Raw genomic sequence first — 121896 nt, 5'->3', positions numbered from 1 at the left:
CTGGCCCGGCTGCCTGGGCAGCCGCACTCAGGCCAGGCTGGCAGCGCTGTGTGGGCACAGGTCCTGGCCCTGCCCCAGCCACCCTGCCCTGTGGGAAGCCCTTGGTGCTGGGGGGCAGGCAGCAGCTCTCCTCTTGCCCTCCCAGCCCCTCCCTGCTCCCTGGCAGCAGATCTCAGCCCCTATGGAACAAAGGCAAACCAGGCCCTTAGGACTCCCACTGCCCAGATTATGAGGTCACCATGGGGCATCTCTGTCTCCACGGTGTTGGTGCTCCCTGGCAGCCACTTGAGCTTCAGCTCCTCTCCGTGAGGCCTGCTCTGGTGTGCTGGGGGAATCTGCCCCTTGGTTGCTCTCAAGGTGCAATTCTCTGCCCAGGCAGCCAGCGAGGCGAGGATGGACGAGAACGGAGGATACCAAATGGCCTCCCTGAAGGAGTTACTGGTAGCGTGGCTGGGGCTCTGCCCAGGGGCCCAGCATCCCCCCCAGACAGGGCAAAACTCTCCCCCACAGCCCAGAGGCATTTCCCCAGGGGGCAGAGGCATGGGCAGGAGGAGATGCTTTGCCCTGCTCTGCTTCGGCCTCGCTGCTCAGAGCAAGGAGGGGATGGGAAGGAAAACCTCCTGCAAGCCAAAGCTCCTACAAACCTCTCTCCAGCTCCCTGGGAGGAGGCTGGAGTGAGGCTGGTGTTGGTCTCCTCTCCCCAGCAACTAGTGACAGGATGGGAGGGAATGGGCTTCAGTGGTGCCAGGGGAGGTGTAGATTGGGCACGAGGAAAACTTCTCTCCCGAGAGGTCAGGCACTGGAACAGGCTGCCCAGGGAGCTGGTGGAGTTGCCATCCCTGCAGCTGTTCAGGAAGCTGTAGATGGGGTGCTTCAGGACACAGTTTAGTGGGCCTGGCAGCTGGCTTCTGCTTGCACTCGGGAACCTTAAAGGGCTTTGGCAGCCTTCCTTCACTCCACGGGTTTGGGTTTTCCTGGAGGAGGGGGCATGCAGAAATGTGACCCTGGGGGACTTGTGTGGCCACAGGGGTGGAGGAGGTAAAGGACCTCTAGAGAGCTTTGCCCCTCTTCTCCTTGCTGAGCAGGAATACGACGAAGAGGCGGTGATTGACCAGGGCAAATGGAGCAGCACTGCCAGCTTCCACTCTGAGCATCAGTTGCAAAGTAAGGCTGCAGAGAGAGCCTGGCAGAGGAGCCAGCAGCCCAGTGCCTTCTCCCAAGGCACCAAGGTGGTGCTTCCTCCTGGGCAGGGCTGCTCTGGCTGAACAGTGGCACTGCCTCCCCCATCTCTGCAGCATCAAGAGCTCTGCAAGTGACTCTTCTCTTGCAGGCCACCGTGCCCGGGACGTGGGGAGGAGGCGGGTGATGAGAAGCCGATCCCCCAGCTGTGGCAGGCAGGGTGAGTGCCCCCAGGCTGTTCCCTGAGCTCCTTGGGCTGTGTGCACCTGGGGGCTTCTGCAAGCAGCTCCCTGTGCCTGGCTTGTGTGGCTTGCTGCCCTCCCGAGGGAAACGGCAGCGTTTAGCAAGGCCTCCCTTCGCCAGGCTTTGCTCAGGAGGGGCTGGCAAGGCAGTGCCATGCATCATGGACTGAGGCTCCTCTTCCTGGGAGGCATCCTGGCCTTAAAAATGGCCCTGTGGGGAAGGGAAGGGAAGGGAGGCTGCCCACCCTGAGTCAGAGGTGGAGCAGATGCTGCTCCTGCTCCATGGCTCTGTGCAAGCCTGGGCAGAGGAGGAGTCCAGGGGAGAGGAGCCAGCCCAGCATCTGTGGCTGAGCTGGTGCTGAGCTGGTGGTCCCTTGGCATGAGAGCAGGACAGAGCTGGTTCAGGCAGGCTGAGAGCACAGAGCTTTGTCTTCTGCCCCCAGCCAGCCCAGCCCAGCGGGTGCAGGCCATCCTTGGGAGCCAGGAGGACGAGCAGCATGCTCCCCACAAACTCTTCTGCCAGATGGCTGAGCTCTGCGTGGCAGAGGGTGAAGCTGCTGAGTGGAAGGATGCAGCAAGGTAAAGCCCTGCTGCTGGCAGCGGTGCCAGAGGAGCCCTGGGCCAGCAGCGCTCAGAGCTCTTCTTTCCTCCCTGAGGGAAGCAAAGCTCTCACAGCTGCTGCTGCTGCTGCTGCTGCTGCTGCTGCCAGGAGCCTTCTTCTCTTGCTACCCCACAGCTCTCTCCAAGGGCTGCCAAAGCTGGGGGCACTTTTCCCATCCCTGGGGCTGATCACATCCTGTGTCTGCAGGTGGTTCAAGTTTGAGGAGGACCTGGAAGATGGCAGTGAATGCTGGAGCAAGCCCTACGTGGCCACACTCTCCCTGCCCAGCCTCTTGGAGCTGAGGAGCTTGATCAGCAGTGGCACAGTGCTGCTGGACATCGGTGCCAACAGCATGGAAGAGATTGCAGGTAGCCTGCATTCTGTGTCCCTCTGGCAACAGCCCAACTCAGCTGCCTCTGGTGCCCTTCCCTCCCCAGTCAAACCCTGCCCCAATGGCAGGCTCCTACCCAGGAGTCCTGCTGTGGGTTTAAGCAGAGGCTGGGGGCCCAACCCTGGCACTGGGCTTTGCCTGCAGGGTGGGCTCCTCTTGGAAGCAATGTGTGGGGTTAGAGAAGCGACTGCAGAGCATTCTCCAGCCAAAGAGAAGCAGGAGGCAGGGCTTGGCAGGTCGCTCGTCGAAACAGGGCTGGGACTGGGGGTGTCTGCTCTGATGGCTTCTTTCCCTCTGCCCCCCCAGATGCCATCCTGCACCAGCAGGGACAGAGCTCAGGGCTTGATGAGCAGGCACGGGCGAGAGTGCGAGAAGTGCTTCTGCTGCAGCATCAGAGCAAGGAGAGGAAGAGCTTCCTGGCCAGGGCTGTGGCCCGAGGTGAGCTGTTCTCCAGGGCTCTGACAGCTGCTGAAGGCTTCTGCAGGGCTTGGGTCCCAGCAGGCTCACCCTGGCAGAGCCCTGGCAACCTGCCCACCTCTCCAAGTGCCTTTGTTCCCCTGCCAGTGTCAGCGCTCAGCCCTCAGCCTTCTGCAGACGCTGCTGTGGCTGAAGGAGAGAGGAAGCAGGAGAGCTCCACAATGGCTCTAGGCAAGGTGAGAGCCCTGCAGCTTTCTTCTGCCTTCAGGGCCAGATTGGCTCTGGCCAGGTGGCCCCAGGGAGGGCTGCAGAGCGTCGAGGGCTTTGCTCTCGGGGCAGCTGCCTGAGGATTGCTTCTTGTGCCCAGGAGGAGCTGCGCTTGCTGAAGAGGATTCCCAGCGGGGCCGAAGCCTGCAGCCTGCTCGTAGGGGAGCTGGGGGCCCTTCAGCAGCCCCTGCTGGCCTTTGTCCGCCTGGCCCAGGCTGTGCTGCTCCCGGGGCTGACCCAAGTGCCCATCCCAACCAGGTCTGAGTGAGAAGCACATAGCTTTGCTTTCCCGAGAGCCCCACGCCACGGCATCCAACTCCACGCACCAGTGGGGCTGCCAAGGGAACAAGCCCCCCCCTTCCCCCCCATCTCCTTGCCTTTGTGTCTCCCTTCCCTGCTGGAGCTTTGGTAGCCACCAGCCCATCTGAATGGCCCTTGGCCCAGACTGAGTGTGGGATCAATTCTGATGAATTTGGGAGACGCTGCCTGTGTGTCCCCGCTGGAGCCAGACTCTGGTCTGGCAGCTCCTGGGGCTTTCCTTGGGTGCTCTTTGAGCAAGGACACCTTCTCCTGCCTCATGTTGCTTTTCTTGCCCAGGTTCCTGTTTGTTTTGCTGGGGCCAGCAGGAAAAGCCCAGCAGTACCACGAGGTCGGCAGGGCCATGGCTACTCTGATGACTGATGAGGTACCAGCAGATAAGGGAGCTCTGGGTCACCTCTGGCTTTAGGCTAAAGGCCGTGGGGTGCCCCTGGGGATGGGGACCTCGTGCAGGAGACCATTGCACCTCCCAGAGTGGGCAGGTGTTTGCTGTGGGGGAATGCTGCCTGCCCCCAGCAGGAACGATGGGGAAGATTCTCCTGCATTTAGGCAGGAGCTGATTGCCCTGGAGAGGGCATCCAAGGCGGGCTGTCCTCTCAGCAGCTTGCCTCCTGCTGGCAGGTCTTCCAAGAAGTTGCCTATAAAGGCAGGAAGCCAGGGGACCTGCTGGCTGGCCTGGCAGAGTTCCTGGAGCAGGTGAAGGTCTTGCCAGCAGGCCAGTGGGATCCCTCCATCCGAATCAAGCCCCCGGAAAAGGTCCCTCCCCAGGTGGGTGCCGCAGGGCGGGAGGCGGGAGGGGCAGGGGCAGCACGGCAGCGCGGCTGGGGATGTGCTGAGGGGGCCAGGCTCTCCAGGTGCCCCTCTGCCAGTCCCAGAGCCAGAGCAGGAGGAACGGTGACAGGTGGGCATCTGTACCTTGCTCCCATTTCCCCAGGAGAAAAGGAAGGTGCCAGGAGCTGCGGGTGGCAGTGCTGCGCCGAGCGAGCCGGCGAGACACACTGGGCCGGAGCTGGAGTGGACAGGAAGGTGATCTGAGCTTCCCCTGGCTGGCCTTGGTTCTGCTGGCCTTGGAAACTGAGGCTGCAGCTGCCCTTCCGGCAGGGCTCTGGCCTTAGCTGCTTCAGGCAGGGGCTGCACAGCACCACCTCGGTGCCCTGGGCCCGGCAGGGGGAGAGGTGGGCGGCTGGGCTCAGGCGCAGCGGCATCGCCCCTGCTTTGCTGGATTTGGGGTGGGGGCAGAGGGGTAGAGACCCCCAGGGAGAGCACTGCTGCTGCTGAGGGGCAGAGGGGAGGGGCTCTGGGCCGAGGCCTGCTTGTGCTGCAGGAGCTCTCCTGCCTGCCTCCCTTTCTCCTGGGTATAAAGCAGGCTCCAGCAGACTTCTGCTTTGCAGCCCTGCAAGTCGCTCTGAGCTTGTGGCTGCCCTTGTGCAGCAGAGAGCTCCACAGCCCCTCCCGCAGCACACTCAGCCTCCCTTCTTGCCTCCAGGTTCTGCGGAGGTTTCATCCAGGACGTGAAGCGCAAAGTGCCCTGGTTCTGGAGCGACTTTCGGGACGCCTTCAGCCTGCAGTGCCTGGCGTCCGTCCTCTTCCTCTACTGCGCCGGCATGTCCCCTGTCATCACCTTCGGCGGCCTGCTGGGGGAGGCGACCGAGGGCTGCATGGTGAGCAGCTCTCTCTGCTGGCTGGCAGGGCAGAGGGAGGGCCCACCCTCGGGCACAAGTCCCTGCTGCGCTCACTTGGCTTTGCTGGGGGGTGTGGGCTTGCCCTGCATGATCTCCTTAGTGCCTGCTGCCTCTCTCCCCCGGGCAGAGTGCCATGGAGTCCCTGATGGGTGCCTGCCTGTGCGGCGTGGTCTATTGCCTCTTTGCTGGGCAGCCTCTCACCATCCTCGGCAGCACCGGACCCATCCTTGTCTTTGAGAAGATCATCTACCACTTCTGCAAGTAAGGCTGGCTGCCACAGCCAGGGGCTGGCAGAGGCTGCAGCAGGAGACAGGGAGGAGGAAAAGATGCTTGGGCCGTGCTGTTCCGGGTGGCACTTGTGAGGTCTCAGTTGTCTCCGGTGTCAGAGCTGTTGCAGGCTGCTGCTGCTTTACTAGGTGGTGGTGCAGGGGCTCTGGAGGGCGGAGACGGGGAGTCGTGGGGGTGGGTTGGCAGCAGGTGACTGGGCACAAACCCAGCCAGCGCTGGTGTTCGGGCATGAGAGTGAGGTGAGACCACAGCACCTCCCACAGCCGGCGCCTGACCTCCACTAGCCCCCAGGGCCTTAACCCAACTGCTGCTAAGTCCTTGGCCTCTCCTCGCGCGGGTCCAGAGCCCAGGCTGCAGCCCCGAGGCTGTCTGTGGCACTTGCTGGAGACTGCCTCCCCCCCGCCCCCAGCCTGGCCACGCTCCTAAACTGCTCTGAGGTTTGCCCAGGGCAGGCAGAGCTGGCAGCCCCTTGCTGGCCTCTCCCCCTTCCCACCTGGCTTTGGTTCCCCAGGGAGCAGGCGCTCTCCTACCTGTCCCTGCGGGCGTGCATCGGGCTCTGGACCACCTTCTTCTCCCTGGTGCTGGTGGTGACCGACGCCAGCTCCCTGGTGCGCTACATCACTCGCTTCACCGAGGAGACCTACGCCTCCCTCATCTGCCTCATCTTCATCTACGAGGCTCTGGAGAAGCTGAGTCAGCTGCGAGTCACCTACCCTGTGCACACGCCCGGCGCCCTCGCCAGCTACACCAACTCCAGGTGAGTGCTGCCCTGCTAAAGGCTGCTGCCTCTGGCCAGGAGCTCAGGGCTGCCTCTCCTTTGCCTTTTCCTTACCCCTCTCCTGGCTTCTCTCCTGCCAGCTGCGAGTGTGTGGCACCAGCCCAGCCCAGCCTCGAAACCCTGCGTTTCTGGGAGAGCAGCAAGCTCGACGTGCCTGGCATCGCCTGGCACAACCTCACCGTGACTGTGAGTGCCCCGAGCCACTGCTTCCTCGTGCCGCCGCCAGGGGGCATCCCCCCGGTGCACAAGGCAGAGCCCTTGCGCTGCGGAGGGGCTGCCAAGCGTGCTGCTGCCAGATCCTCCTCACCCCCTCCTTACCCAGCGTGTCCTGGCCACACCTTCACCGCCTATGTCCCGACTCTCTGTCTCTCCAGGAGTGCCGGCACTTGCGGGGAGAGTTCCGAGGCCCTGCCTGTGGGCCCCATGGCCCCTACGTGCCTAATGTCTTCTTCTGGTGCTGCATCCTCCTCTTCTCCACCTTTGCCCTGGCCAGCTTCCTGAAGAACCTGAGGAGCAGCCCTTTCTTCACCACCAAAGTAGCAACAGTCTCCACCCTCCTTTCCCCAAGCAGTCTCCACCACCACTTGGTCAAGCTGGGAAATGCCAAGCTGGAAGAGAAGCTCTGCACCGCCTCGGATTCCGCCCCCCCCCCCCCCCCCCCCCGCTGCCTTCTGTGGATGAAAACGGCTCACAGCCTTTCCCACCTGTCCTACCCCCTACCCCAGGGCCCCTTCTGTGTTCTCTGTCTTCCCTTTCGGGGAGGGGAAATTGGGTCTTCCACAGTTAGCTTTGGTTTACCCCCACCCCCCAACCCGTGCCTTGCCTGCTCGGGGGCAAAGTTGTTTCAAACGCAGAGCTGCCCTGGACAAAGCCCCAGCTGCTCCCCCTGAGGCAGGAAGGGAGCTGCAGAGCCTTATGCCATCGTGGCTGCAGTGGCAATAGATCTGCTAAAGGCTTGAATTCCAGCAGCCCTTGCCCACTTCGTTCAGCTCTTCCCATGCCTGGGCCCAGCTCTCACAGCCACAGCATGTCGGCAAGGGAGGAGGCTGCAGGCGCTGCGGGGGGATTTGCTGCCCCGGCCTTGGGGGTGTCGATGGCCCCAGCTTCTCCGTGCCCCGGTGTGGCCCCGCTGGCAGTGCCCCCCTCAGCTCTGTTCTTCTCCCCTAGGTGCGCTCCCTCATCAGTGACTTTGCTGTTTTCCTCACCCTGGTCACCATGGTGCTGACCGACTACCTGGTTGGGATCCCCTCGCCCAAGCTCCACGTGCCCAGTGAGATCAAGGTAATGAGGCTGCCTGGCTTGGAACTGGCTTCAGCCCTCGGGGCTGCCGCAAGGGAGGGGATGGCAGGGCAGGCTGGGGCTGGGCCTGCAGGACATGCTGCTGCTCTGCCCATCTCCTCCTGTGCCTCCAAGGCACGCTTTCTTTCTGGAAATGAGAAGGCAGCCCCAAAGCTGGGCACCTCCAGGAGAAGTAGCTGCAGGTGCCTGCAGAGAGGCCGCCGGCACTGCTGGAGCCCACCAGAGAGGGTGACCTGAAGCCAAGGCTGGGAGATGCTGTGCCTCAGGAGGGGAGAGGCAAAATGCAAGGCAGGGCAGTGTCTGGGCTGAGAGCTGCTGCTGAGGCCTGTGCTTTGCTGCAGCTGACCAGGGACGACCGCGGGTGGTTCATCAGCCCCCTAGGACCCAACCCCGTGTGGACAGTGTTCGCTGCGCTCATCCCAGCTCTGCTCTGCACCGTCCTGATCTTCATGGACCAGCACATCACGGTTGCTATCGTCAACAGGAAGGACCACAAGCTGAAGGTAAGAGGCTGCAAGAGATGAGCCCGTCCCGCCCCGCCCTGGGCTGCAGCCAGCATCGGGCTGGGTGGCAGGATGCTCTCCTGCAGCAGTGGTGCCCCAGGGAGCAAAGCCCAGGGCAGCTGAGACGAGCGCTCTGCTGCAGCAGCACATGGAGCTGGGTGCAGGAGGGAAGCGTGCTGTGCTTGTGAAGTGGTGGCGGCAGCCGCGGGAAGGAAGCCTTGTGCTGTGCTGCCAGGAGCGGCTCAAGCAGGGGCAGAGTCTGACTGCTGAGGCTGCCCTTGCTCTTGTGCCGTGGGCTGCTCTGCTCCTTCTTTTGCTGCCTTCCTTGCAGAAAGGATGTGGCTACCACCTGGACCTCTTTGTGGTGTCTGTGCTGCTGGGGGTGTGCTCCCTGATGGGCCTGCCCTGGTTTGTGGCTGCCACTGTGCTGTCCATCACCCACGTGAACAGCCTCAAGGTGGAGTCTGCCGGCTCAGCTCCAGGAGAGCAACCCAGGTTCCTGGGGGTGCGAGAGCAGAGAGTCACTGGCTTGATGGTCTTTGTGCTCATGGGCTGCTCTGTCTTCCTGACCTCGGTGTTAAAGGTGAGAGGGCAATGCCAAGCCCCGACCGGCACCGGCTTTGTGGCACTGACACACACACCTCCCAGCGCCTCTCCAGCCCCCGGGAGCTGTGGAGCGGAGGAGGAGGCGACCCCCGACCCTGGGGCTTGACCTGTGCCGGGAAGCAGCTTGGGCTTTGCTTTGCAGCCCTTCGGCCCCCACTGGGGTGCGCTGGAGGCGAGCGAGCGGCGCCCAGAGCTTTGGGTTCCAGCTGCCTTTCAGGGCCAGCCCTGCTGGGGGTTCAGGCGGCTGCGGGCAGTGCCCGCAGAGCAGGGTGCTGAGCCTGCCAGTGCCACGTCAGGCACAGACCGTTGCCTTCTCCTCCGCAGCTCATCCCCATGCCTGTGCTTTACGGCATCTTCCTCTACATGGGTGTGTCGTCGCTCCGAGGACTCCAGGTAGTGCCTCAGCGGCAGCCTGCAGCACGGCTGCTCCCTGCTGCCGCCTCTGCCCGGCAGCAAGGCCAACGCGGGGCCGCGGCAGAGGCTCTCTGCGAGCGCGCAGGGAAAGCCTTTGCTGTGAGGGAGAGGTGGGTGGGGGCCCAGGAGATCTCTGGGGCTGGGAGCAGCGGTTCCTCAGCGTGCTCGGGTCAGGGGCTAGGGCAGGGCAGGGTTTGCTCAGGTGGAAATGGGGGAACTCGGTGCCCAGGGAAGGCAGCTTCCACCGCTGCCGGCAGCGCTTGCAGGGGCATTCGGTGGGCCAGGAAAGGCAGAGAAGAGAGCCGCACGGAGGAAGGGCAGGTCGGTGGCAGCTCCCGTGGGCAAGCCGGCTGGTAGCTGGAGGGGAGGGAAAGTGGCTGCTGCTGCCCCCAGGAGGAGCGTCCAGAGCGGCTGCCAGGCCTTGTGCTTTCAAGCGGCATCCTGCAAAGAGCCTCCAGGTGTCAGCAGGGCCAGGAAGCTTCTGCGGTGCTAAGCTGGCAGCTCTTGGCCTGTGCCTTTGCAGTTCTTCAAGCGCTTGCTGCTGGTTCTGATGCCAAGCAAGCACCAGCCGGACTTCCTCTACCTGCGGCACGTCCCCCTGCGCAAGGTGCACCTCTTCACCTTCATCCAGGTCCTCTGCCTCACCCTGCTCTGCCTCATCAAGATGTCCCCTGCTGCCCTCATCTTCCCCCTGCTGGTAAGAGCTGCTGCTGCTCAGCAGGCCATGTCTGCAGCGAGGTGGAAGGCTCAGCTCTGGCCTCACCCTATCTCCCCTCCTGTCTGTGAAGGATTTGGCTCTGGTCTTGGTGCGGAAGGCGATGGACTTCTGGTTCTCCAAGCGGGAGCTCAGCCTGCTGGATGACCTTCTGCCGGAGAGGAGGAAGAAGGAGGAGAGTGCCAAGACTGAAGGCCAGCAAGAAGAGGTAAGGCCTGCTGGGTGCCCGGGGCTGGGCCTCTCCCTCAGGCTGGCAGGTTGCCTGTTCCTAGCACAGCTTCTCCTGACATGTTGGGAGACCATCAGAACTCCAAGGGAGCTGATCCTAAGGGCCTGGATCCCGCTTCAACCCCTTGAGTCAGCACTGAGCTTCCCCCTCGGGGAGCGTTCTCAGTCAGTCGTTTCTCATCAAGATGATGATTGTCCTTTTGCCAGGACAGTGCCTTTAACCCTCCCCAGGGGCTGGCAGCGAGCTCTGCACCCTGCTGCACTGCCAGCGGAAGCTGCCACGGCTCAGCAGCAGAGGGCAGCAGGCAGAGATGTTCCTGGCTCTTGAGTTTCTCTCTGCCCCGAGCCAAGGCAGCCAGCTTGATTTGTCCCCTTTCATGGCAGGAAACCACGGAAGCTGCTGGTCCCAATCCAGTTCAGCTGGAGCTGGGGAGCACAGGCGACTTGGATCCCCCCGAGCAAAGCAGGGAGAGGTAAAGCCCCAGCAAGGGCCAGGACCCCCAGCAAGATTAGCTGGGAGGTGTCTGCTGTGGTTTGCTCCACTTGCATCTTTGGGGTGGAGCATCCCACAGGAAGCAGCAGTCACAGTGGTGGCACAATCAAATGTGTGGGCAAGGCTGCAGGGGGGGATGGCAGGGCTCTGACCCTGACCAGAACTCATGCTGGACCCCAAAACTGGCATCATCAGGGACCTGAGAGTAGCTGCAGATCCTCCTTGTGAAAGAGGTGGAGCTGCAAGCAGGATCTGTGCCAGCTGTGGCTCAGGAGCCCAGTCCAGGGCTAAGCACCGAGAAGAGCCACTCCATGGAGCTGTTGCTCTGCAGCTCTCAGCCTTGCCCCTCACAACTCCTCCAGCCAAGCCTCCCATGCTTCTGCTGGGCTTTGATTCTCCAGGTCCCCTGTTCCTCTTGCCAAGGCTGCTAATGCCCTTGGTGACCTCAGTTCCCCTCCCCACGACTGCCATGGAAATCCTCTCTTGCAGGGCTGCTCCTGCTGTAATCCTTATCCAGGCTGAGAGGGTGGGAAGCACTGTGTAGAAGGCTGCCAGCACCACCAGCAGCAGCAGTCTGAGTTCTGGGGAGAAAGGAGCCGAGAACTGCTCAGGAGTGCCCGAAGCAGCTGGCAGACCCCATGCCCTTGAAGCAGAGGAGAACATCACAGGCTCCAGCCCTTCACACAGTGCTCCCTGCACCTTCCTCTGCTTCTGAACTCCAGTGTTTCAGACTCTCTTGTTATGAACTCTGTTGTTGTTGACTCTGTTGTTATAAACTTATAAACTATTGCTTATACACTTTCTTGTTTTAAACTTTGTTGTTAGGAACTCTACTGGTTCTAAACTCCATTGTTATAAGCTCTGGTGTTGGGAGCTCTGTTGCTTTAGACTCTGTTGCTTTAGACTCTGTTGTTAGACTCTGTTGTTGAGACAGAGATCAGGGACCATCAGGTTGAGTGCCTGTGGGTGAGAATTAGAGGGAAGACCGGCAGGGCAGACATCCTGGTTGGAGTCTGTTATAGACCACCCAACCAGGAGGAAGAAGTTGATGAAGCATTCTATAGGCAGCTAGAGGCTGTCTCAATCACCAGACCTTGTTCTCATGGGCGACTTCAACCTGCCTGACATCTGCTGGGATCTCAACACAGCAGAGAGAAGGCAGTCTGGGAGGTTCTGAGAGTGCATGGAGGACAGCTTCTCATCCCTGGTGCTGCAAGAGCCTAGCAGGGGCAAGGCTATGCTTGACCTCCTCTTCACCAACAGGGAAGGGCTGGTGGGGATGTGGTGGTTGGAGGGTGTTTGGGGTCCAGTGACCACGAGATAATTGAATTCTTGGGTTTTGGTCAAGCCAAGAGGGGCAGCAAGAAGACCTCCACTCTGGACTGCCGGAGGGCAGACTTCGGGTTACTGAAGGAACTAACTCAGAGGGTTCCTTGGGATAAAGCCCTTAAAAACAAAGGGGTCCAGGAGGGCTGGGCCTGCTTCAAGGAAGAATTGTTGAAGGCTCAGGGACAGGCTGTGCCAATGTGCCGGAAGATGAGCCGCCGGGGCAGCCGGCCAGCCTGGATGGGTAATGAACTCTTAATAGAGCTAAGGGAAGAAAAGAGGGTGTATCACCTTTGGAAGAGAGGGGAGGCAACCCATGGAATGTTTAAGGATGTTACTAAATCATGTAGGAAGAAAATTAGGGAGGCAAAAGCACATTTGGAGCTTAGCCTGGCCTCTGCTGTGAAGGACAACAAAAAGTCCTTCTATAAATACATTAATAGCAAGAGGAAGGGCAAGGACAACCTCCACTCCTTGGTTGACATGGAGGGGAACGTTGTAACAAAGGATGAGGAAAAGGCAGAGGTACTTAACACCTTCTTTGCCTCAATTTTTACTAGCAGGACAGAACATCTTCCAGACAGCTGGCCTGCAGAGCTGGCAGAAGGAGCCAGGGAGCAGCATAGTTCCCCCTGTGATCCAGGAGCAGGTAGTTTGAGCTCTCCTCAGCCGCTTGGATCCCCACAAGTCCATGGGACCGGATGAGATCCATCCTAGGGTGCTGAGAGAGCTGGCAGATGAGCTGGCCAAGCCACTCTCCATCATTTTCTAGCAGTCCTGGCTCACTGGGGAGGTCCCAGAGGACTGGAAGCTGGCCAGCGTGGTCCCCATCCACAAGAAGGGCCGGTTGGATGAGCCAGGGAATTCCAGGCCTGTCAGCCTGACCTCAGTGCCAGGGAAAATGATGGAGCAGTCATCCTGAGTGCAATCACACAGCACTTAGAGGATGGCCAAGGGATCAGGCCTAGCCAGAATGGATTTAGGAAGGGCAGGTCCTGCCTGACCAACCTGATCTCCTTCCATGCCCAGGGGACTGCCTGGTGGATGTGGGGCAGGCTGTGGGTGTAGTCTACCTGGACCTCAGCAAGGCCTTTGACACTGTACCCCACAGCAAGCTCCTGGCCAAGCTGTCAGCCCCTGGCTGGGACAGCAGCACTCTGAGCTGGGTTAGGAACTGGCTGGAGGCTGAGCCCAGAGAGTGGTGGTGAATGGTGCCACAGCCAGCTGGCAGCCAGGCACCAGTGGTGTGCCTCAGGGATCAGTGCTGGGCCCTGTGCTCTTTAACATCTTCATTGATGATCTGGATGAGGGCATTGAGTCTATCAGTAAATTTGCAGACAATACCAAGCTGGGGGCAGGAGTTGATCTGCTGGAGGGTAGAGAGGCTCTGCAGAGGGACCTTGCCAGGCTGCACAGATGGGCAGGGGCTAACAGGATGGCATTGAACAAGTCCAAGTGCCAGGGGCTGCACTTTGGCCACAGCAACCCCAGGCAGTGCTACAGGCTGGGGTCAGAGTGGCTGAGAGCAGCCAGGTAGAGAGGGACCTGGGGGTACTGGTCGATGGTAGGCTGAACATGAGCCTGCAGTGTGCCCAGGCAGCCAATGGCATCCTGGCCTGCATCAGGAAGAGTGTGGCCAGCAGGAGCAGGGAGGTCATTCTGCCTCTGTACACTGCACTGGTTAGGCTGCACCTCAAGTCCTGTGTCCAGTTCTGGGACACTCAGTTTAGGAAGGAGGTTGACTTGCTGGAACGAGTCCAGAGAAGGGCAACGAAGTTGGTGAGGGGTTTGGAGCACAGCCCTGTGAGGAGAGGCTGAGGGAGCTGGGGTTGCTCAGCCTGGAGAGGAGGAGACTCAGGGGTGACCTTATCACTCTCTACAACTACCTGAAGGGAGGCTGTAGACAGGCAGAGGTTGCTGTCTTCTCCCAGGCAGCCAGTACCAGAACAAGAGGACACAGGCTCAGGCTGTGCCAGGGAAGGTTCAGGTTGGATGTTAGGAAGAAGATCTACACAGAGAGAGTGATTGGCCATTGGGATGGGCTGCCTGGGGAGGTGGTGGAGTCGCCGTCATTGGAGGTGTTCAGGAGGAGACTTGATGGGGTGCTTGGTGCCATGGGTTAGTTGTTTAGGTGGTGTTGGATTGGTTGATGGGTTGGACACCATGATCTTGAAGGTCTCTTCCAACGTGGCTTGGTTTATTCTAAATAAAGGTTTATTCTAAATGTTCTATAATGTTACCATTCTGAAAATAATTGAAACAAAACTTGAATAACCCCACAATAATTTAAAGCAAGAGGTCTCCATTCCTTGCCAGGGGGAAGCACACAGGTGCCGACAGGATGGGATCCAAAGCAGGCAGAATTGGCTCAGAGGGAGTTGCAAGAGCAAAGGAAGCAGCAGAGAGCTCTCCTCCCCTCGCTGTCTGTCAGTCACAAAGGGCCTCTGCTCAGTGCCTCCCCTGGGCTCTTGGTGTGAAAGCAGCAGGAGGCTGGCCGAAGAGGGCAGACACTGAACACAGCCAGCCCCAGCTGCTGAACTGTTAGGACAGAGCAAAGGCTTCCCAGGCTGCTGCATATTAACTTCTCCACCCAGAGGAGGGAAGAACCTAATTGGAATGCAGCTGGGATGTGTGATGCAGGGGGTTCCATGGGAAGGGGGACAGGCAGGAGGCGTTCCAGGGAGACTGTAAGTCCTGAGTAGCTCTGCCAGGGGGGAAAGGGAGAGGGAAATGTGTGTCTGGGAATTGAGGATAAAAGGGAAGCTCTGCCTTCCAGCAATGGGAGAGACCCCACAGGGAAGTGTCCTGGGGACAGAACAGGAGCGGAGAATCCAGCACAGGTCCCACAGGAACACATCCAGACAGAGCTGCAAAGGCTCCAGAGCAGGAGACTCCACAACCTCTCTGGGCAGCCTGCTCCAGGCCTCTGGCAGCCTCCCAGGCAAGAAGTTCCTCCTCCCGCTGAGCTGCAACCTCCTGGGCTGCACTTTCCATCCCTTGCCAGGGCACAGTGAGCAGAGCCTGGCCCTGGCCCTTCCTTCCTGACCCCCAGCCCTCAGACAGTTACAGACATTTTTCCTCACACTTTGGATGCTCACCCTGGTGGGCTGGGGCTGTTGGTTCTATCTCTATGGATGCTGTGTCTCCTCATCAGCCTTGCAGGCCCAAGCAAGTCATCTGAGAACCCTCAGAAGGGAATTGCTCCTGGGCTTTGTAAGGGTATGGAATCACACAGCTCAAGGGCTGTGCATAGCCTTACAGAATCACAGAGCCCCAGAGACATCCAGGGAGGCAAAGCCCCTCAGGATCACCAACCCCAACCCCTGACCCTACCCTGCAAGGCTCACCCCTAACCCACAGCCCCAAGCACCACAGCCAAACCACTCTGAAACACCTCCAGGCCTGGGGACTCCACCACCTCCCTGGGCAGCCTCTGCCAAGCTCTGACCACTCCTGCTGGCAAAAGCCTTTGCCTGGTGTCCAGTCTGAGCCTGCCCTGCTGCAGCCTGAGGCCATTGCCTCTTGTTCATCCCCTGTGAGAGGAGAGCAGCAGCAACCTCTGCACAGCCTCCTCTCAGGGAGCTGCAGAGAGCAGGGAGCTCTGCCCTCAGCCTCCTCTCCTGCACACTAACCATCCCCAGCTCCTTCAGCCTCTCCTCATCAGATTTCTCCTGCAGCCCCTTCCCAGCTTCCTTGCCCTGCTCTGCCCTGGCTCCAGCACCTCCACCTCTCTCTTGTCTTGAGGAGCCCAACTCTCCACTTTCTTCTGGATGTTGAACTGCTGCAGCAGGTCCAGAGGAGGCCACAAAGATACCAGAGGGCTGCAGAACCTTCCCTATGGGGCAGGGCTGGGAGAGTTGGGGCTGTTCAGCCTGGAGAAGGCCCCAGCAAGACCTTAGAGCAGCCCTCCAGTGCCTGAAGGGGCTCCAGGAGAGCTGGGGAGGGACTCTGGACAAGGGCTGGGAGTGCGAGGCCCAGGGACAATGGCTTTGAGCTGGGAGAGCAGAGACTGAGAGTGGAGAGGAGGAAGAAATTGCTGAGAGTGAGGCTGGGGAGACTCTGGCCCAGGCTGCCCAGGGAGGCTGTGGCTGCCTCCTGCCTGGAGGGGTTGCAGGCCAGGACAGGGGGCAATGGCTTTGAGCTGAATGGTGCCACAGGTTCAGTGGGCACTGGAGAGACAGCAGCAGAATCAGTGGTGTTACAAATGACAAAGCCAATTACAATTTGGTTAAGATCCATTTGATTTTGAAAGGAGCAATTTAAGGCAGTAAGAGGCAAGCAAACAGCGCTGGGGGCATGTTGGTGGAGCACAGTAGTACCTGGTAGAGGGCATCAGACAGGAACTGGTTATTATGTAAGGGGAAATAATCACAGTCTAACAGAATCACCAAGGCTGGAAGAGACCTCAAAGATCATCAAGTCCAACCTCTCACCACAGACCTCATGACTAGACCATGGCACCAAGTGCCACATCCAATCCCCTCTTGAACACCTCCAGGGATGGGGACTCCACCACCTCCCTGGGCAGCACATCCCAATGGCTAACAACTCTCTCTGGGATGAACTTTCTCCTCACCTCCAGCCTGAACCTCCCCTGGCACAGCTTGAGACTGTGTCCCCTTGTTCTGGGGCTGGTTGCCTGGGAGAAGAGGCCAACCCCCTCCTGGCTACAACCTCCCTGCAGGGAGTTGGAGAGAGCAATGAGGTCACTCTTGAGCCTCCTCTTTTCCAGGCTAAACAACCCCAGCTCCCTCAGCCTCTCCTCACAGGGTTGTGCTCAAGGCCTCTCCCCAGCCTTGTTGCCCTTCTCTGGACACCTTCAAGTGTCTCAATGTCCTTCTTAAACTGAGGGGCCCAGGACTGGACACAGGACTCAACTGTGGCCAAAGCAGTGCTGAGCACAGGGCACAATGACCTCCCTGCTCCTGGCCACACTATTCCTGATGCAGGCCAGAATGCCATTGGCCCTCTTGGCCACCAGGGCACACTGCTGGCTCATGTTCAGGCAGCTGTCAATCAGCACCCCCAGGTCCCTCTCTGTTTGGGAGCTCTCCAGTCACTCCGACCCCAGCCTGTAGCCCTGCATGGGATTGCCGTAGCCAAAGTGCAGCCCGTGGCACTTGGACTTGTTCAATGCCATCCCATTGGACTCTGCCCATCTGTCCAGCCTGGCAAGGTCCCTCTGCAGAGCCCTTCTGTCCTCTAACTGACCAACATCTACTCCTAACTTGGTGTCATCTGCAAACTTGCTGATGACTGACTCAATGCCCTCATCCAGATCATCAATGAAGATGTTAAAGAGCACAGGGCCCAGCACTGATCCCTGGGGGATGCCACTGGTGCCTGGCTGCCAGCTGGCTGTGGCACCATTCACCACCACTCTCTGGGCTCAGCCTCCAGCCAGTTCCTAACCCAGCTCAGAGTGCTGCTGCCCAGGCCAGGGGCTGACAGCTTGGCCAGGAGTTTGCTGTGGGGGGTGGTGGCAAAGGCCTTGCTGCAGTCCAGGCAGACCACATCCACAGCCTGCCCCACAGCCCCCAGACAGTCACCTGATCATAGAAGGAGCTCAGGTTGGAGAGGCAGGACCTGCCCCTCCTAAATCCATGCTGGCTGGACCTGAGCCCTTGGCCATGCTTCAGGTGCAGTTATTGCCCCCAGGATAACCTGCTCCATCACTTTCCCTGGCACTGAGCTCAGGCTGGCTGGCCTGGAGTTCCCAGGTTCCTCCATCCGACCCTTCTTGTGGATGGGGACCACATTGGCCAGTTTCAGTCACCTGGGACCTCTCCAGTGAGCCAGGACTGGAGGAAAATGATGGAGAGCGGCTTGGCCAGAGAGAAACTCTAAAGCAAAAGTATGGAACTCAAAAGTGGGACAGGGAACCAGACACAGGAAATTGTGAGATAGGAGTAAAATGTTTTCTTTTACTAGATAAATGTTTCTTATTCTTTGCCTTTGCTCTCATTGTTTATATTTGGTTTGCTTTCTTATATTTCTGTGGAAGCCTGAAGAGTAGAGTGAAATATTAATGTCATTAGGGAAGCTAACAGCTAGTGTGGAAAATAGCCTGTGTAACAATAAGCTGCTGAAGGAGCTGCAAGGAGAGGAGTCGATTGTTGGCAAGCAATGTGGGAAGAGGAAGTGGGAGTAAGGCTTGCGAGAGTAGAGCTAAGGCAGCAGCGATCACATGCACGGAACCAGCCAGTGTGAGACGTGCTGTTGAGCCACCGAAGGATTGCATCACTAGAGCGACCTCCGGGATGCCTATTTTAGGAACTGATTTGCTTGGACACACCTCTTGGTATGAATATGTATCAGGAAGAGACTATTTAAAGAGGAACTAGCTGCTGCTTCGTGTGCGTGCTGGTGGAGCGCAGAGTGGAAACGCCTGCGGCGCTGTTTGCTCGCCTTTTGTTGCCTTCAGTTGCTCTTTTCAAAAGAAAATTGTTTTTAATCAAATTTTAATTCGCTTTGTCGTTAATAACAACTCGGATGGCGTTTGACAGGACTCCTCCGGTCTTTTGTGAACAGCAGCCTGTAGCGACGCAGCTCTTCCTTTATAGCCGCGCCGCGCAGGCTCCGCGGAGCACGGAGCCCTCCCAGGGCAGTAACCGCCGCCACGGGGCCGTGCCCTACCGGCCGGGGCCGTGCCCAGCACCGAGCAGGCTCCGCGGAGCACGGAGCCCTCCCAGGGCAGTAACCGCCGCCACGGGGCCGTGCCCTACCGGCCGGGGCCGTGCCCAGCACCGCGCAGGCTCCGCGGAGCACGGAGCCCTCCCAGGGCAGTAACCGCCGCCACGGGGCCGTGCCCTACCGGCCGGGGCCGTGCCCAGCACCGCGCAGGCTCCGCGGAGCTCGGAGCCCTCCCTGGCCGTGGCGCTGTTGCCTGCGGGGCCGCTCAGCCCAGCCCCGGCCGCCGCACACACGGAGCGGAGCAGCTGTCCCGGCCTGTTTTGGTTGGGCTTCAGTTAACGAGGCGGGAATTACAAAACTATCTTTATTTCCCCAACCCCCCACCCCAACATGATGTCCAGACTCGTGAGATTTTATTGACAGGTCCCACTGGGTCGCGAATGCTACCAGGAATTGGTACGATTCAAAGAATTCAGAAACTGGGAAAGGCTAAGCCACAAAATAGCTTCCCCCCACTCAGGAAACAGAGGCAAGTCAGGACCCGAGGCAAAGCCGATGAGAACGCCAGGCTGTACTCGGGAGGACCGAGCGGGCGTTGGCAGCCGGTGCCTAGGTCTCTCTTCGGCGGCAGGCTCCAGAGCTGCAGGTTTCTAATCCAAGGTGTGGCTAACGCGGCGCAGTTCCGAGGGAAAGGGAGCCGCCAGAATCAGCGAGTCCTTAGGCACAGCCGCCACGAGGCAGGACTCCTGCAGCAGCACTGCCTGAGCGCTGCAAGGGAAGCCGCACTGCCGGCCTGTGCCAGCCAGCAGCCGCAGGTTTGCGGCAGGCAGGGTCCCTGCAGCGGCAGGCAGGGAGCAGCCCCCCAGGGCAGGCAGGTCCGGGGAGCAGCCGGCTCCCAGCGCTGACCTCTCCGATTTCGCCGCGAATCCGACCTGAGCTGCAAAAGAGAGAGCCAAACCGAGAGGGCAGACTGCTTTCTGGTCACTCTGCTTAAGCTTTTCCTAGGCAATGTGTGCAGCGCCAATGGATCCTGGGCACAGCTCAGCTCAGCTCCGAATCCCAGCGAGGGCTTTCCCCCACTGGTGAGGAGCTCCAGCCCCCGGGGGCAGGAACGGAGCCTTCTGACCTGTCCCCCAGAGGGAGGGGAAGGCAGTTTAGCGCCTTTGTCTTCCCCGATCAAACCTCCGCTGATGGAGGTGGGGGAAGGGGGGGTTGGAGCCCCCCATAACGCCCCGAGCCCGCAGGCTCTCTCCTCACCTGCCCCGGGGCTCGGCCTGCCAGAGCCACCCCTTGGCGTGGCGCTGCGCGGCCGAGCTCGGCGCCAGGGCCGTGCCGGACGCAGGAGGCGGCACCGGCAGGGCACACGTGGGCAGCAGGGCAGAAGAGCAGCAGGGCAGACCGGGCTCTGCTCCCTTCCTGCAAGCCGCTCGGGTGTTGGCCTCCCCTCCTGTGTGAAGAGCTGAAGCAGTCTCCTCCCGGCCGACAGTCTCCCTGCCACGGGGGCAATGCTCAAGCTACACCTTGCAACCCCCCAGCCCATAGCCACCTGAGCTTTGGCCCTGCCTGGGGACAAGCCCATGGCAGGAGGGTTCGTGCACCCATCCCAGATGGGCACGGGGCGCTTTTGGCAGACACCAAAAGCCTGGAGCCAGGCTGAGCCCGCAGCAAGGTGGAGGGCTCTGCAAGGGGACCTTTTCTGCTGGCTTGTCCTGATGAACAGAAAATTCTCATTAACAGAATAACAGAGTTGATAAGAATTGTCTGCTTGTTAGCTGAGTACTGGAATGCAGGGAGGGGGAGAGGGGTTGGCAGACAGCCTTTGCATAGATAAGCAGTAACAGGATTTGTCAGTGATTCACTTCTGTTAGTCTGGGACAAGATGATCTTTTGTATAAGAGAAAGGACACCTGGATGCTCTGTATACTTCTGCTATTTTAGATAGACAAGCTTTGTATAGCTAGGAAGCACCTGGACTTTTCTGTGAAATATTAACATCCCTCTGTCATTACAGACAGATAACTTTCTGTATAAAAGTTTGCCCAAAACTCTCTGAAGGTACACAGGTCTTTTGAAATGATTCTGCCTGTGTCAGGCGCCAGAATAGAAGCATGATACAAGAAACTTACTGAGTCTCTTGTGTGTCTTTCTCTAAGTCATTCCTGCCAGGCTCCGCAGCCACCCGACTCAGTAAGCTGTGCCTGGGCTGAGCCCAAAGCCCAAGGACTTCCCCCAAAACCTGAAGAGAGCACAAGAACCATCTCTGCTTAACAGCTCCTTCCTGCAGAGCTGCAGGGAAATGGCAGGAGGAGAAGGAATCTTCCTGCTTTCCTGCCAGCTGCTGCCAGCGTGCCAGGGAAGAGACTTTGTGAGGACAGAGGTGAAGAAAAACACTTCCAGGGAAAAAGAAGGAAGAAGGAGGAAGAAAGGAGGCAGCAGCCCCAGGGCACAGTCTCCAGGCCTCCCCTGGCCTCTCCTGTCACTGCACAGCAGATTCAAAGGTGCAGTTCGAAGAGCTCCCTTACCCTCAGCTCACAGCCGGGGACAAGGGGAGGACAGTTCTGCATTCTGCAGCTTCCAGGGCGGTGGCAGAGCCAAAGCAAAGCCACAAGCAAGAAACATACAACCAAATGATGTAGATGTGGCCTTCAAGATCATCTAGATGCAAGCCCCTGCCATGGGCAGGGACCCCTCCCACCAGCCCAGGCTGCTGCAGGCCTCATCCAGCCTGGCCTGCAACCCCTCCAGGCAGGAGGCAGCCACAGCCTCCCTGGGCAGCCTGGGCCAGAGTCTCCCCAGCCTCACTCTCAACAATTTCTTCCTCCTCTCCACTCTCAATCTCTCCTCTCCCAGCTCAAAGCCATTGGCCCTGGGCCTGGCCCTCCCAGCCCTTGTCCAAAGTCCCTCCCCAGCTCTCCTGGAGCCCCTTCAGGCACTGGAGGGCTGCTCTAAGGTCTTGCTGGGGCCTTCTCCAGGCTGAACAGCCCCAACTCTCCCAGCCCTGCCCCATAGGGAAGGTTCTGCAGCCCTCTGGTATCTTTGTGGCCTCCTCTGGACCTGCTGCAGCAGTTCAACATCCAGAAGAAAGTGGAGAATGCATCAAAGGCAGCAGAGAACAATTTTGTGTTTGGAAGCAAGAGAAGGAGAGCAGGAATCAGAGAGTGCTCCGGGTGCCGCAGGGCTGGCAGCCCTTCTGCCACTGCTGCACCACAGCAGCACACACAGGGACACACTGAGGCTCAACACCAGCAGCCTCCCTCTGCCTGCAAAGTGCCCCTCCCTGTGCTGCTCTGGAGCTGCTCAGTGCCAGCAATGCAGCCAGGCTCACTGACAACATCCTCAGGGCTTTATTGGGAATGCTCCACATCACCACAAGCTGCTTCTGCCCACCTCTGTGCTGGCACATCCCACAGCCACATTGCCACTCCTCTCCTTCAAGGGCTTGGAGCCTGCCAGCTGCTTCCAATGTTCCTGAGCAGTTTTAGACTTCTATCCCCTCAGACCTCAGGCTGCTTTTGGTGGTGCTGCTGGCAGCATTCTACACAGTGCTTTCCACCCTCTCAGGCCAGATAGGAATTATAGCAGGAGCAGCCCTGCAAGAGTCCATCATGAGTTCTGGTCAGGGTCAGAGCCCTGCCATCCCCCCCTGCAGCCTTGCCCACACATTTGATTGTGCCACCACTGTGACTGCTGCTTCCTGTGGGATGCTCCACCCCAAAGATGCAAGTGGAGCAAACCACAGCAGACACCTCCCAGCTCCTCTTGCTGCCACCGCTCCCAGGCTTCCCCTGGGGAGGAGCAGCAGAGGTGGCACTTGAGGAGGGAGCAGCTGCTGCTGTGGCCACCAAAAGTGGGGCAGTGGCCAGCAGGGCTCACTTGCCTGACTGCCACTGATCACAGCCCCACTCTGCTCTCTCTAGGGAGCCACCCAGTTGGTTATGATCTGAGCTCTCCCCCACGATGTGGCAGCCTCTGCCCTCCTGGGTGCGCAGCCTCTGCCCTCCTGGGTGTGCAGCCTCAGCCAGGGAGCACACACACAGGCTCGGGGCTGCCCCTGGGCAGCAGGAGTGGGGCAGGAGATGTGGGGGGTCTGATGGTGAGGCTGGGTGGGTGCAGGGCAGCATCTTGGCACGCAGGCTGCAGGGCTGCCTGAGGCGTGGGAGGCTCTGTGTGTCCATGCAGAGCTCTGGGACTCCTTTGGCCTCTGTGTGTGCGTGAGGGGCAGGGGAGCTGTGCGTGGAGCACGCAGAGCTGTGTCTGTGCCTCTGTGTGGGGGAAGGATCTGTGTCATGGACTCAGAGGAGCGGGTGGGGTGCCAATAAACCTTTCAAATCAAGTCCAAGCATGGCCCAGCACTGCCCCATGTGCCTCAGCACCATCGCTGCTGTGTCATGGGCTGAGGCTTAAGCCTTGAGCAAAGGACAGAGAGGAGCTCCAGGAGGTGCAGAGGGGTCCAGGTGTGAACAGGATGTTTGTAACCTTTGGGTATTTCATTCCCATCACTCTGTTCTCTGCCTCTATTTCAGCTGGCAGCCAGCCCAGCTCTTGCCTCTTCCCTTCCCTCTCTTCTCCCTGGATGCAGGCAGCTTCCTTCTCTGCTGTGGGGGGAGGATGGTTCCAGGCTTGGCTGTGCCCTTCAGGGCCAGACCAGGCCTTAGCTGTGGCCTTCAGGGCCAGACAACATTTTCCCTGTGCAGTTTTGTGCCTGAAAATAGTGTGGCCAGCAGGAGCAGGGAAGTCCTTGTGCCCTGTGCTCAGCACTGCTGAGGCCACACCTGGAGTCCTGTGTCCAGCTCTGGGCTCCTCAGGTCAGGAAAGAGGTTGAGCTGCTGGAAGGTGTCCAGAGAAGGGCAAGAAAGCTGGGGAGGGGTCTGGGGCACAGCCCTGTGAGGAGAGGCTGAGGGAGCTGGGGTTGCTTAGCCTGGAGAAGAGGAGGCTCAGGGGAGGCCTTCTTGCTCTCTCCAACTCCCTGCAGGGAGGTTGTAGCCAGGAGGGGGTTGGGCTCTTCTCCCAGGCCCCCAGCACCAGAACAAGAGGACACAGTCTCAAGCTGTGCCAGGGGAGGTTCAGGCTGGATGTTAGGGAGAAATTCTTCCCAGCCAGAGAGATTGGCCCTGGGGATGTGCTGCCCAGGGGGGTGGTGGAGTCCCCATCCCTGGAGCTGTTCAAACAAGGCTTGGATGTGCCACTTGGAGCCACGGTTTAGTTGTCATGAGGTGCTGGGTGACAGCTTGGTCTTGATGCTCCTTGAGGTCTCTTCCAACCTTATTGATTCTATGCTTCTCCTCTGGGGGGAAGGATCAGAGCCCTGGGGCTTATGGCAAACCCCAGGTGGGGGCAGAGAAGGAGTCCTGGGCTTTGGGTCTGCTTTGGAGGCGTGGAGAAGCCTTTGGGCTTTCGAGTCTCCCCCAGTGGCCATTCAGCAGAAGAGCTTTAGCTGCCCCCCAGCACACTTCCCACTGGAACTGACAGAGTCAGACAAGCTGCGAGGAGCGAAGGCAACGTCCCAGAGAGATTTGCTTTCTTTAACCACTGTGAAAGGCATTTGAGAGCCTTTAGAGCCTGCCCCAGTGCCCATGGAGCCCAGACACCATGGCAGTGCCATCCTGCCCTGTCAGCTGCTGCCCCAGCACCAAGTGCTGCCTCACGTGGGGCTGGGTGCTGCCCCACAGCTGGGTGCTGCCCCACGGCTGGGTGCTGCCCCACAGCTGCGTGGTGCCCCATGGCACTGGGTGCTGCCCCACGGCTGGGTGCTGCCTCACAACTGGGTTCTGCCCCACGGCTGGGTGCTGCCCCATGGCACTGGGTTCTGCCCCACGGCTGGGTGCTGCCCCACAGCTGGGTGCTGCCCCATGGCTGGTTGCTGCCCCATGTGGGGCTGGGTGATGCCCTATGGGTGGGTGCTGCCTCACAACTGGGTGCTGCCCCACGGCTGGGTGCTGCCCCACAGCTGGGTGCTGCCCCATGGCTGGTTGCTGCCTCACAGCTGGGTGCTGCCCCACGGCTGGGTGCTGCCCCACAGCTGGGTGCTGCCCCATGGCTGGGTGCTGCCCCATGGCTGGGTGCTGCCTCACAGCTGGGTGCTGCCCTACGGCTGGGTGCTGCCTCACAGCTGGGTGCTGCCCCATGGCTGGGTGCTGCCCCATGGCACTGGGTGCTGCCCCATGGCACTGGGTGCTGCCCCTGTGACAGGGGAAAGAAGAAGGGTTGAGAGTTGTGGATTTGTGTGGCTCAGTTGGAGTTTTCCTGTAGGAAACGCTGCCTGTGCAGTCTCTGTGCCCTCAGTGTCTCCCTAGGGCACCAGGGGCAGCAGTGCCAGCCCAGCACATGCCCACACGGCCCCACAGGCTGTGCCAGGCTCTGCCCCTGGCCCGGCTGCCTGGGCAGCCGCACTCAGGCCAGGCTGGCAGCGCTGTGTGGGCACAGGTCCTTATCCTGCCCCAGCCACCCTGCCCTGTGGGAAGCCCTTGGTGCTGGGGGGCAGGCAGCAGCTCTCCTCTTGCCCTCCCAGCCCCTCCCTGCTCCCTGGCAGCAGATCTCAGCCCCTATGGAACAAAGGCAAACCAGGCCCTTAGGACTCCCACTGCCCAGATTATGAGGTCACCATGGGGCATCTCTGTCTCCACGGTGTTGGTGCTCCCTGGCAGCCACTTGAGCTTCAGCTCCTCTCCGTGAGGCCTGCTCTGGTGTGCTGGGGGAATCTGCCCCTTGGTTGCTCTCAAGGTGCAATTCTCTGCCAAGGCAGCCAGCGAGGCGAGGATGGACGAGAACGGAGGATACCAAATGGCCTCCCTGAAGGAGTTACTGGTAGCGTGGCTGGGGCTCTGCCCAGGGGCCCAGCATCCCCCCCAGACAGGGCAAAACTCTCCCCCACAGCCCAGAGGCATTTCCCCAGGGGGCAGAGGCATGGGCAGGAGGAGATGCTTTGCCCTGCTCTGCTTCGGCCTCGCTGCTCAGAGCAAGGAGGGGATGGGAAGGAAAACCTCCTGCAAGCCAAAGCTCCTACAAACCTCTCTCCAGCTCCCTGGGAGGAGGCTGGAGTGAGGCTGGTGTTGGTCTCCTCTCCCCAGCAACTAGTGACAGGATGGGAGGGAATGGGCTTCAGTGGTGCCAGGGGAGGTGTAGATTGGGCACGAGGAAAACTTCTCTCCCGAGAGGTCAGGCACTGGAACAGGCTGCCCAGGGAGCTGGTGGAGTTGCCATCCCTGCAGCTGTTCAGGAAGCTGTAGATGGGGTGCTTCAGGACACAGTTTAGTGGGCCTGGCAGCTGGCTTCTGCTTGCACTCGGGAACCTTAAAGGGCTTTGGCAGCCTTCCTTCACTCCACGGGTTTGGGTTTTCCTGGAGGAGGGGGCATGCAGAAATGTGACCCTGGGGGACTTGTGTGGCCACAGGGGTGGAGGAGGTAAAGGACCTCTAGAGAGCTTTGCCCCTCTTCTCCTTGCTGAGCAGGAATACGACGAAGAGGCGGTGATTGACCAGGGCAAATGGAGCAGCACTGCCAGCTTCCACTCTGAGCATCAGTTGCAAAGTAAGGCTGCAGAGAGAGCCTGGCAGAGGAGCCAGCAGCCCAGTGCCTTCTCCCAAGGCACCAAGGTGGTGCTTCCTCCTGGGCAGGGCTGCTCTGGCTGAACAGTGGCACTGCCTCCCCCATCTCTGCAGCATCAGGAGCTCTGCAAGTGACTCTTCTCTTGCAGGCCACCGTGCCCGGGACGTGGGGAGGAGGCGGGTGATGAGAAGCCGATCCCCCAGCTGTGGCAGGCAGGGTGAGTGCCCCCAGGCTGTTCCCTGAGCTCCTTGGGCTGTGTGCACCTGGGGGCTTCTGCAAGCAGCTCCCTGTGCCTGGCTTGTGTGGCTTGCTGCCCTCCCGAGGGAAATGGCAGCGTTTAGCAAGGCCTCCCTTCGCCAGGCTTTGCTCAGGAGGGGCTGGCAAGGCAGTGCCATGCATCATGGACTGAGGCTCCTCTTCCTGGGAGGCATCCTGGCCTTAAAAATGGCCCTGTGGGGAAGGGAAGGGAAGGGAGGCTGCCCACCCTGAGTCAGAGGTGGAGCAGATGCTGCTCCTGCTCCATGGCTCTGTGCAAGCCTGGGCAGAGGAGGAGTCCAGGGGAGAGGAGCCAGCCCAGCATCTGTGGCTGAGCTGGTGCTGAGCTGGTGGTCCCTTGGCATGAGAGCAGGACAGAGCTGGTTCAGGCAGGCTGAGAGCACAGAGCTTTGTCTTCTGCCCCCAGCCAGCCCAGCCCAGCGGGTGCAGGCCATCCTTGGGAGCCAGGAGGACGAGCAGCATGCTCCCCACAAACTCTTCTGCCAGATGGCTGAGCTCTGCGTGGCAGAGGGTGAAGCTGCTGAGTGGAAGGATGCAGCAAGGTAAAGCCCTGCTGCTGGCAGCGGTGCCAGAGGAGCCCTGGGCCAGCAGCGCTCAGAGCTCTTCTTTCCTCCCTGAGGGAAGCAAAGCTCTCACAGCTGCTGCTGCTGCTGCTGCTGCTGCTGCTGCTGCTGCTGCTGCTGCTGCTGCTGCTGCTGCTGCTGCTGCTGCTGCTGCCAGGAGCCTTCTTCTCTTGCTACCCCACAGCTCTCTCCAAGGGCTGCCAAAGCTGGGGGCACTTTTCCCATCCCTGGGGCTGATCACATCCTGTGTCTGCAGGTGGTTCAAGTTTGAGGAGGACCTGGAAGATGGCAGTGAATGCTGGAGCAAGCCCTACGTGGCCACACTCTCCCTGCCCAGCCTCTTGGAGCTGAGGAGCTTGATCAGCAGTGGCACAGTGCTGCTGGACATCGGTGCCAACAGCATGGAAGAGATTGCAGGTAGCCTGCATTCTGTGTCCCTCTGGCAACAGCCCAACTCAGCTGCCTCTGGTGCCCTTCCCTCCCCAGTCAAACCCTGCCCCAATGGCAGGCTCCTACCCAGGAGTCCTGCTGTGGGTTTAAGCAGAGGCTGGGGGCCCAACCCTGGCACTGGGCTTTGCCTGCAGGGTGGGCTCCTCTTGGAAGCAATGTGTGGGGTTAGAGAAGCGACTGCAGAGCATTCTCCAGCCAAAGAGAAGCAGGAGGCAGGGCTTGGCAGGTCGCTCGTCGAAACAGGGCTGGGACTGGGGGTGTCTGCTCTGATGGCTTCTTTCCCTCTGCCCCCCCAGATGCCATCCTGCACCAGCAGGGACAGAGCTCAGGGCTTGATGAGCAGGCACGGGCGAGAGTGCGAGAAGTGCTTCTGCTGCAGCATCAGAGCAAGGAGAGGAAGAGCTTCCTGGCCAGGGCTGTGGCCCGAGGTGAGCTGTTCTCCAGGGCTCTGACAGCTGCTGAAGGCTTCTGCAGGGCTTGGGTCCCAGCAGGCTCACCCTGGCAGAGCCCTGGCAACCTGCCCACCTCTCCAAGTGCCTTTGTTCCCCTGCCAGTGTCAGCGCTCAGCCCTCAGCCTTCTGCAGACGCTGCTGTGGCTGAAGGAGAGAGGAAGCAGGAGAGCTCCACAATGGCTCTAGGCAAGGTGAGAGCCCTGCAGCTTTCTTCTGCCTTCAGGGCCAGATTGGCTCTGGCCAGGTGGCCCCAGGGAGGGCTGCAGAGCGTCGAGGGCTTTGCTCTCGGGGCAGCTGCCTGAGGATTGCTTCTTGTGCCCAGGAGGAGCTGCGCTTGCTGAAGAGGATTCCCAGCGGGGCCGAAGCCTGCAGCCTGCTCGTAGGGGAGCTGGGGGCCCTTCAGCAGCCCCTGCTGGCCTTTGTCCGCCTGGCCCAGGCTGTGCTGCTCCCGGGGCTGACCCAAGTGCCCATCCCAACCAGGTCTGAGTGAGAAGCACACAGCTTTGCTTTCCCAAGAGCCCCACGCCACGGCATCCAACTCCACGCACCAGTGGGGCTGCCAAGGGAACAAGCCCCCCCCTTCCCCCCCATCTCCTTGCCTTTGTGTCTCCCTTCCCTGCTGGAGCTTTGGTAGCCACCAGCGCATCTGAATGGCCCTTGGCCCAGACTGAGTGTGGGATCAATTCTGATGAATTTGGGAGACGCTGCCTGTGTGTCCCCGCTGGAGCCAGACTCTGGTCTGGCAGCTCCTGGGGCTTTCCTTGGGTGCTCTTTGAGCAAGGACACCTTCTCCTGCCTCATGTTGCTTTTCTTGCCCAGGTTCCTGTTTGTTTTGCTGGGGCCAGCAGGAAAAGCCCAGCAGTACCACGAGGTCGGCAGGGCCATGGCTACTCTGATGACTGATGAGGTACCAGCAGATAAGGGAGCTCTGGGTCACCTCTGGCTTTAGGCTAAAGGCCGTGGGGTGCCCCTGGGGATGGGGACCTCGTGCAGGAGACCATTGCACCTCCCAGAGTGGGCAGGTGTTTGCTGTGGGGGAATGCTGCCTGCCCCCAGCAGGAACGATGGGGAAGATTCTCCTGCATTTAGGCAGGAGCTGATTGCCCTGGAGAGGGCATCCAAGGCGGGCTGTCCTCTCAGCAGCTTGCCTCCTGCTGGCAGGTCTTCCAAGAAGTTGCCTATAAAGGCAGGAAGCCAGGGGACCTGCTGGCTGGCCTGGCAGAGTTCCTGGAGCAGGTGAAGGTCTTGCCAGCAGGCCAGTGGGATCCCTCCATCCGAATCAAGCCCCCGGAAAAGGTCCCTCCCCAGGTGGGTGCCGCAGGGCGGGAGGCGGGAGGGGCAGGGGCAGCACGGCAGCGCGGCTGGGGATGTGCTGAGGGGGCCAGGCTCTCCAGGTGCCCCTCTGCCAGTCCCAGAGCCAGAGCAGGAGGAACGGTGACAGGTGGGCATCTGTACCTTGCTCCCATTTCCCCAGGAGAAAAGGAAGGTGCTAGGAGCTGCGGGTGGCAGTGCTGCGCCGAGCGAGCCCGCGAGACACACTGGGCCGGAGCTGGAGTGGACAGGAAGGTGATCTGAGCTTCCCCTGGCTGGCCTTGGTTCTGCTGGCCTTGGAAACTGAGGCTGCAGCTGCCCTTCCGGCAGGGCTCTGGCCTTAGCTGCTTCAGGCAGGGGCTGCACAGCACCACCTCGGTGCCCTGGGCCCGGCAGGGGGAGAGGTGGGCGGCTGGGCTCAGGCGCAGCGGCATCGCCCCTGCTTTGCTGGATTTGGGGTGGGGGCAGAGGGGTAGAGACCCCCAGGGAGAGCACTGCTGCTGCTGAGGGGCAGAGGGGAGGGGCTCTGGGCCGAGGCCTGCTTGTGCTGCAGGAGCTCTCCTGCCTGCCTCCCTTTCTCCTGGGTATAAAGCAGGCTCCAGCAGACTTCTGCTTTGCAGCCCTGCAAGTCGCTCTGAGCTTGTGGCTGCCCTTGTGCAGCAGAGAGCTCCACAGCCCCTCCCGCAGCACACTCAGCCTCCCTTCTTGCCTCCAGGTTCTGCGGAGGTTTCATCCAGGACGTGAAGCGCAAAGTGCCCTGGTTCTGGAGCGACTTTCGGGACGCCTTCAGCCTGCAGTGCCTGGCGTCCGTCCTCTTCCTCTACTGCGCCGGCATGTCCCCTGTCATCACCTTCGGCGGCCTGCTGGGGGAGGCGACCGAGGGCTGCATGGTGAGCAGCTCTCTCTGCTGGCTGGCAGGGCAGAGGGAGGGCCCACCCTCGGGCACAAGTCCCTGCTGCGCTCACTCGGCTTTGCTGGGGGGTGTGGGCTTGCCCTGCATGATCTCCTTAGTGCCTGCTGCCTCTCTCCCCCGGGCAGAGTGCCATGGAGTCCCTGATGGGTGCCTGCCTGTGCGGCGTGGTCTATTGCCTCTTTGCTGGGCAGCCTCTCACCATCCTCGGCAGCACCGGACCCATCCTTGTCTTTGAGAAGATCATCTACCACTTCTGCAAGTAAGGCTGGCTGCCACAGCCAGGGGCTGGCAGAGGCTGCAGCAGGAGACAGGGAGGAGGAAAAGATGCTTGGGCCGTGCTGTTCCGGGTGGCACTTGTGAGGTCTCAGTTGTCTCCGGTGTCAGAGCTGTTGCAGGCTGCTGCTGCTTTACTAGCTGGTGGTGCAGGGGCTCTGGAGGGCGGAGACGGGGAGTCGTGGGGGTGGGTTGGCAGCAGGTGACTGGGCACAAACCCAGCCAGCGCTGGTGTTCGGGCATGAGAGTGAGGTGAGACCACAGCACCTCCCACAGCCGGCGCCTGACCTCCACTAGCCCCCAGGGCCTTAACCCAACTGCTGCTAAGTCCTTGGCCTCTCCTCGCGCGGGTCCAGAGCCCAGGCTGCAGCCCCGAGGCTGTCTGTGGCACTTGCTGGAGACTGCCTCCCCCCCGCCCCCAGCCTGGCCACGCTCCTAAACTGCTCTGAGGTTTGCCCAGGGCAGGCAGAGCTGGCAGCCCCTTGCTGGCCTCTCCCCCTTCCCACCTGGCTTTGGTTCCCCAGGGAGCAGGCGCTCTCCTACCTGTCCCTGCGGGCGTGCATCGGGCTCTGGACCACCTTCTTCTCCCTGGTGCTGGTGGTGACCGACGCCAGCTCCCTGGTGCGCTACATCACTCGCTTCACCGAGGAGACCTACGCCTCCCTCATCTGCCTCATCTTCATCTACGAGGCTCTGGAGAAGCTGAGTCAGCTGCGAGTCACCTACCCTGTGCACACGCCCGGCGCCCTCGCCAGCTACACCAACTCCAGGTGAGTGCTGCCCTGCTAAAGGCTGCTGCCTCTGGCCAGGAGCTCAGGGCTGCCTCTCCTTTGCCTTTTCCTTACCCCTCTCCTGGCTTCTCTCCTGCCAGCTGCGAGTGTGTGGCACCAGCCCAGCCCAGCCTCGAAACCCTGCGTTTCTGGGAGAGCAGCAAGCTCGACGTGCCTGGCATCGCCTGGCACAACCTCACCGTGACTGTGAGTGCCCCGAGCCACTGCTTCCTCGTGCCGCCGCCAGGGGGCATCCCCCCGGTGCACAAGGCAGAGCCCTTGCGCTGCGGAGGGGCTGCCAAGCGTGCTGCTGCCAGATCCTCCTCACCCCCTCCTTACCCAGCGTGTCCTGGCCACACCTTCACCGCCTGTGTCCCGACTCTCTGTCTCTCCAGGAGTGCCGGCACTTGCGGGGAGAGTTCCGAGGCCCTGCCTGTGGGCCCCATGGCCCCTACGTGCCTAATGTCTTCTTCTGGTGCTGCATCCTCCTCTTCTCCACCTTTGCCCTGGCCAGCTTCCTGAAGAACCTGAGGAGCAGCCCTTTCTTCACCACCAAAGTAGCAACAGTCTCCACCCTCCTTTCCCCAAGCAGTCTCCACCACCACTTGGTCAAGCTGGGAAATGCCAAGCTGGAAGAGAAGCTCTGCACCGCCTCGGATTCCCCCCCCCCCCCCCCCCGCTGCCTTCTGTGGATGAAAACGGCTCACAGCCTTTCCCACCTGTCCTACCCCCTACCCCAGGGCCCCTTCTGTGTTCTCTGTCTTCCCTTTCGGGGGGGGGAAATTGGGTCTTCCACAGTTAGCTTTGGTTTACCCCCACCCCCCAACCCGTGCCTTGCCTGCTCGGGGGCAAAGTTGTTTCAAACGCAGAGCTGCCCTGGACAAAGCCCCAACTGCTCCCCCTGAGGCAGGAAGGGAGCTGCAGAGCCTTATGCCATCGTGGCTGCAGTGGCAATAGATCTGCTAAAGGCTTGAATTCCAGCAGCCCTTGCCCACTTCATTCAGCTCTTCCCATGCCTGGGCCCAGCTCTCACAGCCACAGCATGTCGGCAAGGGAGGAGGCTGCAGGCGCTGCGGGGGGATTTGCTGCCCCGGCCTTGGGGGTGTCGATGGCCCCAGCTTCTCCATGCCCCAGTGTGGCCCCGCTGGCAGTGCCCCCCTCAGCTCTGTTCTTCTCCCCTAGGTGCGCTCCCTCATCAGTGACTTTGCTGTTTTCCTCACCCTGGTCACCATGGTGCTGACCGACTACCTGGTTGGGATCCCCTCGCCCAAGCTCCACGTGCCCAGTGAGATCAAGGTAATGAGGCTGCCTGGCTTGGAACTGGCTTCAGCCCTCGGGGCTGCCGCAAGGGAGGGGATGGCAGGGCAGGCTGGGGCTGGGCCTGCAGGACATGCTGCTGCTCTGCCCATCTCCTCCTGTGCCTCCAAGGCACGCTTTCTTTCTGGAAATGAGAAGGCAGCCCCAAAGCTGGGCACCTCCAGGAGAAGTAGCTGCAGGTGCCTGCAGAGAGGCCGCCGGCACTGCTGGAGCCCACCAGAGAGGGTGACCTGAAGCCAAGGCTGGGAGATGCTGTGCCTCAGGAGGGGAGAGGCAAAATGCAAGGCAGGGCAGTGTCTGGGCTGAGAGCTGCTGCTGAGGCCTGTGCTTTGCTGCAGCTGACCAGGGACGACCGCGGGTGGTTCATCAGCCCCCTAGGACCCAACCCCGTGTGGACAGTGTTCGCTGCGCTCATCCCAGCTCTGCTCTGCACCGTCCTGATCTTCATGGACCAGCACATCACGGTTGCTATCGTCAACAGGAAGGACCACAAGCTGAAGGTAAGAGGCTGCAAGAGATGAGCCCGTCCCGCCCCGCCCTGGGCTGCAGCCAGCATCGGGCTGGGTGGCAGGATGCTCTCCTGCAGCAGTGGTGCCCCAGGGAGCAAAGCCCAGGGCAGCTGAGACGAGCGCTCTGCAGCAGCACATGGAGCTGGGTGCAGGAGGGAAGCGTGCTGTGCTTGTGAAGTGGTGGCGGCAGCCGCGGGAAGGAAGCCTTCTGCTGTGCTGCCAGGAGCGGCTCAAGCAGGGGCAGAGTCTGACTGCTGAGGCTGCCCTTGCTCTTGCGCTGTGGGCTGCTCTGCTCCTTCTTTTGCTGCCTTCCTTGCAGAAAGGATGTGGCTACCACCTGGACCTCTTTGTGGTGTCTGTGCTGCTGGGGGTGTGCTCCCTGATGGGCCTGCCCTGGTTTGTGGCTGCCACTGTGCTGTCCATCACCCACGTGAACAGCCTCAAGGTGGAGTCTGCCGGCTCAGCTCCAGGAGAGCAACCCAGGTTCCTGGGGGTGCGAGAGCAGAGAGTCACTGGCTTGATGGTCTTTGTGCTCATGGGCTGCTCTGTCTTCCTGACCTCGGTGTTAAAGGTGAGAGGGCAATGCCAAGCCCCGACCGGCACCGGCTTTGTGGCACTGACACACACACCTCCCAGCGCCTCTCCAGCCCCCGGGAGCTGTGGAGCGGAGGAGGAGGCGACCCCCGACCCTGGGGCTTGACCTGTGCCGGGAAGCAGCTTGGGCTTTGCTTTGCAGCCCTTCGGCCCCCACTGGGGTGCGCTGGAGGCGAGCGAGCGGCGCCCAGAGCTTTGGGTTCCAGCTGCCTTTCAGGGCCAGCCCTGCTGGGGGTTCAGGCGGCTGCGGGCAGTGCCCGCAGAGCAGGGTGCTGAGCCTGCCAGTGCCACGTCAGGCACAGACCGTTGCCTTCTCCTCCGCAGCTCATCCCCATGCCTGTGCTTTACGGCATCTTCCTCTACATGGGTGTGTCGTCGCTCCGAGGACTCCAGGTAGTGCCTCAGCGGCAGCCTGCAGCACGGCTGCTCCCTGCTGCCGCCTCTGCCCGGCAGCAAGGCCAACGCGGGGCCGCGGCAGAGGCTCTCTGCGAGCGCGCAGGGAAAGCCTTTGCTGTGAGGGAGAGGTGGGTGGGGGCCCAGGAGATCTCTGGGGCTGGGAGCAGCGGTTCCTCAGCGTGCTCGGGTCAGGGGCTAGGGCAGGGCAGGGTTTGCTCAGGTGGAAATGGGGGAACTCGGTGCCCAGGGAAGGCAGCTTCCACCGCTGCCGGCAGCGCTTGCAGGGGCATTCGGTGGGCCAGGAAAGGCAGAGAAGAGAGCCGCACGGAGGAAGGGCAGGTCGGTGGCAGCTCCCGTGGGCAAGCCGGCTGGTAGCTGGAGGGGAGGGAAAGTGGCTGCTGCTGCCCCCAGGAGGAGCGTCCAGAGCGGCTGCCAGGCCTTGTGCTTTCAAGCGGCATCCTGCAAAGAGCCTCCAGGTGTCAGCAGGGCCAGGAAGCTTCTGCGGTGCTAAGCTGGCAGCTCTTGGCCTGTGCCTTTGCAGTTCTTCAAGCGCTTGCTGCTGGTTCTGATGCCAAGCAAGCACCAGCCGGACTTCCTCTACCTGCGGCACGTCCCCCTGCGCAAGGTGCACCTCTTCACCTTCATCCAGGTCCTCTGCCTCACCCTGCTCTGCCTCATCAAGATGTCCCCTGCTGCCCTCATCTTCCCCCTGCTGGTAAGAGCTGCTGCTGCTCAGCAGGCCATGTCTGCAGCGAGGTGGAAGGCTCAGCTCTGGCCTCACCCTATCTCCCCTCCTGTCTGTGAAGGATTTGGCTCTGGTCTTGGTGCGGAAGGCGATGGACTTCTGGTTCTCCAAGCGGGAGCTCAGCCTGCTGGATGACCTTCTGCCGGAGAGGAGGAAGAAGGAGGAGAGTGCCAAGACTGAAGGCCAGCAAGAAGAGGTAAGGCCTGCTGGGTGCCCGGGGCTGGGCCTCTCCCTCAGGCTGGCAGGTTGCCTGTTCCTAGCACAGCTTCTCCTGACATGTTGGGAGACCATCAGAACTCCAAGGGAGCTGATCCTAAGGGCCTGGATCCCGCTTCAACCCCTTGAGTCAGCACTGAGCTTCCCCCTCGGGGAGCGTTCTCAGTCAGTCGTTTCTCATCAAGATGATGATTGTCCTTTTGCCAGGACAGTGCCTTTAACCCTCCCCAGGGGCTGGCAGCGAGCTCTGCACCCTGCTGCACTGCCAGCGGAAGCTGCCACGGCTCAGCAGCAGAGGGCAGCAGGCAGAGATGTTCCTGGCTCTTGAGTTTCTCTCTGCCCCGAGCCAAGGCAGCCAGCTTGATTTGTCCCCTTTCATGGCAGGAAACCACGGAAGCTGCTGGTCCCAATCCAGTTCAGCTGGAGCTGGGGAGCACAGGCGACTTGGATCCCCCAGAGCAAAGCAGGGAGAGGTAAAGCCCCAGCAAGGGCCAGGACCCCCAGCAAGATTAGCTGGGAGGTGTCTGCTGTGGTTTGCTCCACTTGCATCTTTGGGGTGGAGCATCCCACAGGAAGCAGCAGTCACAGTGGTGGCACAATCAAATGTGTGGGCAAGGCTGCAGGGGGGGATGGCAGGGCTCTGACCCTGACCAGAACTCATGCTGGACCCCAAAACTGGCATCATCAGGGACCTGAGAGTAGCTGCAGATCCTCCTTGTGAAAGAGGTGGAGCTGCAGGCAGGATCTGTGCCAGCTGTGGCTCAGGAGCCCAGTCCAGGGCTAAGCACCGAGAAGAGCCACTCCATGGAGCTGTTGCTCTGCAGCTCTCAGCCTTGCCCCTCACAACTCCTCCTCCAGCCAAGCCTCCCATGCTTCTGCTGGGCTTTGATTCTCCAGGTCCCCTGTTCCTCTTGCCAAGGCTGCTAATGCCCTTGGTGACCTCAGTTCCCCTCCCCACGACTGCCATGGAAATCCTCTCTTGCAGGGCTGCTCCTGCTGTAATCCTTATCCAGGCTGAGAGGGTGGGAAGCACTGTGTAGAAGGCTGCCAGCACCACCAGCAGCAGCAGTCTGAGTTCTGGGGAGAAAGGAGCCGAGAACTGCTCAGGAGTGCCCGAAGCAGCTGGCAGACCCCATGCCCTTGAAGCAGAGGAGAACATCACAGGCTCCAGCCCTTCACACAGTGCTCCCTGCACCTTCCTCTGCTTCTGAACTCCAGTGTTTCAGACTCTCTTGTTATGAACTCTGTTGTTGTTGACTCTGTTGTTATAAACTTATAAACTATTGCTTATACACTTTCTTGTTTTAAACTTTGTTGTTAGGAACTCTACTGGTTCTAAACTCCATTGTTATAAGCTCTGGTGTTGGGAGCTCTGTTGCTTTAGACTCTGTTGCTTTAGACTCTGTTGTTAGACTCTGTTGTTGAGACAGAGATCAGGGACCATCAGGTTGAGTGCCTGTGGGTGAGAATTAGAGGGAAGACCGGCAGGGCAGACATCCTGGTTGGAGTCTGTTATAGACCACCCAACCAGGAGGAAGAAGTTGATGAAGCATTCTATAGGCAGCTAGAGGCTGTCTCAATCACCAGACCTTGTTCTCATGGGCGACTTCAACCTGCCTGACATCTGCTGGGATCTCAACACAGCAGAGAGAAGGCAGTCTGGGAGGTTCTGAGAGTGCATGGAGGACAGCTTCTCATCCCTGGTGCTGCAAGAGCCTAGCAGGGGCAAGGCTATGCTTGACCTCCTCTTCACCAACAGGGAAGGGCTGGTGGGGATGTGGTGGTTGGAGGGTGTTTGGGGTCCAGTGACCACGAGATAATTGAATTCTTGGGTTTTGGTCAAGCCAAGAGGGGCAGCAAGAAGACCTCCACTCTGGACTGCCGGAGGGCAGACTTCGGGTTACTGAAGGAACTAACTCAGAGGGTTCCTTGGGATAAAGCCCTTAAAAACAAAGGGGTCCAGGAGGGCTGGGCCTGCTTCAAGGAAGAATTGTTGAAGGCTCAGGGACAGGCTGTGCCAATGTGCCGGAAGATGAGCCGCCGGGGCAGCCGGCCAGCCTGGATGGGTAATGAACTCTTAATAGAGCTAAGGGAAGAAAAGAGGGTGTATCACCTTTGGAAGAGAGGGGAGGCAACCCATGGAATGTTTAAGGATGTTACTAAATCATGTAGGAAGAAAATTAGGGAGGCAAAAGCACATTTGGAGCTTAGCCTGGCCTCTGCTGTGAAGGACAACAAAAAGTCCTTCTATAAATACATTAATAGCAAGAGGAAGGGCAAGGACAACCTCCACTCCTTGGTTGACATGGAGGGGAACGTTGTAACAAAGGATGAGGAAAAGGCAGAGGTACTTAACACCTTCTTTGCCTCAATTTTTACTAGCAGGACAGAACATCTTCCAGACAGCTGGCCTGCAGAGCTGGCAGAAGGAGCCAGGGAGCAGCATAGTTCCCCCTGTGATCCAGGAGCAGGTAGTTTGAGCTCTCCTCAGCCGCTTGGATCCCCACAAGTCCATGGGACCGGATGAGATCCATCCTAGGGTGCTGAGAGAGCTGGCAGATGAGCTGGCCAAGCCACTCTCCATCATTTTCTAGCAGTCCTGGCTCACTGGGGAGGTCCCAGAGGACTGGAAGCTGGCCAGCGTGGTCCCCATCCACAAGAAGGGCCGGTTGGATGAGCCAGGGAATTCCAGGCCTGTCAGCCTGACCTCAGTGCCAGGGAAAATGATGGAGCAGTCATCCTGAGTGCAATCACACAGCACTTAGAGGATGGCCAAGGGATCAGGCCTAGCCAGAATGGATTTAGGAAGGGCAGGTCCTGCCTGACCAACCTGATCTCCTTCCATGCCCAGGGGACTGCCTGGTGGATGTGGGGCAGGCTGTGGGTGTAGTCTACCTGGACCTCAGCAAGGCCTTTGACACTGTACCCCACAGCAAGCTCCTGGCCAAGCTGTCAGCCCCTGGCTGGGACAGCAGCACTCTGAGCTGGGTTAGGAACTGGCTGGAGGCTGAGCCCAGAGAGTGGTGGTGAATGGTGCCACAGCCAGCTGGCAGCCAGGCACCAGTGGTGTGCCTCAGGGATCAGTGCTGGGCCCTGTGCTCTTTAACATCTTCATTGATGATCTGGATGAGGGCATTGAGTCTATCAGTAAATTTGCAGACAATACCAAGCTGGGGGCAGGAGTTGATCTGCTGGAGGGTAGAGAGGCTCTGCAGAGGGACCTTGCCAGGCTGCACAGATGGGCAGGGGCTAACAGGATGGCATTGAACAAGTCCAAGTGCCAGGGGCTGCACTTTGGCCACAGCAACCCCAGGCAGTGCTACAGGCTGGGGTCAGAGTGGCTGAGAGCAGCCAGGTAGAGAGGGACCTGGGGGTACTGGTCGATGGTAGGCTGAACATGAGCCTGCAGTGTGCCCAGGCAGCCAATGGCATCCTGGCCTGCATCAGGAAGAGTGTGGCCAGCAGGAGCAGGGAGGTCATTCTGCCTCTGTACACTGCACTGGTTAGGCTGCACCTCAAGTCCTGTGTCCAGTTCTGGGACACTCAGTTTAGGAAGGAGGTTGACTTGCTGGAACGAGTCCAGAGAAGGGCAACGAAGTTGGTGAGGGGTTTGGAGCACAGCCCTGTGAGGAGAGGCTGAGGGAGCTGGGGTTGCTCAGCCTGGAGAGGAGGAGACTCAGGGGTGACCTTATCACTCTCTACAACTACCTGAAGGGAGGCTGTAGACAGGCAGAGGTTGCTGTCTTCTCCCAGGCAGCCAGTACCAGAACAAGAGGACACAGGCTCAGGCTGTGCCAGGGAAGGTTCAGGTTGGATGTTAGGAAGAAGATCTACACAGAGAGAGTGATTGGCCATTGGGATGGGCTGCCTGGGGAGGTGGTGGAGTCGCCGTCATTGGAGGTGTTCAGGAGGAGACTTGATGGGGTGCTTGGTGCCATGGGTTAGTTGTTTAGGTGGTGTTGGATTGGTTGATGGGTTGGACACCATGATCTTGAAGGTCTCTTCCAACGTGGCTTGGTTTATTCTAAATAAAGGTTTATTCTAAATGTTCTATAATGTTACCATTCTGAAAATAATTGAAACAAAACTTGAATAACCCCACAATAATTTAAAGCAAGAGGTCTCCATTCCTTGCCAGGGGGAAGCACACAGGTGCCGACAGGATGGGATCCAAAGCAGGCAGAATTGGCTCAGAGGGAGTTGCAAGAGCAAAGGAAGCAGCAGAGAGCTCTCCTCCCCTCGCTGTCTGTCAGTCACAAAGGGCCTCTGCTCAGTGCCTCCCCTGGGCTCTTGGTGTGAAAGCAGCAGGAGGCTGGCCGAAGAGGGCAGACACTGAACACAGCCAGCCCCAGCTGCTGAACTGTTAGGACAGAGCAAAGGCTTCCCAGGCTGCTGCATATTAACTTCTCCACCCAGAGGAGGGAAGAACCTAATTGGAATGCAGCTGGGATGTGTGATGCAGGGGGTTCCATGGGAAGGGGGACAGGCAGGAGGCGTTCCAGGGAGACTGTAAGTCCTGAGTAGCTCTGCCAGGGGGGAAAGGGAGAGGGAAATGTGTGTCTGGGAATTGAGGATAAAAGGGAAGCTCTGCCTTCCAGCAATGGGAGAGACCCCACAGGGAAGTGTCCTGTGGACAGAACAGGAGCGGAGAATCCAGCACAGGTCCCACAGGAACACATCCAGACAGAGCTGCAAAGGCTCCAGAGCAGGAGACTCCACAACCTCTCTGGGCAGCCTGCTCCAGGCCTCTGGCAGCCTCCCAGGCAAGAAGTTCCTCCTCCCGCTGAGCTGCAACCTCCTGGGCTGCACTTTCCATCCCTTGCCAGGGCACAGTGAGCAGAGCCTGGCCCTGGCCCTTCCTTCCTGACCCCCAGCCCTCAGACAGTTACAGACATTTTTCCTCACACTTTGGATGCTCACCCTGGTGGGCTGGGGCTGTTGGTTCTATCTCTATGGATGCTGTGTCTCCTCATCAGCCTTGCAGGCCCAAGCAAGTCATCTGAGAACCCTCAGAAGGGAATTGCTCCTGGGCTTTGTAAGGGTATGGAATCACACAGCTCAAGGGCTGTGCATAGCCTTACAGAATCACAGAGCCCCAGAGACATCCAGGGAGGCAAAGCCCCTCAGGATCACCAACCCCAACCCCTGACCCTACCCTGCAAGGCTCACCCCTAACCCACAGCCCCAAGCACCACAGCCAAACCACCCTGAAACACCTCCAGGCCTGGGGACTCCACCACCTCCCTGGGCAGCCTCTGCCAAGCTCTGACCACTCCTGCTGGCAAAAGCCTTTGCCTGGTGTCCAGTCTGAGCCTGCCCTGCTGCAGCCTGAGGCCATTGCCTCTTGTTCATCCCCTGTGAGAGGAGAGCAGCAGCAAGCTCTGCACAGCCTCCTCTCAGGGAGCTGCAGAGAGCAGGGAGCTCTGCCCTCAGCCTCCTCTCCTGCACACTAACCATCCCCAGCTCCTTCAGCCTCTCCTCATCAGATTTCTCCTGCAGGCCCTTCCCAGCTTCCCTGCCCTGCTCTGCCCTGGCTCCAGCACCTCCACCTCTCTCTTGTCTTGAGGAGCCCAACTCTCCACTTTCTTCTGGATGTTGAACTGCTGCAGCAGGTCCAGAGGAGGCCACAAAGATACCAGAGGGCTGCAGAACCTTCCCTATGGGGCAGGGCTGGGAGAGTTGGGGCTGTTCAGCCTGGAGAAGGCCCCAGCAAGACCTTAGAGCAGCCCTCCAGTGCCTGAAGGGGCTCCAGGAGAGCTGGGGAGGGACTCTGGACAAGGGCTGGGAGTGCGAGGCCCAGGGACAATGGCTTTGAGCTGGGAGAGCAGAGACTGAGAGTGGAGAGGAGGAAGAAATTGTTGAGAGTGAGGCTGGGGAGACTCTGGCCCAGGCTGCCCAGGGAGGCTGTGGCTGCCTCCTGCCTGGAGGGGTTGCAGGCCAGGACAGGGGGCAATGGCTTTGAGCTGAATGGTGCCACAGGTTCAGTGGGCACTGGAGAGACAGCAGCAGAATCAGTGGTGTTACAAATGACAAAGCCAATTACAATTTGGTTAAGATCCATTTGATTTTGAAAGGAGCAATTTAAGGCAGTAAGAGGCAAGCAAACAGCGCTGGGGGCATGTTGGTGGAGCACAGTAGTACCTGGTAGAGGGCATCAGACAGGAACTGGTTATTATGTAAGGGGAAATAATCACAGTCTAACAGAATCACCAAGGCTGGAAGAGACCTCAAAGATCATCGAGTCCAACCTCTCACCACAGACCTCATGACTAGACCATGGCACCAAGTGCCACATCCAATCCCCTCTTGAACACCTCCAGGGATGGGGACTCCACCACCTCCCTGGGCAGCACATCCCAATGGCTAACAACTCTCTCTGGGATGAACTTTCTCCTCACCTCCAGCCTGAACCTCCCCTGGCACAGCTTGAGACTGTGTCCTCTTGTTCTGGGGTTGGTTGCCTGGGAGAAGAGGCCAACCCCCTCCTGGCTACAACCTCCCTGCAGGGAGTTGGAGAGAGCAATGAGGTCACTCTTGAGCCTCCTCTTTTCCAGGCTAAACAACCCCAGCTCCCTCAGCCTCTCCTCACAGGGTTGTGCTCAAGGCCTCTCCCCAGCCTTGTTGCCCTTCTCTGGACACCTTCAAGTGTCTCAATGTCCTTCTTAAACTGAGGGGCCCAGGACTGGACACAGGAGTCAACTGTGGCCAAAGCAGTGCTGAGCACAGGGCACAATGACCTCCCTGCTCCTGGCCACACTATTCCTGATGCAGGCCAGAATGCCACTGGCCCTCTTGGCCACCAGGGCACACTGCTGGCTCATGTTCAGGTAGCTGTCAATCAGCACCCCCAGGCCCCTCTCTGATTGGGAGCTCTCCAGTCACTCCGACCCCAGCCTGTAGCCCTGCATGGGATTGCCGTAGCCAAAGTGCAGCCCGTGGCACTTGGACTTGTTCAATGCCATCCCATTGGACTCTGCCCATCTGTCCAGCCTGGCAAGGTCCCTCTGCAGAGCCCTTCTGTCCTCTAACTGACCAACATCTGCTCATAACTTGGTGTCATCTGCAAACTTGCTGATGACTGACTCAATGCCCTCATCCAGATCATCAGTGAAGATGTTGAAGAGCACAGGGCCCAGCACTGATCCCTGGGGGATGCCACTGGTGCCTGGCTGCCAGCTGGCTGTGGCACCATTCACCACCACTCTCTGGGCTCAGCCTCCAGCCAGTTCCTAACCCAGCTCAGAGTGCTGCTGCCCAGGCCAGGGGCTGACAGCTTGGCCAGGAGTTTGCTGTGGGGGGTGGTGGCAAAGGCCTTGCTGCAGTCCAGGCAGACCACATCCACAGCCTGCCCCACAGCCCCCAGACAGTCACCTGATCATAGAAGGAGCTCAGGTTGGAGAGGCAGGACCTGCCCCTCCTAAATCCATGCTGGCTGGACCTGAGCCCTTGGCCATGCTTCAGGTGCAGTTATTGCCCCCAGGATAATCTGCTCCATCAATTTCCCTGGCACTGAGCTCAGGCTGGCTGGCCTGGAGGAAAATGATGGAGAATGGCTTGGCCAGAGAGAAACTCTAAAGCAAAAGTATGGAACTCAAAAGTGGGACAGGGAACCAGACACAGGAAATTGTGAGATAGGAGTAAAATGTTTTCTTTTACTAGAAAATGTTTCTTATTCTTTGCCTTTGCTCTCATTGTTTATATTTGGTTTGCTTTCTTATATTTCTGTGGAAGCCTGAAGAGTAGAGTGAAATATTAATGTCATTAGGGAAGCTAACAGCTAGTGTGGAAAATAGCCTGTGTAACAATAAGCTGCTGAAGGAGCTGCAAGGAGAGGAGTCGATTGTTGGCAAGCAATGTGGGAAGAGGAAGCGGGAGTAAGGCTTGCGAGAGTAGAGCTAAGGCAGCAGCGATCACATGCACGGAACCAGCCAGTGTGAGACGTGCTGTTGAGCCACCGAAGGATTGCATCACTAGAGCGACCTCCGGGATGCCTATTTTAGGAACTGATTTGCTTGGACACACCTCTTGGTATGAATATGTATCAGGAAGAGACTATTTAAAGAGGAACTAGCTGCTGCTACGTGTGCGTGCTGGTGGAGCGCAGAGTGGAAACGCCTGCGGCGCTGTTTGCTCGCCTTTTGTTGCCTTCAGTTGCTCTTTTCAAAAGAAAATTGTTTTTAATCAAATTTTAATTCGCTTTGTCGTTAATAACAACTCGGATGGCGTTTGACAGGACTCCTCCGGTCTTTTGTGAACAGCAGCCTGTAGCGACGCAGCTCTTCCTTTATAGCCGCGCCGCGCAGGCTCCGCGGGGCAGGGAGCCCTCCCAGGGCAGTAACCGCCGCCACGGGGCCGTGCCCTACCGGCCGGGGCCGTGCCCAGCACCGAGCAGGCTCCGCGGAGCACGGAGCCCTCCCAGGGCAGTAACCGCCGCCACGGGGCCGTGCCCTACCGGCCGGGGCCGTGCCCAGCACCGCGCAGGCTCCGCGGAGCACGGAGCCCTCCCTGGCCGTGGCGCTGTTGCCTGCGGGGCCGCTCAGCCCAGCCCCGGCCGCCGCACACACGGAGCGGAGCAGCTGTCCCGGCCTGTTTTGGTTGGGCTTCAGTTAACGAGGCGGGAATTACAAAACTATCTTTATTTCCCCAACCCCCCACCCCAACATGATGTCCAGACTCGTGAGATTTTATTGACAGGTCCCACTGGGTCGCGAATGCTACCAGGAATTGGTACGATTCAAAGAATTCAGAAACTGGGAAAGGCTAAGCCACAAAATAGCTTCCCCCCACTCAGGAAACAGAGGCAAGTCAGGACCCGAGGCAAAGCCGATGAGAACGCCAGGCTGTACTCGGGAGGACCGAGCGGGCGTTGGCAGCCGGTGCCTAGGTCTCTCTTCGGCGGCAGGCTCCAGAGCTGCAGGTTTCTAATCCAAGGTGTGGCTAACGCGGCGCAGTTCCGAGGGAAAGGGAGCCGCCAGAATCAGCGAGTCCTTAGGCACAGCCGCCACGAGGCAGGACTCCTGCAGCAGCACTGCCTGAGCGCTGCAAGGGAAGCCGCACTGCCGGCCTGTGCCAGCCAGCAGCCGCAGGTTTGCGGCAGGCAGGGTCCCTGCAGCGGCAGGCAGGGAGCAGCCCCCCAGGGCAGGCAGGTCCGGGGAGCAGCCGGCTCCCAGCGCTGACCTCTCCGATTTCGCCGCGAATCCGACCTGAGCTGCAAAAGAGAGAGCCAAACCGAGAGGGCAGACTGCTTTCTGGTCACTCTGCTTAAGCTTTTCCTAGGCAATGTGTGCAGCGCCAATGGATCCTGGGCACAGCTCAGCTCAGCTCCGAATCCCAGCGAGGGCTTTCCCCCACTGGTGAGGAGCTCCAGCCCCCGGGGGCAGGAACGGAGCCTTCTGACCTGTCCCCCAGAGGGAGGGGAAGGCAGTTTAGCGCCTTTGTCTTCCCCGATCAAACCTCCGCTGATGGAGGTGGGGGAAGGGGGGGTTGGAGCCCCCCATAACGCCCCGAGCCCGCAGGCTCTCTCCTCACCTGCCCCGGGGCTCGGCCTGCCAGAGCCACCCCTTGGCGTGGCGCTGCGCGGCCGAGCTCGGCGCCAGGGCCGTGCCGGACGCAGGAGGCGGCACCGGCAGGGCACACGTGGGCAGCAGGGCAGAAGAGCAGCAGGGCAGACCGGGCTCTGCTCCCTTCCTGCAAGCCGCTCGGGTGTTGGCCTCCCCTCCTGTGTGAAGAGCTGAAGCAGTCTCCTCCCGGCCGACAGTCTCCCTGCCACGGGGGCAATGCTCAAGCTACACCTTGCAACCCCCCAGCCCATAGCCACCTGAGCTTTGGCCCTGCCTGGGGACAAGCCCATGGCAGGAGGGTTCGTGCACCCATCCCAGATGGGCACGGGGCGCTTTTGGCAGACACCAAAAGCCTGGAGCCAGGCTGAGCCCGCAGCAAGGTGGAGGGCTCTGCAAGGGGACCTTTTCTGCTGGCTTGTCCTGATGAACAGAAAATTCTCATTAACAGAATAACAGAGTTGATAAGAATTGTCTGCTTGTTAGCTGAGTACTGGAATGCAGGGAGGGGGAGAGGGGTTGGCAGACAGCCTTTGCATAGATAAGCAGTAACAGGATTTGTCAGTGATTCACTTCTGTTAGTCTGGGACAAGATGATCTTTTGTATAAGAGAAAGGACACCTGGATGCTCTGTATACTTCTGCTATTTTAGATAGACAAGCTTTGTATAGCTAGGAAGCACCTGGACTTTTCTGTGAAATATTAACATCCCTCTGTCATTACAGACAGATAACTTTCTGTATAAAAGTTTGCCCAAAACTCTCTGAAGGTACACAGGTCTTTTGAAATGATTCTGCCTGTGTCAGGCGCCAGAATAGAAGCATGATACAAGAAACTTACTGAGTCTCTTGTGTGTCTTTCTCTAAGTCATTCCTGCCAGGCTCCGCAGCCACCCGACTCAGTAAGCTGTGCCTGGGCTGAGCCCAAAGCCCAAGGACTTCCCCCAAAACCTGAAGAGAGCACAAGAACCATCTCTGCTTAACAGCTCCTTCCTGCAGAGCTGCAGGGAAATGGCAGGAGGAGAAGGAATCTTCCTGCTTTCCTGCCAGCTGCTGCCAGCGTGCCAGGGAAGAGACTTTGTGAGGACAGAGGTGAAGAAAAACACTTCCAGGGAAAAAGAAGGAAGAAGGAGGAAGAAAGGAGGCAGCAGCCCCAGGGCACAGTCTCCAGGCCTCCCCTGGCCTCTCCTGTCACTGCACAGCAGATTCAAAGGTGCAGTTCGAAGAGCTCCCTTACCCTCAGCTCACAGCCGGGGACAAGGGGAGGACAGTTCTGCATTCTGCAGCTTCCAGGGCGGTGGCAGAGCCAAAGCAAAGCCACAAGCAAGAAACATACAACCAAATGATGTAGATGTGGCCTTCAAGATCATCTAGATGCAAGCCCCTGCCATGGGCAGGGACCCCTCCCACCAGCCCAGGCTGCTCCAGGCCTCATCCAGCCTGGCCTGCAACCCCTCCAGGCAGGAGGCAGCCACAGCCTCCCTGGGCAGCCTGTGCCAGAGTCTCCCCCGCCTCACTCTCAACAATTTCTTCCTCCTCTCCACTCTCAATCTCTCCTCTCCCAGCTCAAAGCCATTGGCCCTGGGCCTGGCCCTCCCAGCCCTTGTCCAAAGTCCCTCCCCAGCTCTTCTGGAGCCCCTTCAGGCACTGGAGGGCTGCTCTAAGGTCTTGCTGGGGCCTTCTCCAGGCTGAACAGCCCCAACTCTCCCAGCCCTGCCCCATAGGGAAGGTTCTGCAGCCCTCTGGTATCTTTGTGGCCTCCTCTGGACCTGCTGCAGCAGTTCAACATCCAGAAGAAAGTGGAGAATGCATCAAAGGCAGCAGAGAACAATTTTGTGTTTGGAAGCAAGAGAAGGAGAGCAGGAATCAGAGAGTGCTCCGGGTGCCGCAGGGCTGGCAGCCCTTCTGCCACTGCTGCACCACAGCAGCACACACAGGGACACACTGAGGCTCAACACCAGCAGCCTCCCTCTGCCTGCAAAGTGCCCCTCCCTGTGCTGCTCTGGAGCTGCTCAGTGCCAGCAATGCAGCCAGGCTCACTGACAACATCCTCAGGGCTTTATTGGGAATGCTCCACATCACCACAAGCTGCTTCTGCCCACCTCTGTGCTGGCACATCCCACAGCCACATTGCCACTCCTCTCCTTCAAGGGCTTGGAGCCTGCCAGCTGCTTCCAGTGTTCCTGAGCAGTTTTAGACTTCTATCCCCTCAGACCTCAGGCTGCTTTTGGTGGTGCTGCTGGCAGCATTCTACACAGTGCTTTCCACCCTCTCAGGCCAGATAGGAATTATAGCAGGAGCAGCCCTGCAAGAGTCCATCATGAGTTCTGGTCAGGGTCAGAGCCCTGCCATCCCCCCCTGCAGCCTTGCCCACACATTTGATTGTGCCACCACTGTGACTGCTGCTTCCTGTGGGATGCTCCACCCCAAAGATGCAAGTGGAGCAAACCACAGCAGACACCTCCCAGCTCCTCTTGCTGCCACCGCTCCCAGGCTTCCCCTGGGGAGGAGCAGCAGAGGTGGCACTTGAGGAGGGAGCAGCTGCTGCTGTGGCCACCAAAAGTGGGGCAGTGGCCAGCAGGGCTCACTTGCCTGACTGCCACTGATCACAGCCCCACTCTGCTCTCTCTAGGGAGCCACCCAGTTGGTTATGATCTGAGCTCTCCCCCACGATGTGGCAGCCTCTGCCCTCCTGGGTGTGCAGCCTCTGCCCTCCTGGGTGCGCAGCCTCTGCCCTCCTGGGTGCGCAGCCTCTGCCCTCCTGGGTGTGCAGCCTCAGCCAGGGAGCACACACACAGGCTCGGGGCTGCCCCTGGGCAGCAGGAGTGGGGCAGGAGATGTGGGGGGTCTGATGGTGAGGCTGGGTGGGTGCAGGGCAGCATCTTGGCACGCAGGCTGCAGGGCTGCCTGAGGCGTGGGAGGCTCTGTGTGTCCATGCAGAGCTCTGGGACTCCTTTGGCCTCTGTGTGTGCGTGAGGGGCAGGGGAGCTGTGCGTGGAGCACGCAGAGCTGTGTCTGTGCCTCTGTGTGGGGGAAGGATCTGTGTCATGGACTCAGAGGAGCGGGTGGGGTGCCAATAAACCTTTCAAATCAAGTCCAAGCATGGCCCAGCACTGCCCCATGTGCCTCAGCACCATCGCTGCTGTGTCATGGGCTGAGGCTTAAGCCTTGAGCAAAGGACAGAGAGGAGCTCCAGGAGGTGCAGAGGGGTCCAGGTGTGAACAGGATGTTTGTAACCTTTGGGTATTTCATTCCCATCACTCTGTTCTCTGCCTCTATTTCAGCTGGCAGCCAGCCCAGCTCTTGCCTCTTCCCTTCCCTCTCTTCTCCCTGGATGCAGGCAGCTTCCTTCTCTGCTGTGGGGGGAGGATGGTTCCAGGCTTGGCTGTGCCCTTCAGGGCCAGACCAGGCCTTAGCTGTGGCCTTCAGGGCCAGACAACATTTTCCCTGTGCAGTTTTGTGCCTGAAAATAGTGTGGCCAGCAGGAGCAGGGAAGTCCTTGTGCCCTGTGCTCAGCACTGCTGAGGCCACACCTGGAGTCCTGTGTCCAGCTCTGGGCTCCTCAGGTCAGGAAAGAGGTTGAGCTGCTGGAAGGTGTCCAGAGAAGGGCAAGAAAGCTGGGGAGGGGTCTGGGGCACAGCCCTGGGAGGAGAGGCTGAGGGAGCTGGGGTTGCTTAGCCTGGAGAAGAGGAGGCTCAGGGGAGACCTTCTTGCTCTCTCCAACTCCCTGCAGGGAGGTTGTAGCCAGGAGGGGGTTGGGCTCTGCTCCCAGGCCCCCAGCACCAGAACAAGAGGACACAGTCTCAAGCTGTGCCAGGGGAGGTTCAGGCTGGATGTTAGGGAGAAATTCTTCCCAGCCAGAGAGATTGGCCCTGGGGATGTGCTGCCCAGGGGGGTGGTGGAGTCCCCATCCCTGGAGCTGTTCAAACAAGGCTTGGATGTGCCACTTGGAGCCACGGTTTAGTTGTCATGAGGTGCTGGGTGACAGCTTGGTCTTGATGCTCCTTGAGGTCTCTTCCAACCTTATTGATTCTATGCTTCTCCTCTGGGGGGAAGGATCAGAGCCCTGGGGCTTATGGCAAACCCCAGGTGGGGGCAGAGAAGGAGTCCTGGGCTTTGGGTCTGCTTTGGAGGCGTGGAGAAGCCTTTGGGCTTTCGAGTCTCCCCCAGTGGCCATTCAGCAGAAGAGCTTTAGCTGCCCCCCAGCACACTTCCCACTGGAACTGACAGAGTCAGACAAGCTGCGAGGAGCGAAGGCAACGTCCCAGAGAGATTTGCTTTCTTTAACCACTGTGAAAGGCATTTGAGAGCCTTTAGAGCCTGCCCCAGTGCCCATGGAGCCCAGACACCATGGCAGTGCCATCCTGCCCTGTCAGCTGCTGCCCCAGCACCAAGTGCTGCCTCACGTGGGGCTGGGTGCTGCCCCACAGCTGGGTGCTGCCCCACGGCTGGGTGCTGCCCCACGGCTGGGTGCTGCCACACGTGGGGCTGGGTGCTGCCCTACGGCTGGGTGCTGCCCCATGGCTGGGTGCTGCCTCACAGCTGGGTGCTGCCCTATGGCTGGGTGCTGCCTCACAGCTGGGTGCTGCCCCACAGCTGGGTGGTGCCCCACGGCTGGGTGCTGCCCCATGGCACTGGGAGCTGTCCTACAGCTGGGTCTGCCCTACAGCTGGGTGCTGCCCCACGTGGGGCTGGGTGCTGCCCCACGGCTGGGTGCTGCCTCACAACTGGGTGCTGCCCACGGCTGGGTGCTGCCCCATGGCACTGGGTGCTGCCCCATGGCTGGGTGCTGCCTCACAACTGGGTTCTGCCCCACGGCTGGGTGCTGCCCCATGGCACTGGGTTCTGCCCCACGGCTGGGTGCTGCCCCACAGCTGGGTGCTGCCCCATGGCTGGTTGCTGCCCCATGTGGGGCTGGGTGATGCCCTATGGCTGGGTGCTGCCTCACAACTGGGTGCTGCCCCACGGCTGGGTGCTGCCCCACAGCTGGGTGCTGCCCCATGGCTGGTTGCAGCCTCACAGCTGGGTGCTGCCCCACGGCTGGGTGCTGCCCCACAGCTGGGTGCTGCCCCATGGCTGGGTGCTGCCCCATGGCTGGGTGCTGCCCTACGGCTGCGTGCTGCCTCACAGCTGGGTGCTGCCCTACGGCTGGGTGCTGCCTCACAGCTGGGTGCTGCCCCATGGCACTGGGTGCTGCCCCATGGCTGGGTGCTGCCCCTGGCTGGGTGCTGCCCCATGGCACTGGGTGCTGCCCAATGGCTCTGGGTGCTGCCCCATGGCACTGGGTGCTGCCCCATGGCACTGGGTGCTGCCCCTGTGACAGGGGAAAGAAGAAGGGTTGAGAGTTGTGGATTTGTGTGGCTCAGTTGGAGTTTTCCTGTAGGAAACGCTGCCTGTGCAGTCTCTGTGCCCTCAGTGTCTCCCTAGGGCACCAGGGGCAGCAGTGCCAGCCCAGCACATGCCCACACGGCCCCACAGGCTGTGCCAGGCTCTGCCCCTGGCCCGGCTGCCTGGGCAGCCGCACTCAGGCCAGGCTGGCAGCGCTGTGTGGGCACAGGTCCTGGCCCTGCCCCAGCCACCCTGCCCTGTGGGAAGCCCTTGGTGCTGGGGGGCAGGCAGCAGCTCTCCTCTTGCCCTCCCAGCCCCTCCCTGCTCCCTGGCAGCAGATCTCAGCCCCTATGGAACAAAGGCAAACCAGGCCCTTAGGACTCCCACTGCCCAGATTATGAGGTCACCATGGGGCATCTCTGTCTCCACGGTGTTGGTGCTCCCTGGCAGCCACTTGAGCTTCAGCTCCTCTCCGTGAGGCCTGCTCTGGTGTGCTGGGGGAATCTGCCCCTTGGTTGCTCTCAAGGTGCAATTCTCTGCCAAGGCAGCCAGCGAGGCGAGGATGGACGAGAACGGAGGATACCAAATGGCCTCCCTGAAGGAGTTACTGGTAGCGTGGCTGGGGCTCTGCCCAGGGGCCCAGCATCCCCCCCAGACAGGGCAAAACTCTCCCCCACAGCCCAGAGGCATTTCCCCAGGGGGCAGAGGCATGGGCAGGAGGAGATGCTTTGCCCTGCTCTGCTTCGGCCTCGCTGCTCAGAGCAAGGAGGGGATGGGAAGGAAAACCTCCTGCAAGCCAAAGCTCCTACAAACCTCTCTCCAGCTCCCTGGGAGGAGGCTGGAGTGAGGCTGGTGTTGGTCTCCTCTCCCCAGCAACTAGTGACAGGATGGGAGGGAATGGGCTTCAGTGGTGCCAGGGGAGGTGTAGATTGGGCACGAGGAAAACTTCTCTCCCGAGAGGTCAGGCACTGGAACAGGCTGCCCAGGGAGCTGGTGGAGTTGCCATCCCTGCAGCTGTTCAGGAAGCTGTAGATGGGGTGCTTCAGGACACAGTTTAGTGGGCCTGGCAGCTGGCTTCTGCTTGCACTCGGGAACCTTAAAGGGCTTTGGCAGCCTTCCTTCACTCCACGGGTTTGGGTTTTCCTGGAGGAGGGGGCATGCAGAAATGTGACCCTGGGGGACTTGTGTGGCCACAGGGGTGGAGGAGGTAAAGGACCTCTAGAGAGCTTTGCCCCTCTTCTCCTTGCTGAGCAGGAATACGACGAAGAGGCGGTGATTGACCAGGGCAAATGGAGCAGCACTGCCAGCTTCCACTCTGAGCATCAGTTGCAAAGTAAGGCTGCAGAGAGAGCCTGGCAGAGGAGCCAGCAGCCCAGTGCCTTCTCCCAAGGCACCAAGGTGGTGCTTCCTCCTGGGCAGGGCTGCTCTGGCTGAACAGTGGCACTGCCTCCCCCATCTCTGCAGCATCAAGAGCTCTGCAAGTGACTCTTCTCTTGCAGGCCACCGTGCCCGGGACGTGGGGAGGAGGCGGGTGATGAGAAGCCGATCCCCCAGCTGTGGCAGGCAGGGTGAGTGCCCCCAGGCTGTTCCCTGAGCTCCTTGGGCTGTGTGCACCTGGGGGCTTCTGCAAGCAGCTCCCTGTGCCTGGCTTGTGTGGCTTGCTGCCCTCCCGAGGGAAATGGCAGCGTTTAGCAAGGCCTCCCTTCGCCAGGCTTTGCTCAGGAGGGGCTGGCAAGGCAGTGCCATGCATCATGGACTGAGGCTCCTCTTCCTGGGAGGGATCCTGGCCTTAAAAATGGCCCTGTGGGGAAGGGAAGGGAAGGGAGGCTGCCCACCCTGAGTCAGAGGTGGAGCAGATGCTGCTCCTGCTCCATGGCTCTGTGCAAGCCTGGGCAGAGGAGGAGTCCAGGGGAGAGGAGCCAGCCCAGCATCTGTGGCTGAGCTGGTGCTGAGCTGGTGGTCCCTTGGCATGAGAGCAGGACAGAGCTGGTTCAGGCAGGCTGAGAGCACAGAGCTTTGTCTTCTGCCCCCAGCCAGCCCAGCCCAGCGGGTGCAGGCCATCCTTGGGAGCCAGGAGGACGAGCAGCATGCTCCCCACAAACTCTTCTGCCAGATGGCTGAGCTCTGCGTGGCAGAGGGTGAAGCTGCTGAGTGGAAGGATGCAGCAAGGTAAAGCCCTGCTGCTGGCAGCGGTGCCAGAGGAGCCCTGGGCCAGCAGCGCTCAGAGCTCTTCTTTCCTCCCTGAGGGAAGCAAAGCTCTCACAGCTGCTGCTGCTGCTGCTGCTGCTGCTGCTGCTGCTGCTGCTGCTGCTGCTGCTGCTGCCAGGAGCCTTCTTCTCTTGCTACCCCACAGCTCTCTCCAAGGGCTGCCAAAGCTGGGGGCACTTTTCCCATCCCTGGGGCTGATCACATCCTGTGTCTGCAGGTGGTTCAAGTTTGAGGAGGACCTGGAAGATGGCAGTGAATGCTGGAGCAAGCCCTACGTGGCCACACTCTCCCTGCCCAGCCTCTTGGAGCTGAGGAGCTTGATCAGCAGTGGCACAGTGCTGCTGGACATCGGTGCCAACAGCATGGAAGAGATTGCAGGTAGCCTGCATTCTGTGTCCCTCTGGCAACAGCCCAACTCAGCTGCCTCTGGTGCCCTTCCCTCCCCAGTCAAACCCTGCCCCAATGGCAGGCTCCTACCCAGGAGTCCTGCTGTGGGTTTAAGCAGAGGCTGGGGGCCCAACCCTGGCACTGGGCTTTGCCTGCAGGGTGGGCTCCTCTTGGAAGCAATGTGTGGGGTTAGAGAAGCGACTGCAGAGCATTCTCCAGCCAAAGAGAAGCAGGAGGCAGGGCTTGGCAGGTCGCTCGTCGAAACAGGGCTGGGACTGGGGGTGTCTGCTCTGATGGCTTCTTTCCCTCTGCCCCCCCAGATGCCATCCTGCACCAGCAGGGACAGAGCTCAGGGCTTGATGAGCAGGCACGGGCGAGAGTGCGAGAAGTGCTTCTGCTGCAGCATCAGAGCAAGGAGAGGAAGAGCTTCCTGGCCAGGGCTGTGGCCCGAGGTGAGCTGTTCTCCAGGGCTCTGACAGCTGCTGAAGGCTTCTGCAGGGCTTGGGTCCCAGCAGGCTCACCCTGGCAGAGCCCTGGCAACCTGCCCACCTCTCCAAGTGCCTTTGTTCCCCTGCCAGTGTCAGCGCTCAGCCCTCAGCCTTCTGCAGACGCTGCTGTGGCTGAAGGAGAGAGGAAGCAGGAGAGCTCCACAATGGCTCTAGGCAAGGTGAGAGCCCTGCAGCTTTCTTCTGCCTTCAGGGCCAGATTGGCTCTGGCCAGGTGGCCCCAGGGAGGGCTGCAGAGCGTCGAGGGCTTTGCTCTCGGGGCAGCTGCCTGAGGATTGCTTCTTGTGCCCAGGAGGAGCTGCGCTTGCTGAAGAGGATTCCCAGCGGGGCCGAAGCCTGCAGCCTGCTCGTAGGGGAGCTGGGGGCCCTTCAGCAGCCCCTGCTGGCCTTTGTCCGCCTGGCCCAGGCTGTGCTGCTCCCGGGGCTGACCCAAGTGCCCATCCCAACCAGGTCTGAGTGAGAAGCACACAGCTTTGCTTTCCCGAGAGCCCCACGCCACGGCATCCAACTCCACGCACCAGTGGGGCTGCCAAGGGAACAAGCCCCCCCCTTCCCCCCCATCTCCTTGCCTTTGTGTCTCCCTTCCCTGCTGGAGCTTTGGTAGCCACCAGCCCATCTGAATGGCCCTTGGCCCAGACTGAGTGTGGGATCAGTTCTGATGAATTTGGGAGTCGCTGCCTGTGTGTCCCCGCTGGAGCCAGACTCTGGTCTGGCAGCTCCTGGGGCTTTCCTTGGGTGCTCTTTGAGCAAGGACACCTTCTCCTGCCTCATGTTGCTTTTCTTGCCCAGGTTCCTGTTTGTTTTGCTGGGGCCAGCAGGAAAAGCCCAGCAGTACCACGAGGTCGGCAGGGCCATGGCTACTCTGATGACTGATGAGGTACCAGCAGATAAGGGAGCTCTGGGTCACCTCTGGCTTTAGGCTAAAGGCCGTGGGGTGCCCCTGGGGATGGGGACCTCGTGCAGGAGACCATTGCACCTCCCAGAGTGGGCAGGTGTTTGCTGTGGGGGAATGCTGCCTGCCCCCAGCAGGAACGATGGGGAAGATTCTCCTGCATTTAGGCAGGAGCTGATTGCCCTGGAGAGGGCATCCAAGGCGGGCTGTCCTCTCAGCAGCTTGCCTCCTGCTGGCAGGTCTTCCAAGAAGTTGCCTATAAAGGCAGGAAGCCAGGGGACCTGCTGGCTGGCCTGGCAGAGTTCCTGGAGCAGGTGAAGGTCTTGCCAGCAGGCCAGTGGGATCCCTCCATCCGAATCAAGCCCCCGGAAAAGGTCCCTCCCCAGGTGGGTGCCGCAGGGCGGGAGGCGGGAGGGGCAGGGGCAGCACGGCAGCGCGGCTGGGGATGTGCTGAGGGGGCCAGGCTCTCCAGGTGCCCCTCTGCCAGTCCCAGAGCCAGAGCAGGAGGAACGGTGACAGGTGGGCATCTGTACCTTGCTCCCATTTCCCCAGGAGAAAAGGAAGGTGCCAGGAGCTGCGGGTGGCAGTGCTGCGCCGAGCGAGCCGGCGAGACACACTGGGCCGGAGCTGGAGTGGACAGGAAGGTGATCTGAGCTTCCCCTGGCTGGCCTTGGTTCTGCTGGCCTTGGAAACTGAGGCTGCAGCTGCCCTTCCGGCAGGGCTCTGGCCTTAGCTGCTTCAGGCAGGGGCTGCACAGCACCACCTCGGTGCCCTGGGCCCGGCAGGGGGAGAGGTGGGCGGCTGGGCTCAGGCGCAGCGGCATCGCCCCTGCTTTGCTGGATTTGGGGTGGGGGCAGAGGGGTAGAGACCCCCAGGGAGAGCACTGCTGCTGCTGAGGGGCAGAGGGGAGGGGCTCTGGGCCGAGGCCTGCTTGTGCTGCAGGAGCTCTCCTGCCTGCCTCCCTTTCTCCTGGGTATAAAGCAGGCTCCAGCAGACTTCTGCTTTGCAGCCCTGCAAGTCGCTCTGAGCTTGTGGCTGCCCTTGTGCAGCAGAGAGCTCCACAGCCCCTCCCGCAGCACACTCAGCCTCCCTTCTTGCCTCCAGGTTCTGCGGAGGTTTCATCCAGGACGTGAAGCGCAAAGTGCCCTGGTTCTGGAGCGACTTTCGGGACGCCTTCAGCCTGCAGTGCCTGGCGTCCGTCCTCTTCCTCTACTGCGCCGGCATGTCCCCTGTCATCACCTTCGGCGGCCTGCTGGGGGAGGCGACCGAGGGCTGCATGGTGAGCAGCTCTCTCTGCTGGCTGGCAGGGCAGAGGGAGGGCCCACCCCCACCCTCGGGCACAAGTCCCTGCTGCGCTCACTTGGCTTTGCTGGGGGGTGTGGGCTTGCCCTGCATGATCTCCTTAGTGCCTGCTGCCTCTCTCCCCCGGGCAGAGTGCCATGGAGTCCCTGATGGGTGCCTGCCTGTGCGGCGTGGTCTATTGCCTCTTTGCTGGGCAGCCTCTCACCATCCTCGGCAGCACCGGACCCATCCTTGTCTTTGAGAAGATCATCTACCACTTCTGCAAGTAAGGCTGGCTGCCACAGCCAGGGGCTGGCAGAGGCTGCAGCAGGAGACAGGGAGGAGGAAAAGATGCTTGGGCCGTGCTGTTCCGGGTGGCACTTGTGAGGTCTCAGTTGTCTCCGGTGTCAGAGCTGTTGCAGGCTGCTGCTGCTTTACTAGGTGGTGGTGCAGGGGCTCTGGAGGGCGGAGACGGGGAGTCGTGGGGGTGGGTTGGCAGCAGGTGACTGGGCACAAACCCAGCCAGCGCTGGTGTTCGGGCATGAGAGTGAGGTGAGACCACAGCACCTCCCACAGCCGGCGCCTGACCTCCACTAGCCCCCAGGGCCTTAACCCAACTGCTGCTAAGTCCTTGGCCTCTCCTCGCGCGGGTCCAGAGCCCAGGCTGCAGCCCCGAGGCTGTCTGTGGCACTTGCTGGAGACTGCCTCCCCCCCGCCCCCAGCCTGGCCACGCTCCTAAACTGCTCTGAGGTTTGCCCAGGGCAGGCAGAGCTGGCAGCCCCTTGCTGGCCTCTCCCCCTTCCCACCTGGCTTTGGTTCCCCAGGGAGCAGGCGCTCTCCTACCTGTCCCTGCGGGCGTGCATCGGGCTCTGGACCACCTTCTTCTCCCTGGTGCTGGTGGTGACCGACGCCAGCTCCCTGGTGCGCTACATCACTCGCTTCACCGAGGAGACCTACGCCTCCCTCATCTGCCTCATCTTCATCTACGAGGCTCTGGAGAAGCTGAGTCAGCTGCGAGTCACCTACCCTGTGCACACGCCCGGCGCCCTCGCCAGCTACACCAACTCCAGGTGAGTGCTGCCCTGCTAAAGGCTGCTGCCTCTGGCCAGGAGCTCAGGGCTGCCTCTCCTTTGCCTTTTCCTTACCCCTCTCCTGGCTTCTCTCCTGCCAGCTGCGAGTGTGTGGCACCAGCCCAGCCCAGCCTCGAAACCCTGCGTTTCTGGGAGAGCAGCAAGCTCGACGTGCCTGGCATCGCCTGGCACAACCTCACCGTGACTGTGAGTGCCCCGAGCCACTGCTTCCTCGTGCCGCCGCCAGGGGGCATCCCCCCGGTGCACAAGGCAGAGCCCTTGCGCTGCGGAGGGGCTGCCAAGCGTGCTGCTGCCAGATCCTCCTCACCCCCTCCTTACCCAGCGTGTCCTGGCCACACCTTCACCGCCTGTGTCCCGACTCTCTGTCTCTCCAGGAGTGCCGGCACTTGCGGGGAGAGTTCCGAGGCCCTGCCTGTGGGCCCCATGGCCCCTACGTGCCTAATGTCTTCTTCTGGTGCTGCATCCTCCTCTTCTCCACCTTTGCCCTGGCCAGCTTCCTGAAGAACCTGAGGAGCAGCCCTTTCTTCACCACCAAAGTAGCAACAGTCTCCACCCTCCTTTCCCCAAGCAGTCTCCACCACCACTTGGTCAAGCTGGGAAATGCCAAGCTGGAAGAGAAGCTCTGCACCGCCTCGGATTCCCCCCCCCGGCCCCCCCCCCCCCCGCTGCTTTCTGTGGATGAAAACGGCTCACAGCCTTTCCCACCTGTCCTACCCCCTACCCCAGGGCCCCTTCTGTGTTCTCTGTTTTCCCTTTCGGGGGGGGGAAATTGGGTCTTCCACAGTTAGCTTTGGTTTACCCCCCACCCCCCAACCCGTGCCTTGCCTGCTCGGGGGCAAAGTTGTTTCAAACGCAGAGCTGCCCTGGACAAAGCCCCAGCTGCTCCCCCTGAGGCAGGAAGGGAGCTGCAGAGCCTTATGCCATCGTGGCTGCAGTGGCAATAGATCTGCTAAAGGCTTGAATTCCAGCAGCCCTTGCCCACTTCATTCAGCTCTTCCCATGCCTGGGCCCAGCTCTCACAGCCACAGCATGTCGGCAAGGGAGGAGGCTGCAGGCGCTGCGGGGGGATTTGCTGCCCCGGCCTTGGGGGTGTCGATGGCCCCAGCTTCTCCGTGCCCCGGTGTGGCCCCGCTGGCAGTGCCCCCCTCAGCTCTGTTCTTCTCCCCTAGGTGCGCTCCCTCATCAGTGACTTTGCTGTTTTCCTCACCCTGGTCACCATGGTGCTGACCGACTACCTGGTTGGGATCCCCTCGCCCAAGCTCCACGTGCCCAGCGAGATCAAGGTAATGAGGCTGCCTGGCTTGGAACTGGCTTCAGCCCTCGGGGCTGCCGCAAGGGAGGGGATGGCAGGGCAGGCTGGGGCTGGGCCTGCAGGACATGCTGCTGCTCTGCCCATCTCCTCCTGTGCCTCCAAGGCACGCTTTCTTTCTGGAAATGAGAAGGCAGCCCCAAAGCTGGGCACCTCCAGGAGAAGTAGCTGCAGGTGCCTGCAGAGAGGCCGCCGGCACTGCTGGAGCCCACCAGAGAGGGTGACCTGAAGCCAAGGCTGGGAGATGCTGTGCCTCAGGAGGGGAGAGGCAAAATGCAAGGCAGGGCAGTGTCTGGGCTGAGAGCTGCTGCTGAGGCCTGTGCTTTGCTGCAGCTGACCAGGGACGACCGCGGGTGGTTCATCAGCCCCCTAGGACCCAACCCCGTGTGGACAGTGTTCGCTGCGCTCATCCCAGCTCTGCTCTGCACCGTCCTGATCTTCATGGACCAGCACATCACGGTTGCTATCGTCAACAGGAAGGACCACAAGCTGAAGGTAAGAGGCTGCAAGAGATGAGCCCGTCCCGCCCCGCCCTGGGCTGCAGCCAGCATCGGGCTGGGTGGCAGGATGCTCTCCTGCAGCAGTGGTGCCCCAGGGAGCAAAGCCCAGGGCAGCTGAGACGAGCGCTCTGCTGCAGCAGCACATGGAGCTGGGTGCAGGAGGGAAGCGTGCTGTGCTTGTGAAGTGGTGGCGGCAGCCGCGGGAAGGAAGCCTTCTGCTGTGCTGCCAGGAGCGGCTCAAGCAGGGGCAGAGTCTGACTGCTGAGGCTGCCCTTGCTCTTGTGCTGTGGGCTGCTCTGCTCCTTCTTTTGCTGCCTTCCTTGCAGAAAGGATGTGGCTACCACCTGGACCTCTTTGTGGTGTCTGTGCTGCTGGGGGTGTGCTCCCTGATGGGCCTGCCCTGGTTTGTGGCTGCCACTGTGCTGTCCATCACCCACGTGAACAGCCTCAAGGTGGAGTCTGCCGGCTCAGCTCCAGGAGAGCAACCCAGGTTCCTGGGGGTGCGAGAGCAGAGAGTCACTGGCTTGATGGTCTTTGTGCTCATGGGCTGCTCTGTCTTCCTGACCTCGGTGTTAAAGGTGAGAGGGCAATGCCAAGCCCCGACCGGCACCGGCTTTGTGGCACTGACACACACACCTCCCAGCGCCTCTCCAGCCCCCGGGAGCTGTGGAGCGGAGGAGGAGGCGACCCCCGACCCTGGGGCTTGACCTGTGCCGGGAAGCAGCTTGGGCTTTGCTTTGCAGCCCTTCGGCCCCCACTGGGGTGCGCTGGAGGCGAGCGAGCGGCGCCCAGAGCTTTGGCTTCCAGCTGCCTTTCAGGGCCAGCCCTGCTGGGGGTTCAGGCGGCTGCGGGCAGTGCCCGCAGAGCAGGGTGCTGAGCCTGCCAGTGCCACGTCAGGCACAGACCGTTGCCTTCTCCTCCGCAGCTCATCCCCATGCCTGTGCTTTACGGCATCTTCCTCTACATGGGTGTGTCGTCGCTCCGAGGACTCCAGGTAGTGCCTCAGCGGCAGCCTGCAGCACGGCTGCTCCCTGCTGCCGCCTCTGCCCGGCAGCAAGGCCAACGCGGGGCCGCGGCAGAGGCTCTCTGCGAGCGCGCAGGGAAAGCCTTTGCTGTGAGGGAGAGGTGGGTGGGGGCCCAGGAGATCTCTGGGGCTGGGAGCAGCGGTTCCTCAGCGTGCTCGGGTCAGGGGCTAGGGCAGGGCAGGGTTTGCTCAGGTGGAAATGGGGGAACTCGGTGCCCAGGGAAGGCAGCTTCCACCGCTGCCGGCAGCGCTTGCAGGGGCATTCGGTGGGCCAGGAAAGGCAGAGAAGAGAGCCGCACGGAGGAAGGGCAGGTCGGTGGCAGCTCCCGTGGGCAAGCCGGCTGGTAGCTGGAGGGGAGGGAAAGTGGCTGCTGCTGCCCCCAGGAGGAGCGTCCAGAGCGGCTGCCAGGCCTTGTGCTTTCAAGCGGCATCCTGCAAAGAGCCTCCAGGTGTCAGCAGGGCCAGGAAGCTTCTGCGGTGCTAAGCTGGCAGCTCTTGGCCTGTGCCTTTGCAGTTCTTCAAGCGCTTGCTGCTGGTTCTGATGCCAAGCAAGCACCAGCCGGACTTCCTCTACCTGCGGCACGTCCCCCTGCGCAAGGTGCACCTCTTCACCTTCATCCAGGTCCTCTGCCTCACCCTGCTCTGCCTCATCAAGATGTCCCCTGCTGCCCTCATCTTCCCCCTGCTGGTAAGAGCTGCTGCTGCTCAGCAGGCCGTGTCTGCAGCGAGGTGGAAGGCTCAGCTCTGGCCTCACCCTATCTCCCCTCCTGTCTGTGAAGGATTTGGCTCTGGTCTTGGTGCGGAAGGCGATGGACTTCTGGTTCTCCAAGCGGGAGCTCAGCCTGCTGGATGACCTTCTGCCGGAGAGGAGGAAGAAGGAGGAGAGTGCCAAGACTGAAGGCCAGCAAGAAGAGGTAAGGCCTGCTGGGTGCCCGGGGCTGGGCCTCTCCCTCAGGCTGGCAGGTTGCCTGTTCCTAGCACAGCTTCTCCTGACATGTTGGGAGACCATCAGAACTCCAAGGGAGCTGATCCTAAGGGCCTGGATCCCGCTTCAACCCCTTGAGTCAGCACTGAGCTTCCCCCTCGGGGAGCGTTCTCAGTCAGTCGTTTCTCATCAAGATGATGATTGTCCTTTTGCCAGGACAGTGCCTTTAACCCTCCCCAGGGGCTGGCAGCGAGCTCTGCACCCTGCTGCACTGCCAGCGGAAGCTGCCACGGCTCAGCAGCAGAGGGCAGCAGGCAGAGATGTTCCTGGCTCTTGAGTTTCTCTCTGCCCCGAGCCAAGGCAGCCAGCTTGATTTGTCCCCTTTCATGGCAGGAAACCATGGAAGCTGCTGGTCCCAATCCAGTTCAGCTGGAGCTGGGGAGCACAGGCGACTTGGATCCCCCAGAGCAAAGCAGGGAGAGGTAAAGCCCCAGCAAGGGCCAGGACCCCCAGCAAGATTAGCTGGGAGGTGTCTGCTGTGGTTTGCTCCACTTGCATCTTTGGGGTGGAGCATCCCACAGGAAGCAGCAGTCACAGTGGTGGCACAATCAAATGTGTGGGCAAGGCTGCAGGGGGGGATGGCAGGGCTCTGACCCTGACCAGAACTCATGCTGGACCCCAAAACTGGCATCATCAGGGACCTGAGAGTAGCTGCAGATCCTCCTTGTGAAAGAGGTGGAGCTGCAGGCAGGATCTGTGCCAGCTGTGGCTCAGGAGCCCAGTCCAGGGCTAAGCACCGAGAAGAGCCACTCCATGGAGCTGTTGCTCTGCAGCTCTCAGCCTTGCCCCTCACAACTCCTCCTCCAGCCAAGCCTCCCATGCTTCTGCTGGGCTTTGATTCTCCAGGTCCCCTGTTCCTCTTGCCAAGGCTGCTAATGCCCTTGGTGACCTCAGTTCCCCTCCCCACGACTGCCATGGAAATCCTCTCTTGCAGGGCTGCTCCTGCTGTAATCCTTATCCAGGCTGAGAGGGTGGGAAGCACTGTGTAGAAGGCTGCCAGCACCACCAGCAGCAGCAGTCTGAGTTCTGGGGAGAAAGGAGCCGAGAACTGCTCAGGAGTGCCCGAAGCAGCTGGCAGACCCCATGCCCTTGAAGCAGAGGAGAACATCACAGGCTCCAGCCCTTCACACAGTGCTCCCTGCACCTTCCTCTGCTTCTGAACTCCAGTGTTTCAGACTCTCTTGTTATGAACTCTGTTGTTGTTGACTCTGTTGTTATAAACTTATAAACTATTGCTTATACACTTTCTTGTTTTAAACTTTGTTGTTAGGAACTCTACTGGTTCTAAACTCCATTGTTATAAGCTCTGGTGTTGGGAGCTCTGTTGCTTTAGACTCTGTTGCTTTAGACTCTGTTGTTAGACTCTGTTGTTGAGACAGAGATCAGGGACCATCAGGTTGAGTGCCTGTGGGTGAGAATTAGAGGGAAGACCGGCAGGGCAGACATCCTGGTTGGAGTCTGTTATAGACCACCCAACCAGGAGGAAGAAGTTGATGAAGCATTCTATAGGCAGCTAGAGGCTGTCTCAATCACCAGACCTTGTTCTCATGGGCGACTTCAACCTGCCTGACATCTGCTGGGATCTCAACACAGCAGAGAGAAGGCAGTCTGGGAGGTTCTGAGAGTGCATGGAGGACAGCTTCTCATCCCTGGTGCTGCAAGAGCCTAGCAGGGGCAAGGCTATGCTTGACCTCCTCTTCACCAACAGGGAAGGGCTGGTGGGGATGTGGTGGTTGGAGGGTGTTTGGGGTCCAGTGACCACGAGATAATTGAATTCTCGGTTTTGGTCAAGCCAAGAGGGGCAGCAAGAAGACCTCCACTCTGGACTGCCGGAGGGCAGACTTCGGGTTACTCAAGGAACTAACTCAGAGGGTTCCTTGGGATAAAGCCCTTAAAAACAAAGGGGTCCAGGAGGGCTGGGCCTGCTTCAAGGAAGAATTGTTGAAGGCTCAGGGACAGGCTGTGCCAATGTGCCGGAAGATGAGCCGCCGGGGCAGCCGGCCAGCCTGGATGGGTAATGAACTCTTAATAGAGCTAAGGGAAGAAAAGAGGGTGTATCACCTTTGGAAGAGAGGGGAGGCAACCCACGGAATGTTTAAGGATGTTACTAAATCATGTAGGAAGAAAATTAGGGAGGCAAAAGCACATTTGGAGCTTAGCCTGGCCTCTGCTGTGAAGGACAACAAAAAGTCCTTCTATAAATACATTAATAGCAAGAGGAAGGGCAAGGACAACCTCCACTCCTTGGTTGACATGGAGGGGAACGTTGTAACAAAGGATGAGGAAAAGGCAGAGGTACTTAACACCTTCTTTGCCTCCATTTTTACTAGCAGGACAGAACATCTTCCAGACAGCTGGCCTGCAGAGCTGGCAGAAGGAGCCAGGGAGCAGCATAGTTCCCCCTGTGATCCAGGAGCAGGTAGTTTGAGCTCTCCTCAGCCGCTTGGATCCCCACAAGTCCATGGGACCGGATGAGATCCATCCTAGGGTGCTGAGAGAGCTGGCAGATGAGCTGGCCAAGCCACTCTCCATCATTTTCTAGCAGTCCTGGCTCACTGGGGAGGTCCCAGAGGACTGGAAGCTGGCCAGCGTGGTCCCCATCCACAAGAAGGGCCGGTTGGATGAGCCAGGGAATTCCAGGCCTGTCAGCCTGACCTCAGTGCCAGGGAAAATGATGGAGCAGTCATCCTGAGTGCAATCACACAGCACTTAGAGGATGGCCAAGGGATCAGGCCTAGCCAGAATGGATTTAGGAAGGGCAGGTCCTGCCTGACCAACCTGATCTCCTTCCATGCCCAGGGGACTGCCTGGTGGATGTGGGGCAGGCTGTGGGTGTAGTCTACCTGGACCTCAGCAAGGCCTTTGACACTGTACCCCACAGCAAGCTCCTGGCCAAGCTGTCAGCCCCTGGCTGGGACAGCAGCACTCTGAGCTGGGTTAGGAACTGGCTGGTGGCTGAGCCCAGAGAGTGGTGGTGAATGGTGCCACAGCCAGCTGGCAGCCAGGCACCAGTGGTGTGCCCCAGGGATCAGTGCTGGGCCCTGTGCTCTTTAACATCTTCATTGATGATCTGGATGAGGGCATTGAGTCTATCAGTAAATTTGCAGACAATACCAAGCTGGGGGCAGGAGTTGATCTGCTGGAGGGTAGAGAGGCTCTGCAGAGGGACCTTGCCAGGTTGCACAGATGGGCAGGGGCTAACAGGATGGCATTGAACAAGTCCAAGTGCCAGGGGCTGCACTTTGGCCACAGCAACCCCAGGCAGTGCTACAGGCTGGGGTCAGAGTGGCTGAGAGCAGCCAGATAGAGAGGGACCTGGGGGTACTGGTCGATGGTAGGCTGAACATGAGCCTGCAGTGTGCCCAGGCAGCCAATGGCATCCTGGCCTGCATCAGGAAGAGTGTGGCCAGCAGGAGCAGGGAGGTCATTCTGCCTCTGTACACTGCACTGGTTAGGCTGCACCTCAAGTCCTGTGTCCAGTTCTGGGACACTCAGTTTAGGAAGGAGGTTGACTTGCTGGAACGAGTCCAGAGAAGGGCAACGAAGTTGGTGAGGGGGTTGGAGCACAGCCCTGTGAGGAGAGGCTGAGGGAGCTGGGGCTGCTTAGCCTGGAGAGGAGGAGGCTCAGGGGTGACCTTATCACTCTCTACAACTACCTGAAGGGAGGCTGTAGACAGGCAGAGGTTGCTGTCTTCTCCCAGGCAGCCAGTACCAGAACAAGAGGACACAGGCTCAGGCTGTGCCAGGGAAGGTTCAGGTTGGATGTTAGGAAGAAGATCTACACAGAGAGAGTGATTGCCCATTGGGATGGGCTGCCTGGGGAGGTGGTGGAGTCGCCGTCATTGGAGGTGTTCAGGAGGAGACTTGATGGGGTGCTTGGTGCCATGGGTTAGTTGTTTAGGTGGGTTGGATTGGTTGGTGGGTTGGACACCATGATCTTGAAGGTCTCTTCCAACGTGGCTTGGTTTATTCTAAATAAAGGTTTATTCTAAATGTTCTATAATGTTACCATTCTGAAAATAATTGAAACAAAACTTGAATAACCCCACAATAATTTAAAGCAAGAGGTCTCCATTCCTTGCCAGGGGGAAGCACACAGGTGCCGACAGGATGGGATCCAAAGCAGGCAGAATTGGCTCAGAGGGAGTTGCAAGAGCAAAGGAAGCAGCAGAGAGCTCTCCTCCCCTCGCTGTCTGTCAGTCACAAAGGGCCTCTGCTCAGTGCCTCCCCTGGGCTCTTGGTGTGAAAGCAGCAGGAGGCTGGCCGAAGAGGGCAGACACTGAACACAGCCAGCCCCAGCTGCTGAACTGTTAGGACAGAGCAAAGGCTTCCCAGGCTGCTGCATATTAACTTCTCCACCCAGAGGAGGGAAGAACCTAATTGGAATGCAGCTGGGATGTGTGATGCAGGGGGTTCCATGGGAAGGGGGACAGGCAGGAGGCGTTCCAGGGAGACTGTAAGTCCTGAGTAGCTCTGCCAGGGGGGAAAGGGAGAGGGAAATGTGTGTCTGGGAATTGAGGATAAAAGGGAAGCTCTGCCTTCCAGCAATGGGAGAGACCCCACAGGGAAGTGTCCTGTGGACAGAACAGGAGCGGAGAATCCAGCACAGGTCCCACAGGAACACATCCAGACAGAGCTGCAAAGGCTCCAGAGCAGGAGACTCCACAACCTCTCTGGGCAGCCTGCTCCAGGCCTCTGGCAGCCTCCCAGGCAAGAAGTTCCTCCTCCTGCTGAGCTGCAACCTCCTGGGCTGCACTTTCCATCCCTTGCCAGGGCACAGTGAGCAGAGCCTGGCCCTGGCCCTTCCTTCCTGACCCCCAGCCCTCAGACAGTTACAGACATTTTTCCTCACACTTTGGATGCTCACCCTGGTGGGCTGGGGCTGTTGGTTCTATCTCTATGGATGCTGTGTCTCCTCATCAGCCTTGCAGGCCCAAGCAAGTCATCTGAGAACCCTCAGAAGGGAATTGCTCCTGGGCTTTGTAAGGGTATGGAATCACACAGCTCAAGGGCTGTGCATAGCCTTACAGAATCACAGAGCCCCAGAGACATCCAGGGAGGCAAAGCCCCTCAGGATCACCAACCCCAACCCCTGACCCTACCCTGCAAGGCTCACCCCTAACCCACAGCCCCAAGCACCACAGCCAAACCACCCTGAAACACCTCCAGGCCTGGGGACTCCACCACCTCCCTGGGCAGCCTCTGCCAAGCTCTGACCACTCCTGCTGGCAAAAGCCTTTGCCTGGTGTCCAGTCTGAGCCTGCCCTGCTGCAGCCTGAGGCCATTGCCTCTTGTTCATCCCCTGTGAGAGGAGAGCAGCAGCAAGCTCTGCACAGCCTCCTCTCAGGGAGCTGCAGAGAGCAGGGAGCTCTGCCCTCAGCCTCCTCTCCTGCACACTAACCATCCCCAGCTCCTTCAGCCTCTCCTCATCAGATTTCTCCTGCAGGCCCTTCCCAGCTTCCTTGCCCTGCTCTGCCCTGGCTCCAGCACCTCCACCTCTCTCTTGTCTTGAGGAGCCCAACTCTCCACTTTCTTCTGGATGTTGAACTGCTGCAGCAGGTCCAGAGGAGGCCACAAAGATACCAGAGGGCTGCAGAACCTTCCCTATGGGGCAGGGCTGGGAGAGTTGGGGCTGTTCAGCCTGGACAAGGCCCCAGCAAGACCTTAGAGCAGCCCTCCAGTGCCTGAAGGGGCTCCAGGAGAGCTGGGGAGGGACTCTGGACAAGGGCTGGGAGGGCCAGGCCCAGGGACAATGGCTTTGAGCTGGGAGAGCAGAGACTGAGAGTGGAGAGCAGGAAGAAATTGTTGAGAGTGAGGCTGGGGAGACTCTGGCCCAGGCTGCCCAGGGAGGCTGTGGCTGCCTCCTGCCTGGAGGGGTTGCAGGCCAGGACAGGGGGCAATGGCTTTGAGCTGAATGGTGCCACAGGTTCAGTGGGCACTGGAGAGACAGCAGCAGAATCAGTGGTGTTACAAATGACAAAGCCAATTAAAATTTGGTTAAGATCCATCTGATTTTGAAAGGAGCAATTTAAGGCAGTAAGAGGCAAGCAAACAGCGCTGGGGGCATGTTGGTGGAGCACAGTAGTACCTGGTAGAGGGCATCAGACAGGAACTGGTTATTATGTAAGGGGAAATAATCACAGTCTAACAGAATCACCAAGGCTGGAAGAGACCTCAAAGATCATCGAGTCCAACCTCTCACCACAGACCTCATGACTAGACCATGGCACCAAGTGCCACATCCAATCCCCTCTTGAACACCTCCAGGGATGGGGACTCCACCACCTCCCTGGGCAGCACATCCCAATGGCTAACAACTCTCTCTGGGATGAACTTTCTCCTCACCTCCAGCCTGAACCTCCCCTGGCACAGCTTGAGACTGTGTCCCCTTGTTCTGGGGCTGGTTGCCTGGGAGAAGAGGCCAACCCCCTCCTGGCTACAACCTCCCTGCAGGGAGTTGGAGAGAGCAATGAGGTCACTCTTGAGCCTCCTCTTTTCCAGGCTAAACAACCCCAGCTCCCTCAGCCTCTCCTCACAGGGTTGTGCTCAAGGCCTCTCCCCAGCCTTGTTGCCCTTCTCTGGACACCTTCAAGTGTCTCAATGTCCTTCTTAAACTGAGGGGCCCAGGACTGGACACAGGACTCAACTGTGGCCAAAGCAGTGCTGAGCACAGGGCACAATGACCTCCCTGCTCTTGGCCACACTATTCCTGATGCAGGCCAGAATGCCATTGGCCCTCTTGGCCACCAGGGCACACTGCTGGCTCATGTTCAGGCAGCTGTCAATCAGCACCCCCAGGTCCCTCTCTGTTTGGGAGCTCTCCAGTCACTCCGACCCCAGCCTGTAGCCCTGCATGGGATTGCCGTAGCCAAAGTGCAGCCCCTGGCACTTGGACTTGTGCAATGCCATCCCATTGGACTCTGCCCATCTGTTCAGCCTGGCAAGGTCCCTCTGCAGAGCCCTTCTGTCCTCTAACTGACCAACATCTGCTCATAACTTGGTGTCATCTGCAAACTTGCTGATGACTGACTCAATGCCCTCATCCAGATCATCAATGAAGATGTTGAAGAGCACAGGGCCCAGCACTGATCCCTGAGGCACACCACTGGTGCCTGGCTGCCAGCTGGCTGTGGCACCATTCACCACCACTCTCTGGGCTCAGCCTCCAGCCAGTTCCTAACCCAGCTCAGAGTGCTGCTGCCCAGGCCAGGGGCTGACAGCTTGGCCAGGAGTTTGCTGTGGGGGGTGGTGGCAAAGGCCTTGCTGCAGTCCAGGCAGAACACATCCACAGCCTGCCCCACATCCATCAGACAGTCACCTGATCATAGAAGGAGCTCAGGTTGGAGAGGCAGGGCCTGCCCCTCCTAAATCCATGCTGGCTGGACCTGAGCCCTTGGCCATGCTTCAGGTGCAGTTATTGCCCCCAGGATAACCTGCTCCATCACTTTCCCTGGCACTGAGCTCAGGCTGACTGGCCTGGAGTTCCCAGGTTCCTCCATCCGACCCTTCTTGTGGATGGGGACCACATTGGCCAGTTTCAGTCACCTGGGACCTCTCCAGTGAGCCAGGACTGGAGGAAAATGATGGAGAGCGGCTTGGCCAGAGAGAAACTCTAAAGCAGAAGTATGGAACTCAAAAGTGGGACAGGGAACCAGACACAGGAAATTGTGAGATAGGAGTAAAATGTTTTCTTTTACTAGAAAATGTTTCTTATTCTTTGCCTTTGCTCTCATTGTTTATATTTGGTTTGCTTTCTTATATTTCTGTGGAAGCCTGAAGAGTAGAGTGAAATATTAATGTCATTAGGGAAGCTAACAGCTAGTGTGGAAAATAGCCTGTGTAACAATAAGCTGCTGAAGGAGCTGCAAGGAGAGGAGTCGATTGTTGGCAAGCAATGTGGGAAGAGGAAGTGGGAGTAAGGCTTGCGAGAGTAGAGCTAAGGCAGCAGCGATCACATGCACGGAACCAGCCAGTGTGAGACGTGCTGTTGAGCCACCGAAGGATTGCGTCACTAGAGCGACCTCCGGGATGCCTATTTTAGGAACTGATTTGCTTGGACACACCTCTTGGTATGAATATGTATCAGGAAGAGACTATTTAAAGAGGAACTAGCTGCTGCTTCGTGTGCGTGCTGGTGGAGCGCAGAGTGGAAACGCCTGCGGCGCTGTTTGCTCGCCTTTTGTTGCCTTCAGTTGCTCTTTTCAAAAGAAAATTGTTTTTAATCAAATTTTAATTCGCTTTGTCGTTAATAACAACTCGGATGGCGTTTGACAGGACTCCTCCGGTCTTTTGTGAACAGCAGCCTGTAGCGACGCAGCTCTTCCTTTATAGCCGCGCCGCGCAGGCTCCGCGGGGCAGGGAGCCCTCCCAGGGCAGTAACCGCCGCCACGGGGCCGTGCCCTACCGGCCGGGGCCGTGCCCAGCACCGAGCAGGCTCCGCGGAGCACGGAGCCCTCCCAGGGCAGTAACCGCCGCCACGGGGCCGTGCCCTACCGGCCGGGGCCGTGCCCAGCACCGCGCAGGCTCCGCGGAGCTCGGAGCCCTCCCTGGCCGTGGCGCTGTTGCCTGCGGGGCCGCTCAGCCCAGCCCCGGCCGCCGCACACACGGAGCGGAGCAGCTGTCCCGGCCTGTTTTGGTTGGGCTTCAGTTAACGAGGCGGGAATTACAAAACTGTCTTTATTTCCCCAACCCCCCACCCCAACATGATGTCCAGACTCGTGAGATTTTATTGACAGGTCCCACTGGGTCGCGAATGCTACCAGGAATTGGTACGATTCAAAGAATTCAGAAACTGGGAAAGGCTAAGCCACAAAATAGCTTCCCCCCACTCAGGAAACAGAGGCAAGTCAGGACCCGAGGCAAAGCCGATGAGAACGCCAGGCTGTACTCGGGAGGACCGAGCGGGCGTTGGCAGCCGGTGCCTAGGTCTCTCTTCGGCGGCAGGCTCCAGAGCTGCAGGTTTCTAATCCAAGGTGTGGCTAACGCGGCGCAGTTCCGAGGGAAAGGGAGCCGCCAGAATCAGCGAGTCCTTAGGCACAGCCGCCACGAGGCAGGACTCCTGCAGCAGCACTGCCTGAGCGCTGCAAGGGAAGCCGCACTGCCGGCCTGTGCCAGCCAGCAGCCGCAGGTTTGCGGCAGGCAGGGTCCCTGCAGCGGCAGGCAGGGAGCAGCCCCCCAGGGCAGGCAGGTCCGGGGAGCAGCCGGCTCCCAGCGCTGACCTCTCCGATTTCGCCGCGAATCCGACCTGAGCTGCAAAAGAGAGAGCGAAACCGAGAGGGCAGACTGCTTTCTGGTCACTCTGCTTAAGCTTTTCCTAGGCAATGTGTGCAGCGCCAATGGATCCTGGGCACAGCTCAGCTCAGCTCCGAATCCCAGCGAGGGCTTTCCCCCACTGGTGAGGAGCTCCAGCCCCCGGGGGCAGGAACGGAGCCTTCTGACCTGTCCCCCAGAGGGAGGGGAAGGCAGTTTAGCGCCTTTGTCTTCCCCGATCAAACCTCCGCTGATGGAGGTGGGGGAAGGGGGGGTTGGAGCCCCCCATAACGCCCCGAGCCCGCAGGCTCTCTCCTCACCTGCCCCGGGGCTCGGCCTGCCGGAGCCACCCCTTGGCGTGGCGCTGCGCGGCCGAGCTCGGCGCCAGGGCCGTGCCGGACGCAGGAGGCGGCACCGGCAGGGCACACGTGGGCAGCAGGGCAGAAGAGCAGCAGGGCAGACCGGGCTCTGCTCCCTTCCTGCAAGCCGCTCGGGTGTTGGCCTCCCCTCCTGTGTGAAGAGCTGAAGCAGTCTCCTCCCGGCCGACAGTCTCCCTGCCACGGGGGCAATGCTCAAGCTACACCTTGCAACCCCCCAGCCCATAGCCACCTGAGCTTTGGCCCTGCCTGGGGACAAGCCCATGGCAGGAGGGTTCGTGCACCCATCCCAGATGGGCACGGGGCGCTTTTGGCAGACACCAAAAGCCTGGAGCCAGGCTGAGCCCGCAGCAAGGTGGAGGGCTCTGCAAGGGGACCTTTTCTGCTGGCTTGTCCTGATGAACAGAAAATTCTCATTAACAGAATAACAGAGTTGATAAGAATTGTCTGCTTGTTAGCTGAGTACTGGAATGCAGGGAGGGGGAGAGGGGTTGGCAGACAGCCTTTGCATAGATAAGCAGTAACAGGATTTGTCAGTGATTCACTTCTGTTAGTCTGGGACAAGATGATCTTTTGTATAAGAGAAAGGACACCTGGATGCTCTGTATACTTCTGCTATTTTAGATAGACAAGCTTTGTATAGCTAGGAAGCACCTGGACTTTTCTGTGAAATATTAACATCCCTCTGTCATTACAGACAGATAACTTTCTGTATAAAAGTTTGCCCAAAACTCTCTGAAGGTACACAGGTCTTTTGAAATGATTCTGCCTGTGTCAGGCGCCAGAATAGAAGCATGATACAAGAAACTTACTGAGTCTCTTGTGTGTCTTTCTCTAAGTCATTCCTGCCAGGCTCCGCAGCCACCCGACTCAGTAAGCTGTGCCTGGGCTGAGCCCAAAGCCCAAGGACTTCCCCCAAAACCTGAAGAGAGCACAAGAACCATCTCTGCTTAACAGCTCCTTCCTGCAGAGCTGCAGGGAAATGGCAGGAGGAGAAGGAATCTTCCTGCTTTCCTGCCAGCTGCTGCCAGCGTGCCAGGGAAGAGACTTTGTGAGGACAGAGGTGAAGAAAAACACTTCCAGGGAAAAAGAAGGAAGAAGGAGGAAGAAAGGAGGCAGCAGCCCCAGGGCACAGTCTCCAGGCCTCCCCTGGCCTCTCCTGTCACTGCACAGCAGATTCAAAGGTGCAGTTCGAAGAGCTCCCTTACCCTCAGCTCACAGCCGGGGACAAGGGGAGGACAGTTCTGCATTCTGCAGCTTCCAGGGCGGTGGCAGAGCCAAAGCAAAGCCACAAGCAAGAAACATACAACCAAATGATGTAGATGTGGCCTTCAAGATCATCTAGATGCAAGCCCCTGCCATGGGCAGGGACCCCTCCCACCAGCCCCGGCTGCTCCAGGCCTCATCCAGCCTGGCCTGCAACCCCTCCAGGCAGGAGGCAGCCACAGCCTCCCTGGGCAGCCTGGGCCAGAGTCTCCCCAGCCTCACTCTCAACAATTTCTTCCTCCTCTCCACTCTCAATCTCTCCTCTCCCAGCTCAAAGCCATTGGCCCTGGGCCTGGCCCTCCCAGCCCTTGTCCAGAGTCCCTCCCCAGCTCTCCTGGAGCCCCTTCAGGCACTGGAGGGCTGCTCTAAGGTCTTGCTGGGGCCTTCTCCAGGCTGAACAGCCCCAACTCTCCCAGCCCTGCCCCATAGGGAAGGTTCTGCAGCCCTCTGGTATCTTTGTGGCCTCCTCTGGACCTGCTGCAGCAGTTCAACATCCAGAAGAAAGTGGAGAATGCATCAAAGGCAGCAGAGAACAATTTTGTGTTTGGAAGCAAGAGAAGGAGAGCAGGAATCAGAGAGTGCTCCGGGTGCCGCAGGGCTGGCAGCCCTTCTGCCACTGCTGCACCACAGCAGCACACACAGGGACACACTGAGGCTCAACACCAGCAGCCTCCCTCTGCCTGCAAAGTGCCCCTCCCTGTGCTGCTCTGGAGCTGCTCAGTGCCAGCAATGCAGCCAGGCTCACTGACAACATCCTCAGGGCTTTATTGGGAATGCTCCACATCACCACAAGCTGCTTCTGCCCACCTCTGTGCTGGCACATCCCACAGCCACATTGCCACTCCTCTCCTTCAAGGGCTTGGAGCCTGCCAGCTGCTTCCAATGTTCCTGAGCAGTTTTAGACTTCTATCCCCTCAGACCTCAGGCTGCTTTTGGTGGTGCTGCTGGCAGCATTCTACACAGTGCTTTCCACCCTCTCAGGCCAGATAGGAATTATAGCAGGAGCAGCCCTGCAAGAGTCCATCATGAGTTCTGGTCAGGGTCAGAGCCCTGCCATCCCCCCCTGCAGCCTTGCCCACACATTTGATTGTGCCACCACTGTGACTGCTGCTTCCTGTGGGATGCTCCACCCCAAAGATGCAAGTGGAGCAAACCACAGCAGACACCTCCCAGCTCCTCTTGCTGCCACCGCTCCCAGGCTTCCCCTGGGGAGGAGCAGCAGAGGTGGCACTTGAGGAGGGAGCAGCTGCTGCTGTGGCCACCAAAAGTGGGGCAGTGGCCAGCAGGGCTCACTTGCCTGACTGCCACTGATCACAGCCCCACTCTGCTCTCTCTAGGGAGCCACCCAGTTGGTTATGATCTGAGCTCTCCCCCACGATGTGGCAGCCTCTGCCCTCCTGGGTGTGCAGCCTCTGCCCTCCTGGGTGTGCAGCCTCAGCCAGGGAGCACACACACAGGCTCGGGGCTGCCCCTGGGCAGCAGGAGTGGGGCAGGAGATGTGGGGGGTCTGATGGTGAGGCTGGGTGGGTGCAGGGCAGCATCTTGGCACGCAGGCTGCAGGGCTGCCTGAGGCGTGGGTGGCTCTGTGTGTCCATGCAGAGCTCTGGGAGTCCTTTGGCCTCTGTGTGTGCGTGAGGGGCAGGGGAGCTGTGCGTGGAGCACGCAGAGCTGTGTCTGTGCCTCTGTGTGGGGGAAGGATCTGTGTCATGGACTCAGAGGAGCGGGTGGGGTGCCAATAAACCTTTCAAATCAAGTCCAAGCATGGCCCAGCACTGCCGCATGTGCCTCAGCACCATCGCTGCTGTGTCATGGGCTGAGGCTTAAGCCTTGAGCAAAGGACAGAGAGGAGCTCCAGGAGGTGCAGAGGGGTCCAGGTGTGAACAGGATGTTTGTAACCTTTGGGTATTTCATTCCCATCACTCTGTTCTCTGCCTCTATTTCAGCTGGCAGCCAGCCCAGCTCTTGCCTCTTCCCTTCCCTCTCTTCTCCCTGGATGCAGGCAGCTTCCTTCTCTGCTGTGGGGGGAGGATGGTTCCAGGCTTGGCTGTGCCCTTCAGGGCCAGACCAGGCCTTAGCTGTGGCCTTCAGGGCCAGACAACATTTTCCCTGTGCAGTTTTGTGCCTGAAAATAGTGTGGCCAGCAGGAGCAGGGAAGTCCTTGTGCCCTGTGCTCAGCACTGCTGAGGCCACACCTGGAGTCCTGTGTCCAGCTCTGGGCTCCTCAGGTCAGGAAAGAGGTTGAGCTGCTGGAAGGTGTCCAGAGAAGGGCAAGAAAGCTGGGGAGGGGTCTGGGGCACAGCCCTGTGAGGAGAGGCTGAGGGAGCTGGGGTTGCTTAGCCTGGAGAAGAGGAGGCTCAGGGGAGACCTTCTTGCTCTCTCCAGCTCCCTGCAGGGAGGCTGTGGCAAGGTGGGGGTTGGGCTCTGCTCCCAGGCCCCCAGCAGCAGAACAAGAGGACACAGTCTCAAGCTGTGCCAGGGGAGGTTCAGGCTGGATGTTAGGGAGAAATTCTTCCCAGCCAGAGAGATTGGCCCTGGGGATGTGCTGCCCAGGGAGGTGGTGGAGTCCCCATCCCTGGAGCTGTTCAAACAAGGCTTGGATGTGCCACTTGGAGCCACGGTTTAGTTGTCATGAGGTGCTGGGTGACAGCTTGGTCTTGATGCTCCTTGAGGTCTCTTCCAACCTTATTGATTCTATGCTTCTCCTCTGGGGGGAAGGGTCAGAGCCCTGGGGCTTATGGCAAACCCCAGCTTTAGCTGCCCCCCAGCACACTTCCCACTGGAAGTGACAGAGTCAGACAAGCTGCGAGGAGCGAAGGCAACGTCCCAGAGAGATTTGCTTTCTTTAACCACTGTGAAAGGCATTTGAGAGCCTTTAGAGCCTGCCCCAGTGCCCATGGAGCCCAGACACCATGGCAGTGCCATCCTGCCCTGTCAGCTGCTGCCCCAGCACCAAGTGCTGCCTCACGTGGGGCTGGGTGCTGCCCCATGGCTGGTTGCTGCCTCACAGCTGGGTGCTGCCCCACGGCTGGGTGCTGCCCCACAGCTGGGTGCTGCCCCATGGCTGGTTGCTGCCTCACAGCTGGGTGCTGCCCCACGGCTGGGTGCTGCCCCACAGCTGGGTGCTGCCCCATGGCTGGGTGCTGCCTCACAGCTGGGTGCTGCCCCATGGCACTGGGTGCTGCCCCATGGCTGGGTGCTGCCCCTGGCTGGGTGCTGCCCCATGGCTCTGGGTGTTGCCCCATGGCTGGGTGCTGCCCCATGGCTGGGTGCTGCCCCATGGCACTGGGTGCTGCCCCATGGCTGGGTGCTGCCCCATGGCACTGGGTGCTGCCTCTGTGACAGGGGAAAGAAGAAGGGTTGAGAGTTGTGGATTTGTGTGGCTCAGTTGGAGTTTTCCTGTAGGAAACGCTGCCTGTGCAGTCTGTGTGCCCTCAGTGTCTCCCTAGGGCACCAGGGGCAGCAGTGCCAGCCCAGCACATGCCCACACGGCCCCACAGGCTGTGCCAGGCTCTGCCCCTGGCCCGGCTGCCTGGGCAGCCGCACTCAGGCCAGGCTGGCAGCGCTGTGTGGGCACAGGTCCTGGCCCTGCCCCAGCCACCCTGCCCTGTGGGAAGCCCTTGGTGCTGGGGGGCAGGCAGCAGCTCTCCTCTTGCCCTCCCAGCCCCTCCCTGCTCCCTGGCAGCAGATCTCAGCCCCTATGGAACAAAGGCAAACCAGGCCCTTAGGACTCCCACTGCCCAGATTATGAGGTCACCATGGGGCATCTCTGTCTCCACGGTGTTGGTGCTCCCTGGCAGCCACTTGAGCTTCAGCTCCTCTCCGTGAGGCCTGCTCTGGTGTGCTGGGGGAATCTGCCCCTTGGTTGCTCTCAAGGTGCAATTCTCTGCCAAGGCAGCCAGCGAGGCGAGGATGGACGAGAACGGAGGATACCAAATGGCCTCCCTGAAGGAGTTACTGGTAGCATGGCTGGGGCTCTGCCCAGGGGCCCAGCATCCCCCCCAGACAGGGCAAAACTCTCCCCCACAGCCCAGAGGCATTTCCCCAGGGGGCAGAGGCATGGGCAGGAGGAGATGCTTTGCCCTGCTCTGCTTCGGCCTCGCTGCTCAGAGCAAGGAGGGGATGGGAAGGAAAACCTCCTGCAAGCCAAAGCTCCTACAAACCTCTCTCCAGCTCCCTGGGAGGAGGCTGGAGTGAGGCTGGTGTTGGTCTCCTCTCCCCAGCAACTAGTGACAGGATGGGAGGGAATGGGCTTCAGTGGTGCCAGGGGAGGTGTAGATTGGGCACGAGGAAAACTTCTCTCCCGAGAGGTCAGGCACTGGAACAGGCTGCCCAGGGAGCTGGTGGAGTTGCCATCCCTGCAGCTGTTCAGGAAGCTGTAGATGGGGTGCTTCAGGACACAGTTTAGTGGGCCTGGCAGCTGGCTTCTGCTTGCACTCGGGAACCTTAAAGGGCTTTGGCAGCCTTCCTTCACTCCACGGGTTTGGGTTTTCCTGGAGGAGGGGGCATGCAGAAATGTGACCCTGGGGGACTTGTGTGGCCACAGGGGTGGAGGAGGTAAAGGACCTCTAGAGAGCTTTGCCCCTCTTCTCCTTGCTGAGCAGGAATACGACGAAGAGGCGGTGATTGACCAGGGCAAATGGAGCAGCACTGCCAGCTTCCACTCTGAGCATCAGTTGCAAAGTAAGGCTGCAGAGAGAGCCTGGCAGAGGAGCCAGCAGCCCAGTGCCTTCTCCCAAGGCACCAAGGTGGTGCTTCCTCCTGGGCAGGGCTGCTCTGGCTGAACAGTGGCACTGCCTCCCCCATCTCTGCAGCATCAAGAGCTCTGCAAGTGACTCTTCTCTTGCAGGCCACCGTGCCCGGGACGTGGGGAGGAGGCGGGTGATGAGAAGCCGATCCCCCAGCTGTGGCAGGCAGGGTGAGTGCCCCCAGGCTGTTCCCTGAGCTCCTTGGGCTGTGTGCACCTGGGGGCTTCTGCAAGCAGCTCCCTGTGCCTGGCTTGTGTGGCTTGCTGCCCTCCCGAGGGAAATGGCAGCGTTTAGCAAGGCCTCCCTTCGCCAGGCTTTGCTCAGGAGGGGCTGGCAAGGCAGTGCCATGCATCATGGACTGAGGCTCCTCTTCCTGGGAGGCATCCTGGCCTTAAAAATGGCCCTGTGGGGAAGGGAAGGGAAGGGAGGCTGCCCACCCTGAGTCAGAGGTGGAGCAGATGCTGCTCCTGCTCCATGGCTCTGTGCAAGCCTGGGCAGAGGAGGAGTCCAGGGGAGAGGAGCCAGCCCAGCATCTGTGGCTGAGCTGGTGCTGAGCTGGTGGTCCCTTGGCATGAGAGCAGGACAGAGCTGGTTCAGGCAGGCTGAGAGCACAGAGCTTTGTCTTCTGCCCCCAGCCAGCCCAGCCCAGCGGGTGCAGGCCATCCTTGGGAGCCAGGAGGACGAGCAGCATGCTCCCCACAAACTCTTCTGCCAGATGGCTGAGCTCTGCGTGGCAGAGGGTGAAGCTGCTGAGTGGAAGGATGCAGCAAGGTAAAGCCCTGCTGCTGGCAGCGGTGCCAGAGGAGCCCTGGGCCAGCAGCGCTCAGAGCTCTTCTTTCCTCCCTGAGGGAAGCAAAGCTCTCACAGCTGCTGCTGCTGCTGCTGCTGCTGCTGCTGCTGCTGCTGCCAGGAGCCTTCTTCTCTTGCTACCCCACAGCTCTCTCCAAGGGCTGCCAAAGCTGGGGGCACTTTTCCCATCCCTGGGGCTGATCACATCCTGTGTCTGCAGGTGGTTCAAGTTTGAGGAGGACCTGGAAGATGGCAGTGAATGCTGGAGCAAGCCCTACGTGGCCACACTCTCCCTGCCCAGCCTCTTGGAGCTGAGGAGCTTGATCAGCAGTGGCACAGTGCTGCTGGACATTGGTGCCAGCAGCATGGAAGAGATTGCAGGTAGCCTGCATTCTGTGTCCCTCTGGCAACAGCCCAACTCAGCTGCCTCTGGTGCCCTTCCCTCCCCAGTCAAACCCTGCCCCAATGGCAGGCTCCTACCCAGGAGTCCTGCTGTGGGTTTAAGCAGAGGCTGGGTGCCCAACCCTGGCACTGGGCTTTGCCTGCAGGGTGGGCTCCTCTTGGAAGCAATGTGTGGGGTTAGAGAAGCGACTGCAGAGCATTCTCCAGCCAAAGAGAAGCAGGAGTCAGGGCTTGGCAGGTCGCTCGTCGAAACAGGGCTGGGACTGGGGGTGTCTGCTCTGATGGCTTCTTTCCCTCTGCCCCCCCAGATGCCATCCTGCACCAGCAGGGACAGAGCTCAGGGCTTGATGAGCAGGCACGGGCGAGAGTGCGAGAAGTGCTTCTGCTGCAGCATCAGAGCAAGGAGAGGAAGAGCTTCCTGGCCAGGGCTGTGGCCCGAGGTGAGCTGTTCTCCAGGGCTCTGACAGCTGCTGAAGGCTTCTGCAGGGCTTGGGTCCCAGCAGGCTCACCCTGGCAGAGCCCTGGCAACCTGCCCACCTCTCCAAGTGCCTTTGTTCCCCTGCCAGTGTCAGCGCTCAGCCCTCAGCCTTCTGCAGACGCTGCTGTGGCTGAAGGAGAGAGGAAGCAGGAGAGCTCCACAATGGCTCTAGGCAAGGTGAGAGCCCTGCAGCTTTCTTCTGCCTTCAGGGCCAGATTGGCTCTGGCCAGGTGGCCCCAGGGAGGGCTGCAGAGCGTCGAGGGCTTTGCTCTCGGGGCAGCTGCCTGAGGATTGCTTCTTGTGCCCAGGAGGAGCTGCGCTTGCTGAAGAGGATTCCCAGCGGGGCCGAAGCCTGCAGCCTGCTCGTAGGGGAGCTGGGGGCCCTTCAGCAGCCCCTGCTGGCCTTTGTCCGCCTGGCCCAGGCTGTGCTGCTCCCGGGGCTGACCCAAGTGCCCATCCCAACCAGGTCTGAGTGAGAAGCACACAGCTTTGCTTTCCCAAGAGCCCCACGCCACGGCATCCAACTCCACGCACCAGTGGGGCTGCCAAGGGAACAAGCCCCCCCCTTCCCCCCATCTCCTTGCCTTTGTGTCTCCCTTCCCTGCTGGAGCTTTGGTAGCCACCAGCCCATCTGAATGGCCCTTGGCCCAGACTGAGTGTGGGATCGATTCTGATGAATTTGGGAGTCGCTGCCTGTGTGTCCCCGCTGGAGCCAGACTCTGGTCTGGCAGCTCCTGGGGCTTTCCTTGGGTGCTCTTTGAGCAAGGACACCTTCTCCTGCCTCATGTTGCTTTTCTTGCCCAGGTTCCTGTTTGTTTTGCTGGGGCCAGCAGGAAAAGCCCAGCAGTACCACGAGGTCGGCAGGGCCATGGCTACTCTGATGACTGATGAGGTACCAGCAGATAAGGGAGCTCTGGGTCACCTCTGGCTTTAGGCTAAAGGCCGTGGGGTGCCCCTGGGGATGGGGACCTCGTGCAGGAGACCATTGCACCTCCCAGAGTGGGCAGGTGTTTGCTGTGGGGGAATGCTGCCTGCCCCCAGCAGGAACGATGGGGAAGATTCTCCTGCATTTAGGCAGGAGCTGATTGCCCTGGAGAGGGCATCCAAGGCGGGCTGTCCTCTCAGCAGCTTGCCTCCTGCTGGCAGGTCTTCCAAGAAGTTGCCTATAAAGGCAGGAAGCCAGGGGACCTGCTGGCTGGCCTGGCAGAGTTCCTGGAGCAGGTGAAGGTCTTGCCAGCAGGCCAGTGGGATCCCTCCATCCGAATCAAGCCCCCGGAAAAGGTCCCTCCCCAGGTGGGTGCCGCAGGGCGGGAGGCGGGAGGGGCAGGGGCAGCACGGCAGCGCGGCTGGGGATGTGCTGAGGGGGCCAGGCTCTCCAGGTGCCCCTCTGCCAGTCCCAGAGCCAGAGCAGGAGGAACGGTGACAGGTGGGCATCTGTACCTTGCTCCCATTTCCCCAGGAGAAAAGGAAGGTGCCAGGAGCTGCGGGTGGCAGTGCTGCGCCGAGCGAGCCGGCGAGACACACTGGGCCGGAGCTGGAGTGGACAGGAAGGTGATCTGAGCTTCCCCTGGCTGGCCTTGGTTCTGCTGGCCTTGGAAACTGAGGCTGCAGCTGCCCTTCCGGCAGGGCTCTGGCCTTAGCTGCTTCAGGCAGGGGCTGCACAGCACCACCTCGGTGCCCTGGGCCCGGCAGGGGGAGAGGTGGGCGGCTGGGCTCAGGCGCAGCGGCATCGCCCCTGCTTTGCTGGATTTGGGGTGGGGGCAGAGGGGTAGAGACCCCCAGGGAGAGCACTGCTGCTGCTGAGGGGCAGAGGGGAGGGGCTCTGGGCCGAGGCCTGCTTGTGCTGCAGGAGCTCTCCTGCCTGCCTCCCTTTCTCCTGGGTATAAAGCAGGCTCCAGCAGACTTGTGCTTTGCAGCCCTGCAAGTCGCTCTGAGCTTGTGGCTGCCCTTGTGCAGCAGAGAGCTCCACAGCCCCTCCCGCAGCACACTCAGCCTCCCTTCTTGCCTCCAGGTTCTGCGGAGGTTTCATCCAGGACGTGAAGCGCAAAGTGCCCTGGTTCTGGAGCGACTTTCGGGACGCCTTCAGCCTGCAGTGCCTGGCGTCCGTCCTCTTCCTCTACTGCGCCGGCATGTCCCCTGTCATCACCTTCGGCGGCCTGCTGGGGGAGGCGACCGAGGGCTGCATGGTGAGCAGCTCTCTCTGCTGGCTGGCAGGGCAGAGGGAGGGCCCACCCCACCCTCGGGCACAAGTCCCTGCTGCGCTCACTTGGCTTTGCTGGGGGGTGTGGGCTTGCCCTGCATGATCTCCTTAGTGCCTGCTGCCTCTCTCCCCCGGGCAGAGTGCCATGGAGTCCCTGATGGGTGCCTGCCTGTGCGGCGTGGTCTATTGCCTCTTTGCTGGGCAGCCTCTCACCATCCTCGGCAGCACCGGACCCATCCTTGTCTTTGAGAAGATCATCTACCACTTCTGCAAGTAAGGCTGGCTGCCACAGCCAGGGGCTGGCAGAGGCTGCAGCAGGAGACAGGGAGGAGGAAAAGATGCTTGGGCCGTGCTGTTCCGGGTGGCACTTGTGAGGTCTCAGTTGTCTCCGGTGTCAGAGCTGTTGCAGGCTGCTGCTGCTTTACTAGGTGGTGGTGCAGGGGCTCTGGAGGGCGGAGACGGGGAGTCGTGGGGGTGGGTTGGCAGCAGGTGACTGGGCACAAACCCAGCCAGCGCTGGTGTTCGGGCATGAGAGTGAGGTGAGACCACAGCACCTCCCACAGCCGGCGCCTGACCTCCACTAGCCCCCAGGGCCTTAACCCAACTGCTGCTAAGTCCTTGGCCTCTCCTCGCGCGGGTCCAGAGCCCAGGCTGCAGCCCCGAGGCTGTCTGTGGCACTTGCTGGAGACTGCCTCCCCCCCGCCCCCAGCCTGGCCACGCTCCTAAACTGCTCTGAGGTTTGCCCAGGGCAGGCAGAGCTGGCAGCCCCTTGCTGGCCTCTCCCCCTTCCCACCTGGCTTTGGTTCCCCAGGGAGCAGGCGCTCTCCTACCTGTCCCTGCGGGCGTGCATCGGGCTCTGGACCACCTTCTTCTCCCTGGTGCTGGTGGTGACCGACGCCAGCTCCCTGGTGCGCTACATCACTCGCTTCACCGAGGAGACCTACGCCTCCCTCATCTGCCTCATCTTCATCTACGAGGCTCTGGAGAAGCTGAGTCAGCTGCGAGTCACCTACCCTGTGCACACGCCCGGCGCCCTCGCCAGCTACACCAACTCCAGGTGAGTGCTGCCCTGCTAAAGGCTGCTGCCTCTGGCCAGGAGCTCAGGGCTGCCTCTCCTTTGCCTTTTCCTTACCCCTCTCCTGGCTTCTCTCCTGCCAGCTGCGAGTGTGTGGCACCAGCCCAGCCCAGCCTCGAAACCCTGCGTTTCTGGGAGAGCAGCAAGCTCGACGTGCCTGGCATCGCCTGGCACAACCTCACCGTGACTGTGAGTGCCCCGAGCCACTGCTTCCTCGTGCCGCCGCCAGGGGGCATCCCCCCGGTGCACAAGGCAGAGCCCTTGCGCTGCGGAGGGGCTGCCAAGCGTGCTGCTGCCAGATCCTCCTCACCCCCTCCTTACCCAGCGTGTCCTGGCCACACCTTCACCGCCTGTGTCCCGACTCTCTGTCTCTCCAGGAGTGCCGGCACTTGCGGGGAGAGTTCCGAGGCCCTGCCTGTGGGCCCCATGGCCCCTACGTGCCTAATGTCTTCTTCTGGTGCTGCATCCTCCTCTTCTCCACCTTTGCCCTGGCCAGCTTCCTGAAGAACCTGAGGAGCAGCCCTTTCTTCACCACCAAAGTAGCAACAGTCTCCACCCTCCTTTCCCCAAGCAGTCTCCACCACCACTTGGTCAAGCTGGGAAATGCCAAGCTGGAAGAGAAGCTCTGCACCGCCTCGGATTCCCCCCCCCGGCCCCCCCCCCCCGCTGCTTTCTGTGGATGAAAACGGCTCACAGCCTTTCCCACCTGTCCTACCCCCTACCCCAGGGCCCCTTCTGTGTTCTCTGTCTTCCCTTTCGGGGGGGGGAAATTGGGTCTTCCACAGTTAGCTTTGGTTTACCCCCACCCCCCAACCCGTGCCTTGCCTGCTCGGGGGCAAAGTTGTTTCAAACGCAGAGCTGCCCTGGACAAAGCCCCAACTGCTCCCCCTGAGGCAGGAAGGGAGCTGCAGAGCCTTATGCTATCGTGGCTGCAGTGGCAATAGATCTGCTAAAGGCTTGAATTCCAGCAGCCCTTGCCCACTTCATTCAGCTCTTCCCATGCCTGGGCCCAGCTCTCACAGCCACAGCATGTCGGCAAGGGAGGAGGCTGCAGGCGCTGCGGGGGGATTTGCTGCCCCGGCCTTGGGGGTGTCGATGGCCCCAGCTTCTCCGTGCCCCGGTGTGGCCCCGCTGGCAGTGCCCCCCTCAGCTCTGTTCTTCTCCCCTAGGTGCGCTCCCTCATCAGTGACTTTGCTGTTTTCCTCACCCTGGTCACCATGGTGCTGACCGACTACCTGGTTGGGATCCCCTCGCCCAAGCTCCACGTGCCCAGTGAGATCAAGGTAATGAGGCTGCCTGGCTTGGAACTGGCTTCAGCCCTCGGGGCTGCCGCAAGGGAGGGGATGGCAGGGCAGGCTGGGGCTGGGCCTGCAGGACATGCTGCTGCTCTGCCCATCTCCTCCTGTGCCTCCAAGGCACGCTTTCTTTCTGGAAATGAGAAGGCAGCCCCAAAGCTGGGCACCTCCAGGAGAAGTAGCTGCAGGTGCCTGCAGAGAGGCCGCCGGCACTGCTGGAGCCCACCAGAGAGGGTGACCTGAAGCCAAGGCTGGGAGATGCTGTGCCTCAGGAGGGGAGAGGCAAAATGCAAGGCAGGGCAGTGTCTGGGCTGAGAGCTGCTGCTGAGGCCTGTGCTTTGCTGCAGCTGACCAGGGACGACCGCGGGTGGTTCATCAGCCCCCTAGGACCCAACCCCGTGTGGACAGTGTTCGCTGCGCTCATCCCAGCTCTGCTCTGCACCGTCCTGATCTTCATGGACCAGCACATCACGGTTGCTATCGTCAACAGGAAGGACCACAAGCTGAAGGTAAGAGGCTGCAAGAGATGAGCCCGTCCCGCCCCGCCCTGGGCTGCAGCCAGCATCGGGCTGGGTGGCAGGATGCTCTCCTGCAGCAGTGGTGCCCCAGGGAGCAAAGCCCAGGGCAGCTGAGACGAGCGCTCTGCTGCAGCAGCACATGGAGCTGGGTGCAGGAGGGAAGCGTGCTGTGCTTGTGAAGTGGTGGCGGCAGCCGCGGGAAGGAAGCCTTCTGCTGTGCTGCCAGGAGCGGCTCAAGCAGGGGCAGAGTCTGACTGCTGAGGCTGCCCTTGCTCTTGTGCTGTGGGCTGCTCTGCTCCTTCTTTTGCTGCCTTCCTTGCAGAAAGGATGTGGCTACCACCTGGACCTCTTTGTGGTGTCTGTGCTGCTGGGGGTGTGCTCCCTGATGGGCCTGCCCTGGTTTGTGGCTGCCACTGTGCTGTCCATCACCCACGTGAACAGCCTCAAGGTGGAGTCTGCCGGCTCAGCTCCAGGAGAGCAACCCAGGTTCCTGGGGGTGCGAGAGCAGAGAGTCACTGGCTTGATGGTCTTTGTGCTCATGGGCTGCTCTGTCTTCCTGACCTCGGTGTTAAAGGTGAGAGGGCAATGCCAAGCCCCGACCGGCACCGGCTTTGTGGCACTGACACACACACCTCCCAGCGCCTCTCCAGCCCCCGGGAGCTGTGGAGCGGAGGAGGAGGCGACCCCCGACCCTGGGGCTTGACCTGTGCCGGGAAGCAGCTTGGGCTTTGCTTTGCAGCCCTTCGGCCCCCACTGGGGTGCGCTGGAGGCGAGCGAGCGGCGCCCAGAGCTTTGGCTTCCAGCTGCCTTTCAGGGCCAGCCCTGCTGGGGGTTCAGGCGGCTGCGGGCAGTGCCCGCAGAGCAGGGTGCTGAGCCTGCCAGTGCCACGTCAGGCACAGACCGTTGCCTTCTCCTCCGCAGCTCATCCCCATGCCTGTGCTTTACGGCATCTTCCTCTACATGGGTGTGTCGTCGCTCCGAGGACTCCAGGTAGTGCCTCAGCGGCAGCCTGCAGCACGGCTGCTCCCTGCTGCCGCCTCTGCCCGGCAGCAAGGCCAACGCGGGGCCGCGGCAGAGGCTCTCTGCGAGCGCGCAGGGAAAGCCTTTGCTGTGAGGGAGAGGTGGGTGGGGGCCCAGGAGATCTCTGGGGCTGGGAGCAGCGGTTCCTCAGCGTGCTCGGGTCAGGGGCTAGGGCAGGGCAGGGTTTGCTCAGGTGGAAATGGGGGAACTCGGTGCCCAGGGAAGGCAGCTTCCACCGCTGCCGGCAGCGCTTGCAGGGGCATTCGGTGGGCCAGGAAAGGCAGAGAAGAGAGCCGCACGGAGGAAGGGCAGGTCGGTGGCAGCTCCCGTGGGCAAGCCGGCTGGTAGCTGGAGGGGAGGGAAAGTGGCTGCTGCTGCCCCCAGGAGGAGCGTCCAGAGCGGCTGCCAGGCCTTGTGCTTTCAAGCGGCATCCTGCAAAGAGCCTCCAGGTGTCAGCAGGGCCAGGAAGCTTCTGCGGTGCTAAGCTGGCAGCTCTTGGCCTGTGCCTTTGCAGTTCTTCAAGCGCTTGCTGCTGGTTCTGATGCCAAGCAAGCACCAGCCGGACTTCCTCTACCTGCGGCACGTCCCCCTGCGCAAGGTGCACCTCTTCACCTTCATCCAGGTCCTCTGCCTCACCCTGCTCTGCCTCATCAAGATGTCCCCTGCTGCCCTCATCTTCCCCCTGCTGGTAAGAGCTGCTGCTGCTCAGCAGGCCATGTCTGCAGCGAGGTGGAAGGCTCAGCTCTGGCCTCACCCTATCTCCCCTCCTGTCTGTGAAGGATTTGGCTCTGGTCTTGGTGCGGAAGGCGATGGACTTCTGGTTCTCCAAGCGGGAGCTCAGCCTGCTGGATGACCTTCTGCCGGAGAGGAGGAAGAAGGAGGAGAGTGCCAAGACTGAAGGCCAGCAAGAAGAGGTAAGGCCTGCTGGGTGCCCGGGGCTGGGCCTCTCCCTCAGGCTGGCAGGTTGCCTGTTCCTAGCACAGCTTCTCCTGACATGTTGGGAGACCATCAGAACTCCAAGGGAGCTGATCCTAAGGGCCTGGATCCCGCTTCAACCCCTTGAGTCAGCACTGAGCTTCCCCCTCGGGGAGCGTTCTCAGTCAGTCGTTTCTCATCAAGATGATGATTGTCCTTTTGCCAGGACAGTGCCTTTAACCCTCCCCAGGGGCTGGCAGCGAGCTCTGCACCCTGCTGCACTGCCAGCGGAAGCTGCCACGGCTCAGCAGCAGAGGGCAGCAGGCAGAGATGTTCCTGGCTCTTGAGTTTCTCTCTGCCCCGAGCCAAGGCAGCCAGCTTGATTTGTCCCCTTTCATGGCAGGAAACCATGGAAGCTGCTGGTCCCAATCCAGTTCAGCTGGAGCTGGGGAGCACAGGCGACTTGGATCCCCCAGAGCAAAGCAGGGAGAGGTAAAGCCCCAGCAAGGGCCAGGACCCCCAGCAAGATTAGCTGGGAGGTGTCTGCTGTGGTTTGCTCCACTTGCATCTTTGGGGTGGAGCATCCCACAGGAAGCAGCAGTCACAGTGGTGGCACAATCAAATGTGTGGGCAAGGCTGCAGGGGGGGATGGCAGGGCTCTGACCCTGACCAGAACTCATGCTGGACCCCAAAACTGGCATCATCAGGGACCTGAGAGTAGCTGCAGATCCTCCTTGTGAAAGAGGTGGAGCTGCAGGCAGGATCTGTGCCAGCTGTGGCTCAGGAGCCCAGTCCAGGGCTAAGCACCGAGAAGAGCCACTCCATGGAGCTGTTGCTCTGCAGCTCTCAGCCTTGCCCCTCACAACTCCTCCTCCAGCCAAGCCTCCCATGCTTCTGCTGGGCTTTGATTCTCCAGGTCCCCTGTTCCTCTTGCCAAGGCTGCTAATGCCCTTGGTGACCTCAGTTCCCCTCCCCACGACTGCCATGGAAATCCTCTCTTGCAGGGCTGCTCCTGCTGTAATCCTTATCCAGGCTGAGAGGGTGGGAAGCACTGTGTAGAAGGCTGCCAGCACCACCACCAGCAGCAGTCTGAGTTCTGGGGAGAAAGGAGCCGAGAACTGCTCAGGAGTGCCCGAAGCAGCTGGCAGACCCCATGCCCTTGAAGCAGAGGAGAACATCACAGGCTCCAGCCCTTCACACAGTGCTCCCTGCACCTTCCTCTGCTTCTGAACTCCAGTGTTTCAGACTCTCTTGTTATGAACTCTGTTGTTGTTGACTCTGTTGTTATAAACTTATAAACTATTGCTTATACACTTTCTTGTTTTAAACTTTGTTGTTAGGAACTCTACTGGTTCTAAACTCCATTGTTATAAGCTCTGGTGTTGGGAGCTCTGTTGCTTTAGACTCTGTTGCTTTAGACTCTGTTGTTAGACTCTGTTGTTGAGACAGAGATCAGGGACCATCAGGTTGAGTGCCTGTGGGTGAGAATTAGAGGGAAGACCGGCAGGGCAGACATCCTGGTTGGAGTCTGTTATAGACCACCCAACCAGGAGGAAGAAGTTGATGAAGCATTCTATAGGCAGCTAGAGGCTGTCTCAATCACCAGACCTTGTTCTCATGGGCGACTTCAACCTGCCTGACATCTGCTGGGATCTCAACACAGCAGAGAGAAGGCAGTCTGGGAGGTTCTGAGAGTGCATGGAGGACAGCTTCTCATCCCTGGTGCTGCAAGAGCCTAGCAGGGGCAAGGCTATGCTTGACCTCCTCTTCACCAACAGGGAAGGGCTGGTGGGGATGTGGTGGTTGGAGGGTGTTTGGGGTCCAGTGACCACGAGATAATTGAATTCTTGGGTTTTGGTCAAGCCAAGAGGGGCAGCAAGAAGACCTCCACTCTGGACTGCCGGAGGGCAGACTTCGGGTTACTCAAGGAACTAACTCAGAGGGTTCCTTGGGATAAAGCCCTTAAAAACAAAGGGGTCCAGGAGGGCTGGGCCTGCTTCAAGGAAGAATTGTTGAAGGCTCAGGGACAGGCTGTGCCAATGTGCCGGAAGATGAGCCGCCGGGGCAGCCGGCCAGCCTGGATGGGTAATGAACTCTTAATAGAGCTAAGGGAAGAAAAGAGGGTGTATCACCTTTGGAAGAGAGGGGAGGCAACCCACGGAATGTTTAAGGATGTTACTAAATCATGTAGGAAGAAAATTAGGGAGGCAAAAGCACATTTGGAGCTTAGCCTGGCCTCTGCTGTGAAGGACAACAAAAAGTCCTTCTATAAATACATTAATAGCAAGAGGAAGGGCAAGGACAACCTCCACTCCTTGGTTGACATGGAGGGGAACGTTGTAACAAAGGATGAGGAAAAGGCAGAGGTACTTAACACCTTCTTTGCCTCCATTTTTACTAGCAGGACAGAACATCTTCCAGACAGCTGGCCTGCAGAGCTGGCAGAAGGAGCCAGGGAGCAGCATAGTTCCCCCTGTGATCCAGGAGCAGGTAGTTTGAGCTCTCCTCAGCCGCTTGGATCCCCACAAGTCCATGGGACCGGATGAGATCCATCCTAGGGTGCTGAGAGAGCTGGCAGATGAGCTGGCCAAGCCACTCTCCATCATTTTCTAGCAGTCCTGGCTCACTGGGGAGGTCCCAGAGGACTGGAAGCTGGCCAGCGTGGTCCCCATCCACAAGAAGGGCCGGTTGGATGAGCCAGGGAATTCCAGGCCTGTCAGCCTGACCTCAGTGCCAGGGAAAATGATGGAGCAGTCATCCTGAGTGCAATCACACAGCACTTAGAGGATGGCCAAGGGATCAGGCCTAGCCAGAATGGATTTAGGAAGGGCAGGTCCTGCCTGACCAACCTGATCTCCTTCCATGCCCAGGGGACTGCCTGGTGGATGTGGGGCAGGCTGTGGGTGTAGTCTACCTGGACCTCAGCAAGGCCTTTGACACTGTACCCCACAGCAAGCTCCTGGCCAAGCTGTCAGCCCCTGGCTGGGACAGCAGCACTCTGAGCTGGGTTAGGAACTGGCTGGTGGCTGAGCCCAGAGAGTGGTGGTGAATGGTGCCACAGCCAGCTGGCAGCCAGGCACCAGTGGTGTGCCCCAGGGATCAGTGCTGGGCCCTGTGCTCTTTAACATCTTCATTGATGATCTGGATGAGGGCATTGAGTCTATCAGTAAATTTGCAGACAATACCAAGCTGGGGGCAGGAGTTGATCTGCTGGAGGGTAGAGAGGCTCTGCAGAGGGACCTTGCCAGGCTGCACAGATGGGCAGGGGCTAACAGGATGGCATTGAACAAGTCCAAGTGCCAGGGGCTGCACTTTGGCCACAGCAACCCCAGGTAGTGCTACAGGCTGGGGTCAGAGTGGCTGAGAGCAGCCAGATAGAGAGGGACCTGGGGGTACTGGTCGATGGTAGGCTGAACATGAGCCTGCAGTGTGCCCAGGCAGCCAATGGCATCCTGGCCTGCATCAGGAAGAGTGTGGCCAGCAGGAGCAGGGAGGTCATTCTGCCTCTGTACACTGCACTGGTTAGGCTGCACCTCAAGTCCTGTGTCCAGTTCTGGGACACTCAGTTTAGGAAGGAGGTTGACTTGCTGGAACGAGTCCAGAGAAGGGCAACGAAGTTGGTGAGGGGGTTGGAGCACAGCCCTGTGAGGAGAGGCTGAGGGAGCTGGGGCTGCTTAGCCTGGAGAGGAGGAGGCTCAGGGGTGACCTTATCACTCTCTACAACTACCTGAAGGGAGGCTGTAGACAGGCAGAGGTTGCTGTCTTCTCCCAGGCAGCCAGTACCAGAACAAGAGGACACAGGCTCAGGCTGTGCCAGGGAAGGTTCAGGTTGGATGTTAGGAAGAAGATCTACACAGAGAGAGTGATTGCCCATTGGGATGGGCTGCCTGGGGAGGTGGTGGAGTCGCCGTCATTGGAGGTGTTCAGGAGGAGACTTGATGGGGTGCTTGGTGCCATGGGTTAGTTGTTTAGGTGGGTTGGATTGGTTGGTGGGTTGGACACCATGATCTTGAAGGTCTCTTCCAACGTGGCTTGGTTTATTCTAAATAAAGGTTTATTCTAAATGTTCTATAATGTTACCATTCTGAAAATAATTGAAACAAAACTTGAATAACCCCACAATAATTTAAAGCAAGAGGTCTCCATTCCTTGCCAGGGGGAAGCACACAGGTGCCGACAGGATGGGATCCAAAGCAGGCAGAATTGGCTCAGAGGGAGTTGCAAGAGCAAAGGAAGCAGCAGAGAGCTCTCCTCCCCTCGCTGTCTGTCAGTCACAAAGGGCCTCTGCTCAGTGCCTCCCCTGGGCTCTTGGTGTGAAAGCAGCAGGAGGCTGGCCGAAGAGGGCAGACACTGAACACAGCCAGCCCCAGCTGCTGAACTGTTAGGACAGAGCAAAGGCTTCCCAGGCTGCTGCATATTAACTTCTCCACCCAGAGGAGGGAAGAACCTAATTGGAATGCAGCTGGGATGTGTGATGCAGGGGGTTCCATGGGAAGGGGGACAGGCAGGAGGCGTTCCAGGGAGACTGTAAGTCCTGAGTAGCTCTGCCAGGGGGGAAAGGGAGAGGGAAATGTGTGTCTGGGAATTGAGGATAAAAGGGAAGCTCTGCCTTCCAGCAATGGGAGAGACCCCACAGGGAAGTGTCCTGTGGACAGAACAGGAGCGGAGAATCCAGCACAGGTCCCACAGGAACACATCCAGACAGAGCTGCAAAGGCTCCAGAGCAGGAGACTCCACAACCTCTCTGGGCAGCCTGCTCCAGGCCTCTGGCAGCCTCCCAGGCAAGAAGTTCCTCCTCCCGCTGAGCTGCAACCTCCTGGCCTGCACTTTCCATCCCTTGCCAGGGCACAGTGAGCAGAGCCTGGCCCTGGCCCTTCCTTCCTGACCCCCAGCCCTCAGACAGTTACAGACATTTTTCCTCACACTTTGGATGCTCACCCTGGTGGGCTGGGGCTGTTGGTTCTATCTCTATGGATGCTGTGTCTCCTCATCAGCCTTGCAGGCCCAAGCAAGTCATCTGAGAACCCTCAGAAGGGAATTGCTCCTGGGCTTTGTAAGGGTATGGAATCACACAGCTCAAGGGCTGTGCATAGCCTTACAGAATCACAGAGCCCCAGAGACATCCAGGGAGGCAAAGCCCCTCAGGATCACCAACCCCAACCCCTGACCCTACCCTGCAAGGCTCACCCCTAACCCACAGCCCCAAGCACCACAGCCAAACCACCCTGAAACACCTCCAGGCCTGGGGACTCCACCACCTCCCTGGGCAGCCTCTGCCAAGCTCTGACCACTCCTGCTGGCAAAAGCCTTTGCCTGGTGTCCAGTCTGAGCCTGCCCTGCTGCAGCCTGAGGCCATTGCCTCTTGTTCATCCCCTGTGAGAGGAGAGCAGCAGCAACCTCTGCACAGCCTCCTCTCAGGGAGCTGCAGAGAGCAGGGAGCTCTGCCCTCAGCCTCCTCTCCTGCACACTAACCATCCCCAGCTCCTTCAGCCTCTCCTCATCAGATTTCTCCTGCAGGCCCTTCCCAGCTTCCCTGCCCTGCTCTGCCCTGGCTCCAGCACCTCCACCTCTCTCTTGTCTTGAGGAGCCCAACTCTCCACTTTCTTCTGGATGTTGAACTGCTGCAGCAGGTCCAGAGGAGGCCACAAAGATACCAGAGGGCTGCAGAACCTTCCCTATGGGGAAGGGCTGGGAGAGTTGGGGCTGTTCAGCCTGGAGAAGGCCCCAGCAAGACCTTAGAGCAGCCCTCCAGTGCCTGAAGGGGCTCCAGGAGAGCTGGGGAGGGACTCTGGACAAGGGCTGGGAGTGCGAGGCCCAGGGACAATGGCTTTGAGCTGGGAGAGCAGAGACTGAGAGTGGAGAGGAGGAAGAAATTGCTGAGAGTGAGGCTGGGGAGACTCTGGCCCAGGCTGCCCAGGGAGGCTGTGGCTGCCTCCTGCCTGGAGGGGTTGCAGGCCAGGACAGGGGGCAATGGCTTTGAGCTGAATGGTGCCACAGGTTCAGTGGGCACTGGAGAGACAGCAGCAGAATCAGTGGTGTTACAAATGACAAAGCCAATTAAAATTTGGTTAAGATCCATTTGATTTTGAAAGGAGCAATTTAAGGCAGTAAGAGGCAAGCAAACAGCGCTGGGGGCATGTTGGTGGAGCACAGTAGTACCTGGTAGAGGGCATCAGACAGGAACTGGTTATTATGTAAGGGGAAATAATCACAGTCTAACAGAATCACCAAGGCTGGAAGAGACCTCAAAGATCATCAAGTCCAACCTCTCACCACAGACCTCATGACTAGACCATGGCACCAAGTGCCACATCCAATCCCCTCTTGAACACCTCCAGGGATGGGGACTCCACCACCTCCCTGGGCAGCACATCCCAATGGCTAACAACTCTCTCTGGGATGAACTTTCTCCTCACCTCCAGCCTGAACCTCCCCTGGCACAGCTTGAGACTGTGTCCCCTTGTTCTGGGGCTGGTTGCCTGGGAGAAGAGGCCAACCCCCTCCTGGCTACAACCTCCCTGCAGGGAGTTGGAGAGAGCAATGAGGTCACTCTTGAGCCTCCTCTTCTCCAGGCTAAACAACCCCAGCTCCCTCAGCCTCTCCTCACAGGGTTGTGCTCAAGGCCTCTCCCCAGCCTTGTTGCCCTTCTCTGGACACCTTCAAGTGTCTCAATGTCCTTCTTAAACTGAGGGGCCCAGGACTGGACACAGGACTCAACTGTGGCCAAAGCAGTGCTGAGCACAGGGCACAATGACCTCCCTGCTCCTGGCCACACTATTCCTGATGCAGGCCAGAATGCCATTGGCCCTCTTGGCCACCAGGGCACACTGCTGGCTCATGTTCAGGCAGCTGTCAATCAGCACCCCCAGGTCCCTCTCTGTTTGGGAGCTCTCCAGTCACTCCGACCCCAGCCTGTAGCCCTGCATGGGATTGCCGTAGCCAAAGTGCAGCCCGTGGCACTTGGACTTGTTCAATGCCATCCCATTGGACTCTGCCCATCTGTCCAGCCTGGCAAGGTCCCTCTGCAGAGCCCTTCTGTCCTCTAACTGACCAACATCTACTCCTAACTTGGTGTCATCTGCAAACTTGCTGATGACTGACTCAATGCCCTCATCCAGATCATCAATGAAGATGTTGAAGAGCACAGGGCCCAGCACTGATCCCTGAGGCACACCACTGGTGCCTGGCTGCCAGCTGGCTGTGGCACCATTCACCACCACTCTCTGGGCTCAGCCTCCAGCCAGTTCCTAACCCAGCTCAGAGTGCTGCTGCCCAGGCCAGGGGCTGACAGCTTGGCCAGGAGTTTGCTGTGGGGGGTGGTGGCAAAGGCCTTGCTGCAGTCCAGGCAGACCACATCCACAGCCTGCCCCACAGCCCCCAGACAGTCACCTGATCATAGAAGGAGATCAGGTTGGAGAGGCAGGACCTGCCCCTCCTAAATCCATGCTGGCTGGACCTGAGCCCTTGGCCATGCTTCAGGTGCAGTTATTGCCCCCAGGATAACCTGCTCCATCACTTTCCCTGGCACTGAGCTCAGGCTGACTGGCCTGGAGTTCCCAGGTTCCTCCATCCGACCCTTCTTGTGGATGGGGACCACATTGGCCAGTTTCAGTCACCTGGGACCTCTCCAGTGAGCCAGGACTGGAGGAAAATGATGGAGAGCGGCTTGGCCAGAGAGAAACTCTAAAGCAGAAGTATGGAACTCAAAAGTGGGACAGGGAACCAGACACAGGAAATTGTGAGATAGGAGTAAAATGTTTTCTTTTACTAGAAAATGTTTCTTATTCTTTGCCTTTGCTCTCATTGTTTATATTTGGTTTGCTTTCTTCTTCTTCTGTGGAAGCCTGAAGAGTAGAGTGAAATATTAATGTCATTAGGGAAGCTAACAGCTAGTGTGGAAAATAGCCTGTGTAACAATAAGCTGCTGAAGGAGCTGCAAGGAGAGGAGTCGATTGTTGGCAAGCAATGTGGGAAGAGGAAGTGGGAGTAAGGCTTGCGAGAGTAGAGCTAAGGCAGCAGCGATCACATGCACGGAACCAGCCAGTGTGAGACGTGCTGTTGAGCCACCGAAGGATTGCATCACTAGAGCGACCTCCGGGATGCCTATTTTAGGAACTGATTTGCTTGGACACACCTCTTGGTATGAATATGTATCAGGAAGAGACTATTTAAAGAGGAACTAGCTGCTGCTTCGTGTGCGTGCTGGTGGAGCGCAGAGTGGAAACGCCTGCGGCGCTGTTTGCTCGCCTTTTGTTGCCTTCAGTTGCTCTTTTCAAAAGAAAATTGTTTTTAATCAAATTTTAATTCGCTTTGTCGTTAATAACAACTCGGATGGCGTTTGACAGGACTCCTCCGGTCTTTTGTGAACAGCAGCCTGTAGCGACGCAGCTCTTCCTTTATAGCCGCGCCGCGCAGGCTCCGCGGGGCAGGGAGCCCTCCCAGGGCAGTAACCGCCGCCACGGGGCCGTGCCCTACCGGCCGGGGCCGTGCCCAGCACCGAGCAGGCTCCGCGGAGCACGGAGCCCTCCCAGGGCAGTAACCGCCGCCACGGGGCCGTGCCCTACCGGCCGGGGCCGTGCCCAGCACCGCGCAGGCTCCGCGGAGCTCGGAGCCCTCCCTGGCCGTGGCGCTGTTGCCTGCGGGGCCGCTCAGCCCAGCCCCGGCCGCCGCACACACGGAGCGGAGCAGCTGTCCCGGCCTGTTTTGGTTGGGCTTCAGTTAACGAGGCGGGAATTACAAAACTATCTTTATTTCCCCAACCCCCCACCCCAACATGATGTCCAGACTCGTGAGATTTTATTGACAGGTCCCACTGGGTCGCGAATGCTACCAGGAATTGGTACGATTCAAAGAATTCAGAAACTGGGAAAGGCTAAGCCACAAAATAGCTTCCCCCCACTCAGGAAACAGAGGCAAGTCAGGACCCGAGGCAAAGCCGATGAGAACGCCAGGCTGTACTCGGGAGGACCGAGCGGGCGTTGGCAGCCGGTGCCTAGGTCTCTCTTCGGCGGCAGGCTCCAGAGCTGCAGGTTTCTAATCCAAGGTGTGGCTAACGCGGCGCAGTTCCGACGGAAAGGGAGCCGCCAGAATCAGCGAGTCCTTAGGCACAGCCGCCACGAGGCAGGACTCCTGCAGCAGCACTGCCTGAGCGCTGCAAGGGAAGCCGCACTGCCGGCCTGTGCCAGCCAGCAGCCGCAGGTTTGCGGCAGGCAGGGTCCCTGCAGCGGCAGGCAGGGAGCAGCCCCCCAGGGCAGGCAGGTCCGGGGAGCAGCCGGCTCCCAGCGCTGACCTCTCCGATTTCGCCGCGAATCCGACCTGAGCTGCAAAAGAGAGAGCGAAACCGAGAGGGCAGACTGCTTTCTGGTCACTCTGCTTAAGCTTTTCCTAGGCAATGTGTGCAGCGCCAATGGATCCTGGGCACAGCTCAGCTCAGCTCCGAATCCCAGCGAGGGCTTTCCCCCACTGGTGAGGAGCTCCAGCCCCCGGGGGCAGGAACGGAGCCTTCTGACCTGTCCCCCAGAGGGAGGGGAAGGCAGTTTAGCGCCTTTGTCTTCCCCGATCAAACCTCCGCTGATGGAGGTGGGGGAAGGGGGGGTTGGAGCCCCCCATAACGCCCCGAGCCCGCAGGCTCTCTCCTCACCTGCCCCGGGGCTCGGCCTGCCGGAGCCACCCCTTGGCGTGGCGCTGCGCGGCCGAGCTCGGCGCCAGGGCCGTGCCGGACGCAGGAGGCGGCACCGGCAGGGCACACGTGGGCAGCAGGGCAGAAGAGCAGCAGGGCAGACCGGGCTCTGCTCCCTTCCTGCAAGCCGCTCGGGTGTTGGCCTCCCCTCCTGTGTGAAGAGCTGAAGCAGTCTCCTCCCGGCCGACAGTCTCCCTGCCACGGGGGCAATGCTCAAGCTACACCTTGCAACCCCCCAGCCCATAGCCACCTGAGCTTTGGCCCTGCCTGGGGACAAGCCCATGGCAGGAGGGTTCGTGCACCCATCCCAGATGGGCACGGGGCGCTTTTGGCAGACACCAAAAGCCTGGAGCCAGGCTGAGCCCGCAGCAAGGTGGAGGGCTCTGCAAGGGGACCTTTTCTGCTGGCTTGTCCTGATGAACAGAAAATTCTCATTAACAGAATAACAGAGTTGATAAGAATTGTCTGCTTGTTAGCTGAGTACTGGAATGCAGGGAGGGGGAGAGGGGTTGGCAGACAGCCTTTGCATAGATAAGCAGTAACAGGATTTGTCAGTGATTCACTTCTGTTAGTCTGGGACAAGATGATCTTTTGTATAAGAGAAAGGACACCTGGATGCTCTGTATACTTCTGCTATTTTAGATAGACAAGCTTTGTATAGCTAGGAAGCACCTGGACTTTTCTGTGAAATATTAACATCCCTCTGTCATTACAGACAGATAACTTTCTGTATAAAAGTTTGCCCAAAACTCTCTGAAGGTACACAGGTCTTTTGAAATGATTCTGCCTGTGTCAGGCGCCAGAATAGAAGCATGATACAAGAAACTTACTGAGTCTCTTGTGTGTCTTTCTCTAAGTCATTCCTGCCAGGCTCCGCAGCCACCCGACTCAGTAAGCTGTGCCTGGGCTGAGCCCAAAGCCCAAGGACTTCCCCCAAAACCTGAAGAGAGCACAAGAACCATCTCTGCTTAACAGCTCCTTCCTGCAGAGCTGCAGGGAAATGGCAGGAGGAGAAGGAATCTTCCTGCTTTCCTGCCAGCTGCTGCCAGCGTGCCAGGGAAGAGACTTTGTGAGGACAGAGGTGAAGAAAAAGCCTTCCAGGGAAAATGAAGGAAGAAGGAGGAAGAAAGGAGGCAGCAGCCCCAGGGCACAGTCTCCAGGCCTCCCCTGGCCTCTCCTGTCACTGCACAGCAGATTCAAAGGTGCAGTTCGAAGAGCTCCCTTACCCTCAGCTCACAGCCGGGGACAAGGGGAGGACAGTTCTGCATTCTGCAGCTTCCAGGGCGGTGGCAGAGCCAAAGCAAAGCCACAAGCAAGAAACATACAACCAAATGATGTAGATGTGGCCTTCAAGATCATCTAGATGCAAGCCCCTGCCATGGGCAGGGACCCCTCCCACCAGCCCCGGCTGCTCCAGGCCTCATCCAGCCTGGCCTGCAACCCCTCCAGGCAGGAGGCAGCCACAGCCTCCCTGGGCAGCCTGGGCCAGAGTCTCCCCAGCCTCACTCTCAACAATTTCTTCCTCCTCTCCACTCTCAATCTCTCCTCTCCCAGCTCAAAGCCATTGGCCCTGGGCCTGGCCCTCCCAGCCCTTGTCCAAAGTCCCTCCCCAGCTCTCCTGGAGCCCCTTCAGGCACTGGAGGGCTGCTCTAAGGTCTTGCTGGGGCCTTCTCCAGGCTGAACAGCCCCAACTCTCCCAGCCCTGCCCCATAGGGAAGGTTCTGCAGCCCTCTGGTATCTTTGTGGCCTCCTCTGGACCTGCTGCAGCAGTTCAACATCCAGAAGAAAGTGGAGAATGCATCAAAGGCAGCAGAGAACAATTTTGTGTTTGGAAGCAAGAGAAGGAGAGCAGGAATCAGAGAGTGCTCCGGGTGCCGCAGGGCTGGCAGCCCTTCTGCCACTGCTGCACCACAGCAGCACACACAGGGACACACTGAGGCTCAACACCAGCAGCCTCCCTCTGCCTGCAAAGTGCCCCTCCCTGTGCTGCTCTGGAGCTGCTCAGTGCCAGCAATGCAGCCAGGCTCACTGACAACATCCTCAGGGCTTTATTGGGAATGCTCCACATCACCACAAGCTGCTTCTGCCCACCTCTGTGCTGGCACATCCCACAGCCACATTGCCACTCCTCTCCTTCAAGGGCTTGGAGCCTGCCAGCTGCTTCCAATGTTCCTGAGCAGTTTTAGACTTCTATCCCCTCAGACCTCAGGCTGCTTTTGGTGGTGCTGCTGGCAGCATTCTACACAGTGCTTTCCACCCTCTCAGGCCAGATAGGAATTATAGCAGGAGCAGCCCTGCAAGAGTCCATCATGAGTTCTGGTCAGGGTCAGAGCCCTGCCATCCCCCCCTGCAGCCTTGCCCACACATTTGATTGTGCCACCACTGTGACTGCTGCTTCCTGTGGGATGCTCCACCCCAAAGATGCAAGTGGAGCAAACCACAGCAGACACCTCCCAGCTCCTCTTGCTGCCACCGCTCCCAGGCTTCCCCTGGGGAGGAGCAGCAGAGGTGGCACTTGAGGAGGGAGCAGCTGCTGCTGTGGCCACCAAAAGTGGGGCAGTGGCCAGCAGGGCTCACTTGCCTGACTGCCCCTGATCACAGCCCCACTCTGCTCTCTCTAGGGAGCCACCCAGTTGGTTATGATCTGAGCTCTCCCCCACGATGTGGCAGCCTCTGCCCTCCTGGGTGTGCAGCCTCTGCCCTCCTGGGTGTGCAGCCTCAGCCAGGGAGCACACACACAGGCTCGGGGCTGCCCCTGGGCAGCAGGAGTGGGGCAGGAGATGTGGGGGGTCTGATGGTGAGGCTGGGTGGGTGCAGGGCAGCATCTTGGCACGCAGGCTGCAGGGCTGCCTGAGGCGTGGGAGGCTCTGTGTGTCCATGCAGAGCTCTGGGAGTCCTTTGGCCTCTGTGTGTGCGTGAGGGGCAGGGGAGCTGTGCGTGGAGCACGCAGAGCTGTGTCTGTGCCTCTGTGTGGGGGAAGGATCTGTGTCATGGACTCAGAGGAGCGGGTGGGGTGCCAATAAACCTTTCAAATCAAGTCCAAGCATGGCCCAGCACTGCCCCATGTGCCTCAGCACCATCGCTGCTGTGTCATGGGCTGAGGCTTAAGCCTTGAGCAAAGGACAGAGAGGAGCTCCAGGAGGTGCAGAGGGGTCCAGGTGTGAACAGGATCTTTGTAACCTTTGGGTATTTCATTCCCATCACTCTGTTCTCTGCCCCTATTTCAGCTGGCAGCCAGCCCAGCTCTTGCCTCTTCCCTTCCCTCTCTTCTCCCTGGATGCAGGCAGCTTCCTTCTCTGCTGTGGGGGGAGGATGGTTCCAGGCTTGGCTGTGCCCTTCAGGGCCAGACCAGGCCTTAGCTGTGGCCTTCAGGGCCAGACAACATTTTCCCTGTGCAGTTTTGTGCCTGAAAATAGTGTGGCCAGCAGGAGCAGGGAAGTCCTTGTGCCCTGTGCTCAGCACTGCTGAGGCCACACCTGGAGTCCTGTGTCCAGCTCTGGGCTCCTCAGGTCAGGAAAGAGGTTGAGCTGCTGGAAGGTGTCCAGAGAAGGGCAAGAAAGCTGGGGAGGGGTCTGGGGCACAGCCCTGTGAGGAGAGGCTGAGGGAGCTGGGGTTGCTTAGCCTGGAGAAGAGGAGGCTCAGGGGAGGCCTTCTTGCTCTCTCCAGCTCCCTGCAGGGAGGCTGTGGCAAGGTGGGGGTTGGGCTCTGCTCCCAGGCCCCCAGCACCAGAACAAGAGGACACAGTCTCAAGCTGTGCCAGGGGAGGTTCAGGCTGGATGTTAGGGAGAAATTCTTCCCAGCCAGAGAGATTGGCCCTGGGGATGTGCTGCCCAGGGAGGTGGTGGAGTCCCCATCCCTGGAGCTGTTCAAACAAGGCTTGGATGTGCCACTTGGAGCCACGGTTTAGTTGTCATGAGGTGCTGGGTGACAGCTTGGTCTTGATGCTCCTTGAGGTCTCTTCCAACCTTATTGATTCTATGCTTCTCCTCTGGGGGGAAGGATCAGAGCCCTGGGGCTTATGGCAAACCCCAGCTTTAGCTGCCCCCCAGCACACTTCCCACTGGAAGTGACAGAGTCAGACAAGCTGCGAGGAGCGAAGGCAACGTCCCAGAGAGATTTGCTTTCTTTAACCACTGTGAAAGGCATTTGAGAGCCTTTAGAGCCTGCCCCAGTGCCCATGGAGCCCAGACACCATGGCAGTGCCATCCTGCCCTGTCAGCTGCTGCCCCAGCACCAAGTGCTGCCCCACGTGGGGCTGGGTGCTGCCCCACAGCTGCGTGGTGCCCCATGGCACTGGGTGCTGCCCCACGGCTGGGTGCTGCCCCACGGCTGGGTGCTGCCCCACAGCTGGGTGCTGCCTCACAACTGGGTTCTGCCCCACGGCTGGGTGCTGCCCCATGGCACTGGTTTCTGCCCCACGGCTGGGTGCTGCCCCACAGCTGGGTGCTGCCCCATGGCTGGTTGCTGCCCCATGTGGGGCTGGGTGATGCCCTATGGCTGGGTGCTGCCTCACAACTGGGTGCTGCCCCACGGCTGGGTGCTGCCCCACAGCTGGGTGCTGCCCCATGGCTGGGTGCTGCCCCATGGCTGGGTGCTGCCCTACGGCTGGGTGCTGCCTCACAGCTGGGTGCTGCCCTACGGCTGGGTGCTGCCTCACAGCTGGGTGCTGCCCCATGGCACTGGGTGCTGCCCCATGGCTGGGTGCTGCCCCTGGCTGGGTGCTGCCCCATGGCACTGGGTGCTGCCCCATGGCTGGGTGCTGCCCCTGTGACAGGGGAAAGAAGAAGGGTTGAGAGTTGTGGATTTGTGTGGCTCAGTTGGAGTTTTCCTGTAGGAAACGCTGCCTGTGCAGTCTGTGTGCCCTCAGTGTCTCCCTAGGGCACCAGGGGCAGCAGTGCCAGCCCAGCACATGCCCACACGGCCCCACAGGCTGTGCCAGGCTCTGCCCCTGGCCCGGCTGCCTGGGCAGCCGCACTCAGGCCAGGCTGGCAGCGCTGTGTGGGCACAGGTCCTGGCCCTGCCCCAGCCACCCTGCCCTGTGGGAAGCCCTTGGTGCTGGGGGGCAGGCAGCAGCTCTCCTCTTGCCCTCCCAGCCCCTCCCTGCTCCCTGGCAGCAGATCTCAGCCCCTATGGAACAAAGGCAAACCAGGCCCTTAGGACTCCCACTGCCCAGATTATGAGGTCACCATGGGGCATCTCTGTCTCCACGGTGTTGGTGCTCCCTGGCAGCCACTTGAGCTTCAGCTCCTCTCCGTGAGGCCTGCTCTGGTGTGCTGGGGGAATCTGCCCCTTGGTTGCTCTCAAGGTGCAATTCTCTGCCAAGGCAGCCAGCGAGGCGAGGATGGACGAGAACGGAGGATACCAAATGGCCTCCCTGAAGGAGTTACTGGTAGCGTGGCTGGGGCTCTGCCCAGGGGCCCAGCATCCCCCCCAGACAGGGCAAAACTCTCCCCCACAGCCCAGAGGCATTTCCCCAGGGGGCAGAGGCATGGGCAGGAGGAGATGCTTTGCCCTGCTCTGCTTCGGCCTCGCTGCTCAGAGCAAGGAGGGGATGGGAAGGAAAACCTCCTGCAAGCCAAAGCTCCTACAAACCTCTCTCCAGCTCCCTGGGAGGAGGCTGGAGTGAGGCTGGTGTTGGTCTCCTCTCCCCAGCAACTAGTGACAGGATGGGAGGGAATGGGCTTCAGTGGTGCCAGGGGAGGTGTAGATTGGGCACGAGGAAAACTTCTCTCCCGAGAGGTCAGGCACTGGAACAGGCTGCCCAGGGAGCTGGTGGAGTTGCCATCCCTGCAGCTGTTCAGGAAGCTGTAGATGGGGTGCTTCAGGACACAGTTTAGTGGGCCTGGCAGCTGGCTTCTGCTTGCACTCGGGAACCTTAAAGGGCTTTGGCAGCCTTCCTTCACTCCACGGGTTTGGGTTTTCCTGGAGGAGGGGGCATGCAGAAATGTGACCCTGGGGGACTTGTGTGGCCACAGGGGTGGAGGAGGTAAAGGACCTCTAGAGAGCTTTGCCCCTCTTCTCCTTGCTGAGCAGGAATACGACGAAGAGGCGGTGATTGACCAGGGCAAATGGAGCAGCACTGCCAGCTTCCACTCTGAGCATCAGTTGCAAAGTAAGGCTGCAGAGAGAGCCTGGCAGAGGAGCCAGCAGCCCAGTGCCTTCTCCCAAGGCACCAAGGTGGTGCTTCCTCCTGGGCAGGGCTGCTCTGGCTGAACAGTGGCACTGCCTCCCCCATCTCTGCAGCATCAAGAGCTCTGCAAGTGACTCTTCTCTTGCAGGCCACCGTGCCCGGGACGTGGGGAGGAGGCGGGTGATGAGAAGCCGATCCCCCAGCTGTGGCAGGCAGGGTGAGTGCCCCCAGGCTGTTCCCTGAGCTCCTTGGGCTGTGTGCACCTGGGGGCTTCTGCAAGCAGCTCCCTGTGCCTGGCTTGTGTGGCTTGCTGCCCTCCCGAGGGAAACGGCAGCGTTTAGCAAGGCCTCCCTTCGCCAGGCTTTGCTCAGGAGGGGCTGGCAAGGCAGTGCCATGCATCATGGACTGAGGCTCCTCTTCCTGGGAGGCATCCTGGCCTTAAAAATGGCCCTGTGGGGAAGGGAAGGGAAGGGAGGCTGCCCACCCTGAGTCAGAGGTGGAGCAGATGCTGCTCCTGCTCCATGGCTCTGTGCAAGCCTAGGCAGAGGAGGAGTCCAGGGGAGAGGAGCCAGCCCAGCATCTGTGGCTGAGCTGGTGCTGAGCTGGTGGTCCCTTGGCATGAGAGCAGGACAGAGCTGGTTCAGGCAGGCTGAGAGCACAGAGCTTTGTCTTCTGCCCCCAGCCAGCCCAGCCCAGCGGGTGCAGGCCATCCTTGGGAGCCAGGAGGACGAGCAGCATGCTCCCCACAAACTCTTCTGCCAGATGGCTGAGCTCTGCGTGGCAGAGGGTGAAGCTGCTGAGTGGAAGGATGCAGCAAGGTAAAGCCCTGCTGCTGGCAGCGGTGCCAGAGGAGCCCTGGGCCAGCAGCGCTCAGAGCTCTTCTTTCCTCCCTGAGGGAAGCAAAGCTCTCACAGCTGCTGCTGCTGCTGCTGCTGCTGCTGCCAGGAGCCTTCTTCTCTTGCTACCCCACAGCTCTCTCCAAGGGCTGCCAAAGCTGGGGGCACTTTTCCCATCCCTGGGGCTGATCACATCCTGTGTCTGCAGGTGGTTCAAGTTTGAGGAGGACCTGGAAGATGGCAGTGAATGCTGGAGCAAGCCCTACGTGGCCACACTCTCCCTGCCCAGCCTCTTGGAGCTGAGGAGCTTGATCAGCAGCGGCACAGTGCTGCTGGACATCGGTGCCAGCAGCATGGAAGAGATTGCAGGTAGCCTGCATTCTGTGTCCCTCTGGCAACAGCCCAACTCAGCTGCCTCTGGTGCCCTTCCCTCCCCAGTCAAACCCTGCCCCAATGGCAGGCTCCTACCCAGGAGTCCTGCTGTGGGTTTAAGCAGAGGCTGGGTGCCCAACCCTGGCACTGGGCTTTGCCTGCAGGGTGGGCTCCTCTTGGAAGCAATGTGTGGGGTTAGAGAAGCGACTGCAGAGCATTCTCCAGCCAAAGAGAAGCAGGAGTCAGGGCTTGGCAGGTCGCTCGTAGAAACAGGGCTGGGACTGGGGGTGTCTGCTCTGATGGCTTCTTTCCCTCTGCCCCCCCAGATGCCATCCTGCACCAGCAGGGACAGAGCTCAGGGCTTGATGAGCAGGCACGGGCGAGAGTGCGAGAAGTGCTTCTGCTGCAGCATCAGAGCAAGGAGAGGAAGAGCTTCCTGGCCAGGGCTGTGGCCCGAGGTGAGCTGTTCTCCAGGGCTCTGACAGCTGCTGAAGGCTTCTGCAGGGCTTGGGTCCCAGCAGGCTCACCCTGGCAGAGCCCTGGCAACCTGCCCACCTCTCCAAGTGCCTTTGTTCCCCTGCCAGTGTCAGCGCTCAGCCCTCAGCCTTCTGCAGACGCTGCTGTGGCTGAAGGAGAGAGGAAGCAGGAGAGCTCCACAACGGCTCTAGGCAAGGTGAGAGCCCTGCAGCTTTCTTCTGCCTTCAGGGCCAGATTGGCTCTGGCCAGGTGGCCCCAGGGAGGGCTGCAGAGCGTCGAGGGCTTTGCTCTCGGGGCAGCTGCCTGAGGATTGCTTCTTGTGCCCAGGAGGAGCTGCGCTTGCTGAAGAGGATTCCCAGCGGGGCCGAAGCCTGCAGCCTGCTCGTAGGGGAGCTGGGGGCCCTTCAGCAGCCCCTGCTGGCCTTTGTCCGCCTGGCCCAGGCTGTGCTGCTCCCGGGGCTGACCCAAGTGCCCATCCCAACCAGGTCTGAGTGAGAAGCACACAGCTTTGCTTTCCCAAGAGCCCCACACCACGGCATCCAACTCCACGCACCAGTGGGGCTGCCAAGGGAACAAGCCCCCCCCTTCCCCCCATCTCCTTGCCTTTGTGTCTCCCTTCCCTGCTGGAGCTTTGGTAGCCACCAGCCCATCTGAATGGCCCTTGGCCCAGACTGAGTGTGGGATCGATTCTGATGAATTTGGGAGTCGCTGCCTGTGTGTCCCCGCTGGAGCCAGACTCTGGTCTGGCAGCTCCTGGGGCTTTCCTTGGGTGCTCTTTGAGCAAGGACACCTTCTCCTGCCTCATGTTGCTTTTCTTGCCCAGGTTCCTGTTTGTTTTGCTGGGGCCAGCAGGAAAAGCCCAGCAGTACCACGAGGTCGGCAGGGCCATGGCTACTCTGATGACTGATGAGGTACCAGCAGATAAGGGAGCTCTGGGTCACCTCTGGCTTTAGGCTAAAGGCCGTGGGGTGCCCCTGGGGATGGGGACCTCGTGCAGGAGACCATTGCACCTCCCAGAGTGGGCAGGTGTTTGCTGTGGGGGAATGCTGCCTGCCCCCAGCAGGAACGATGGGGAAGATTCTCCTGCATTTAGGCAGGAGCTGATTGCCCTGGAGAGGGCATCCAAGGCGGGCTGTCCTCTCAGCAGCTTGCCTCCTGCTGGCAGGTCTTCCAAGAAGTTGCCTATAAAGGCAGGAAGCCAGGGGACCTGCTGGCTGGCCTGGCAGAGTTCCTGGAGCAGGTGAAGGTCTTGCCAGCAGGCCAGTGGGATCCCTCCATCCGAATCAAGCCCCCGGAAAAGGTCCCTCCCCAGGTGGGTGCCGCAGGGCGGGAGGCGGGAGGGGCAGGGGCAGCACGGCAGCGCGGCTGGGGATGTGCTGAGGGGGCCAGGCTCTCCAGGTGCCCCTCTGCCAGTCCCAGAGCCAGAGCAGGAGGAACGGTGACAGGTGGGCATCTGTACCTTGCTCCCATTTCCCCAGGAGAAAAGGAAGGTGCCAGGAGCTGCGGGTGGCAGTGCTGCGCCGAGCGAGCCGGCGAGACACACTGGGCCGGAGCTGGAGTGGACAGGAAGGTGATCTGAGCTTCCCCTGGCTGGCCTTGGTTCTGCTGGCCTTGGAAACTGAGGCTGCAGCTGCCCTTCCGGCAGGGCTCTGGCCTTAGCTGCTTCAGGCAGGGGCTGCACAGCACCACCTCGGTGCCCTGGGCCCGGCAGGGGGAGAGGTGGGCGGCTGGGCTCAGGCGCAGCGGCATCGCCCCTGCTTTGCTGGATTTGGGGTGGGGGCAGAGGGGTAGAGACCCCCAGGGAGAGCACTGCTGCTGCTGAGGGGCAGAGGGGAGGGGCTCTGGGCCGAGGCCTGCTTGTGCTGCAGGAGCTCTCCTGCCTGCCTCCCTTTCTCCTGGGTATAAAGCAGGCTCCAGCAGACTTCTGCTTTGCAGCCCTGCAAGTCGCTCTGAGCTTGTGGCTGCCCTTGTGCAGCAGAGAGCTCCACAGCCCCTCCCGCAGCACACTCAGCCTCCCTTCTTGCCTCCAGGTTCTGCGGAGGTTTCATCCAGGACGTGAAGCGCAAAGTGCCCTGGTTCTGGAGCGACTTTCGGGACGCCTTCAGCCTGCAGTGCCTGGCGTCCGTCCTCTTCCTCTACTGCGCCGGCATGTCCCCTGTCATCACCTTCGGCGGCCTGCTGGGGGAGGCGACCGAGGGCTGCATGGTGAGCAGCTCTCTCTGCTGGCTGGCAGGGCAGAGGGAGGGCCCACCCCCACCCTCGGGCACAAGTCCCTGCTGCGCTCACTTGGCTTTGCTGGGGGGTGTGGGCTTGCCCTGCATGATCTGCTTAGTGCCTGCTGCCTCTCTCCCCCGGGCAGAGTGCCATGGAGTCCCTGATGGGTGCCTGCCTGTGCGGCGTGGTCTATTGCCTCTTTGCTGGGCAGCCTCTCACCATCCTCGGCAGCACCGGACCCATCCTTGTCTTTGAGAAGATCATCTACCACTTCTGCAAGTAAGGCTGGCTGCCACAGCCAGGGGCTGGCAGAGGCTGCAGCAGGAGACAGGGAGTAGGAAAAGATGCTTGGGCCGTGCTGTTCCGGGTGGCACTTGTGAGGTCTCAGTTGTCTCCGGTGTCAGAGCTGTTGCAGGCTGCTGCTGCTTTACTAGGTGGTGGTGCAGGGGCTCTGGAGGGCGGAGACGGGGAGTCGTGGGGGTGGGTTGGCAGCAGGTGACTGGGCACAAACCCAGCCAGCGCTGGTGTTCGGGCATGAGAGTGAGGTGAGACCACAGCACCTCCCACAGCCGGCGCCTGACCTCCACTAGCCCCCAGGGCCTTAACCCAACTGCTGCTAAGTCCTTGGCCTCTCCTCGCGCGGGTCCAGAGCCCAGGCTGCAGCCCCGAGGCTGTCTGTGGCACTTGCTGGAGACTGCCTCCCCCCCGCCCCCAGCCTGGCCACGCTCCTAAACTGCTCTGAGGTTTGCCCAGGGCAGGCAGAGCTGGCAGCCCCTTGCTGGCCTCTCCCCCTTCCCACCTGGCTTTGGTTCCCCAGGGAGCAGGCGCTCTCCTACCTGTCCCTGCGGGCGTGCATCGGGCTCTGGACCACCTTCTTCTCCCTGGTGCTGGTGGTGACCGACGCCAGCTCCCTGGTGCGCTACATCACTCGCTTCACCGAGGAGACCTACGCCTCCCTCATCTGCCTCATCTTCATCTACGAGGCTCTGGAGAAGCTGAGTCAGCTGCGAGTCACCTACCCTGTGCACACGCCCGGCGCCCTCGCCAGCTACACCAACTCCAGGTGAGTGCTGCCCTGCTAAAGGCTGCTGCCTCTGGCCAGGAGCTCAGGGCTGCCTCTCCTTTGCCTTTTCCTTACCCCTCTCCTGGCTTCTCTCCTGCCAGCTGCGAGTGTGTGGCACCAGCCCAGCCCAGCCTCGAAACCCTGCGTTTCTGGGAGAGCAGCAAGCTCGACGTGCCTGGCATCGCCTGGCACAACCTCACCGTGACTGTGAGTGCCCCGAGCCACTGCTTCCTCGTGCCGCCGCCAGGGGGCATCCCCCCGGTGCACAAGGCAGAGCCCTTGCGCTGCGGAGGGGCTGCCAAGCGTGCTGCTGCCAGATCCTCCTCACCCCCTCCTTACCCAGCGTGTCCTGGCCACACCTTCACCGCCTGTGTCCCGACTCTCTGTCTCTCCAGGAGTGCCGGCACTTGCGGGGAGAGTTCCGAGGCCCTGCCTGTGGGCCCCATGGCCCCTACGTGCCTAATGTCTTCTTCTGGTGCTGCATCCTCCTCTTCTCCACCTTTGCCCTGGCCAGCTTCCTGAAGAACCTGAGGAGCAGCCCTTTCTTCACCACCAAAGTAGCAACAGTCTCCACCCTCCTTTCCCCAAGCAGTCTCCACCACCACTTGGTCAAGCTGGGAAATGCCAAGCTGGAAGAGAAGCTCTGCACCGCCTCGGATTCCCCCCCCCGGCCCCCCCCCCCCCGCTGCTTTCTGTGGATGAAAACGGCTCACAGCCTTTCCCACCTGTCCTACCCCCTACCCCAGGGCCCCTTCTGTGTTCTCTGTTTTCCCTTTCGGGGGGGGGAAATTGGGTCTTCCACAGTTAGCTTTGGTTTACCCCCACCCCCCAACCCGTGCCTTGCCTGCTCGGGGGCAAAGTTGTTTCAAACGCAGAGCTGCCCTGGACAAAGCCCCAGCTGCTCCCCCTGAGGCAGGAAGGGAGCTGCAGAGCCTTATGCCATCGTGGCTGCAGTGGCAATAGATCTGCTAAAGGCTTGAATTCCAGCAGCCCTTGCCCACTTCATTCAGCTCTTCCCATGCCTGGGCCCAGCTCTCACAGCCACAGCATGTCGGCAAGGGAGGAGGCTGCAGGCGCTGCGGGGGGATTTGCTGCCCCGGCCTTGGGGGTGTCGATGGCCCCAGCTTCTCCGTGCCCCGGTGTGGCCCCGCTGGCAGTGCCCCCCTCAGCTCTGTTCTTCTCCCCTAGGTGCGCTCCCTCATCAGTGACTTTGCTGTTTTCCTCACCCTGGTCACCATGGTGCTGACCGACTACCTGGTTGGGATCCCCTCGCCCAAGCTCCACGTGCCCAGTGAGATCAAGGTAATGAGGCTGCCTGGCTTGGAACTGGCTTCAGCCCTCGGGGCTGCCGCAAGGGAGGGGATGGCAGGGCAGGCTGGGGCTGGGCCTGCAGGACATGCTGCTGCTCTGCCCATCTCCTCCTGTGCCTCCAAGGCACGCTTTCTTTCTGGAAATGAGAAGGCAGCCCCAAAGCTGGGCACCTCCAGGAGAAGTAGCTGCAGGTGCCTGCAGAGAGGCCGCCGGCACTGCTGGAGCCCACCAGAGAGGGTGACCTGAAGCCAAGGCTGGGAGATGCTGTGCCTCAGGAGGGGAGAGGCAAAATGCAAGGCAGGGCAGTGTCTGGGCTGAGAGCTGCTGCTGAGGCCTGTGCTTTGCTGCAGCTGACCAGGGACGACCGCGGGTGGTTCATCAGCCCCCTAGGACCCAACCCCGTGTGGACAGTGTTCGCTGCGCTCATCCCAGCTCTGCTCTGCACCGTCCTGATCTTCATGGACCAGCACATCACGGTTGCTATCGTCAACAGGAAGGACCACAAGCTGAAGGTAAGAGGCTGCAAGAGATGAGCCCGTCCCGCCCCGCCCTGGGCTGCAGCCAGCATCGGGCTGGGTGGCAGGATGCTCTCCTGCAGCAGTGGTGCCCCAGGGAGCAAAGCCCAGGGCAGCTGAGACGAGCGCTCTGCTGCAGCAGCACATGGAGCTGGGTGCAGGAGGGAAGCGTGCTGTGCTTGTGAAGTGGTGGCGGCAGCCGCGGGAAGGAAGCCTTCTGCTGTGCTGCCAGGAGCGGCTCAAGCAGGGGCAGAGTCTGACTGCTGAGGCTGCCCTTGCTCTTGTGCCGTGAGCTGCTCTGCTCCTTCTTTTGCTGCCTTCCTTGCAGAAAGGATGTGGCTACCACCTGGACCTCTTTGTGGTGTCTGTGCTGCTGGGGGTGTGCTCCCTGATGGGCCTGCCCTGGTTTGTGGCTGCCACTGTGCTGTCCATCACCCACGTGAACAGCCTCAAGGTGGAGTCTGCCGGCTCAGCTCCAGGAGAGCAACCCAGGTTCCTGGGGGTGCGAGAGCAGAGAGTCACTGGCTTGATGGTCTTTGTGCTCATGGGCTGCTCTGTCTTCCTGACCTCGGTGTTAAAGGTGAGAGGGCAATGCCAAGCCCCGACCGGCACCGGCTTTGTGGCACTGACACACACACCTCCCAGCGCCTCTCCAGCCCCCGGGAGCTGTGGAGCGGAGGAGGAGGCGACCCCCGACCCTGGGGCTTGACCTGTGCCGGGAAGCAGCTTGGGCTTTGCTTTGCAGCCCTTCGGCCCCCACTGGGGTGCGCTGGAGGCGAGCGAGCGGCGCCCAGAGCTTTGGCTTCCAGCTGCCTTTCAGGGCCAGCCCTGCTGGGGGTTCAGGCGGCTGCAGGCAGTGCCCGCAGAGCAGGGTGCTGAGCCTGCCAGTGCCACGTCAGGCACAGACCGTTGCCTTCTCCTCCGCAGCTCATCCCCATGCCTGTGCTTTACGGCATCTTCCTCTACATGGGTGTGTCGTCGCTCCGAGGACTCCAGGTAGTGCCTCAGCGGCAGCCTGCAGCACGGCTGCTCCCTGCTGCCGCCTCTGCCCGGCAGCAAGGCCAACGCGGGGCCGCGGCAGAGGCTCTCTGCGAGCGCGCAGGGAAAGCCTTTGCTGTGAGGGAGAGGTGGGTGGGGGCCCAGGAGATCTCTGGGGCTGGGAGCAGCGGTTCCTCAGCGTGCTCGGGTCAGGGGCTAGGGCAGGGCAGGGTTTGCTCAGGTGGAAATGGGGGAACTCGGTGCCCAGGGAAGGCAGCTTCCACCGCTGCCGGCAGCGCTTGCAGGGGCATTCGGTGGGCCAGGAAAGGCAGAGAAGAGAGCCGCACGGAGGAAGGGCAGGTCGGTGGCAGCTCCCGTGGGCAAGCCGGCTGGTAGCTGGAGGGGAGGGAAAGTGGCTGCTGCTGCCCCCAGGAGGAGCGTCCAGAGCGGCTGCCAGGCCTTGTGCTTTCAAGCGGCATCCTGCAAAGAGCCTCCAGGTGTCAGCAGGGCCAGGAAGCTTCTGCGGTGCTAAGCTGGCAGCTCTTGGCCTGTGCCTTTGCAGTTCTTCAAGCGCTTGCTGCTGGTTCTGATGCCAAGCAAGCACCAGCCGGACTTCCTCTACCTGCGGCACGTCCCCCTGCGCAAGGTGCACCTCTTCACCTTCATCCAGGTCCTCTGCCTCACCCTGCTCTGCCTCATCAAGATGTCCCCTGCTGCCCTCATCTTCCCCCTGCTGGTAAGAGCTGCTGCTGCTCAGCAGGCCATGTCTGCAGCGAGGTGGAAGGCTCAGCTCTGGCCTCACCCTATCTCCCCTCCTGTCTGTGAAGGATTTGGCTCTGGTCTTGGTGCGGAAGGCGATGGACTTCTGGTTCTCCAAGCGGGAGCTCAGCCTGCTGGATGACCTTCTGCCGGAGAGGAGGAAGAAGGAGGAGAGTGCCAAGACTGAAGGCCAGCAAGAAGAGGTAAGGCCTGCTGGGTGCCCGGGGCTGGGCCTCTCCCTCAGGCTGGCAGGTTGCCTGTTCCTAGCACAGCTTCTCCTGACATGTTGGGAGACCATCAGAACTCCAAGGGAGCTGATCCTAAGGGCCTGGATCCCGCTTCAACCCCTTGAGTCAGCACTGAGCTTCCCCCTCGGGGAGCGTTCTCAGTCAGTCGTTTCTCATCAAGATGATGATTGTCCTTTTGCCAGGACAGTGCCTTTAACCCTCCCCAGGGGCTGGCAGCGAGCTCTGCACCCTGCTGCACTGCCAGCGGAAGCTGCCACGGCTCAGCAGCAGAGGGCAGCAGGCAGAGATGTTCCTGGCTCTTGAGTTTCTCTCTGCCCCGAGCCAAGGCAGCCAGCTTGATTTGTCCCCTTTCATGGCAGGAAACCATGGAAGCTGCTGGTCCCAATCCAGTTCAGCTGGAGCTGGGGAGCACAGGCGACTTGGATCCCCCAGAGCAAAGCAGGGAGAGGTAAAGCCCCAGCAAGGGCCAGGACCCCCAGCAAGATTAGCTGGGAGGTGTCTGCTGTGGTTTGCTCCACTTGCATCTTTGGGGTGGAGCATCCCACAGGAAGCAGCAGTCACAGTGGTGGCACAATCAAATGTGTGGGCAAGGCTGCAGGGGGGGATGGCAGGGCTCTGACCCTGACCAGAACTCATGCTGGACCCCAAAACTGGCATCATCAGGGACCTGAGAGTAGCTGCAGATCCTCCTTGTGAAAGAGGTGGAGCTGCAGGCAGGATCTGTGCCAGCTGTGGCTCAGGAGCCCAGTCCAGGGCTAAGCACCGAGAAGAGCCACTCCATGGAGCTGTTGCTCTGCAGCTCTCAGCCTTGCCCCTCACAACTCCTCCTCCAGCCAAGCCTCCCATGCTTCTGCTGGGCTTTGATTCTCCAGGTCCCCTGTTCCTCTTGCCAAGGCTGCTAATGCCCTTGGTGACCTCAGTTCCCCTCCCCACGACTGCCATGGAAATCCTCTCTTGCAGGGCTGCTCCTGCTGTAATCCTTATCCAGGCTGAGAGGGTGGGAAGCACTGTGTAGAAGGCTGCCAGCACCACCAGCAGCAGCAGTCTGAGTTCTGGGGAGAAAGGAGCCGAGAACTGCTCAGGAGTGCCCGAAGCAGCTGGCAGACCCCATGCCCTTGAAGCAGAGGAGAACATCACAGGCTCCAGCCCTTCACACAGTGCTCCCTGCACCTTCCTCTGCTTCTGAACTCCAGTGTTTCAGACTCTCTTGTTATGAACTCTGTTGTTGTTGACTCTGTTGTTATAAACTTATAAACTATTGCTTATACACTTTCTTGTTTTAAACTTTGTTGTTAGGAACTCTACTGGTTCTAAACTCCATTGTTATAAGCTCTGGTGTTGGGAGCTCTGTTGCTTTAGACTCTGTTGCTTTAGACTCTGTTGTTAGACTCTGTTGTTGAGACAGAGATCAGGGACCATCAGGTTGAGTGCCTGTGGGTGAGAATTAGAGGGAAGACCGGCAGGGCAGACATCCTGGTTGGAGTCTGTTATAGACCACCCAACCAGGAGGAAGAAGTTGATGAAGCATTCTATAGGCAGCTAGAGGCTGTCTCAATCACCAGACCTTGTTCTCATGGGCGACTTCAACCTGCCTGACATCTGCTGGGATCTCAACACAGCAGAGAGAAGGCAGTCTGGGAGGTTCTGAGAGTGCATGGAGGACAGCTTCTCATCCCTGGTGCTGCAAGAGCCTAGCAGGGGCAAGGCTATGCTTGACCTCCTCTTCACCAACAGGGAAGGGCTGGTGGGGATGTGGTGGTTGGAGGGTGTTTGGGGTCCAGTGACCACGAGATAATTGAATTCTCGGTTTTGGTCAAGCCAAGAGGGGCAGCAAGAAGACCTCCACTCTGGACTGCCGGAGGGCAGACTTCGGGTTACTCAAGGAACTAACTCAGAGGGTTCCTTGGGATAAAGCCCTTAAAAACAAAGGGGTCCAGGAGGGCTGGGCCTGCTTCAATGAAGAATTGTTGAAGGCTCAGGGACAGGCTGTGCCAATGTGCCGGAAGATGAGCCGCCGGGGCAGCCGGCCAGCCTGGATGGGTAATGAACTCTTAATAGAGCTAAGGGAAGAAAAGAGGGTGTATCACCTTTGGAAGAGAGGGGAGGCAACCCACAGAATGTTTAAGGATGTTACTAAATCATGTAGGAAGAAAATTAGGGAGGCAAAAGCACATTTGGAGCTTAGCCTGGCCTCTGCTGTGAAGGACAACAAAAAGTCCTTCTATAAATACATTAATAGCAAGAGGAAGGGCAAGGACAACCTCCACTCCTTGGTTGACATGGAGGGGAACGTTGTAACAAAGGATGAGGAAAAGGCAGAGGTACTTAACACCTTCTTTGCCTCAATTTTTACTAGCAGGACAGAACATCTTCCAGACAGCTGGCCTGCAGAGCTGGCAGAAGGAGCCAGGGAGCAGCATAGTTCCCCCTGTGATCCAGGAGCAGGTAGTTTGAGCTCTCCTCAGCCGCTTGGATCCCCACAAGTCCATGGGACCGGATGAGATCCATCCTAGGGTGCTGAGAGAGCTGGCAGATGAGCTGGCCAAGCCATTCTCCATCATTTTCTAGCAGTCCTGGCTCACTGGGGAGGTCCCAGAGGACTGGAAGCTGGCCAGCGTGGTCCCCATCCACAAGAAGGGCCGGTTGGATGAGCCAGGGAATTCCAGGCCTGTCAGCCTGACCTCAGTGCCAGGGAAAATGATGGAGCAGTCATCCTGAGTGCAATCACACAGCACTTAGAGGATGGCCAAGGGATCAGGCCTAGCCAGAATGGATTTAGGAAGGGCAGGTCCTGCCTGACCAACCTGATCTCCTTCCATGCCCAGGGGACTGCCTGGTGGATGTGGGGCAGGCTGTGGGTGTAGTCTACCTGGACCTCAGCAAGGCCTTTGACACTGTACCCCACAGCAAGCTCCTGGCCAAGCTGTCAGCCCCTGGCTGGGACAGCAGCACTCTGAGCTGGGTTAGGAACTGGCTGGAGGCTGAGCCCAGAGAGTGGTGGTGAATGGTGCCACAGCCAGCTGGCAGCCAGGCACCAGTGGTGTGCCTCAGGGATCAGTGCTGGGCCCTGTGCTCTTTAACATCTTCATTGATGATCTGGATGAGGGCATTGAGTCTATCAGTAAATTTGCAGACAATACCAAGCTGGGGGCAGGAGTTGATCTGCTGGAGGGTAGAGAGGCTCTGCAGAGGGACCTTGCCAGGCTGCACAGATGGGCAGGGGCTAACAGGATGGCATTGAACAAGTCCAAGTGCCAGGGGCTGCACTTTGGCCACAGCAACCCCAGGCAGTGCTACAGGCTGGGGTCAGAGTGGCTGAGAGCAGCCAGGTAGAGAGGGACCTGGGGGTGCTGGTTGATGGTAGGCTGAACATGAGCCTGCAGTGTGCCCAGGCAGCCAATGGAATCCTGGCCTGCATCAGGAACAGTGTGGCCAGCAGGAGCAGGGAGGTCATTCTGCCTCTGTACACTGCACTGGTTAGGCTGCACCTCAAGTCCTGTGTCCAGTTCTGGGACACTCAGTTTAGGAAGGAGGTTGACTTGCTGGAACGAGTCCAGAGAAGGGCAACGAAGTTGGTGAGGGGTTTGGAGCACAGCCCTGTGAGGAGAGGCTGAGGGAGCTGGGGTTGCTTAGCCTGGAGAGGAGGAGACTCAGGGGTGACCTTATCACTCTCTACAACTACCTGAAGGGAGGCTGTAGACAGGCAGAGGTTGCTGTCTTCTCCCAGGCAGCCAGTACCAGAACAAGAGGACACAGGCTCAGGCTGTGCCAGGGAAGGTTCAGGTTGGAGGTTAGGAAGAAGATCTACACAGAGAGAGTGATTGCCCATTGGGATGGGCTGCCTGGGGAGGTGGTGGAGTCGCCGTCATTGGAGGTGTTCAGGAGGAGACTTGATGGGGTGCTTGGTGCCATGGGTTAGTTGTTTAGGTGGGTTGGATTGGTTGGTGGGTTGGACACCATGATCTTGAAGGTCTCTTCCAACGTGGCTTGGTTTATTCTAAATAAAGGTTTATTCTAAATGTTCTATAATGTTACCATTCTGAAAATAATTGAAACAAAACTTGAATAACCCCACAATAATTTAAAGCAAGAGGTCTCCATTCCTTGCCAGGGGGAAGCACACAGGTGCCGACAGGATGGGATCCAAAGCAGGCAGAATTGGCTCAGAGGGAGTTGCAAGAGCAAAGGAAGCAGCAGAGAGCTCTCCTCCCCTCGCTGTCTGTCAGTCACAAAGGGCCTCTGCTCAGTGCCTCCCCTGGGCTCTTGGTGTGAAAGCAGCAGGAGGCTGCACACTAACCATCCCCAGCTCCTTCAGCCTCTCCTCATCAGATTTCTCCTGCAGGCCCTTCCCAGCTTCCTTGCCCTGCTCTGCCCTGGCTCCAGCACCTCCACCTCCCTCTTGTCTTGAGGAGCCCAACTCTCCACTTTCTTCTGGATGTTGAACTGCTGCAGCAGGTCCAGAGGAGGCCACAAAGATACCAGAGGGCTGCAGAACCTTCCCTATGGGGCAGGGCTGGGAGAGTTGGGGCTGTTCAGCCTGGAGAAGGCCCCAGCAAGACCTTAGAGCAGCCCTCCAGTGCCTGAAGGGGCTCCAGGAGAGCTGGGGAGGGACTCTGGACAAGGGCTGGGAGTGCGAGGCCCAGGGACAATGGCTTTGAGCTGGGAGAGCAGAGACTGAGAGTGGAGAGGAGGAAGAAATTGTTGAGAGTGAGGCTGGGGAGACTCTGGCCCAGGCTGCCCAGGGAGGCTGTGGCTGCCTCCTGCCTGGAGGGGTTGCAGGCCAGGACAGGGGGCAATGGCTTTGAGCTGAATGGTGCCACAGGTTCAGTGGGCACTGGAGAGACAGCAGCAGAATCAGTGGTGTTACAAATGACAAAGCCAATTAAAATTTGGTTAAGATCCATTTGATTTTGAAAGGAGCAATTTAAGGCAGTAAGAGGCAAGCAAACAGCGCTGGGGGCATGTTGGTGGAGCACAGTAGTACCTGGTAGAGGGCATCAGACAGGAACTGGTTATTATGTAAGGGGAAATAATCACAGTCTAACAGAATCACCAAGGCTGGAAGAGACCTCAAAGATCATCGAGTCCAACCTCTCACCACAGACCTTATGACTAGACCATGGCACCAAGTGCCACATCCAATCCCCTCTTGAACACCTCCAGGGATGGGGACTCCACCACCTCCCTGGGCAGCACATCCCAATGGCTAACAACTCTCTCTGGGATGAACTTTCTCCTCACCTCCAGCCTGAACCTCCCCTGGCACAGCTTGAGACTGTGTCCTCTTGTTCTGGGGTTGGTTGCCTGGGAGAAGAGGCCAACCCCCTCCTGGCTACAACCTCCCTGCAGGGAGTTGGAGAGAGCAATGAGGTCACTCTTGAGCCTCCTCTTTTCCAGGCTAAACAACCCCAGCTCCCTCAGCCTCTCCTCACAGGGTTGTGCTCAAGGCCTCTCCCCAGCCTTGTTGCCCTTCTCTGGACACCTTCAAGTGTCTCAATGTCCTTCTTAAACTGAGGGGCCCAGGACTGGACACAGGACTCAACTGTGGCCAAAGCAGTGCTGAGCACAGGGCACAATGACCTCCCTGCTCTTGGCCACACTATTCCTGATGCAGGCCAGAATGCCATTGGCCCTCTTGGCCACCAGGGCACACTGCTGGCTCATGTTCAGGCAGCTGTCAATCAGCACCCCCAGGTCCCTCTCTGTTTGGGAGCTCTCCAGTCACTCCGACCCCAGCCTGTAGCCCTGCATGGGATTGCCGTAGCCAAAGTGCAGCCCCTGGCACTTGGACTTGTGCAATGCCACCCCATTGGACTCTGCCCATCTGTCCAGCCTGGCTAGGTCCCTCTGCAGAGCCCTTCTGTCCTCTAACTGACCAACATCTGCTCATAACTTGGTGTCATCTGCAAACTTGCTGATGACTGACTCAATGCCCTCATCCAGATCATCAATGAAGATGTTGAAGAGCACAGGGCCCAGCACTGATCCCTGGGGGATGCCACTGGTGCCTGGCTGCCAGCTGGCTGTGGCACCATTCACCACCACTCTCTGGGCTCAGCCTCCAGCCAGTTCCTAACCCAGCTCAGAGTGCTGCTGCCCAGGCCAGGGGCTGACAGCTTGGCCAGGAGTTTGCTGTGGGGGGTGGTGGCAAAGGCCTTGCTGCAGTCCAGGCAGACCACATCCACAGCCTGCCCCACATCCATCAGACAGTCACCTGATCATAGAAGGAGCTCAGGTTGGAGAGGCAGGGCCTGCCCCTCCTAAATCCATGCTGGCTGGACCTGAGCCCTTGGCCATGCTTCAGGTGCAGTTATTGCCCCCAGGATAACCTGCTCCATCACTTTCCCTGGCACTGAGCTCAGGCTGACTGGCCTGGAGTTCCCAGGTTCCTCCATCCGACCCTTCTTGTGGATGGGGACCACATTGGCCAGTTTCAGTCACCTGGGACCTCTCCAGTGAGCCAGGACTGGAGGAAAATGATGGAGAGCGGCTTGGCCAGAGAGAAACTCTAAAGCAGAAGTATGGAACTCAAAAGTGGGACAGGGAACCAGACACAGGAAATTGTGAGATAGGAGTAAAATGTTTTCTTTTACTAGAAAATGTTTCTTATTCTTTGCCTTTGCTCTCATTGTTTATATTTGGTTTGCTTTCTTATATTTCTGTGGAAGCCTGAAGAGTAGAGTGAAATATTAGTGTCATTAGGGAAGCTAACAGCTAGTGTGGAAAATAGCCTGTGTAACAATAAGCTGCTGAAGGAGCTGCAAGGAGAGGAGTCGATTGTTGGCAAGCAATGTGGGAAGAGGAAGTGGGAGTAAGGCTTGCGATAGTAGAGCTAAGGCAGCAGCGATCACATGCACGGAACCAGCCAGTGTGAGACGTGCTGTTGAGCCACCGAAGGATTGCATCACTAGAGCGACCTCCGGGATGCCTATTTTAGGAACTGATTTGCTTGGACACACCTCTTGCTATGAATATGTATCAGGAAGAGACTATTTAAAGAGGAACTAGCTGCTGCTTCGTGTGCGTGCTGGTGGAGCGCAGAGTGGAAACGCCTGCGGCGCTGTTTGCTCGCCTTTTGTTGCCTTCAGTTGCTCTTTTCAAAAGAAAATTGTTTTTAATCAAATTTTAATTCGCTTTGTCGTTAATAACAACTCGGATGGCGTTTGACAGGACTCCTCCGGTCTTTTGTGAACAGCAGCCTGTAGCGACGCAGCTCTTCCTTTATAGCCGCGCCGCGCAGGCTCCGCGGGGCAGGGAGCCCTCCCAGGGCAGTAACCGCCGCCACGGGGCCGTGCCCTACCGGCCGGGGCCGTGCCCAGCACCGCGCAGGCTCCGCGGAGCTCGGAGCCCTCCCTGGCCGTGGCGCTGTTGCCTGCGGGGCCGCTCAGCCCAGCCCCGCCCCGGCCGCCGCACACACGGAGCGGAGCAGCTGTCCCGGCCTGTTTTGCTTGGGCTTCAGTTAACGAGGCGGGAATTACAAAACTATCTTTATTTCCCCAACCCCCCACCCCAACATGATGTCCAGACTCGTGAGATTTTATTGACAGGTCCCACTGGGTCGCGAATGCTACCAGGAATTGGTACGATTCAAAGAATTCAGAAACTGGGAAAGGCTAAGCCACAAAATAGCTTCCCCCCACTCAGGAAACAGAGGCAAGTCAGGACCCGAGGCAAAGCCGATGAGAACGCCAGGCTGTACTCGGGAGGACCGAGCGGGCGTTGGCAGCCGGTGCCTAGGTCTCTCTTCGGCGGCAGGCTCCAGAGCTGCAGGTTTCTAATCCAAGGTGTGGCTAACGCGGCGCAGTTCCGAGGGAAAGGGAGCCGCCAGAATCAGCGAGTCCTTAGGCACAGCCGCCACGAGGCAGGACTCCTGCAGCAGCACTGCCTGAGCGCTGCAAGGGAAGCCGCACTGCCGGCCTGTGCCAGCCAGCAGCCGCAGGTTTGCGGCAGGCAGGGTCCCTGCAGCGGCAGGCAGGGAGCAGCCCCCCAGGGCAGGCAGGTCCGGGGAGCAGCCGGCTCCCAGCGCTGACCTCTCCGATTTCGCCGCGAATCCGACCTGAGCTGCAAAAGAGAGAGCGAAACCGAGAGGGCAGACTGCTTTCTGGTCACTCTGCTTAAGCTTTTCCTAGGCAATGTGTGCAGCGCCAATGGATCCTGGGCACAGCTCAGCTCAGCTCCGAATCCCAGCGAGGGCTTTCCCCCACTGGTGAGGAGCTCCAGCCCCCGGGGGCAGGAACGGAGCCTTCTGACCTGTCCCCCAGAGGGAGGGGAAGGCAGTTTAGCGCCTTTGTCTTCCCCGATCAAACCTCCGCTGATGGAGGTGGGGGAAGGGGGGGTTGGAGCCCCCCATAACGCCCCGAGCCCGCAGGCTCTCTCCTCACCTGCCCCGGGGCTCGGCCTGCCAGAGCCACCCCTTGGCGTGGCGCTGCGCGGCCGAGCTCGGCGCCAGGGCCGTGCCGGACGCAGGAGGCGGCACCGGCAGGGCACACGTGGGCAGCAGGGCAGAAGAGCAGCAGGGCAGACCGGGCTCTGCTCCCTTCCTGCAAGCCGCTCGGGTGTTGGCCTCCCCTCCTGTGTGAAGAGCTGAAGCAGTCTCCTCCCGGCCGACAGTCTCCCTGCCACGGGGGCAATGCTCAAGCTACACCTTGCAACCCCCCAGCCCATAGCCACCTGAGCTTTGGCCCTGCCTGGGGACAAGCCCATGGCAGGAGGGTTCGTGCACCCATCCCAGATGGGCACGGGGCGCTTTTGGCAGACACCAAAAGCCTGGAGCCAGGCTGAGCCCGCAGCAAGGTGGAGGGCTCTGCAAGGGGACCTTTTCTGCTGGCTTGTCCTGATGAACAGAAAATTCTCATTAACAGAATAACAGAGTTGATAAGAATTGTCTGCTTGTTAGCTGAGTACTGGAATGCAGGGAGGGGGAGAGGGGTTGGCAGACAGCCTTTGCATAGATAAGCAGTAACAGGATTTGTCAGTGATTCACTTCTGTTAGTCTGGGACAAGATGATCTTTTGTATAAGAGAAAGGACACCTGGATGCTCTGTATACTTCTGCTATTTTAGATAGACAAGCTTTGTATAGCTAGGAAGCACCTGGACTTTTCTGTGAAATATTAACATCCCTCTGTCATTACAGACAGATAACTTTCTGTATAAAAGTTTGCCCAAAACTCTCTGAAGGTACACAGGTCTTTTGAAATGATTCTGCCTGTGTCAGGCGCCAGAATAGAAGCATGATACAAGAAACTTACTGAGTCTCTTGTGTGTCTTTCTCTAAGTCATTCCTGCCAGGCTCCGCAGCCACCCGACTCAGTAAGCTGTGCCTGGGCTGAGCCCAAAGCCCAAGGACTTCCCCCAAAACCTGAAGAGAGCACAAGAACCATCTCTGCTTAACAGCTCCTTCCTGCAGAGCTGCAGGGAAATGGCAGGAGGAGAAGGAATCTTCCTGCTTTCCTGCCAGCTGCTGCCAGCGTGCCAGGGAAGAGACTTTGTGAGGACAGAGGTGAAGAAAAACACTTCCAGGGAAAAAGAAGGAAGAAGGAGGAAGAAAGGAGGCAGCAGCCCCAGGGCACAGTCTCCAGGCCTCCCCTGGCCTCTCCTGTCACTGCACAGCAGATTCAAAGGTGCAGTTCGAAGAGCTCCCTTACCCTCAGCTCACAGCCGGGGACAAGGGGAGGACAGTTCTGCATTCTGCAGCTTCCAGGGCGGTGGCAGAGCCAAAGCAAAGCCACAAGCAAGAAACATACAACCAAATGATGTAGATGTGGCCTTCAAGATCATCTAGATGCAAGCCCCTGCCATGGGCAGGGACCCCTCCCACCAGCCCCGGCTGCTCCAGGCCTCATCCAGCCTGGCCTGCAACCCCTCCAGGCAGGAGGCAGCCACAGCCTCCCTGGGCAGCCTGGGCCAGAGTCTCCCCAGCCTCACTCTCAACAATTTCTTCCTCCTCTCCACTCTCAATCTCTCCTCTCCCAGCTCAAAGCCATTGGCCCTGGGCCTGGCCCTCCCAGCCCTTGTCCAAAGTCCCTCCCCAGCTCTCCTGGAGCCCCTTCAGGCACTGGAGGGCTGCTCTAAGGTCTTGCTGGGGCCTTCTCCAGGCTGAACAGCCCCAACTCTCCCAGCCCTGCCCCATAGGGAAGGTTCTGCAGCCCTCTGGTATCTTTGTGGCCTCCTCTGGACCTGCTGCAGCAGTTCAACATCCAGAAGAAAGTGGAGAATGCATCAAAGGCAGCAGAGAACAATTTTGTGTTTGGAAGCAAGAGAAGGAGAGCAGGAATCAGAGAGTGCTCCGGGTGCCGCAGGGCTGGCAGCCCTTCTGCCACTGCTGCACCACAGCAGCACACACAGGGACACACTGAGGCTCAACACCAGCAGCCTCCCTCTGCCTGCAAAGTGCCCCTCCCTGTGCTGCTCTGGAGCTGCTCAGTGCCAGCAATGCAGCCAGGCTCACTGACAACATCCTCAGGGCTTTATTGGGAATGCTCCACATCACCACAAGCTGCTTCTGCCCACCTCTGTGCTGGCACATCCCACAGCCACATTGCCACTCCTCTCCTTCAAGGGCTTGGAGCCTGCCAGCTGCTTCCAATGTTCCTGAGCAGTTTTAGACTTCTATCCCCTCAGACCTCAGGCTGCTTTTGGTGGTGCTGCTGGCAGCATTCTACACAGTGCTTTCCACCCTCTCAGGCCAGATAGGAATTATAGCAGGAGCAGCCCTGCAAGAGTCCATCATGAGTTCTGGTCAGGGTCAGAGCCCTGCCATCCCCCCCTGCAGCCTTGCCCACACATTTGATTGTGCCACCACTGTGACTGCTGCTTCCTGTGGGATGCTCCACCCCAAAGATGCAAGTGGAGCAAACCACAGCAGACACCTCCCAGCTCCTCTTGCTGCCACCGCTCCCAGGCTTCCCCTGGGGAGGAGCAGCAGAGGTGGCACTTGAGGAGGGAGCAGCTGCTGCTGTGGCCACCAAAAGTGGGGCAGTGGCCAGCAGGGCTCACTTGCCTGACTGCCACTGATCACAGCCCCACTCTGCTCTCTCTAGGGAGCCACCCAGTTGGTTATGATCTGAGCTCTCCCCCACGATGTGGCAGCCTCTGCCCTCCTGGGTGTGCAGCCTCTGCCCTCCTGGGTGTGCAGCCTCAGCCAGGGAGCACACACACAGGCTCGGGGCTGCCCCTGGGCAGCAGGAGTGGGGCAGGAGATGTGGGGGGTCTGATGGTGAGGCTGGGTGGGTGCAGGGCAGCATCTTGGCACGCAGGCTGCAGGGCTGCCTGAGGCGTGGGAGGCTCTGTGTGTCCATGCAGAGCTCTGGGAGTCCTTTGGCCTCTGTGTGTGCGTGAGGGGCAGGGGAGCTGTGCGTGGAGCACGCAGAGCTGTGTCTGTGCCTCTGTGTGGGGGAAGGATCTGTGTCATGGACTCAGAGGAGCGGGTGGGGTGCCAATAAACCTTTCAAATCAAGTCCAAGCATGGCCCAGCACTGCCCCATGTGCCTCAGCACCATCGCTGCTGTGTCATGGGCTGAGGCTTAAGCCTTGAGCAAAGGACAGAGAGGAGCTCCAGGAGGTGCAGAGGGGTCCAGGTGTGAACAGGATCTTTGTAACCTTTGGGTATTTCATTCCCATCACTCTGTTCTCTGCCTCTATTTCAGCTGGCAGCCAGCCCAGCTCTTGCCTCTTCCCTTCCCTCTCTTCTCCCTGGATGCAGGCAGCTTCCTTCTCTGCTGTGGGGGGAGGATGGTTCCAGGCTTGGCTGTGCCCTTCAGGGCCAGACCAGGCCTTAGCTGTGGCCTTCAGGGCCAGACAACATTTTCCCTGTGCAGTTTTGTGCCTGAAAATAGTGTGGCCAGCAGGAGCAGGGAAGTCCTTGTGCCCTGTGCTCAGCACTGCTGAGGCCGCACCTGGAGTCCTGTGTCCAGCTCTGGGCTCCTCAGGTCAGGAAAGAGGTTGAGCTGCTGGAAGGTGTCCAGAGAAGGGCAAGAAAGCTGGGGAGGGGTCTGGGGCACAGCCCTGTGAGGAGAGGCTGAGGGAGCTGGGGTTGCTTAGCCTGGAGAAGAGGAGGCTCAGGGGAGGCCTTCTTGCTCTCTCCAACTCCCTGCAGGGAGGCTGTGGCAAGGTGGGGGTTGGGCTCTGCTCCCAGGCCCCCAGCACCAGAACAAGAGGACACAGTCTCAAGCTGTGCCAGGGGAGGTTCAGGCTGGATGTTAGGGAGAAATTCTTCCCAGCCAGAGAGATTGGCCCTGGGGATGTGCTGCCCAGGGGGGTGGTGGAGTCCCCATCCCTGGAGCTGTTCAAACAAGGCTTGGATGTGCCACTTGGAGCCACGGTTTAGTTGTCATGAGGTGCTGGGTGACAGCTTGGTCTTGATGCTCCTTGAGGTCTCTTCCAACCTTATTGATTCTATGCTTCTCCTCTGGGGGGAAGGGTCAGAGCCCTGGGGCTTATGGCAAACCCCAGCTTTAGCTGCCCCCCAGCACACTTCCCACTGGAAGTGACAGAGTCAGACAAGCTGCGAGGAGCGAAGGCAACGTCCCAGAGAGATTTGCTTTCTTTAACCACTGTGAAAGGCATTTGAGAGCCTTTAGAGCCTGCCCCAGTGCCCATGGAGCCCAGACACCATGGCAGTGCCATCCTGCCCTGTCAGCTGCTGCCCCAGCACCAAGTGCTGCCTCACGTGGGGCTGGGTGCTGCCCCACAGCTGATTGCTGCCCCATGGCACTGGGTGCTGCCCCATGGCTGGGTGCTGCCCCATGGCACTGGGTGCTGCCCCATGGCTCTGGGTGCTGCCCCATGGCTGGGTGCTGCCCCATGGCACTGGGTGCTGCCCCTGTGACAGGGGAAAGAAGAAGGGTTGAGAGTTGTGGATTTGTGTGGCTCAGTTGGAGTTTTCCTGTAGGAAACGCTGCCTGTGCAGTCTGTGTGCCCTCAGTGTCTCCCTAGGGCACCAGGGGCAGCAGTGCCAGCCCAGCACATGCCCACACGGCCCCACAGGCTGTGCCAGGCTCTGCCCCTGGCCCGGCTGCCTGGGCAGCCGCACTCAGGCCAGGCTGGCAGCGCTGTGTGGGCACAGGTCCTGGCCCTGCCCCAGCCACCCTGCCCTGTGGGAAGCCCTTGGTGCTGGGGGGCAGGCAGCAGCTCTCCTCTTGCCCTCCCAGCCCCTCCCTGCTCCCTGGCAGCAGATCTCAGCCCCTATGGAACAAAGGCAAACCAGGC

General features: G+C 59.8%; 4 protein-coding genes across 12 annotated transcripts in view; all 4 read left to right on the top strand.

The window, feature by feature from the left end:
* Positions 1-378: 378 nt before the first annotated feature.
* On the top strand, positions 379-61023 carry LOC137456822 (uncharacterized). 2 transcript variants are annotated; one of them, XM_068168452.1, is made up of 66 exons: positions 379-441; positions 1086-1164; positions 1331-1399; positions 1865-2000; positions 2230-2390; positions 2720-2851; positions 2978-3066; positions 3198-3355; positions 3695-3782; positions 4037-4183; positions 4350-4441; positions 4902-5076; positions 5225-5358; positions 5897-6142; positions 6244-6349; positions 6538-6699; positions 7331-7444; positions 7804-7965; positions 8297-8548; positions 8896-8964; positions 9509-9682; positions 9774-9908; positions 25829-25907; positions 26074-26142; positions 26608-26743; positions 27021-27181; positions 27511-27642; positions 27769-27857; positions 27989-28146; positions 28486-28573; positions 28828-28974; positions 29141-29232; positions 29693-29867; positions 30016-30149; positions 30688-30933; positions 31035-31140; positions 31329-31490; positions 32116-32229; positions 32589-32750; positions 33079-33330; positions 33678-33746; positions 34291-34464; positions 34556-34690; positions 50849-50927; positions 51094-51162; positions 51628-51763; positions 52020-52180; positions 52510-52641; positions 52768-52856; positions 52988-53145; positions 53485-53572; positions 53827-53973; positions 54140-54231; positions 54692-54866; positions 55021-55154; positions 55693-55938; positions 56040-56145; positions 56334-56495; positions 57129-57242; positions 57602-57763; positions 58095-58346; positions 58694-58762; positions 59307-59480; positions 59572-59706; positions 60111-60199; positions 60712-61023. In XM_068168452.1, the coding sequence occupies exons 1-66, from the start codon at positions 394-396 to the stop codon at positions 60764-60766; spliced, it is 8832 nt and encodes a 2943-aa protein (XP_068024553.1). In that variant the 5' UTR covers positions 379-393; the 3' UTR covers positions 60767-61023. The 2 variants fall into 2 exon arrangements, with proteins under 2 accessions (XP_068024553.1, XP_068024554.1); XM_068168453.1 differs by lacking the exons at positions 379-441; positions 1086-1164; positions 1865-2000 and having other exon boundaries at positions 1337-1399.
* Positions 61024-74074: 13051 nt separating this feature from the next.
* Positions 74075-85422, top strand: LOC137456826 (electroneutral sodium bicarbonate exchanger 1-like). Of its 4 annotated transcripts, XM_068168472.1 has the most exons (24): positions 74075-74626; positions 75271-75349; positions 75516-75584; positions 76050-76185; positions 76424-76584; positions 76914-77045; positions 77172-77260; positions 77392-77549; positions 77888-77975; positions 78230-78376; positions 78543-78634; positions 79095-79269; positions 79423-79556; positions 80095-80340; positions 80442-80547; positions 80736-80897; positions 81528-81641; positions 82001-82162; positions 82494-82745; positions 83093-83161; positions 83706-83879; positions 83971-84105; positions 84510-84598; positions 85111-85422. In XM_068168472.1, exons 1-24 carry the CDS (start codon positions 74579-74581, stop codon positions 85163-85165), a joined length of 3072 nt encoding a protein of 1023 aa, XP_068024573.1. In that variant the 5' UTR covers positions 74075-74578; the 3' UTR covers positions 85166-85422. The 4 variants fall into 4 exon arrangements, with proteins under 4 accessions (XP_068024573.1, XP_068024571.1, XP_068024574.1 ...); XM_068168469.1 differs by lacking the exon at positions 74075-74626 and having other exon boundaries at positions 74695-75349; XM_068168470.1 differs by lacking the exons at positions 74075-74626; positions 84510-84598 and having other exon boundaries at positions 74693-75349.
* A 13164-nt stretch (positions 85423-98586) lies between these two features.
* Positions 98587-109960, top strand: LOC137456823 (electroneutral sodium bicarbonate exchanger 1-like). Of its 5 annotated transcripts, none has more exons than XM_068168457.1 (23): positions 98587-99174; positions 99819-99897; positions 100064-100132; positions 100598-100733; positions 100960-101120; positions 101450-101796; positions 101928-102085; positions 102424-102511; positions 102766-102912; positions 103079-103170; positions 103631-103805; positions 103960-104093; positions 104632-104877; positions 104979-105084; positions 105273-105434; positions 106066-106179; positions 106539-106700; positions 107032-107283; positions 107631-107699; positions 108244-108417; positions 108509-108643; positions 109048-109136; positions 109649-109960. In XM_068168457.1, exons 1-23 carry the CDS (start codon positions 99127-99129, stop codon positions 109701-109703), a joined length of 3198 nt encoding a protein of 1065 aa, XP_068024558.1. In that variant the 5' UTR covers positions 98587-99126; the 3' UTR covers positions 109704-109960. The 5 variants fall into 5 exon arrangements, with proteins under 5 accessions (XP_068024558.1, XP_068024557.1, XP_068024555.1 ...); XM_068168456.1 differs by having other exon boundaries at positions 99121-99897; positions 101450-101581; positions 101708-101796; XM_068168454.1 differs by having other exon boundaries at positions 99121-99897.
* Positions 109961-121583: 11623 nt separating this feature from the next.
* Positions 121584-121896, top strand: part of LOC137456825 (electroneutral sodium bicarbonate exchanger 1-like) — a 12258-nt gene continuing 11945 nt past the window's right edge. Inside the window, exon 1 of the mRNA XM_068168467.1 lies at positions 121584-121896. This exon is cut by the window's right edge and continues 238 nt beyond it. The gene's annotated coding sequence lies outside the window, so the exon portion shown is untranslated.

The sequence above is a fragment of the Melanerpes formicivorus genome, unplaced genomic scaffold (assembly GCF_026170545.1).
Source record: "Melanerpes formicivorus ecotype bairdi unplaced genomic scaffold, bMelFor1.0.p_v2 SCAF_139, whole genome shotgun sequence".
Lineage (NCBI taxonomy): Eukaryota > Metazoa > Chordata > Aves > Piciformes > Picidae > Melanerpes > Melanerpes formicivorus.
Note: the sequence above shows the minus strand (reverse complement) of the source record. Positions and strands in the feature narration are given on the sequence as shown.

Bases quoted from the DNA above. Each gene is read 5' to 3' on its own strand.
- LOC137456822 (XM_068168452.1), top strand. From the start codon at position 394: ATGGACGAGAACGGAGGATACCAAATGGCCTCCCTGAAGGAGTTACTG. The intron at 1,165-1,330 runs GTAAGGCTGCAG...CTTCTCTTGCAG, and splicing joins CTCTGAGCATCAGTTGCAAA to GCCACCGTGCCCGGGACGTG. The intron at 3,356-3,694 runs GTCTGAGTGAGA...TTTCTTGCCCAG, and splicing joins CAAGTGCCCATCCCAACCAG to GTTCCTGTTTGTTTTGCTGG.
- LOC137456826 (XM_068168469.1), top strand. From the start codon at position 75,049: ATGGGGTGCTTCAGGACACAGTTTAGTGGGCCTGGCAGCTGGCTTCTG. The intron at 79,270-79,422 runs GTGAGCAGCTCT...TCCCCCGGGCAG, and splicing joins AGGCGACCGAGGGCTGCATG to AGTGCCATGGAGTCCCTGAT. The intron at 83,880-83,970 runs GTAAGAGCTGCT...CTGTCTGTGAAG, and splicing joins CCCTCATCTTCCCCCTGCTG to GATTTGGCTCTGGTCTTGGT.
- LOC137456823 (XM_068168454.1), top strand. From the start codon at position 99,597: ATGGGGTGCTTCAGGACACAGTTTAGTGGGCCTGGCAGCTGGCTTCTG. The intron at 101,797-101,927 runs GTGAGAGCCCTG...TCTTGTGCCCAG, and splicing joins CCACAACGGCTCTAGGCAAG to GAGGAGCTGCGCTTGCTGAA. The intron at 102,512-102,765 runs GTACCAGCAGAT...TCCTGCTGGCAG, and splicing joins CTACTCTGATGACTGATGAG to GTCTTCCAAGAAGTTGCCTA.